This window comes from Bactrocera dorsalis, chromosome 5, assembly GCF_023373825.1.
Source record: "Bactrocera dorsalis isolate Fly_Bdor chromosome 5, ASM2337382v1, whole genome shotgun sequence".
Lineage (NCBI taxonomy): Eukaryota > Metazoa > Arthropoda > Insecta > Diptera > Tephritidae > Bactrocera > Bactrocera dorsalis.
In genome coordinates this window covers 1,364,405-1,495,168 of record NC_064307.1, presented here as the reverse complement: position 1 = coordinate 1,495,168, position 130,764 = coordinate 1,364,405, and the positions used below count along the sequence as shown (strand labels likewise).

The window sequence follows — 130,764 nt, the reverse complement described above, 5'->3', positions numbered from 1 at the left end:
GCCCTTGCTGCGGATCGATGGTTGTTCGATGGGCCCTAATTGATAAACTAATACACAAAGGCGTGAATTGAAAGATTAATTAGGCTCTGGGCTGTAAGAGCACATGGCGGCCCATAATAATGTACAAAAATTCCGTCTGCGTTCGGTGGCCAACGACTGCTGGTCGATGTCTGGCTCTTAAGTACTGAATCCCTCATCGGTACCTACACAAATGCATGCACACTCACACATAACTAGCAATTGCGATTTAATTAAATTCGCTTTTCATTTCTTTTGTTTTAAAACGGTAAATTGTCCATTTCCAATCCAGAGTTGTTGCTGCCACGGGGAGCAGAAAGCGTTGGGCGTGCGCAATGGATATTTAATTTTCTCGATTCATTTTATGCCTTCTCATTTAAACAAGGTCAATATCAATGCGTCGAACGTGCAAGAATTCGAGCTTGTTTTTGTTAAGCAACAACAAATACATGAAACATTTTTTTTTGGTTAAAATCTTTATTTGCATACACGTGCGTGAGAAAGAAAGTGTTTGGGGTTAGCAATTCACCACCTGTCGGTGCATTTACCAAATGGTGTCTTCTCTTTTGCCATCGCCAATCGCTTGAAGACTTGAAGGCTTTGGGCGTGTCGGACGTAAGCATGGGCGAAAATGTCACTTTTCTATTAGTGAGTGACACGTGTCGCCACGCCTCGCCACTCCGCGCCAAGCGTCCACATCCACAAATGCCATTGACCACCGCGTGTCAAACTTGTCACCGCCAAGTGCCATTGTTACACCATTGTAATGCCAGCGGATTGAAAGGAAAGTGATGTCTTCATTTCAAATACCCAACAGCTGTTCGTGCTTTGGCAGGCGCATATAAACGCTTAGCTTGGGTATCTAGGCAAACCATTTCCGATTCGGAAAAGTATTATATGCAACCGTATATATAACACCAGGCTCACCAGTGATATCTGAGTGATCTCCAAAAATGATAAAATTGGGAGCTGGAATCGTCAAGTTTGTTACCCTTCTAGAAGAAGGCGTGTTATATTATGAGTTTCTATAACGTATGATTTCATCAATTTGGAGCTGCCGAAAAGGGTCCGGCCTAATGATTCAAGACCAGTTAAAAAGTAATTGGTTACATCCGGCTGAAAGATTCGCCTCACCGGCCTTGTAGCTCAGCCCTTGCACCTTCTCACTAACATTTTTTCTGTTCGATGCCGAACGCTCTCACTGGAATACACATCAGAGCAGGGTATCAAAAAATTTATTAATTGATTTGTGTCCCCAAGCAAGCGCAATTCTCTCGGGATGGAATCCACAATTTTCCAGAAATATGAAAAAATTGTATACATTCAGATGGGAAACACCTAGAATAAGAAATAAATAAAAGTAATAGTTATAGACTGTTGCCTCTAAAATTGTATTGAAAATGAACTGAAAGTTGATGGTTTTGAAACCAATAAAAAATTTATAATACTTATAGAATAAACTTAACTGTAGAATCGGAAATCAGCAGATATGGCATTAGGAATTCAAGGCAAGGTACAAACAGATGACGACCACTTTTAATACGATATGTCCTTTGTATACCGAATATGCAAAGTTGAAGCATTTCTTCCTTGTACCCTCTGTAATCACTTATAGCGTCCCTGTCGCTTTTACAGTGTTCTGGTATTTGAGAGTTAGAATCAAACAGAGCAAAATTCATATCTTTAAATTCTTTATCTAAATTCTGATTCGCCAGTAAATATATTTAACATATCGAAGTACCACCAAGCATTGCAAGTGAACCTCATTATATTCCAGCTACCGGAAAACTTTACATATACATCTAGAGCTGGAGATAAGTGTAACCATTTTAAACATTTTCCGTAGGTCCTCAATAATTTTATCTAGAGTTTAAATTCTCTTAAAACTTCAAGTTGAATTTTCAATCTTAAATTCATTTACAAGGAGGATGGAGTCATGTGTAGAAATTCACGCAAGTGAGGAAAGTTCTCAGCCTGGAAATCGAACGCAAGATAACTCTTGCCAACAGGTACTACTTCGGACTGAGTAGGCGATTGAGAAGTAAAGTCCTCTCTCGACGAACAAAAACCAAACTCTATAAGTCACTCATAATTCCCGTCCTGCTATATGGTGCAGAGGCTTGGACGATGACAACAACTGAGTTGTGTTTGACCCTGTACCCGCCGGGGGAAGCAGAGGGAGAGGAAGACCTCCTCTGAATTGGGAGGACCACGTAGCGAAAAGAAGAAACGACTGGCGCGCTGTTGTTAACTCGGCTATGATCGCATAAGCGGTGTCTACGCCAATTAAGAAGAAGAAAATTCATTTACTAAACTTCCCTTACCAATTTGACGGGTTTTTCAGTTTCCACAAAGGTTATTTTACATTAAATAAAAATGCTTTTTAGAACAAGGTCTAATACCTTCAGAAATATATAGTTTAGTATCCAAAATATTATATAAATAACTCGTATCATAATGATCTTCTATTCCACTTTCTTTTTGCAGAACTTAGCAAGCAATCGGATCCGCAATAATTTTTGCGAAAAATTCGCAAAGTGTATGACTGCTAAATGCTCCACTTTGTTTGCCAAACAAGTACAAGCCTTGGGCGAACACAATGGAATAGCACTAATTTCTATTCTAGCCACTTTTGTATTTTCCACTTCTTTCTTGGTGTTGTTATCTCCAACCGCAGTCCGTCAACGGCTCAACGGATCGCCCATAGTGATCAGAGCAAGGTGTTAGATTAGAAAGTGGGTTAAATATATTTCAGGCACGTAATGCGTTCAATAGAAGGGTACTTCTTGGCCCAACCAATCGATTGGAGTTTCACGAATCTCGAAAATAATCGAAATTAATTAGCCAAAGCGAAAGGCTGGCGAAGTCGTTTATTAAATGCTCCAATACTGCACCAATCCACATATATGTGTGTGTATGTAATGAAGAAAAGTGAATGTCGAGTGTTCGTGTCGGACGGTGTTATTGTAGTGGTGAGCGCATTAGTGTATGCGTAGCGCGTGATTTTCCTGCTCGACATTTTTTGAGTGTCATTTTTTTGTAGAAAGTTTTTTGCAGCCGCTGCTTAGCGACGATTAATTGCATTTTAATTTAAATCCATTTGTATTGTAATAAAAGCAAGTTGTTGGTGGGTGTTAAATGCAAATAAAAGTAAGTTTTTTGACTATTTGGAGTTTCTCACGTGCAAATTAAACATAACTCTTTACGAAAAAATGTTGAAATGTTATTGTTTTTTATGTTGTTTATGAAAATTTCACAGACATGAAAACATTTAAACTGTAATAAATGCTGAAATGTCTAGTTTTGTATAGGGTGTCTAAATAAGGACGCATGTTAAGCAATCGAGCTGCGTGATCTAGCTTGAATCGGCATACAATGACAATATAAAATTACAACAGTTACTTGCGCAGCGTTGCGTCCTATTACGATCAATGAAAGTTTCCTTTAATAATCCACTTCATCACTGACTATCTGGAAGCCTTTTATGCGGTTGTTTATATTTTTCCATGGTGAACAAAGACAACTTCAGCGAACAGTAAAGATGTCAAGCAGCAGCGGCAGACTCCCATTTACGTGAACTGCGTAAGATTAGGCCATATTTCCTGTGCTTTGAGATAGGTAAGAGTGGCGTACATCCTGAAGGTCTCCTTATTTCTGGAGAGGCTAATGGACCTGTACGAGTACATCAGGGGCAGCATACAGACCGAAATACTACTATAAGCATGTCTTCCGCACAGGCAGGCTCTTTGCAAAAGGATTACGCGGTGCGAAAATTTCTCATTTCTTGATATTGAAAAAGCATTCAACAATAAGCTGACGATAGCGGTAATTACTACTCTGGATATATTTGAGGTTGAAATAAACCTCAAACTTCTCATATATTGCCCTTTCTTCGACAGAACAGACGTGACGGAGTGGGAACTACAAAAGGTCTTAGGGAGAATGACCTGCAGGGTATGTAAGGAAAGTTTAGCTAGGAACGTCCTCTACCGAATCCAGTCGGTGGACCCACGCTCCGAAGTAGATAACGTCACAAGTTCTGATTTCTCTTTACGATGTTGTAGTTAGACTACGGTGTATTTGTCTGGTAGAGGGTGCTCGAGAAACAGCAGAAATTTGTTCAACGATGCCACTTAATGCCATTCTACAGGTACACATAGCACCAGTCGATATAGATGGCAAATGCAGTGCTGCGCAGATTGCTATCAGACTCCGCAAAACCGGACACATTAAGCTACCCAGAGTGTAACACTTCGATGGAATCCCTGACAACTTGGACCACTGTGTTGCGAAACCTTCTTTTACCGGCTTCTTGACAGGGCTGATATCTTCGACATATATGTATATGGTTAAGGTAAAGTCGCAGGAGAAGATGCGCAGTGAGTTTTTTTCGGGTAGGCTGTAACTCAGGGGAAGGTTGGGGAGCCTCCTGATAGGACTTCTTAATCAACTCTTGTTTCAGACTGCCAGATTACTGTATTGTCTTTCAAGCAGAAGTGGAAACTATTAAGGTGCGGCTTTTTTAGAGAGGTATGCATTTTTTCTTATAGCAGACCTGCTGTACAGAGCTTGAATTCGTTGTCGAATCGGCTGAAGTACATAGATATGAACCAACTCAATAAATTTTTGTCTGACTCTAGACGCTTTGTAGACGGTCGTTATGATTCGTACTTAGGAATTCTGGGCAACACAACAGACAGCGTCTCTAGCAGTCTGAGTGGGATTATTCGTAGTTTCACGAATATTAGCCTAACCTAACATAACATAGAAATGAATGCAGTGATTTTGCCGCGCAGAGAAATTTATTGACCATTTATTGAATATAGGTCAATAACACATTCTGTCAGTATGTGCCTATAGAAGAACCCCAAACCCAAAGCCTCAACTCCTCCAGCTACTGTGCGTGAGTTGCAATTTCAAAAGTTGTTCATCCCAAACGCCAAACCCAGCTACAAAAATATTATTTTTTTCTTCTTCATTTAAAATACATATATTTACACAAAGATGAATATATTTGACAATTTTTGCGAGAAATTGCTAGCATATGAGAGTATTTGTGTATAATTATGTAGAAAACAGAGACGTCTCTTGTGGGGGTTGCTTGGTAATGCTTTTTATTTATGGTACACACCTTTTGGGTGCACTTTTAACTTCTCAAGTAAATTGGTGACGATGAAATAAGACATTTCTTTACACAGCTAAGAAATATGTATTATTTTTATGTTGATTCATTAAACGGTAATCACGAAAGACAATTTTCCAGCAAGCAGGAGGATTCCATTTATGTATTCGAATTTGACAATCCTCTCCGCCAAAGTCTGGACATACCAGTGATTAAAGCTTTTTACATAGTAGATATTTAGTCTCTTCAACACAGTTTATGAATTACAGCCACAGCAAAAAATACTCCCCAAATAAAACAAAAGAGAGTAGACACTCACAAAGTATATATATTTTCGCCCAACTCACTTACACCGCACTCACCGGCAATCAGTGTTATTTGCGCATTCAAATCAGGTGCCAAAGAGTCAGAGTCACACAACCAAACCAACAAACCAAGTGAACCTACAGGCCCATCGACACGTACCAACATAAATACATAATGAAACAGAAGAAATTCTTCAACTCGTTGACGTCGGGCCGCTTATCTATCTGCCGTCTGTTCTGCATGGCCATCTTCTGGCGGTCGAAGTGCATTGTGGCCTGTACAGCAGGTGGTGACTGTTGTCAAGCGGCGTGTAGATAAGGAATGCCAACCAGACTGTAAGGCAGTACGCACGCACACATACGCACACTCATGTTCATGCACGGTGCAAGCTGTTCAAGTTGTGAATGTGTATGTATGTCGCTTAAATGTATGAATTTTGCGAAAATGCGACAAAGCTTCACGCAAATTTTTAATATTTCTACACAATTTGCCTTTACTCGGTTTGTCTTTGACAAGTACGAATGAATGAAAGGTTCATTGAATACTTTTTAGTACCCACAACAATTTTCATATAATATATTTTAATTGAAGTAATTCCGGGAGCTTGTTAATGCTTATTCTGCTAACAGAAACAATTTACTGTTTACTGTTCAGTTATTTACATTGCCTACGCGGGGGACTTCCAGGAATATAGGTTTACTTATTTTTTCTAGTCATCACCAGTCCCATTGTTGCAGGAAATTTTGTTGTTATTTTTCTGAACGTGAAAGTAGTAAATTGAACATGGAGGACCTCTATCGTTGAAATATTTATATCGTCATGGAACTTATGGGCGTTCGAATTCCATAGATGATAATAATGAATGTTGATGACTTCAGAATAAAGCATGTTTTCAATCGTTTAGAAATGAAGGAGCAAAAGAAGCAACAGTTAGAAAATTTCAACAGAGAGAGAGAGTAGCACGATGCCACACAAACAAGCAAAAATCAACACGAAATATTAAAATTTGAAATCAGTTTACTTTATGAAACAGAAGATATGCTATAAAATTTGTATGATGCCTTTCAGAGGACTTTGTTTATATAAATTCACTGATATTCCAAAACAATTTAAATTCTTATTATGATGAAGATTAAGTTAAATATTTAATACAGACCCCTTAGTTTAACTGACTCTACAAAATTAAAATCAAACAGCTGATACATAGTAGGAATTTTGAAGAATTATTTTGCCGTCCCAAAACACACTTCAATATATAATCTATAAATAAACAACTAATAGTATTTACGTGTCACTTTAAACACATTCTTTGACAAATTGCTTTATTTTCTGCACTTATCGACTTTTCGCTGTCTCATTTTTCAGTAGCTTTCCCCAAAAAAGCCCTAGCGATTACTCAAGCAGCAAAAGTTAATGGCAAATTGTACTGGAGTAATGATTAAAAAGCAATGAAGTCAAATATTTGTGGGTACTGTTTACTACGAAATTGATTGCGAATACACGCGAACAACGTTCAGATTTCGAAACACCTTCCGAATATCAAAATCAACACCGATTCATGGAGCAAGCATGCACAGGCGCGGTGCTGGAGTTGGCGGAGAGGTGAGCGAGCGAGTTGTTGCTGCATGCAGGTGAATTTTGTGCGCACAAAGTGTATTCACCTCGCATATTTTGCACGCACACATACACACATCGCACATGCACATACATACGCAATAAATTGTTGCGTCGGTGTGAGCTTCCGCTTGCGATCGCGAATTAAAGAATTTGTCAATTTCTTTTTACGGTCAGAAGTGTGTTAGCTGGAGTGCTAACGGAACATCAGGAACCAATGCTGTGTGCCATACGGACATACATACATATTTACATACTTATTTGGTATTTTATGATTGTGCCATGCTTAAAATTGGGCCAATAGAATGTGGAATAGCAGAACAAAAATTAAACACATAAAACAAGGCAAAAAGGGAACAAAAAATAAAATTAGAAAAGTTCGCCAAGAATTTTATTATTTGCCTACAGACTTGAAAGGAATGTAAAATATGAAAAGAAATTTAATTGCTAAGCTGGCGCCTGCCATTCAGTTTTAGAGACGTTGCGAATAAAAAATGAAAAAGAATTCAAATTAAAATATGTAGCTATTTTTTTCGGGTCTCAGTATTCCACCAATAAATATTCAAGGATGAGGCTGTTTATTTTTATGAATAGTCAATCACTACATGTATATGCAATCCTTTTTAAAAAAATAAAAAAAAAAAAAATACTCGAAAAATGTGACTCAAATTAGTAATTTCATACGAATTTGTCAAACTTTTCTAAAACACGATTAGAATTTTTCTGTCAAATTATTATCCAATATGCTTTTCAGTGACATCTTCCCATCAGATAAACTTTTCATGTTTGCTTTTTCATAATGGTTTATAATAAGTATATTCTGAGTATGCATCAATTTGTGTTCATTTTAGCACCACCTAACGAATAAATTTTTCTGGAAGTATTTTTTTTTCCTTTTTAATACGGAATATGATTGAAAACGGTCAAAAATCCTTAATTCTCTCATTAATCTCGGGATCTCATTTTTCATGCCACATATCTCATCTTAGCATTATACTGTATTTCTTTTTTTTTTTGAAGATATAAGAATGAATCTGGAATCTGGAGTATTTAAAATTTTCTGCTAAGGGTTACCTATGCTGACAAAAATTGGGAGGTGAGAAAAGCGCCGCAATAGAATATATAAGCGCCGATTTAAGCCGAGGTGCCTCCGAAGCAAATAAAAAACCAAAATACTGTTTAAAATGAAATCCTTTATATACAAAGTTTAAAGCTTCGAAAAAGCTTTGAAATAAAACAGCTTTATTTGCCATATGGGCTATTTACTATATATGTACATTTTTCTATTTCTTTGTGGCCGCATGAAAATTTTGTTTTTTATTACGAAAAAAAAAAAAACAAATAAAAAAATAAAAAAATACTGAAATTTGAGTTTTTAATTTCTCACATTTTTCACAAATTTAAAAATACAAGTTTTATCAAAAACTTCTTGAACTATACAATCATGTCGTAAAGTGCTTTGTTGCAGCGATGTTTTGATGTGAACCGTATTCCAATAAAAACATTCTGCATCTACCGGAAAAAATGGCAAGATCTGAGCTATAAGGCGGGAGTGGCAAAATATTCCAGCCAGTGCTTTCCAATTAACGTTTAAAAAGCCTGTTCCTGGCCCTTTTCAGCAATCACCAGTTTCAATTTGATCAGTTCTTGTCAGTATCGCTTTTCGTTAACGGTTTAACCCGATTCTCGAAGCTCAAAGTACAACACACCCTTCTCATCCAACCAAATACAGTCCTTGGAGTCATAGATACTCGGCTTTCCGTTGAATCATGGAATAATCATGTTACGTAATTTCTTGGCAAACCGCAAGAATATAGTTTTAGACAGAATATATGTATATACTATATATACAGATGAAGAAAAACTATGTTGCGTTTCTAAAGATATTCTCTTGACTTCGACTAAACTCACCCTGATTACATGTAATAGTCTATGAATATGCAGGAGCATCATACTTACAACATCATAAATAGTGAAATATTCACATCTACTTTCATTAAATTGAGCAGTATATACTGGATGAGAACCGTTTTATTTTTATACAAACTTAAAATTGACAAATTTCATTGTACAAATAAATAAATACAAAAGCAATAAATAATTTTAACCTACGAACATCAAATATCTAAGACACGCTCCTGCGTACCTCTTATACAACCAAATACCGCATTAGAGCGCATGCGCATCTCAATAAATAATAAATAAAAATAATAATGTAGTTAAAACTAGTTGCAAGTTGCTGTAATCAAATATCAATTTGCATAGCCGTAAAGATACAGAAAATAATTAAATACAATTACTGTAATGACAATAATTTTGCGCTTCAAACAAGCCAAACTTAACAATTTCAACCAGATCTAATATTTATTTTCTAAATTTTATCTAAACTACTAATTTTAACGTAAATCTACGGTTTCTGGCAACATTCATGTAATTTCGTTTCGTTCTTTTTTCATTTTTCGTTTAAACATAACTGTGAACACAATATCCGGCGAAACAACTAGCACGCAGCCGCAGTGTTCCTTACGCGAAAGGTACAACAAAACATTACTCAACAATAAATTACATTAAACTAAATTATGCTAGTGCATATTTAAAAAGAAAAAATCGAATTTGCGTTTACAATCTCAACGATTTAAATCTTCTCGCAACTTCTCTTTGAGACCGCTCACTGCCAGTGCCCATGGTATGCCTTATAGTGCGGATCCTGATGTTGCCCCACCGGCTGATAGCTGTCGGTGGCTGCCTCCTCTAGTGTGGGGTCGGTTTGCAGAGAACGCTTCCAGTAGCTGCCGCCCGATTCGCCACCCCAGTCGTCGCCATGCTCCTCGTAGTGGTGCTGATGGTGTGCATGTTCAACATAGACAACCTGGTATTAGAGAGATTTTTTGTTTTTTGAAGTGAGAAACACCAAGGAAATACCAAAGATACCCAAAGGATTGTCGTGTATCTGTATGTGCGTGTATGTGTGTAGGTCTAGGTGTGTATGTGTGCGTAAAAGTGTCGGAGTTCTTTTTTGGAGCTTTTGCTTCCTTTTGTTTGCTTGAGTTTTGTAGTGTTGGTGTATGCAGAAGCTTCTTTTTGGATCAAGCATATTTTTAGGTATTTTTGTAATGATTTTCTTATGTTTTCATTTTGTTGGTCCTATTTGATAAGATTTCACCTAATTTAGCTAACTTCGAACCTTATCATATTAGTGTTTGTTGACTTATCATTTCAAAAACTATCAGTAATTAAATTTATTACTAGTAAAAAGACGTCGCTTTTAGTATTTCATCGATTTTTAAACAACTATCTTAAATATGTTGATATTATATTAAATGTGAGTCATCAAAAGAATAATTACTAACTATTTCTATGTTGAATGATTCTTTTAAATAATAAGCTATTAATGAATTTATAAATTGTTGATTAATGTATTTATTAAATATACCAAAATACTTGTATTGAATAATCTTGTTAATGTATATTTTTATATAACTATAAATTCACCATACGTTTTCACCACAAATTTATAAACTTAAATTATATTATTAATATTATATTGATCTTAATCAAAAATATAGTGAGATTTTAATTGTTAACTCTAACTTTCATGCTCTCTTTCTCAAATTTTCTGAACTTTTAATGTTGCATACTAATCACCAAAAAAATCTAGTATTTAGTTGAATTAAGTGTCTTACTCGATTTGTGAGAGTTCAACATGTTTGTATAAAAATGGTCCAATTTCCATTGTTTGAAATTTCAGTCATTAAACCGGACAATACTTTTGGACAAAATTTTAACTAAAGACCTTTCGGCGGAAGAATATTTTCTGAACTTTCAACAAACTTAGTAAATTTTAATAATAATATATTAATTAATATATGAACTATATAATTTTGAATGAAGCAACTTTTGTTATTGTGAAAAAGATGGATAAAAATTAATTTCGTGTGTTGGTAAAATATTGTTTTTTGAGGGGAAAGGATAGATCGAAGCAAAACCTTGGTTTGCTGACGAGTTTCCGGACACTCAAAAGAGGTTATTAAAAAATAGGAAAAAAAGTCCAAAAGTTAATTTTAGATGACTGTAAAGTGAAGTTATCGAAAGATATGAACTAAACGCGCGCGTCGTTTCATTCAGGAATATTTGGATTTGAGAAAACTCGGTGAAAAGTGGGGGCCGCGCGAGCTCACCTTTGACCAAAAACAACGACGAGTTGATAATTCGGAGCAGTATATTCTTTCATCGATTTCACTTCGAAGCTCAATTAGCCATTTATCCGAGTGGACTTCACAAGATTAGCGTGGAAAAATGCAACAATACGCTGGCAAGGCTATGAAGTCCGCTTTTCGGGATGCGCATGGACTGACTACCTTGAGAAAGGAAGGACCATCAACAGCGACTATTCCATAGCGTTATTAAAAAATGGCCGCAATTGAAGAAAAATAAAATACAGTTTCACCAAGATAATGAATTGTTTCACAAGTCAGTGAAAATGTTAACAAAAATGCATGAATTGCTTTCGCATAGTTTCTACATCTGGCCCCAGTGAATATTTGTGATCTCAAAAGAAAGTTAAAAAAGCTAAAGAAATGTATTTTACTATGCCAGGTTACTAGCAAAACTTATGCAGATTAAAATCGAACTTTTTATTTGACTTCGGAGAGCAAAAATTCATAGAATCCCCAATATGTGACGAATTTCTATCGAAAAAAGGGTAAAAAATTAATTCTTTATTCGAAGAATAAAGTGAAAAGAAAAGTACTTTATAAACTTCCTACATTAAAGATCAAGGCATTAACTAATTAGTATATATATTTTTAGTAATGAGAGTTCTTAAGTTCTTAGATGTACTCGCTCCTGTGGCTGGAAATTGAAAGGAAAAGAATGTAAAAAGCTTAAAAAGGTTAACATGCCTTATGTTATGTAGAAAACACTTAACGATGTCATGAAAAATATTTAACTGAAAATGTTAATACTTAATATAAAAAGTATATCTAACATCTATATACATAACTAAATTCAAAGTTCAAAGTATAGGCCGCCCTAAGGCTGAAATTGAAAATCATGCTTAGGCGTAATCTTATGGTAGGTTCATGCTCATGCACATGCATAATAATTAAATAATTAAGAGTTAAAAAAAAATATTTTAATATTACGCTAGTTAATAGGAATCGCAAATAAAAAAGAAATATTATAAACTATTTTAAAAATATGTGCTCATTAAATATAGCTCGAATAATTTTTCTCAGTGCATTTCAAAAACAAAGAAAATCAAACACAATCAAGACAAACATATAGAACAGCAAACAAAACCAAACACGCGCATTACACAAACAAAAGAGTACGTGTTGGGGATGCAATAAGACTCCCTCAGCCTTTTCCTTCTCTCAAGAAAGGACTAGAAATACCTACCTTTTGCGGCGTGCCACCACGTTTAACATCGATCCAGAATCGTGCGATATTTATCAGCAGACCAATCAGAGCGATGGCAAAGAATTTGATTTGCAAATGAGCTCCCAAAATCTTCAAAAGCAACTCAATCTTGGCCTTAAGGAAAGAGCCCAACAGCACCAGTTTGGCAATCGCCTTCTTCTTCTTCTTCTTCTTGCCACGCGTCACTATTTTATGAAAGAGTTGAAAAGAGAGAAGAAACATTACGGCATAATGCTATACATTAGTATGATTCAATCAAGCGGCACGAGCTGGGCCTAAAACTAGTTAATAATTACGAAGAATCAAAAAATCGGTTGGGAGGGTGGGTGTTTGTTAGTATGAAGTGCGTTCGTTGTGCGTTAAATAGTTGGAGAGAAGCATAAGCGTTCTATATAAAGGAAATATGGACATACAAAGTATACATTAAGTAAATAATAACCGATTTTATGCTAATGTGAGAATGCAAAGGAGGCGAGTTCGTTGCTTAAGTCTTAGGTTTTAAATGTAATTACTAGAAGTGATGTGTTTTAATGTTAAATATTGAGTTTGTAGTTTGTTGGCACTTGAGGTAAAATAAAGCTTGTATAAAAATCATAGTAATTATTAATTTTTTTTAATTATTTTCATAACTTATCGATTTTTTTCATATGAACTCCAAACTTAACTTTTCTCTCGTTTAAGAAATACTGGACATATTATTTCACATTGAAAAAAATGGGTGTATGCCATATTTTTCAGAAAAAAAAAAATATTTTACATTTATTAAACTATTCTTATAATCTTATACTTCATCATGTAAATATTGGTTATTAATGAACTCGCTTCTTTTGCAACTTCTATGCGACTTAATCTAAATCGTTTAATTTATATGAAAAATGGTCACAAATAAAAATGTATAAATATTTACAGACATATTTTATATTCATAATTCAATGCAAAATGCAAGCAAGCAATTTTTTGATACCTAAATGTAAATTTTTAGAAAACTAAGCTTTAATATTAATAAATAAATTTCAGAAATATTTAATATTTGTAAAATTAAAAATTTCTTGAATTGGAATATACCAACAAAAACTATTGCGTGCATTTTACACAATTTTTTTCTTACTAACTATTAATAATAATTAAATAATATATATAGAAATTAAAATAAATATCAATATACCATCTCTCACAACCGCAAGCACTGCGTTGCCGACAAGTTTGAACAACCAGAAAGTTCACATGAGGGTTTAGGTATGCACTTTCTGGTTTGTGTATTTGCTAATAACTCAGTTTCTGTATATAAGTGGCAACGCTCACTTCAAGTATTACAATTTAGTTATCTCAAAGTTGAAATACCCTACACCCAAATAATTTCTGAGCAAATATTTTATATAAGCAATTTTTGTCAAAATTAATAGTTTTTAAATTATTGTTATCTTTTCCTTTGTGTTTGTTATGTGTTAATATGATTTTATTAAAATTTAATATATTTTAGTTTGGGATTTGCAAGTTTTTGATTAAAAGGGACCGACTGTTTTCCAGTTTTGCATAAAATTTTTATTCATAGAAGTTAGATCACTATCCCTGGGTAGTACTTATGTCTCCAAAATATACTGGATTTCTTCTAAACTCTATTCTACATAAAGAGCTAATTTCAGAGAAAACAAGATTACTGAGTTAAAGGCTCAAGCTATGAGAAAGAAATCTTATTTGTATTGAGGGAAGTTAGCATGATTCCAAAATAAAATTTGCCTACTCGTAAAATTAAAACACATATAGAAAAAAAGGTTTCTAAATCATGGTATTCAGCTTTCCATACGAGTATTGTCCGATTAAAAAAAATTCGTTGGCTCAAGTTTAAAAACCAATGGATTTCAAAATCTTGTTTAGCATTATCTAAAGTTTTGACTAAGCATTATGTTCATTGAATAAGAAAGGGAAAATTCAAATCTTTAAGCAAAAAATCTTAAAAGTTCTTGTGAAGAGTTGGTGCATAGGTACTGTGGAAGTTTGAGAAATTTGTCTTAACAGAGACTTCAAAATTTATATATAGATATTGGAATGGCTTTTTAGATATTGAAATGACTAAGATGGAAATAAAAAAAAAACAAAACTGGCGAAAACGTATCCTCTAAAGCTTTTTCTGAAAGGAATATGTTAAAAGATTTCTTATAAATTAGACTATCTCCCTTAAAATAAAAGTTTACAGGCTAATTTCAGGAAAGGAATTGAAAATTAAGTCCGAAGAAGTACTAAGGGTTTATAAATTTAAAATTACGGGAGTTTACCGGGGAAGAGCGCAGGGGTTATGTTAAAATTATAAGGGCGATATGTCTCTTCTGCGGGAGTTTAGTGGGGAATTAGTACTGAGAACACTCTAAATAAATTTTATTTCAAACTTTTGGCATTATGAAGGTTATTTCTTTAGTCAAGCGATTGGATGTGGGGTATTTCGACAAACCAACACCACACAATAGTTAAAAGGAAAGGAAAATGAATAAAAGACATTTAGTAAACTAACAGAGTTAAACATACAACGCTCCCAAAACCAACACCAACTACATATTTACATAATAAAATAATATACAATTATAATAACTACTGGACCTTGACTAAATTTTAGGAAAAACAAAGGAGAGTAAAAATGTCGTGTACGAAAAGGGTGCGATCAAGTTAATAAATCACACGCAAACACACACCTCCAACGCTTCTACCATATTTTATCGGTTTCTTGTGTTTGCGCTTGTGTCCACCATCCGTAACGTCGACGGCATCCACCAACTCCTCCAGCAGACCCAAACCCAAATGATCCGAGGGCTCCTGCTCCACCACAACCGACACACTGTCATCGGCATATTGATGCTTCTTCTTCTTCTTTCGTTTTTGCTTCTTCGATGGTTTGCTATGACCTTGCGACACCGGCACCCATTCAACGGCATCATCATGATGACCGCCATGCCCATGCAAAGCCAATTCGGCTGGTTGTACGACTAAAAGTGTTTCCGGCTTCTTCTTTCTCTTATTTTTACGTTTATTTTTAACACCACCGCCGCCGCCCTTCAACTGGCCTGGTGGCACATCTTCGTTATCTTCGATTTCAATAAATTCAACGCCGTCTGAGGAATCATGATTAGCCACACCCGGCGCTGTGCCAGTTAGGGGCGCCATATCAATGTGATCCAGCTGGCTGTTCACGCCCACTGGCCGACCTTGTAAGAAGTTGACGTCATGCTGCTGGTTAGTTATGCCACCGCGATCTACATAATCCTCATCACCATTTTGCGATGGCTCTGTTTCGACATCATCATCCTCTTCTTCTTCTTCATCTTCATCGCCATTCTCACTGCCATCCTCTTCCTCGTCGTCTTCGGTTTCATTGTCGTTGTTGACGAAGTTCTGTTTAATGTTCGGCTGCACATAGTCGTACTCGCGGCCCAAAAAGCTAGGAGAGATGAGATCTTGGAATTGTTTATAAATTTTTAACAGTTATTTGCATGCACTTACCCATCCATAGTTTCGGCCAAATACTTCTTCATATAACCAGTGCCGATTTCGATCTTCTTTAATATCGTAGAGGGCTTCTCTTTGGTGGGGCTCTCGCTGGCGCTGTAGCCACGCTTCTCCAGTGTCGCATTCAATTGCCGATCGGCTTCCACTGTCAGACAAAAAGTAAAATTTCCGTTAATAAAGAGAAAATGTTAACTATTTTAAACGGCACCATATCAATTGAATAACCGAACTAAATGCACAAATAACTCATACTGGCGTTACCAGCACTTGCAGTGTAACTGCTTGTAGACCTAATTCCGCACACATTCGTCGAAAGCTGTACCACCATGTCGGGCCGATGTCTGTCTGATGGTTGTCGTAAAAGAAAAGCGTAAATAAAATAGTTCACACTTTTCACTCTTAAAAATTTACTGTCACGGTCGTAACGCACTGACTCGCATCCACTTAGTTATGTACATGCTCGTAGAGGTATATGTATGTGCCACCGGTCGAGTTAACTTGCTACAAGTACTCCGGTTTGTTTTGCCGACCAATTAAGCATACGAAAAAACTCACTCTTCGAGCGACTAGTTTAACCAATTAAAGATGGGTTAAAAAGTATGCGCACAACCTCTAACACATATTCATTCTGTTGCTAAACTATTTGCATAAGAAAGCAAAAGTTAAGTGCATGTGACTCAGGAATAGCAATTTTATTTTATTTCATTTTTCTATTTAAAAAATTCTTATTTATTGTTCTTCACTTTTTTAATTTAATTTAATTTATTTTATTTTATTTGTTTGTTTTGATTTCATTTTATTTTAAGTATTTGTTTGTATATTATTTTTGTTTAATTACTATCTGGTTATACTTGAATTTAAACCAAAGTCTACACGCTAAATCAAACATTGCAACCAATTAAATATTTTTTCTTTTTTAGTTTTATTAATTTTCCTGTGAATCGGTTATGATTCGTAGCCACAAAGGCATGAAAAATTCACCAACTAACCGAAACCGGCAAAAGGTGTGGAGCAGTCTGCTCTGTCTGCCTTACAACAAGTTATCGCTTTTTCTTCAATGTTGTGTTATGAATTATGTGTCTTGCTTTGTGTACAATTTTATGCACCTTTTAATCTATAATATTCAGACACGCAAACACACATATGAGCCTTTCGTTCTGTGCTGATTATGCAGCAAAAGTGCCGTTGAATTTCAATGAAATATATGCAGGTACCTCCACTTAATGTTTAAATACGATTAAAGTAGGACTTATGTAGAAAAAAGTTCAGTTTTATATAAAATAATTTTCATTAGCCTATTTTATTGACTTAGAAATCGTTATTCAGTATGGTTTTGTTGATTATTTTATTTTAATTCAGAAGCCAGTGGAAAATCAAACTCAAAATATGGGCTCTTGTTTTTTTTCTATTAGTACAGCACTCCTCAATGACAATTTTGCTTTTGTTTTCAGGGTCGCCATATATACGTACACGGAGCTGATCGACCGTCTACTTAATCGGTCTCCAGTTACAAGTACATCGACGTGTGTTCTTTCAAAATTTATTTGACATATGTCAGTGTGGACTGTTTATGAAATATTTCTAAGAAGATGTAATCTTATCTCGTATCATCACTTTTGTTTTCACTCAATCTAATTTTAAATTGAATTATTAGTATCACCTTAAAACAAGCATCCTCACACAATAACTTTTTTTTTTCTATATTCGCATGGAACTGCAGGAAAATAAGTCTGGATACTATATTAAAAGTTTGGTATTGGCATGATATATTTACAAGTACATAAATACAGCACATTTCATAGGTTTGCCTTTGTAAAGTAAACACTATGAATTTCGTGCACTGATTAGATAACCGGTTAATAACCAGTTAAAACGCTTAAATTAGGGAAAAACGAACATTGCTGAAATCTAAGGCTTCTGTAGATTTTTCCGGTCCGGTAAGAGACAACCAACATTTCTTTGCTGGCACATCAGTTTCCGAGAAGATGTGCGTTAATTTTTGCATTTATATCATCGTCATTAATGAATAATAGAGATAAAGCGAAATAAGTAACCATTCTACGACTTCACGAATATCCACATATGCCAAAGGTGTTCGTTATCTTAGACCAATGGCAACAAAATTTCATAAGATTTAAAATCCTTTTTTTTTCATTATTTCTCGTATAAAAAATAAAAATTGTGTATACGAGTATATATTTAGTAAGTTCTCACAATACCTTTCAATTTCTGCCACTGCATATGCAATTCACCATCCCACAAATCCAATATGCGTCCAGATTGTTGCCGCGCACAGCCCCATGGCTGTTCTCTCATTGGGCAGAGCACTAAATCTATATATGGCGAAACTTCTGCAAATAAAAAAGATGAAAAGAAAGACTGATTAATTCAATGCGAGATTGCATAACTTATTTTATAGTTGAGATGTTAAAGATTCTCAATCCTCAAATGCATTGCTACACTTGGCGCAATTACAATAACATGGACCGGGTGAAATTATTGTCTACAAATGTATGTATTACATATGTATCTCTGTGATTTAGCATATAAACAAGTGAATTTTGCTACAAGCAATGGGGCAATTGCAAAGCTTATTATGGCACTCGCCATATATCGTGTGAAATTGTGATACGTGTATGCCCAAAATGGAGGCTGGAAGCATATCTAACTATTACTGGTATGCTTACAAGTATGGATGCATACATATGTCTTCTATGAGATCGCTGAATATATTGCAATTAATATTTAAAATGACCCACCAGGAAGTGATGAGGTGATTTGCAGTACACTGAGCTCAAAAGCTATTGGCCAAATGTATAGAAAATGAGGAAGGAAGAAAATGAAATTTATCAAGATCTTAACTCCTGTTAATAAATACTTAAAGATTGAAGTTAAATTTGTACTGATAATGTTTTCTAGTTATGCCAGTAATGTAAACTGAGTAAAATTAGTGATGAATGAATGGGCCCACATATATTTAACGCTGTAAGCAATTTCTTACAAGGTGTGCTTCACCACTTATGTGCATAAGCGTGCAACAAACAAAAAGTTGTATTTGCAATTTATATAACATAATTTGTCTCGAAACAAATGGTCACCAAACCATTGACCATTAAAAGCTGAATGAAGAGTTGGAGAGTAAACCAGACATAAACAAACACAAACAAATACAAAGCAACAACTAATTTCACAAAATAATAGAAAACTTCACTGAATTCGCTGAAAAAAGCTGTTGTTGATATAAACAAATAATAGAAGTCGCAGAGAGTGAAAGCCGCTGGCAAATATTGTCTTTGATCAAGCAAACTCGAACACAACAATTTGTGTACTGTTTGTTGTTGCTATTGTATGTTTTGTTTGTTATATGTGCTTTTATTTGCGATTGAATACTTCAAGCAAAGCAGCTTACCTGTGCAAACAATTGTTACGAAGCCAAAGCATAAATCACTACATATTTACATATATATGTATCTACTATAAATATATATGTTTGTATGTGAGAAATAGTATATTTACTATTATTTGCTTTGTGTTTGGCAGATTTATTACTATAATATTTTCACAATAAATTGATTCGTCACATTCAGTGGCTGTCTCTGTGGGCATGTGCTAAAATAATGATTTAATGTTCCTACCAACAGCAAAGCAAATAAATGCTTTCCAAATTTAAGAGGTGAGAAGCGGTAATGATAAATATGTTTCCCTTATCTACACATCCATAGAAATCACAAGCGGTTATTAAGGCGTACCAGAATATCGTTCTCATGACAAAATGATCTGAGTTATCGGAATGATTATTTATTTTCCGCCGGCTCTTTACCTTCTGGAGACTTTGTTTTATTTACAGCAACAATTGCAAAATGAAACATCCTTCACCATTTAAAAATTACAAAGCAATAGATCATCCATGCGATTTCAAAATTCTAATGCTACTCAGTCAGTTAATTTAGAATGACCTAAGCTTACAATCTCGAGGACGGGAACAATTCTGCCTTGCTATTCTTTCATTGTACCTATATATATGTATCTCTATATATGACTTTTTATGTTCAACCACTTTTTGGATAATTTTGCATAAATAACTTAAATATTCAATAACTTAATTTCCTATAGCATACCGCCTGCACTGGTCAAAAATATAAAACTTATATAGTTCTTTATGGAATATTAGTGGGAAATCCCTGGGTGTAACTTAACTAAGTAATACTATAGAGCCCCTTAGATATGAACAATGAAAAAGTTAAATATTTTTTCGATTCATTGTAAGCTCTACAGACACGTATTCGGTATTGATTTGGGAACATCAACTTAACATAAAAATGGGTTTTTCTAATGTTTACTATCAATGGATGTTTTCGGTGAGCAGTGAGAATCTTTCAATAATAATGATAATAATAAAGGTTTCTCGTAAAATGTGCGAAGTGTTGATGGCTCATACACGTACAGATCTCCATTCAGAAGTTTAAGTATAGGCGAAGCTCGACAAAGCTTCAATCGTTGAAACAAAAATATGTATTGCGTCCTTACCTCTATCTTTACCTCTCACAAGGCATATTGTATATACTCGTATATATTTATAACTTCAACCCAAATATATGGGCAAAACCATTATTTTTAAGACCAATGATAGCTTGCCAAATTTGTCAAATGCAAAAAATATTGCCTGCTTCAATGTTAACAAATTTATTTAATGTGCCACATAAGTTATCGCCTAAACTGGCGTGGTGTGATATTTCAATATATCAACGTTTATATTCGAGTATGTGGTGTGCATTTGTGTATATACATAAATACATAAATACATATATAACTGCAAGCTTAAAGGTTTCAACTTTTCAAGGCATAAAATAGTAAGTGAAAATGTTGCAACCTCTCCAACCCCGGCTGAATTGAAAGTCGAGTCGTGAAACTGATGACCCCAAATTGGCGTTGCACCATTAGCAGACGAACAAAGGATGATCAGCAGTCTGCGCGTGGAGTTTTGGTGACACGTTCAACAGCTAAGCAACAATGTAGTAGCTAGAAATTTGGCGACATCAGTTACACCGTTTAAAGCTAATCTACAAAATAGATCTTTTGCTTGCAATTTTTACGTGGGAGCAACAACGTTTCACAAGCTTAACTCGCACAGCGCTTTGAAAGCGAAAAAGTGAATTCCTTGATGTTTATCTCAATATTTTGAAAATTTCTTTCTTCAAGAGCACATTTATAGATGTAATGGCTAATGATGAAAAGGCGGAGATAAATTTATCAAAATTGTCCATAAATTTTGCTATTGAAAACAAAAGTAAAATGAAATTATTCCAGCTGATTTACTATCTAAAATGAAATGACTTAAAAGGCTTTCACTTATAAAAGCTTTAAGATCTCAATACATTAGTTGACGTTAGACAGAGCTTAAAGAAAAAATAATTTATATGTTCATAATTGAAAATAACTGATCGAGCAAAAGCTTTGTTGGCATCTTATTAAATTATTAATAAGGCAAATGGTAATAGTTGACAAAACTTCCAAATAATAATTGCATTCTTCTCATTTTAAATAGCTCTTAATTTTTTTTTTTAATAATTCAGTTGTTTTAAAGTTGTAATACTATAACTCTTAAGTATATCAGAAACATATTTGAACAATGTGTTATAAAGTTTTCAAAATTTTTTTTTTGGAAATTAAGCCATTGGCATCTGGTTTTCGGAGGCACTGCCACGAAACGTCTCCTCGCTATGACAAAATATCAAACGAAGGCTTCAAAATCTATAATCAAAGGATTGTAAAAAAATTAAGTAGTGTCAAAGTTGTAAACAAAAAATATGGTTTTAGGTATAATTAAACATTTTACGCTTTTGTGATTCCAGGACTCGTGCTGAGAGTCCACTACACGATAAATTGGTGCCTATTCATCAAGCATGGACATTATTCTTCGCGAATTTTATGATGCCATTCATTCCAAAACCAATTATACATTTGCAGGCGAAATATATTTGGATTTGCAGCCTAATGAAGAGCGGTCGACTGGTATTGCGCGTAATCTCGTTCTCCGACTCAGCAGATTTTTGAAAAACTTTTTCACAAGCTATAACTTGGCGAAGGACCTGCCACTCAAAGAGTTGGAGCGCCCAATGAGAGGCAACAATCCGCAACTGCCAGAATTCTTTAAGTAATCTGAAGAAGACACAAAAAGAGAGTTTTGTTTTTCAAAACCAATGCAATAACTACGCTTTACAACACATTCGAAGAAGAACATGCAATTACTTCCTACTGCCGATGCCAGCGAAGAAGTGAAACCTGTAGCAAACAAACCACAAGTCATATATGGTTATAATGAGCATAAAGATGGTTTAGATATAAACCGCAGGCCCCCGGCATTATTTTACGATATGATGGATACTGACTTGCAGTGTTCAGGCTGTTTGAGCATAGTAACTCTATGTTTCACCCATTTGAGCAGTTTGAACTGTTTTAAAACATCTTTAAAACTTAAATCACAAATAATCATACAAAATACATTACTGGGCACAGAATTAATATAATTAATTCCACCTAGCAATTTTCAAAGCGAACTAAGACCGGAGTTTTTTCCAATAGTGATTAACAATGAGGCTCTATTAACAGCCTGTGTGTATAAAATACTTCAGCATAGATAAAAAAGGGACGGAAATATATGAGAATTTCAATAAAACAATGATCTAAAATCTTATTCAAAGACGGTTGGTCTACTAAATCAGCTCTCCAAACCTAGGGCTTTCTACCTCGATCGCCAAATAGAAAATCATTGAAAGTATTTTTTGCTTTTTGGAGCCTAGACAATGAATTAGAAGGAACACTGAAAGCTCAAAATATATACAATAATTTTAAATACATCTAGACTTAGCTTGAGACCAAGACAACTATTTAGGAGTTTATTCTGGATTACTAAAAATCATAAATTTCTTCAACAATTGCCTAATATATGCCTAATTTCTTTCTTTTCACTAATGAGACGATACAGGCACATACCTTAATATCTTCCGATTAAGTCCAACCAAGAAATATTATATTCACTTTCCCATGCAAATTTCATTTGTTTACTATTTTACTATGGAAAATTACACTGTTCTGTCAATGCATAAGCTGAATGTGTGTTACTGTTGTTGCTGTTGCCCTTTCATTTTTAATATTGCCTCAAATAATGACATAAAATGGTTTTACGTGTCATTTGATACCCTACTTGCGGACAGAGCGAAACCACCCACCAAAGAGCAAAACGTTTTGCATACTCAGCTACATACACATCCATACATACGAGAATACATAAACACATATAAACGCTGGACTACTGAACTTCACTTGCAGCCAAAATGCACCTGCGCCTTTGACTGGAAGTACTTTTACTCGGACTACCGTTAAGTCTAACAGTGAAAAAATAATGCAGCGTGCACCGGCAATCAAGTGAGGCGGGCAATAGTAGCGCAGAAAAGAGTCTTAATAATAATAGCAACAACAAATATTGACCGCTGCAGCATTGCTACTTGGCGAAGCATTATCTTGACAGCCATTATGGTCAATGCAATAAATAATCTGCAAAATTTAATGCCGCTCAATCAAAGTGCGGTGCGGTGCGCGTGTGGCATGCAAATGAAGTCAAGCGGCGAACGGCAGCAAAATGCCGATATGTTTGTGCGGTGAGCAAATAGTTGGAAAGTGTGCGCAATTGACGGAAATGGAGCGACAAGTGGGAGTTGTCGGTGAATAAGGGACAATGGGCGATAGGCCAGTGATAGTCGGCGGGCGAAGTGTGTGTTTGAATGTCTGTTTTGCATGCAACTTGCGCCTTCTGACTTTCGCTGTTGTTGCTGTGAAAGTTTAATTAAAAGCGTGCTGCATTATTGTAACTGAGGGCAAATTTTGACTTTCGTTGATTGAGTGCATGTCAATAAAAATTTGTAACAGTAATTATTGTGGACCCACCCACGCCGGCAGCTACTCAAAAACGACTTCAATAAATTTGGTGAAAAAATATATCACGCAGCAACATTGTAGTTATGACTTTTATTGCACTACAGCCTGTGGTACGATACAATGTTGCACGATTTGGAGGAAACTTTAGTGCTGGAAAAGATAGTGTCCTTCAGATATATTTTTTTAAGTCACTAATGACAAGTAACAAGGAAATGTTGTTTTCAGAAAATTTTTTTTCCAACTTTGCCAAAAAATTAGTTTCACAAACACCAGATCAATAATTTTCATGTTTTATGCATTTGGTCAAGGTGGTATACAGAACACCGACAAAAATGGTGGCTTTTGTAAAATAATATTTTTTTTAGGTAATTTTCTGAATTAAGGAACTTTAAGGATATCAAATTAGTTCATTTTACTTATTGGCATAAGATCGTTATAATCTGTAGGAGAAAAGTTTTCTGTTTTCCACAAAATTGTTCTTCAAAATTTCAATTCATACACTCATCTGAGGAGATCCATATATTAGCTACAGATATCATTAAAGGAAAATATCGTGAGTACATATGTTAACATACATATATATAATAACGAACACATGTAAGTACTTTATTTTCCCTTACGGTTTATTTATGCCACTTAAGGAATTGTAGATTAGCAAAAAGTATCGTCTTTAAAGCACTGAAGCCGCTGAATAACCATGAGAAAATGTCAAGCAGAAGAGACGCTACTTCACCTTAAGCGAAGTAGAAGCAAACCTAAAAAGTTTTGCCATTAGCTCGCAACTCTAACGGTAGCGCGTACACAAACAAGCACATTCAAAGTCAATCGAAGCGACGATACTTGAACAATCTGCTACCGCAGCGATTTAGATCGCATGACTTTTGATACGAATCGCAAACACGTACGATGAGCGCACACATTAACTTTCACTTGCGCGTCTCTTGGCCAATTGAATCAGCGGGTGCTTCGTGCGCATGCGCAGCAACACCACTGTTGTATGCAGTTTCGAAAAGAAATATAAATAATAAAAATTTATGGCGTAAAGCAAGTAACGATAGGAATATACACATAAAAAGAAAAGAAATCAAATGCGCCAAAGAGGGTGACCTCACATGGGAGAAAATCTATTAATTGGCGATTACTCAGGCGCGATTTTCCAAATCAATTAGTTGTAAAATAAGCATGTGACAAAGGCACGACAACTAGGCACTCAGTGTTAATGACAATGATGGGGAATCATAAGAGCTGTATTAGAATGCAGCAGGCAGGCTAAAATGTCAAAAGGCATGCCACGCTTCAGTAAGTTACGCATTTGGCAAAATAAAAAAATGTAAAGGGCAGAAAATCAAATGCTGCCGAACTCGATGGTCCACTGCAACGCTGACCGTTTGGTAATAATTTCAAACAAACACTTTTTGCTCGCTATCTCCGCTTTAATTGGTGAATTGTTGTTGGTTTCCATGCTAACTTGGCTGCATAACAACAGTTAAAAAAAGTGTGTAAACAAGTTTTTGGCGCTTCTTCACATAGCCATTTCTTTATATAGATATACATACATATATAGATATTTACCCATATATATACAGATAGTATATATCTATATACTCGTACACGTCTTGGCATAATAAAATGCATTTCTCTGCTGTTGGCCGTTTCATCGCATTTTTCGCTTTTAGCCGGTTTATTTCCGCCGAAAAATTTCACTACTTTATTATTGTTGTACATTTCTTAGTTTCTATCGACACATGCACAAATGTATGTATGTTTGCATGTGGACGTCTAAGATTTCGTCATAACAATTTTGTGTTGTTTAATTATGTGTCGTTGCTTGTTTGTCTGTGCGTCGAGACTTTTGTTTTTACCCGCTGAACTGAACGTTTTCAGTTTGTTTACCCACTTGTTTATTTAATTTTATTGCATGCTCCCACTGACTTACTCACTCACTTAGTACTTGCTCTAATGTAATTTGTTGTTTTTCATGTTATGTTGTTGTTGCATGTGTTATGGTTTTTGTTGTTTTTACGGTCAAATTAATAACCTAAATATGGCCAAGTTGAAGCAAGAAACTGGTTTCAATGACCGCCTTAAATATACTCACAGGAGAACATATGTGAGTAGCAACTTAACAGCCATGTGACATATGGAGGAAACGTGGAACGCGTCATCAAATTATTCCTTATAATAATAAATATTTATGTATTTATAATACTGCAACAAAAATGTTTAGAAAATGCTCTGTAGAAGTCACTTAGTTTCGCTCATTCATAAATTCCTTCATTAAGAAAAAATGTATTACTCTCGTGTTCCAATACCAGCTGTTTTGACAAAAGTTTTCTTTCGTAGAAATCTTCGTTCAAAATTCGGCAAAAATTTTAATTAGAGACCTTCAAAAGAAACTTCGTCCACAGCCTACATCCTACACGATTGAACTGGATTAAGCTGACAGGAGAATGTGTTTCGAAATTCAAAAGCGTGGCATCGCTGCTTTTATTTCGTCTGGGGAACAACTCTTAAACTTTTGGATAGTCGAAAAAGTCTTTTCGTATTTCGACATTATTGTGTAAATCGAAATCTCGAAATTTCCAGAACGGAAGCAAGCGAACCATTGTTGTGCTACACAAACTGGTACAGCTTCTTCTCCATAAACTTCACAAATTTCATTGGTGGCAATTTTTTCCTTTTTTATGCAAAAATTTCAAAATATTGCAAATTTCTTCATTATTTTCATTATTTATCTCACCTTTCCGACACTATATGGTACGACACATGTGACTGGGAGATATACGACTGCAACGACACCTATTGACAAAATACGAAAAGACTTTTTCGACTAACCAATATATACATATGTTATAAGCATATTATCATATTTATATAAACAAATACTTCAGCAGATCAAGCATTCAAGTAATTTAGAACATTTTTCTTCTCTCTGCAGACACAAGAAAATTTTCTTTTTTATATTGAAAAAAATCCCTGAAAATTTTAGCCCTTAAATTTGGAAAGAAGTATTTCTTTTCGATTTTTCACGATTTTCATAATTTAAAAAAAAGAAGTGAACAACTGGTTTATTCGAAAAATTGTAGAAAATTTAATTTCGGATAAAACAGTCTGAACGTTTCTTTCATAAAAGTTTTGTTTTAGAGATATAAGCAACTTGATAAAAAAAAGGAAGAGAAATATAGTTTTCTAACAATTTTTGTATTTAAAACTAACTATGTATTAAAAATTTTCAGCTGATAAAGATGATCACACAAAAATGCCACGTGACCACACCCAGGATTTAAAACCTCCTAACAATCTGAAAGCAAAAATAATTACAGTATACTCTCGAAAAGTAAATTCTCAGAAAGTAAATAATCGCGGAAAAGTAAATCACCTTTAAGATTACACATGCACCTCGAAAAAGTAAATTTTTAATTTAAATTAAAAGTAAATTAATTAAGTAAATTTTTAATTTACTTTTCAGAGAGTGTGATAAAAAATTCGAAACGATGCGAGCAGCGTTTTTTACGATGATGCAAAAACACTTACTCTCTTCTTTATCGCGTCTTTTTAGTAAACAAAGAAACTGCTGATGAAATAGAAATTTTGTCAGACACTTCAGATGGAGAAGGAGTCCGCCAGGAACCCAAAGTGACATATGCGGAAGCAATTCAAAGCGTATACAACTTGATCCACTGGTTTAAAAATGAAAACGATGCAAATCAGGTGTCAGACTTTTTGAATTGTCGTACAAAAATGGTCAGAAAATATATTGAAAAAAAAAAAACAAAAGAATATTCAAGATTTTTTCTCTTCATAGTAAATACATATGTATGTATGTAAATGTAAATATGTTTTTCATGTAAATCCATATGTTTTATTGAAGCAAATAAATGAATGAATTTTTTAAGTTTAAAAATGCATTTAATATTATAAAAACAGATAATTTATGTATATATTTGGAAAAGTAAATTATTCGAAAAAGTAAATTACCCAAAATACCAATCGATTTACTTTTCGAGAGTATACTGTATTAAACTAAAAAAAGTCTCACTACGGAAAAGTTGGATGTTTATCTTTGATCGAAAATCACAACTGCCTGAAAAAATCAAATTTTCTACCACTTTTTTGACTGTTTTCAATTTATTACAAAAATTTTCAATTTTGGTCTTTTGTGAAAAAGAATTTGGTTTAATCAGACATTTATCCATAAGTCGAAGATATTAATATTTAAATGTTGCTAGATTTTTTTTTCCCCAAAGCTCCAACTAAACATAAAATACAATATACTAAGTTCCAATTTTCGTTCTAATATTAAGACTTCTTTAATTTTTTTTAAAAAGGTGGACATTAAAATGTCGGTAGTCAAGCTTAATTCAAGTTTAACTGCATATTAACGTAAACACTAACCACTTCTTCATTTACTTTCATCCAACACGCGCACCACACTCTGGTCAGTGTCTACAGGCTGTATTATAAAAAATGAACGACTGTGCTGCACCTACTTAGCGACAGGTTTATTTCCATAAATTTGCCCCATTTATTCACAAACAAACATATGTTAACGCTATATACATATGTAAACAAACAAACATACATACGCTTAGACACTCATGTGGAGTTAGCATAAAATGTGCTTGTGCACTCATTATTCAAATGCTCCTCAGTGGCAGTGGCCGTCTAGTACTACGTTCTCACATACATTCATCCATACATTCATGCATACATATGTACATGAGTACATAAAAGTGTACTCATGAGTTAGCGAAATGTGACAGTGTTGACATTATTTGTTTTTACAACCAATCAAATGTAAAATAAAAACTTGACACCGTAGTGTAACCTGTAAATTACCGTTACCAACCGCAAAGCATTCAACAACGCACATTCACACCTGTGCCGCGACTCATGTGCATTTACACCTCAACAAAGTATGCGCATGCGCATGCGCATGCAATTTTCTTATTACCGTGAAATCCGCTCGTTTGTGCTTCGTCGATTTTAGTTTTGTGGCACATTAATCAGCTGCCGTGAAGCGCAATTGCTGTTGCAAACTAAATGGTTACTGCAGTGAAGCAATTGCACCTGCAACAACCTCTTGACAGTGAAAATTTTCATAGCCCACAAACTACACGCCGGCTTCAACGATTACACTTAGATTCTTTTGCATTTCGCTTGCATTTTACGCACGTGCAGCGAGTATAATCATATGCAACAGTTGAGTTCTGTTTGTGTGCGAAGCTCTTGAAATTAATTCGCTGCATTCTGGTAGGGCTTTGCTAAGTGCCTAGTAACCCCAATGGATGATTCAATTGCAAAGTGTTCATTTTGTGTAAGTCTTTTCTTTAAATCGATTTTGGCGTGACAAAGTTTTTCCTTCAATTCTGTTTTTATTCTCTTATACCAACACTTAAATTGACGAAGTTCCAGCAGCAGTAGTAGTAGTTCTTAAACAGTATCAATTGGTTCGTTTGTTTCGTTTCCTTACGAGGTCATTTAGAAATAATAGATTTATTCACTCATGTGATAAATCTTGGAAATAGTTCTCAACCTCGATATCAGTCAAAAAAATTTCAATATTTTGGCACTATCTACTAATTTTCAAAACAAAAGACTTTAGATAAATATATCAAATAGCCTTAAGTGAGAATTCTGTTCCGGGAGCTCTGAAGTTCGGGAACGCTCGGTTCTTACTGGAAAATCAATTGTTGTTTTTGTTATCCATTTTTTGTCACGATTTCTATCCTTGTACTTATATAAAAAAGTCCAAGCAACTTTTTTTACCTTTTGAAATTTTTTATATTCTAAATATTAAAAGTTATTCAGTGAAATAAAAAAAAAACCGTCCAAATATCATGTTTTGTGTGTTTTTTGCACTCCATCGTCAAAAATATAGCCCAAATTTGAGATCGAAATATATTTAAGCTCGATTTCACTGGACTAGAGAATAACTTTCGCCTTTTAGAGTATTTATCTAATTTAATTTACAGATTCAAAAGTTTAATGAGCGGCTTGCGTGAGAATTGGTGCAGAGGCTTTGAAGTATGAATATCTGCATCAGCATTTTTGAGTCCAGGATAAATATGGAGACAATGATATATTGTTTTATTTTAAAACGTACTGTCCAATCACGGTAATGTGTACTTCTCTGGAGTAGTGATTAGCGTTTTAACCTACCCTTGAATAGAAAGAGTACAAGATCTCAATATAAGCCGCACCGAATGTACGAATAATAATACGATGCTCTCACTTTGGAACTTCTATTAACATATACTATATATGTTTAATATTTGCCCTGATATTCCGCTTAGGCTCTGTTAACGAAGCACCCATTAAATGACAAATTCATAAAAACAAATATGGGATTGACAATACCAATTTTTAATTTTCTTAAGGTTCTAGAATATAAATGAGACATGATTATCTAAACTACTTATATACAACTCTAAATATAAGTTCCTAACCTTTCCTTGTAAGTAAATATTTTACTACAACCTTAAATCCCTCAAATCACAGGTCTCTATAAAATTCAATATTCAGCCCATAAAAAATTACCTCTAAATACCGTTATTTAGATTACTTGGACTAGGCAAACAAACTATGTGCACGCCATAATTTTCACTTTCCAATGGTTATCATTATTCTTCGCGCTTATTAATAGCTCCATTTGTAACTGTTTTACACTTACCATTTATGCTCCGTGCGCTGGCTGCGCCCACACCAGCACCAACGCCAACTGGCGTGTCGCTCGTTGCTGTAGTTGCACTCCAGCTGTGCGCGAACGGTAACGGTGTTAAAGTGTGTGTAAGTGCGAGCAACACTAACACATAACTCGGCCCTGACCAATCCATTGGGGACTTATGCTGCCAAGCTAATAATTTTCTGCGGTCTCAGACACAGCCTGACCGTTGTTGCTGTTGTAATGTCAATGCTTGTTGACAATTGACAGAACAATAAATTTATTGTGAAATTTAAGGTCTCCACCGGGACGCTTGATTACAGTACTTCAATGGGGCGCGCTTTGCTTTGGCCAACGTTTACAAATTATGCGCACTGATACCGTTATTTATTACGAGCATGGAAATAAAATTCTTTCTTCAATTTTTCTTTTTGTCTAGCAAGAGTTTTGTTTCTATTTATGGTAGTACACAAAACGTTGACGCCGATAAATGCGGCATACCTCTAGAGCTAGAATTCGTAGGCTTTTATGCAAATAGAAAAACACTTCTATTGATGTAAGTTTTAGGTCAATTTAGCGGTTCTACGCGGTTTGATGTCTTGACCGCCTTCTATGTGACACTCTTTTGATACTCGTCAGGCATTCTTAACGCGCAGGCGCGCATGAAACACACACACCCGTTTATATAAAACACTTCACAAGCGCTGTGCCTCCAAAGCGTTGACCAAAGCGCTTGCGCGCACACATGTCGACTGCTAAATTATTCACAAAACTGTAACGATCGAAGACAAAATGGAAAAACGGTAAAACCGATCAAACAACAATTTGAATTTCACCGGCACATACGACGACTATTACACGGTGACCAAACCGATTTTTTCGCTTTTTACTTTTCAACAATACATTTTTATTCCGAAACACAGCAGCTCATCTGCAATGCTGGTGTCTTCGCTTGTGAGCTGGTGGAAAGAAAGATTCGTTGCAAGCGCGTCCAAGTTCAAGGTAAGATTAAGCCATGACTGGCATACGTAAGAAGCTTTATACCAAAACCGCTGTCCGCAGTAAACAAAAATCCACCGTTGAAGCGCCAAAGAGAGTAGAGAGCGAGCGCTAAAACTTTATATTGGAGTACGAGAAATGCTCCAGGCAGCAGCGAAGCAACTGGTGAGGTATTAGTTGAGAGCCAGAAAGAGTACCGGCGCTTATTAAGTTGCTCCAAGCACCGATATTTGTGGGAGCATATTTCGAGTCTCGCGCTTTCTTGAGCCATAAATTGACTCCCTCTAATGATTACTGTGAATGCGGTAGTTGATGTCAGCGCCAATCGGTGATAATAAGTTGCTGCTACCGTAATATGTATAAGCAGCAGCAGTTGTTAGTGGTGAGAGGGAGGATTGGTAGTCCAGACAGGAAGATTACTTTTTGCACTTCTTTCACATAAAATAGCCATATATATTGACAGACAGTGCCTATTATAGCCCATTTCAAATGTAATTTATGCTTATTTTTCATGTCAACAAGAACTTTAGTAAAAGGTAGATTGTAAAAGGCCCTAAAATTACCACAAATCTTGAGTGCTTTACTTTCATCAGTTTTCCTTTCGAAAGGCAAAATAAAAAATTCGTTTAATAATAAAATTTAAGAAGCAATATTTAAAAATTTACTGTTGCCGTTTATGTTTCAAGTCATAAATCTTGCCAAGTTGGTGCGACATGAGTTTAGACTGTGAATATACATACATATATGTGTAGGTTTATGGTACAAATATGGAAGTACATAAAGCATTTAGAGTGAAACAGATGCATAGCATGGATCTAGAGGAATAGGCGTCAAACCTGCAGTCAAAGTTAAGATATAGCTTCCTTTCAGTTAAATGATATGTTACGTCGGCTTATCTTCCAAAAAAAAAGTTATTTTACGATTTTACTGATGGAAGCACACAAATAATCTCGAATAATTTATTCTTCTATAACCACAGCAGAGCTGTACACTTTTTTATATTGCCTAATGCCTCAGTAGACACTTTCTACTTAACTAATAACTTAACTAATTCTATACTAAACTAGCAGTTTATTTTTTTAAGAGAAAAATATTTTCAACTAACGGTTTTTGTAATTACTACATAGATTTATGTACATATATATACTATACATGAACAGGATGCCGAGACGTGCTGTAATCCGTGTAAGTGTCTGCTGTCTATGCGTCTACCAGCGATAACTGGAGTAAAACATTGATACACAATTATCGATCAATATTTTAGATATATTAATATAATCCAAAAAAGCTGGGTAAAACCAGGACAATAGTTCATCTAGCCTTCATATGCCGAACATAAACATTTACGAACTTGCATTTGACCTTATACTGATACACCGGTCAATGTGTAAGTTATTCTACTGAAATTCAGGGAACCTCTTTCTATGATGATTTGCTGTCTTTGTTTTGAAAACTAGGTCTAACTAGGTCAAAGCCTTCCCTTGCCCTATATACATAACTAATATAGATAATTCTGATCTTTCCGATTTTAAACAGTTGGTTTAAATAAACACAATTTATTTAAATGAAATTAAGGAGTTTCTTAAGCGGTATCTGAATATGAATGAAATCGTTCTAAGCCCCAATTTTTAAGATAACATTAATAATTATATTGGACCTATAAATAGTTAAAGTTTTAATAACAGCGACTTTTAAGATAATGATTCAGAATTTTCATATAAAAAATATTTATTGTATATTATACTTTTCGAAGCCTGCTACTAAAACAAATACTTTTGACTTTCGATTTTAAATTAACTTTAAGTAATTTTTCTTCAATAATAAACCAATTTTCATAATATCTCTGTTTTTTCTTACTACAACTGAATATTTGTTATATACAGATATATATACAAAGCAAAGTAAGATATATGGAATTTATGGCATTTGCTTGTAATTTATTTGATCTTCAACCTATTAGGGAAAATGCGAAATAATTGTGTAGAAAATTTTCATTCAACACCACAGCAAACACACTCAAGCGTACCTTGTTGTACACACACACACACAAATGGGGTTTCTGTGCCTCCCATCCGCTGAACTTGTGTGGAACCCACTGCGCAGAACCACACATTTGATTGACTAGCTGCGCATCTTCATTTAATTGGTGAACGCTACCGCACTGCAAATACAAAAATATTGCTGAAACAACATAAGGCAGCGCAAAAAAGGAAGGAAGTGAAACCAAATTGGGAAAATCGCGTAAAAACAATAATTTTCATGCATTTTCATTTCATTGCTGCTGCAGACACTCGCTTTCAGTAACAGCGCGCAGTTGTTGTGGTTATGGCTGCATCTGTCTCCATTACATGCACCGTTTTGTGGCAATAAAAATGACATGTTGCGATCTGGCTGTCGCGCTGCTGCCCCATTACAGCGCCTCCATGGACCACAATATGTGTTTTCGATGGCAAGTTGTCCCAACGCTTGACAAGCAGTTGCCATTGGCTGTCTGCCGGCGCAGAGGCACGACTGTCGAAAGGCCAGCCAGTTCTCAGCATTTGCCGGACGCGTATGTGTGTGTGCAAACGCTTCGGTGTCAGCGCCGGTAGCGAGGGAGAAACAAGCTGTGTCACCAGTCAGCAACCAGCGGCGGAGGTGGGCTAATGTGATTATGTGGTTGAACATAGTTATCTAAATTTGTATGAGGCGTCTTATTTGTTTCGACAGCCAAAGAAGAAGTGAAATTGTGTGCCCACTTCCAGCTCACACACACACATACATGTAATTGGTGCTGCTTTTATTATTGTTATTATTTGTTTACAATTTTTTCCAATCACTTAAGAGATCATTTGAAAACAAAGCTTATAAGCGAACTGTGCCACCGCTGTACTTTGTTGGTGGGCACTTGCGTTTTTAAAGTGAAATACGATTTGTGCGTTTCACTTGCCACATCCACCGAGCAAGACCAATAGCAGTACCTGGCGCAAAAGTACATTTATGAGCACTCGGTGGCATCACATCACACCAGTTGTCAAACACCTGTTATCGGCGCATTAATTGAGGGGCATATTTAGCGATGGCACCTGCCAAACAGCGCAAGTGCGCAATAACCAGTGCGCCGCGCAAAACCTTTTTCATCACACTCGCCATAATCGCAAAGTGCTTTTTGTTGTTTTTGTTATCGCAAATGCGACACTGCCACATACAAAGTAGCCTGGCATTTGCAATCATCTCCTCTTTGCCATTCATCTATGCATCAACTTTCCATCAAAAATCGCCAGACAACAACATGTTGTTGTTGTTGTAATAGAATTATGTGCAAATTACCCATTAAAGTAATTCGCCACGTTTAATTTGGTCATTTCTAAGCGTTATGTGCCCATCCATTAATTTTAATTGCACACTTCGTGTTTCTTCGCCGCTTTTACACGAAACGACTGATAAGCGCCGCACCTCATTAATAAACATATGTACATATAACTGATTTTATTGTAGGTACACACGCATCACTGTTTTGCTCGTTTATCGAGGGTGAAATTATTCCGTTTGATTATCTGTGGCATGTGCAAGTTGGCATAGGAAAGCTTTTGGGGCAAAGTGGCACTGCGTTTATTTGTATTTGCAGAGATCTTGTTTGTGGGAGGGAAACATCGAATGTCAAATATAGTTTACTTACACTTAACTGTACATGAAACGCTACTTGAAATACGAAAGTGAGTAACGTTTATTAATAATCTCCAAACACCGATTTTGTTTAATTTATTAGAAGACGATACTTAATTAAATATTATACAAATTGATCTACACTTTTTGTAAAAATGAAAATGAATATATACCATATACAGAAATGGTTCAACATTGGTCAGTAAGAAAATTTGAATTATGAGCTGAAATATTTAACCAAGAAAAGCGTGAGAGTTTATTTGCATTTGTAATTAGCGATTAAGTAAATGTTTAGCCAAAAATAATAAAATTAAATTTTTCGGGAGGGATTTTTTTTCAATTTTTGTCAAATTATAACAATTAGGAATAATCAACAATATTGACCACAAAATGCATTAAGATATTAATATCACAATCAAACATTTGATTTTATTGCATAAGTTTACTCTATCAATTGTAAAATATTTCAATGAAAACTTATTGCATCTCCTCTTACCTTAATCACTGTCTTAATCTTTGTTGGCATTAACGACCTAGCTTTTGTAGTAATCCGAACTCAATGTCTTTAGACCAAATCTTCAAAGGGATGGAATATGAGGTGTGTTCAAAAAGTATCGCAAGTATGCAGGGGCGTGGTGCGTTATGAGTTCTTGCCACAGGGAAGAACGGTCAATAAGGAATATTACCTGCAAGTTATGCGCAATTTGCGCAAAGCAATCCGCCAGAAACGCCCGGATTTGTGGAAGAACAAAAATTGACTTTTTGGCCAAAAACAACACACTAATGATGCCGCAGCCACCGTATTCCACAAATCTGGCCCCCTGTGACTGTTTCTTGTTCCCTAAACTGAAGAGCCCCATGAAAGGACGACGTTACACTTCTCTTGACGAGATAAAGACGGCATCGAAGGAGGAGCTGCAGAAGATAAAAAAAAATGATTTTTTGAAGTGCTTCGAAGATTGGAAAAACCGTTGGCACAAGTGTATAATATCTCATGGGGATTACTTTGAAGGGGACAAAATAGATATTCATGAATAAATAAATAATTTTTGAAAAAACACAAAATTCGCGATACTTTTTGAACACACCTCGTACAGTTCATTTTTTTCCTTCGACATTTGTGAAGCCAACTTCAGAATCGCCCACAGGGTTTCGATCGGATTTAAATCGGAACTAATCCTAGGTCAACTCCTTGATACCTCTTTCAGCCGAAAACTTGCGAACATGTAATAAAAGCCTATGGTGGGAGATCATAGAATGAGATTGATGGCACATAGTAGAATGAAAAAAAAACAATTTTCTTGGTCTTTGGTCCACATTTTCCGCATTCGTTGGCTCAAAAAATGTTATTTGGCTTCAACCCTACAACTTTGAGTCTCCGAGGAAGCCCTGATGCATCCATTATCACTCATATTGCATTACTAAGGTAATTTTTAATATCTGGCGAAGATTTAAAGCCATTTAGTATACAATCTTGTGCAATTGTCGTCTTTTGTAGCCTTCCCTACCCTTTTTTTCGACCAAAATAATCCATCTCCCAAAATATGTTTGTGAAATCTGCGACATCAGTCTGGCTGAATCCCACAATGATCGATATTTGTCTGGAGCTTTGATGTGGCTATTATATTCCCTTTAGTAATAACAATCATTTGGCATCGTTTTGGCATATCTTTTATTTATATGCACTTTCACAAACTTTTTATGAACCCGACTGATATTTTAGTGATGCAAATCCTAACACTCTCTATAAAACTTAATAGTACTAAACATATGTAGAAGATAGAAATTGCATGCGAATCCAATTAGGAATAGCGAACTTTCTCAAACTTAATGTGGTAACAAAAACCTGACCGGGTACTGGGTATAACGTTTCCTTTTGGGCGTTACTACTTACGTGGAAAATTTCATATACCCTGTTTTTCACATAAATATTGTATATGTATGTCCAACTTAATGTACACCGCTTTTTGACCCATTTGGATCATTCAGTTGCATTACAAAAAAGTTCAGTAGAATAAGTTATAAGGACCTGTTAAAATAATCAAAATAATGTCTTTGTATTATAAGAGAGGTTTTACTGTGTCCATTTTCTTATAAATTTAAAGAGATATTATTAAGATATATAACTCATTATCACACTCAACTCATTACTGGCTTATGCCGATTATATTTTACAAAGTTTCTGAAATTGAGCTCTCAGCGCTGAAATGGTGATGTTTTTGGAAATTTTCGGTCACTACATTATGTTATGATATGTTAAAAAACCTTGGCCGTCTTAGAGAAATTCTCAAAACCATAGGTGGTTTTAAACTACTTTCAAGTTAATCTAATGGATTTGATATGCACACATACATATGTCGTGAGTTGTTTGAGCTATTTAGTACAATTCTTTTAACTCAGCTGTTAGTATTACAATGTGAAATATATATATATATATGTGTACATGGCACTAAATGTTAAATATTTTAGATATATGTATATGACTAGACATCATCAAAACATTTAAGAGTTGATTTTGCGTTTAAGAAGATTTCAGTTGCTTATACAGAAACTATAATTTAAAAACGTTGTAATCTGAAACCTATCACGAGCATGCAAATTTATTTTGTCCGTGTATATATTAGTTACGATATCTGTCTGCGCACGTGCTGATTATTATTGCATAGGTGTCTTAAACGAGCTTTTCAATTTTTGAAGAAATTATTTTACTCACAATAACAATTGTAGGTAGCACCAACTTATAAGGAAAGCTTACGTACTCCTCCATTTATAGGGTGATTTTTTAAGAGCTTGATAACTTTTTTTTTAAAAGAAACGCATAAAATTTGCAAAATCTCATCAGTTCTTTATTTGAAACGTTAGATTGGTTCATGACATTTACTTTTTAAAGATAATTTCATTTAAATGTTGACCGCGGCTGCGTCTTAGGTGGTCCATTCGGAAAGTCCAATTTTGGGCAACTTTTTCGAGCATTTCGGCCGGAATAGCCCGAATTTCTTCGGAAATGTTGTCTTCCAAAGCTGGAATAGTTGCTGGCTTATTTCTGTAGACTTTAGACTTGACGTAGCCCCACAAAAAATAGTCTAAAGGCGTTAAATCGCATGATCTTGGTGGCCAACTTACGGGTCCATTTCTTGAGATGAATTGTTGTCTGAAGTTTTCCCTCAAAATGGCCATAGAATCGCGAGCTGTGTGGCATGTAGCGCCATCTTGTTGAAACCACATGTCAACCAAGTTCAGTTCTTCCATTTTTGGCAACAAAAAGTTTGTTAGCATCGAACGATAGCGATCGCCATTCACCGTAACGTTGCGTCCAACAGCATCTTTGAAAAAATACGGTCCAATGATTCCACCAGCGTACAAACCACACCAAACAGTGCATTTTTCGGGATGCATGGGCAGTTCTTGAACGGCTTCTGGTTGCTCTTCACCCCAAATGCGGCAATTTTGCTTATTTACGTAGCCATTCAACCAGAAATGAGCCTCATCGCTGAACAAAATTTGTCGATAAACACATTTCGAACCGAACACTGATTTTGGTAATAAAATTCAATGATTTGCAAGCGTTGCTCGTTAGTAAGTCTATTCATGATGAAATGTCAAAGCATACTGAGCATCTTTCCCTTTGACACCATGTCTGAAATCCCACGTGATCTGTCAAATACTAATGCATGAAAATCCTAACCTCAAAAAAATCACCCGTTATTACTATAGAAACTTTTTTAGTTTACTTTTGCAGCAAAACTTTTACTTCAATCGAAAGTGGATCGATTAGACATAGGCGCTGAATGTTTGCTGCCAGTTAGACTTCAATTATGGTGTAGAAATCAAAATAAAAAGAGAATATTATAGCAACCCTTTGAGCTTAAGCAAATTCACCATTCAGCTGAACTGTGAATTCCGCTGTTTTGAGTACCGTGAACACTTGTGGCACCACAGCGTGTTAGCGCTAATTAAAAGGAAAACGTGCGACAAAGCGACGATAGTAAGGCAGGAACGGTTGATATCAAAAATTTCACCTTCTCTATTGAATTGCGTGCAAGCGCACATATAAATTTGCGTTTAATTATTTATTTATGTTTAATAAAATAGTGTTTTTTTAATTGTGTTGATTATGAAGAAATTTCAAAAAATCGAATTTCGTTTGAACGAAGTTTACTCAAAATCATGAGATTGATACCCTTTGAAGTGCCTATCAATTAAAACTTGTGACATTATAGAAGACAAATCTGAATAATTATGCTTTACTCTTTCTTTTCGCTATTTTGTTACTTTACCTTTTTCTTCTTTCAACTGTTCGTCTCTTTTCGAAATTTGAAAACAGAAATTTGTCAGATGGGCAAAATGTGCGTTCTTCGGTGATTATTGCTTATTTAAATATATAAGTCTTTAAAGCAGCACCAAAATAACATACTTCTGCAGTTTACTTTAGGAATTAACGGTGATAGCAGGTCTTTGGTGAAAACTTGACACATTCACTTTCAATAACATTTCCACCTTCCACTTTTCTCATATTTTGGCTGTGTTGAGCAAACGATTGATTGCGCAATATAGTTAACAGGTATACCTACATTACGCGTTCAATATATTAGTTATTGACATTTCAGTCTTCATGCCAGAGACTTTAGGCATTAAATTAGTTTGTCACGCTCGCCGTTGGGCGTAACTTTCCTTTTCACTAGTTCCCAATTTCCATACAGATAATTGTGCTAATTGCCCGCAATTCAATAAGTATGCGCTAAAGCGTATGCGCGAAGTGTCAGCAATTCGGTGTAATGTGCTTATGCGCCTGCGTAGGCATTCGTGTCCCAATTATGCTATGCACTTATGCATTTTTATCACTTTTATGTAATAGCACTTTTTACTCGCACCCATATTCGGGTGGTAATTGCTGCGCAGCAATGCGACTGCAACGAAACACTTAAGCAACGGACTTTGACAATAAAACGGTTATTGAAAGCGAGTATTGCTCGGCGCTAAGAGCTTTTGCTGTGTTCAAAGCATAACCGAAACTTTTCACGCTGGTTATTCAATTTCGATTAAACCAATTGGCACTGGAAAAGTCTTTCAATGCTCATGATTTTGCTTTTTGTGTTCACTTGTGTTGGTATTTAGTAATTGATTATTATTTTTTTGATTTACTAATGCTTTCCACCAATTATATAACTACTCCCAAATTTTTATACTCTTTTATATATTTAAAATAAATTTTTAATGAAAGCCTTTCAATATTTAAATGTTTGTACATATCAGATTCCTAAGTGCCTTTGGTTGGACATTTTACCACAACAAATAAAGATAGTTGTAAGTTGCTAATCATTTACACATATTTTCTTAATTATTTTCTCTTTTAAAGCATTCTTTATTCAAAAATGCGAAAAAAAAGTTAGGGACTTTTATTGCTTTAGAGGGAAATGTGTATAAAAATTGAACCATTGGACATTCGTAGTTTGCTTACTCCACAAATGTGGCAATTATGAATGTATCTAACAAAGGTGCATCAAATTTCAAACGAAACTGCCGTATTATAGTATGACTGAAGTAGTTGTAACAGTTTTATGTTTAAAGGTTACATGTGAAACTACGGGTACATATTGTATATGTATATAAATATGTTACAGTTCATATTTATAATAAGCAAATATTAAAATGTAAAATTAGTGAGCTTTGTGCAAAACCATAATATTTCATGTTGGGTTTGTACCCTAAAACTTGTAAAATTTTAATTTTTCTTAAAGAAAATAAAAAATAATGCATTTCACTTTCTCATCAACGCCCAATAAGTAAGTCCGTTAAAAAAATTGACTACTTTTAGGCGAAGTACAAAGCGCGATTCAAGGTTTATTTAGGATCTTTTTGGTTGCCTCGTCATCTAATGAGACATGACAGTCATTTAGGCGCATCTAATACAACGGTTATGCTTTTGAAAATTTGAAGATCTTTATTATCATCAGCCACGTGGTATGTCGACTGTAAAAATAAAGATTTATATTATTTAAGCCTATGTATATAAACTTTTCTGTCTTATATATTAAATATATATTACAAATATCTTTAAAAGCCTTACTTACGCTATACCATCTGATCAAAATTTACTCGTATTGACAGAAATTATAATTCTTACAGTTTAATACAAATCTTGAAAGTAACCTTCTGTGCCAACGCAAACATGTCTTACTTGAATCAAATTTTCCTAGACTTATTAGAATCCTCGACTCGGATGTCCATAGGTATCTGTAGGGAATATTTAAGCCCCATTCGTTAGAATGTTGAATAGTTTCGATGTAATTTTGATAACCATGCGTCTTGTTACCAATAATAATGCGTGTCATGAATGAAGGTTCCTCAGCTAGATCCTCAGTCATCTCTTTTGTGACCTATGCTCAATTTCGTTTATGCAAAGGACGTCGCTGACTCCCCTCATACCCAAAACATTAACCAAAATGCGTTAAGTCGATTCATAAGAGAAGTTGAAATCCTCTGCTGGCATTCTGAAGTCAACATCACAATTTTTAAATACTGTTTCCTTATCTTTTCCGATGCTACCTTCATTAACAGCAGTGGACGGATGACTTTTAAGAGACTTAGTCTGTTTGCTTTGACTTGTCTATTAGAGGATAAAGTAGCCTTACTATTGTCTCAAAGTTTACCTTATTAGTAAGTAGAAGGTCAGATTTCACAGAGCCTATTAGCTAAGCGATTATAATTAATTTTATTGTCAAAACGTTGACAAAGCTTTGAATTGTTCAGCGATTATCTCTTGGCCTACAGTAGACAGACAACAGCTAGCACTCTACCATAATACAATTTACGGTAAAGGGACTCTCTGAGCGTTCCTTGACTCTGCTGGGATATACTCACACTCTCTCACAAAAATATTTAAAGGTGTAAACGAATTGAACAAAATAAATTGTCCCACTTACTGTCTAAAGAAATTATTCCAACCAGTCTGGAGAAAAAGACAACACACCGAATAGCTTCCATACTCAATTTGTACTTTATTTACGATTAGTTAATTACAATTACTTTAATTATTAAATATTTAAATAGGCTTAAAACTATTTACAACAGCAGAATTACAATAATGAAGACAGTAGAACAGAAAGTTAATAATAAATACTTATAAAGAAACCCTGACGTAGTGACTATTGTCTTAAGACCCACATTCCTTACTGATTACCATAAACGGGATTTGAGGGATATTTAGTTGGCAGCATGGCAATCGGGCCTTGATTATTGAGTTCGTTCTCCCCTTCGTTTTCCGGCGTTGGCGCATAGGCGCTGTAGGGATCACTGCGGCTCTCCCAACCGTTTGAACCACCATGTCCACCAGCGCCATAACCCTGAACTTGACCGTTGTGTATGTGCAGGTGAATTTCCTTCGAAGGGTGTTGCTCGCTGCCGTGTGAATACGACGCGGCTGGCGCTGATGCACCCCAACCGCCTGTTGCATGTGGCGTCCAAGTCTGATAATTCCATTGGGGTGCAGAGTGTTCGTAACCACCGAAGTTTGATTTCAGTGTAATGAACTTGGCAAGTATGGCGGCGGCGTTCATCAACACCAGTAATTTCACCAGGAATAGCGTTTTCATGCCGAGCATTATGAGGAAGGCCACCATGGCGGTGAGTATGCCAAATTTGAAGATGAGCGGAATCAGGGCCATTTGTAGACGACGAATTTTACCAAAAGTACGACTCTCTGAAAATGGAAAAGAACGATATTTAGTGCACAAATTAGAAAAGATTTTTGGAAATTATTCATTAATTTTTTCATAAGGAACAAAAATAAGATGTATTATTAAGTATTATTAATATGCTTTCTTTATTACTATAATATCGTATAATATATGATCATATCATTTATGATATTCATATGTGATTCCATTGAATTGCATGACATGACATTTCGTCACATGATGTTGCATCGCATGACTTTGCGTCACATGAACAAACATCATATGACGTGATTACATTTCATGTGACGCAAACTGAATAAGAAACTTTCCGATTTTTAAAGATTTAGTTTTTTATGAGTACGATTGTTAATACAACCTTAGGGCAGCAACTAGATCATTACTTATAATACCGAATTTTACAAAGAAGAAAACGGCGTGATGCATACAAAAATAAAGCTTCCTCAGTAATCAAGAGATCAGAGTTGTGTTCTTTATCTTCAGAAAATGTTAGTTTGAAGCTAAAGAATTAAAATGTATATCAAATGGTGTCACTGAAAGTATAAGTAAATAATTTTATATTTTATGGTTATATTTGTGGAAAATGGTTAAATCAGCCTAACTCGACTTAAACCAAAGTGAGTATTTCGAAATTTAACAAATTTATTTATGTTTTGACGAAATTTGCGACGTTCGACACTTAGTCACGTTCAGTGATGAAAAAGTCAAAATCGATCATATTAATCTGTTGAATTGTCTTTATTGACCTATTTCAAGTCAGCTTTTTAAGCAAATACCCAAAAATGTGAACAAAAAAAATGCACTAAATTTCGCAATAAATTATGTTTACTGCAATTTTGAATTTTGCCTTAAACATCTTCGCTTCGTAGTTATTGGAAGTAGCGTGCGATTGAAACAATATCAAATTTCTCATGCAATCGAAAGCCAATATTGCTGTAGAGAAACAAAACAAAATCATTTGAGATGAATCAGAGCTGAACATAATCAATGGAGACTTTCGCATAGAGACTCACGCCATTTCAATTTTATTTTGTTTACTTTTTCGTAATAAATATTTCTCATTGCAGTTGATGCATTGCGATCACTTGTGGTTAATACATTTGCTATATGACTAAGAGTGTTAAAAACTCAAGGCATATTGACCCAGAGTGCCAGAGAAAACGAAAGCGATAATTGCAGATGCAATGCACTTGTTTAAATGATCTTTCGTTACACTCTATGAACTGTGAATTTATGTAATTGTGTTTGAATAAGTAGTAGACACACACACTCATATCATTACACAAAAATATCACAATTAAATGTGTACTTCTTCAATATCAGCCTATATCTTTTTGGTACAAACAATGTGTTAAAAGCTTTTGTTCATTCACAGTGGTGCAAATAAGTAAAAAAGAAAGTAACAAATTGAAAAAAAGAAAAATTTTACTTCACTTGTAACATAAAAAAAAAAATTCATTTCACTTGCACTTCAAATTGACAGAAGCTGACATCCGAATGGGTAAGTAATTATTAGTGCGCACCTTTGCACAGTCGCACATAATTGAAATACTTTTGTACTTAAATACTTATGTAAACACTTATGGCTGCGCTTGTGCTCAGTTGAAGAAAGGTGTTGCTTTCATTTGACCAACTGCCCTTCGGTCATGAAATGACCAGTATTAATATGAACACAATTGAATTGTTATAACATGCATGATATATAATTCATTGAATATCAAAGTCAAAAGTTCAAGAGTAAAAGTAATTTAAGATTTTCTTTTTGGACCAACAATTTTTATTCAATTACGCTACTATATACATTTTAGTAAAGACAAGTTTATTATATTTATTTTTCTTTCCTTTGGCAATGCGTTGTTGATGCCAACATAATACTGAAATATTTTCAAATACCACAATATTAAATGCTTCATTAATGACTAGAAATCACAATAATTTAAAGCAAAAGTGAAAATAGAAATAAAGAGTGAAAATTTGATGTTTATTCTAACGGTCAATATTTTCTAAAATTTTCGTTTTCAATAATAATTATATATATATATATATATGATTAACGATACGTTGAATAGTTCAAAGGCTCCTTCAATGACTAATTAGCATTATTTGTATTTATGCAATTATCAATACAGTTTTGTACTAAAAGTAGTTTTGTATTTGAAGGAAAATTAAAAATCAAGTAAAAGTCAATGCAAATACTTTTCCAAAATGTAAAAAAAAGTTCCTAGGAAGAAAACGAATCAAAATGAACATTATATTTACTGCTTTCAAAAATAAATTAGATTACTAATATTAATTAAGAAACTATAATTTTATAAGTATGTTGGTTTAGGATAAAATATTACAAACGGTCGATTTTATTCCCACTGTGTATTAATGAAAATCGACGTAATCGTCAATAAATGAGCTCATAGTGCTCAGTTGGTTCGAAGTTCGAAGTTTTACCGCTTTAGGATTTGAAATAAATGTCTCCTGTTAACTTAATCTATGAAATCAATCAGAAATGTTAAAAAAAAACTCAGATGGTCCTTAATATATGTTATAGGTCGGATAATTTTCAACTAATTGGTTGTATTATGCGTAAAATTTTTTAGTTTCTTTAAAAGTCTTAATCTAAATCTCTAAATCTTTATTTTTCGTGACGGTACACTATACTAGGCGATGTGGTCCATAAACCTTACGTAATGATCGATCGGGTCAAACATTAATTCATAAAAATGTATGATCTCAAGTTTAGATCCTCCAACAGAAATTATTTTATGCTCAGACTCACACAGCTATCAATAAGCACAGACGAATTGTGCAACACCGTATTTCTTCCATCAAACCACAAGCACTTGTGTCAAGAGATGTGTTGAAAGATAAGTAAGCACAAACACACATTTGAACAAACAGATATTTAAGTGTTGCAACAAATGCAAGTGGAATGTGGTGAGAGGAGTTGCCATCAATTGTGGTTGCACTAACGGCCACCAAAGTTTATGTAATAATGAATGTCAAGCATTAACGCTTCTTTACACACTTCATTTGTTGCACTAAGCGGCCCAAAGTACTTTGTACCAGTATGTATGTGCAGTAAAATCATGGAAGCGCCTCATGGTGCTGAAAATGAAAAGCCGTAACCAAGACATTAGTGGTGCTTAGTGAAGCTATTAAAGGAAGTAAACACTTAAAAGACACGTCAAAAACTGGCACAAAAACCAACAAAATTGTCATATGTAAAACAACGGTGACATGTACATGTCAAAACGAAAATTAAAAACCCAAGCGCCAACACACGTCACGAGCACATCAAGAAGTAGGGCAAAGTAAATTTACTTGTCAACTGGAGAGTTTTTCCCTTAAACCTTTTCATCGTTTGTTTTTCGTTTAACGCACTTGATTGTTCAGTGATTTGTGCACTCACCTACAGCCGCCATCGCTGCATCGGAAACATCTCGCACTTCACGCACCAGCGCCTTTTGTGCACCGGCCGCTGCGTCGGCATCGTCATCGCCGAAAAGGCTTTCACTCAAATCGTCTCTTATCCAGTTCCAAACATTGCGCACCATACCCCAAACGCTGAACGATGCGGTGGCGTCTTCATTTTTCTCTGCCGCCGTCAACGCTGTTTCACTCTTCGCTGGTTTGTTAGCACCCGACGCCGGTTCTGCCTCACCATCTTCATCCTCATCCTCTTCATCATCTTCGTCGTCGTCATCAGCTTCAGCATCAGCCTCTGTGTCCACTGCAGCCGCGCTATCGGCCTCAATATCTGCTTCATCTTTCAATTCATCTTCATCATTTGCCTTCGACTCGACAATTGCAGCAACAGGTGCTACAACAACAGCTGGCAGCTCTGTTGCATGGCTTAGCTCCACTTTGCTGGAATTTGTATTGTTCGCACTGGCGTCAAGAGCTTTTGCTGTTATCTTTGCCGCGTCAACTTGCCAGCTAAGCACCGAAACTGTGGTCAACAGCAGCGCTAATGCGATGGTTCGCGCGAAATTTGTGCGTGACTGAAATTGAGGAAAAAATGCCATGCTTTAGAAATATTTTCTTTAAAAGTGAAAAGTAAAATTTAAAAATATATATATTAAATGTCCATGATATGACAAATTGAGCTAGGTCAGTTATTTGAAACATTTTCACCAACTGTTGTTCTCCTTGCTATTCAAAAGACTTAAGCAACGAACTTGCTTTGCTTCACTTAGGAAAACTGCTTTATCACGACACACAATTTGACATGGTCAGTATTTAATTCAAACTGCTATTTTTTAATTACATGCTGACAAACTCGACAGTCTAGTGAGGGAATAAATAATTTATTTCGTTTTATGCTTTTGAGTACGTGTACGGCTGTGTCATGTAATATTTATTTCTTGCGGACATGCCCAGCTATTAATTATGTCATCTGCAGTTAGTGTGATAATTTGTTGAGATAAATCGTTTTGCTTAAATTACACATTACATGTTCGAGTGCTCTTACATAATGGCATAGAAAGGAAAAGATGATATGGAAGGAGAAATTGGGTTACCGGCTTCATAAAACTCAAAGTAATTAGATGAGATAAAATGGTCATCACTGTTTAATGACTCATTTATAGGCACACCGTAACTTCAGTATTTTATTCGAATGTGGCATCTGCTTTCAGTTTACATCGGGATAGAAATTTGATGCAACAACCATTGTCGAGTTTTTGCGATATCTAAGCCAAAACAAAGTAAATAATAATAATAAGGCAATTAGTATAGAGAGATTGAGAACAACTAAAAGCAACTTTAACGAAAAAAAAAAATAAAAATTTCAACAAAATAAGCTAATTGTAGCAACACAATATTATTACATCGAAACAACGAAAATGAAATGCTCAAAGAAAGGAAGTATTTTTGCTTCACATAAAGCTAAGCAAGCAATTAAGTGCTGGGTTACAAGCAAATTAAATGTATATTGACTTTGTTCTTTACATTTCGGCAAGTGAAAGCTCAACAAAAATAAAAAGCGATAATTGCGCTAAAATGGAGCATATATTTATGAGTAGAAGAGTCAAAAATTTGCGAAAGTGCAACATTCAGTTCGCCAAAAGTGTTGGCAGGCTTTAGTAAACTCAATTAGGCGGGCGATTAGCACTGTTAACAAGCAGAAAATGCGTCAGCGCAAATTCACAAGTTGTAAGCACAACAACAAAGAAAGTTTATCTGAAGATCACATAGCACAAAACGTAAAAGTTTAACCTTTGTGAGTTTTGAGAAAAGGTGTAGTCACAAACATTATGAAATAAGCAAATATAAATAACAAATGTAGAAAAAAATATTAACAAATTTAAATAAAATGAACCATTTCTTTAGCCAGGTATGGACACGTAGTTCCGCAAAAATGCCAAATGAAATTGAAAGCAGGCGACTGAAACTGAAACTCAGATGATTTTGCTTCTGCGAAGAGAGTGCAAATATTTGGTTTTATAGTTATGGCTCTGTATTTACGAGATATCGTATGTGTGTGTATTTGTTTTGAAGAAAGTGAAACAGCGCGAAACAGCAACAAAGTAGCGAATGCTGCGCCGCGAAGGCAAGCCAAAGAGCGCGCAGATTTACGTAAGCATGCAAATTGGTTTGAAATTCGCACTAAATTTAGTCACTCTACAAAATAGTAGACAAAAAAATATATTTTTATATATACGAATACGCTCACATATTTCAGTGACGGTGGCGTTGCTTAGAATAAGTTTTGTAATTTTGATGTAGCTCAGAATTTTGTTCACCCATTTTTAATTTTTACTTCTTGAAGATACCTTTGTCTACTCTGTAATAATCTTTTAACAAAATAAGTGTGTCATTAGAATCAGCTCACTTCAGTCTAAGGAGAAAAGTATCTCAAACATTTAATTTGCATAATTGCCGACGTCTTGGCCGTATTTAGCCCCGGGCATGTCTCAATTACTCTTATTTTGCCAGCAGCCAGTAAATACATAAAATATTGAGTTTGTGTAGATACACATTTATTTTACCATTGCTAGTCACAAGCTTTACTTCCTCATATGTGTGCAATTCTAAAAAACGCAAAATTTGTGTCAACCGTTCTTCTGAATAAAGCCAAATATGGGTATTTGCATTTAAATGTTCATATTTATATATATACATATGTATATATGCTCCTAAGCATAACTATTTATGTAGAGAGTACCCAACGGTACATGCTTTTGCTGGAAATTGTCTCGATTCTTTGCATAAATTCGCACCGCTTTCTACTCGCTTTGTATTCGGCATGCGAATTTATGTCAGCGCCAATTAATTTTGACCACCTATAGGCACGTCTCATTTCACCTGTCTACTCTGCGATTGTGCTGGTTTTGGTTGCCAGCAATTAACAATTGACCAAGTTTTAATTTTCGGACAAATGTTTAAGTAAATTACAGAAAGTTGGAGCTCAACATAAATAGCAGGAGAATTACAATTATTGAAATGTTGTACAACAACATTAAACTAGATACATATAAAAAATTCAATGGTTCTCTGTTACTAGGTTTTGTTATATAGAAGCAAGTTCGTTTCGAAAGTCTGAAGTAATGAGCACACAGTATTAGTTCCTTAAGCGTTTACCTTTTAAGCGGCACAAGAACGCTCGCGTACTATGAGCAAAACATATCTGTGTTAAATGTCACATCAAAATAATCATTAATGTTTAGCATATTCTTGTCTTTCTGAAGTTCATAAAGTGCATTGATTCTTTGTGCGTGTTTCGTCAAATTTTCAGCCATTATCGTGCTGCAACTACTGTATTCTCCTGATTTAACTCTGCGTGATTTCTGTTTATTCAGTAAACTCCAACGACCGCTCCAGGCTAACCGTTTTGAGATAATTGAAGATATAACGTGAATAGCTAAGCGCTATGAAGGCCATTCCGGAAATTGATTTTAACAACTGTTAGGAAGATTGCAAAAATTGTTGGCACAAGTGTATTGGGGCCAAGAGGGATTACACTGGGGGCTACTACATAGATGTTGAGGAATAAATTAAGAATTTTTATGCTATGAACTAAGTCTAACTATTTTTTGCTCACAGCAGTATTAAAAATAACATATTAAAAATAAACAATTTTTCTCAAGATTCAACAAAAAGGTCCCAAAATGTCTTAAAATTTAACTATCTTTTTAAATTTTCATGTTTCACTGTTATAAACGACTTTTCTCTCTCCCCGTATCTTTTATTTATCTTCGAACATTATAATGGCACGTGCCATTCACACAACGGCGTCGTCTAATAATTTTTGCTTCTAAATCAAAAGTGAATGTAAATATAAGCAGCTATTGTTGTTATTTACCCAGTTACCCGATTCCATATTAGAATAGCATAATTATTTATTCTTGTCTGTAAAAATTCAAGTCTACTACTTTTTGTTTGAATGACATTTTCGCACATCATTAAAATATTGAAAGAATTTCACGCATTTTTAACTGTGTTTAGAAATTTTGGACGATTCAGACTAAGATTGATTTAAAAGAAATAAAAGCATTCTTTCTTTGTTTTGACGCCATAAATTGCGCTCAAAACAGCGCTGCTGTCTTCTTTCACATTCATTGCTAACAGCTAGATTAGCTTAAATGGTTCTGAAGAAGGTCGTTAGTGGTTTTGTAAATCGATTTAAACCTCGTTTTAAGCAAATAATTTGAAAATCGAATGGAATATTTACTTTCAAATTCTTTTTCATCACAATTTATTAAAAAGTAATAACAATAAATAAATATAAAATATTTACTAAAAGCTAAACACTTAAATAAATATAAAAATAAATCGTGTCACTAATATTATCCAGCGCAAAGCTGGTAATTAAGCTGTCAACAAATCTTTGCGTGTGAACGTCAATAAAACGATGGCAAACAAAAATCAGAAAAAGACTTTAAATTAATAATAAAATTGTAAAAGAGTTTAAACGAAACAAAAAGGTACAGACATGCAAAAGAAAGCGGCAGTTAACAGTAAATTGTGACGATGAGCATGGCAAAATGGCAAAAAATGCTTTTCATACACATGTGAGACGTCGACAAAAAGGTAACACGCCACAAGGTGGGTACAAACGCGGTAAAAAAGAGCAGGGAGAAAATGAGCGCGAAAATAATGAATATGCAAAATTTGAAAACATCAATATTGGGAGCTGTGAGATAAAAAGTGATTCAACGAAAATATAAATATTTTTTGGTTTAAAATGAAAGGAAATTTCTTACATTTTTTATATGAATACTGGACAGGCTCAGGAAAGAGCATATATTTTAAAGGTAAATATTAAATTTACTTAAGTTTTTGAAAACACAAATATCGATCTTACATATCTTAAACATTATTTTGAACATTGTTACATAGATAAAGTTGATCAATTATGTCAAAATTCACACTTTTTTCATAAACAAGAATTTTAAAAATTCCACATCAATCAAATCTGAATACCACAGAGGCATTCCTGATGGTACTTATGGCCGAAAATCAACTTCAGTTTTCAGGAGAAATATACGCAGCTCCTTACAATTAATGACAAAATCTACTTTTTGTAAATCAAGTTCAATCATTTCTGCAATGGACGGTCTGCGCTGTGTAAAGTTTCCATCTTGGAGCTCTCAAATGCAACTTTATCTAGAGTTGACACAACAATCGTGAGTGAAAGCCATTGGGAATCAGCAAGGTCTCGGAAAATTAGGTTAACATTAGTAAAAGTAGTTTAAAGAATAATCCTTTTGATTATAATGGTATCCCCAGGATTTGTACGAATGATCATTGTTTTATGAAAACAAGGACATGCTAGCTTTTACTGAAGCCCATTTTGAAACGAAAACCTTAACAGTTCTACAATAAATGGTAATGAAATCTGAATAAAGGATATATCTTCAAAAATATCTATATTTTTATTCGCTCACAAACAAATACAAAAAGTCCTTTCTATACTAAAAACAATTTTACGACTCACATTTCTACACTTTTGTACATAGAAATACGCATATGTCGGCGTACTTAAGTGCAGCGGCTACTGCTTTGTTTACTTTTACCACAGCAACAATGCTGCAAGTCCACAATAAACTTCAAACGAGGTTAATGTGCCACAAACGTGCATTTTGCATGCCAATCAAAAGAGAACGCCGCTTTATTTATGCTTTTTCAACTTTTTAAAAACATTTTTTGAAATGAAATATTCTGTAACTACTCACCATTTTCTAAAATCCTTGCAAAAAACGCACACTTAACCGTTTCTTTTGTATAAAGTTAGAATTTTTTTATACAAAAATTTCCAAATTTAATTTTTAGTTCTGCACACACTCAAAAATTATTTGATTATTTGTTCCAAATTAATTGTTTTTGTTTTGTTCCTCGTAAATTTCGTATTCACGCAACGTCTGTTCGACTTTCTCGCACGCTTCACAAGTTCACGTCAGCCAGACGGCAAGCACACGTTAATGTTCAACGCAAGTAAATTCTTCCTCGATCGAAATCACGGAAACTGAAATGTTGGCCGCTCGCCACCAACGCCACCAAACCTGCATATGACTACCACAAAGCAAAGCTGCACGTTCCGTTTCGGTCAAGCCGCACTCGAAGACTGGTTCGCTCATCTGCACCAAGTCACCAAGCCAAGTCGGCTGCCGCATCGACGCGCAGCAGCTAACTGTTGACGACGACACATACACACGTAGCGCCAACTCCATCTCTCCAAAAGTCATGCTAATATGGATTTGAACATTTCTTTACAAATTTCTTTTGCGCTTTTTCCAAACATTCACTCACTCACCTGCAAGCACGCACGCATATCGCACGCACACATTTACCCGTAGAAGCTTGCTCCTACAAAATTTGTTAAAATTATATTAAACGTTTTTCGAAGATCTCCGCTGCTTCATCTAGTATTCCTCGCCAACAGCGATCCCAATTGCAGCTGCTGCTGAGCTATGCTGAGTCGAGCTTTTACGCCACACTGCACTTAACTTAGTTTGCTTCACTTGCTGCTTTCGGCTTAGCATCTCGGTGACACAACGGCAACGGCATGTCTACCCGACCAACAACAACAACAAACATAAAGTCAACAGCGTATTTCACAATACTGGTAAACGCTTTTCGTCTGTCACTTTCTTCACGTATTTTGTGTATTTTGTTGTTGTTGCTGCTTGCTTAGTAAATTCGTTTACCACCAAGCACTTTTTACTCCACTTGGCACTCATATGTGGCTCTGCCAGTTTTTTCCGTGTGGCACGAGCTTTCCGCTTGACCGGCTGCAGCCTCAAGTTTGTTATGAATGAGCGTGTGAAGCAGAAATGTGTTCAACATGCTACGAGACACTTACGAGTATGTCAGCATGTATGTGTGTGTATTTAATTAATAATTTATAATTTGTGACGTCATTACAGTTGCGATGGCAAAGTGTTGTTTATCATGTAGAGGGGATGATCAAGTTGTTTGGTATGAAAGGCAGCTCTCATGTACCGTGTTTTTAGTGAACGTGACTCAACATAACAGAGGTTTGACAAAATTTGATAACATTAGTGACTCTAGTTTTGTATGATCCCATTTTACTTCATAATTAAGCCAATCGCAAGTGAGGCTGTGAGTGGTTTACAAGAGGCAAAATACTCTTTCTTTATGGTAAAATAAAACTCTGTAATATGTTAAAAGCCATCTCTGCGCCCTTGCACTTGTGATCTAGTTCCGTTGGTATCACAATGGGCCTCCTAAAGGCCTAGGTGCGTAGTCAGACAGCCACTCTGCCTATATACTTATTTATGATCTAACCTTTAGAAACTTAGTAAAGTGGATGGAGCCGTGTTGACATATGTACTCGTATGTATATGATTCCGAACCTAATAGACCAACTATATTATTAACTATATTATAATATTAATTCTCCCTGATTCATTTAAGTAGGCATTGCCAAGTCTTTCTTAGTAAAGTTATTTCAATTTTTTTCATTAAAAAGTAGCGAAATGTTATTCCCCAGATTACTGAAACAAATTCTGTCGTTAAATTCATAGGACTGTGTACGCAAAAATTCATTCTAAATAAATTGTTACTTTAACAAAAAACTTCTACACCAACTACTAACTAACTAAAAATATAAAGCGTTCTGAGTGCCACCGACTGCTGTTGGCATAGTCAACAGAAAATATTTCAAGTTAATTGTGTCTGACTATTTTCCATACGGTCTTCCGCGACTTAGCGGCTGTTAGAAGTATTAATTTATTGATTTATATTTGTATCGATATCAAATATGATCCAGTTGCGGCGTTCCGAGCGCTTCTATCGCATTCAGTACAAATACGTTTGAATATTGCAACACTCAACTCGACGGGAAAGATTTCAGCTCAGGTACATAAAACTGAGAAATTTACATGGAATAGATGAAAATATTTATGGAAAAAGGGAGATGCATATATATAAATTTTCTTCTCCTCACCATAACGGTTTCTTGGATATTCATCGTTATACTAATAACGGGCACATAACACATAAAACTTCTTCAGTCATTCATAAAAATTCTACCGGCTATTATCAATAGCAAACAGTTAGATACCATTTTCAAATTTGTATTCTAAAACGATTATAGAAATGTTAGAATTTATTTTGTGTATGTGTATGAAGTGCAACCGGTAATGTTAATGATAAAACCGTTATTGGGCTGCAACAAAACTTACCCACAAATATGAATTGGCTTCAACAATGAAGCCGCACAATATTTGGTGCTTTTTTGAATTACAACAATTTCAACAATAGTGTCATAATTTCACACTGACCGTGACACCGCTTGACCACTTGTTCGTAAGGTCAACATTAACGGCCATTCATAAAAACGCTACAGAACACCATGGTGCAATCAAGCGAATGACTGTTGGTGCATTTCCACCAGCGACCCACTAAGAAAATTGTAGCTGCGCAGAAAGAAATTATATTTTCAACTTTATTTAGGTCAAGTAGATTACCAGTTAATAACCGAAACATAACCATAAATATAACCTTAATAACACCTTTTTTTGCTTTTGTAACTTTTACTGCACTTACGACGAGTCTATATTTATTGATCTTTTGACACATTTATTGATTTTTCATTTTTGCGAAATGTTTCAATAACTTATATCATCTTCGACCACCTCTACACCAGAACGAAAACGTTGAAACCATCGTTGTGCGGTGGAAATGGAAACTGTATCGGGTCCATAAACTGCACAAATTTTATGGGCAGCTTGAGATGCATTTTAGCGCGTGAAATGAGCTTTCTAATAAGGTATAGCATGACCCGACGACGACGACGAATAAAACTAGAACTACGCGCTTTCAGCGCCAAATAGCGAAAATACCGCAAGACTTTTTTGACAACCCAATATATTATATATTTTCACTTCTGATTTTTTTATTTCATATTCTATTAAACTTAATTTATGATAAATATTGTTATATTATATTTTTTACCACAGGGTATTTCTAACAACAATTGATAAAGTGAGTAGATTTTGTTGTCACTAACTAAAGTTGTGTGCTTCCAAATCAGTAAGTCTTCAACGAAAACGCATTGTGAGTGCGGTTTAGTCAACCATTGCCTGTGTGTTCAAATGAGTTTGGTTGTTTGGCATTGTTATGTAAAATTATTTGCCGGCTAGACCTAATGCTGCTTTAAAGTTGATTACGTTTAGGTTTGTGGTTTGTTTTCTCACACCTGCTCTTTATTGTGGTTATATAATTTCTTATGCTTCAGTAATATCTAACAGTGCATTAGCGATCGTCTGGCCAATAACCCGAAATTCGGGAAAAGAAAACAATTATATAAGCGCAGTAAACCATAAAGTTCTGTTTTTGTTTTTCATTTAATTGAATTGTGAAACGAGACGGATACTTACTAGGAGTTTACTTTTATCCATTTTGTTAATATTAAAATTAGGTTAAGTGTGTATAGCAGAAATAGAAACAGTTTCAGGTGATCACGCATAGTTTCAAAAGAATATCTAAATTTTTAACTGATACCTATATACATAAAAGCTAATTATAATTTTTTAGCATTCCAGAAAATAATTATATTTTCAATAGGATTCCCATATAGAATTTATGAGAATATATCTCTTCCTTAGGGAGCTTTATTTCAATATGAAGCATTATTATTAGACACTGTGCTACATGTTGGGATAGTGTAAAAAGTCGGATCTTCGAAACAAAACTTTTGGAAATAAGTATTTGAAACTCTGTATATACAAATAAATTCCAAGTTCATTATCTAAAAACCTTTGAATTTGGGAAACTCCCTAATGATTGGGTTATAGAAGTGACGTTGTTGGTAAAAATGGATTCTGAAATACCCTAATAGACCACTTATTGGTAAAAAGCTGCTTGGCTATTTCCCAACCGGTTAAGATGGTTGGTTGGTTGTTTGAAAACGGAGGCGCAATATTATACCCATTGTGCTCTCGATTGATAACCAAATTAAGTCTTATCCAGCAACTCAGTGGATTTGATAAAAAACCCAATTTTTTCCATAGTATCTTAGGTTGGAGCATTGGTAGCCGTAGAAGATATCTCATCGCATTCGGCATTCGCCTTGATAATAGATAATAACCAGAAAAGATAATGCAAACTTTTCAAAAATTTTTTATATTAATTTTAACAAAAAGATAAAGCAATAAATTTTATTTACTAAAATATTAACAATTTCTTTGAAGAATAAATATTAATAGGTGGTATATGATGAACTTTCTTACACAAAATATGCCAAACATAAATAGTAAATAACTCCACATATCTAACGAGCTCGATCTTCACTTCTTGAGTTTACTCGCCGAGCGAAAACTATTGACCCAAGCGAAGCCGTTCCAATAAGTGTTCGTGCCCGTGTTTCTGTTGTAAGGATTATACGGGTTGTAGTTGTTGGTGTTGCTGTAGGGGATGTAGTTGCTGTAAGGGTTGTAGGTGTTAGTGGGGTTGTATGGATTATAACCATATGGAAAGCTGGAAGGATTCGTATTAGTATTCCAGGAGTTTGAGTAATACTGGTTACTTGGGTAGGTATATTGCCCAATAACCCATGGCCATATGCGAATATTTGTGCCATACCCTGTATATGGTGTGGTGCTCAGCTGTGCGAACTGTGGATTCGACGTCGCGTAAGGATCGACGTACTGCGGTGCTGCCAACTGCGTGTAAAATAGAATTTATTTAATGAAATTTGAATTCCGTTGTTTGTTTGTATTTACCGTGAGCGTAACGGCGCTTGCGCACAATAGATAGGATAATAAGCCACTCATATTGTTATGATTTCGATTTTTTTTGTTTAACGGTATTTTTCACAGTAAATATTTGTACACCCTCAAACTTTTGATCACTTGCTGTTGACACGTTATCTGTTAATGCAGAACTGTTTAAAAACTTATGACTTTCGTTGTTTAAATAGCGTGGGTGAGTTTGCGATTTTTCTTCCATAAAAAGTGTGTACAAATGCCGCTTTTTTCGAGCATAGCTTTGCACAGTAAGCAAATATGCCTATTTTCGTTACAAATTATTTTAATTTCCCGCTTTTGTCATTGAACTTGACTTTGCACCGAACAAGCAGCCCGCTCGAGTATCTGAGTATTTATCAGTAATTTGTTTAAACAGCAATACTGTATTTAAAATTTTATCAAATTATCGGAAAACTACTCATACGAGACGACAATTTGTGGGCATTTAAATTATGGATTTATATTGCGGCGCTTGACTTTATGTTTCATTTTGCGGTACACGGAAAAAAACGAAGACATTTTTTAGTTAACAAATGAAAAATATATGTATTTTTTTAATATTTGTGTATATATTTTCATGAAATTTAACTTCAATAAATTTCACTGCATAATTTTTATCTGTAATGCGAGAAGTTATGAGAAGGTTGTTGGTGATATATATTTTCAATATAAAATTTAAATGCCGGTGCTAACGGTGTTTTCCATTTGATCAAGATATTGGAGGTATCGAAAATATATTCATTATTATCAAACAGATGGCAACCATACTGACATCCATATCCTCATATAAACTTTTATTTATGGTGAATGAAATCACAAGCCGGCTTAACCACTAAAATGAAATTAACAAATGTGAAATTATGCAACAAAATAGTGGACACATCTGCTATAAAAATGTGTTATAGTAAAAGTCTCCCTACCCGACCATTATCACCATTTACTTTAACAAAATATCGCACAGTGTAGCTCCAATACAGGGAATCACCCATTCCATCCATCCGTTAGTCATGCCCGCTATTTCACGAAATTACAAAATCACATTTCTGCAATTTAACTATAATTTTTTTTTGAAATTTCATCCGTGGAATATTTGTTTAATAAATTTCGTTTAATAAACTCTAATCAACGCTCTCGACAAATATATTTTTGGATTTCATTTTGCACACTTCAATATTTTTGCATTTACTAATTGCTTCTATTAAACACCCAACAACAAGCCATTAGTCATCCGTCACGGATCGTTGATCTCTTACATTGTTGTCAACATGCTCGCTTCCGCATAATAGACTATAAATCAGCGGGAGCAACTCGCTTTTCACATCTACCTCTACTAAGTGCAGTTGCAAAAAGCAACATATGATCTCACAATTAATCTCGAATCATAGTTTTGAATCCGCTAATGCGATATTGCGGATAAAATATAATTGCTACAATAATTTGTTTATTTATCGATACAATTTAACCATTAATTTGCAACAATAGGACAGGATATTGGATATTATTTATTAACAAAAAAACACTGAAACGTAACGATTACTTTAACCAGTTGAGAAACGCCTTTATCGCCAGAGAAATAATAAACGCTGCAGTACATTCTAGCATGTGTAAAAACTCACAACAAATTTCAAACGAATCGCATTCGTAGTTTTGTTTAGACAGGGCGTGAAAGCTGGAGTTTTGAACTGGATGGATCATATCCTGCTCGTATAAGCATATGAGTACACATTACATGCAAATTGTAATAAAAATAACGACAATTTTTTTTGCAAATTCGCCCTCGTTGTAAGCATTGTAAACTTTGTAACTGAATTTATGGCAAGACAAGTAAGTATATTGATCTTAAGAAATGACGAAATTAAAAAGACTAAAAAGTGACGAAACCTGCTCTGAAGAAAGTGGAGGCGGTACTATCAGCCACAAAGAAGACGGGAGTATTATTTACCAGCTGAATAAGGGTAAGTTGATTGTATACAATAGTGTTGAATAATAAAATATATGTTTAAAATAATATTAGTTTTATTACATTACTTCCCATCACTTATTCTTTCATTTTTCAGGAAAATCAAACATCGATGTATTGTTATTAAGCAAAAAATGTGGAAATTGGACTATAACTATTCAAGGAGCCAACATAAAATATGTAAAGCCCAGTGCATATGACTGATTTATCACCGAATATCCTTGTAGAGGTCAGTCAGAGGGAATATTTTTGTGAAGACGCCCTTATGCCTAAAATACTTTAAATAGGGTCAATACATATCATTGCTCCAATATAGCCAATATAAATATTTTCGAAGTTTCTGTTGAACTAGCGCATTTATCGCAATATACAGAAAGAATATATTTCTAATAACAGTATAACTGTGTAAAAATGAATGAAATCAGGGCAATAATTCCCCATGTCCCTAAATATGTTATACCTAATATTCAGATTTTTAAACATCCGCGTGACTTTATACCTCAATCTGTGAATTTTTTAAGAAACTTAAAAAGACGTATTACAAAATTTGTATAAAAGTGGGTCACCACTTCTCCCTAGCCACTGGGACTTTATAAAAGGAAATGTACAATGATCAATATGTAAAATATCTTAATAAAATTAATATAATATCTACATAGACAGCCAAGCAGCAATTAAGACAGTAACCTCGTATCATATCGCAAGGCGGCAGAGGAAAGAGTGTCAGAAGACAAATTATCTTCTACTGGATTCCAAGTATTGGTAACACTACGCTGTAAGCATCTGAGGTCCTCAAAGTATGATACACTGAAGGAGGTATCGATAGTGAGTCCGCAGAGTCTGTTAAAATTCGCATCAAGCGCATCCTAAAAGATGATTACTCCTCTTTGACCTAGCAACTGAACTCCATCTGGTATCGGAAAGGACCAAAAATGGTATATGCGTGGCTTATCGACCTACCATATTACCATATTAAACTAACCTTAGTAGCCATAGTTTAGATCCGCGAATTTCACCATTTACCACATAGAACCATTAGTCCACAGTGTAATTCGAATTTTCCATCCTTTGGTTGATATTTTTCTCATAAATATACCTCTTATATTAAATTTGTTATCATTTTTTAATTTTTTACAATTTCCGGGTCTCAATTATGTCGTGTAATTACTCTAATAATTAGGGCACATATGACGTTTGTTGTTGTGGTGTTTACAAAATTTTATTATACATTCATATATCGATGCGGTTGTTTTAACAAGAATTTTTGCTATTATATATTTATCTTAGGTCGCATTGGCATTAGAAAAAAGCCAAAAACAAAATTCTTATTTTAATTACTAATTTGTTTTTAAAATTTCGAATAGAACAGCAGAATACTACATACAAACATTATGATAACAATATCGCTACGAAATCAAGAGTATAAATTAGATTTATTACTATGCTTCTAGGTACATACATATATACAATTACACATATAAATATATGTACACACATACATTTTGTTTAACATTTTACAATAACATATACATAACATTATAAATAAGGAAAATCACTAACGCTAATGATTAATTAAATTATCATAGTATGCGCGTAAATATACGGCACTCAAATTGGTTGTTCGTAAATCTCATTAACTTTTTATACACACACTATATATTAGGACAGTTTAGTCATAACAAATTACAAATAATTACAAATAGTATAAATACAATTACTTCACTTAGCTAATTACTTGTCAGTAAGGTCACACACGAAGTGGTGCCCGAAGCGGAGAAGATTGGGGTGTTTTTGGGAGTGTTGGGGTTGTTAGTGTTGTAGTTGGTTGTTGGGTGATGGGTAGCGGGTGGTGTTTCAATAGTCTTCATCCTCGTCAGGCGGCTCTGTGGCATACGTCAGTTCGTTCAAGTAAAACCATTTCTAGAAAAGAATAAAAAATGAATGTCTTTTTGGAATGTGGGTATTTTAGAAAACTGTTGAAAACTGCGTGGTTTATTATGATTTACCGGCGATTCAGTGCAGTTGAAGTTGTAGTCCCAATCACAGATGCGATACTCCTGATTGAAGGAAGTCTCGTTGGCGCACAAGTGCGGTATGCGATTGCCCTCCTCATCGCACATGTGGAAGATCTGCGGAAATTAAAATATAAAAAACAATGTTAACAAATAAAGCATACTTTCAGGCTCGTTGCGATCATGCAAAAGCTGTGCTTTATGTCTCAGCTTTAGTTAAAGAAGCTTGACAGTTAACGCTTTGTAACTAACTGTAAACTTTACTCAAAAAGCTCACTTCTACTTCTGCTTACTTCTATTTTTGTTGTTTTCTTTTTGGCTCACCTGACAATTGTACTCCATGTCGGCGTAGAAGCCAACCGGTCGATGCGTACAATCAAAAGAGAATGTGATATTATCTAAATTCGTCCACTCTTTCGTTTTGTGATTTTGAAATACTGGACTGGCGGCATCTTGTAACGTCAAGGCTGCAAGTAGAATTGGACCTGTGCACATGCAGCAATTGTGTTTTTGTTTTTGTGTCACAGATACGATACGAATAATTTGGTTAATAATCAGTCAACAATATTTACAAGTTTGTACAACATGCCTGTTTTTGGTTTTGTTGTTTACGCTACTTCACTAACAACTATTTGTGGTTGATTGGTATTTGGTTTGTAAAAAAAACGAAATGTCGGATATTACAAAATTCGGTTGATTTATGTTAGTGCAACTGGTTAGTATAATGTTAGTCTCAGGAACTGAACTATTATGATCAGAAAAGTGTGTCATTGATAAAGTAAATTTAGTCAAAGTAAATATTTTTTGGTGAAAAATTAAGTTTAAAGTGTCTTAAAATGTTCGAAATTTTAGACTTAAAAATAGTTATGTAAAATATTATTTACAATTATTTAAGAAAATTGCCATAATTGTGTAAATAGAAATGAAAATTAAAAAATATTAAACTGTTGAATTTTCATTTCGGAAAATAATTTGCATTTAACGACTTTTTAGTACAAAAAGCTTTTGAATAGGCTTAGATATTTGAAAAACTATGAGTTCTCAGTACTTGAACTAAACACAAATTGAAAGAGAGTTGCCATATTCAAAAAAATTTTAACAGATATTAAAAACATAAAATTTTTTTATCGAATAGAAAATAATTAAACTTTTTTTTTTAATTTTATATATAATGCTTATAAGCGAATTATTCATACTTCAAGACCTGGATTAATTAATAGAATGATATGAAAATGCTATTTATATTAATTCATTCAAAAATACAAAAAGTATATTTAATTTCAAGTAATATACAAATTAAATATTCAATATAAAATAATATAAAACAATTTATATAGAGAAATTCAGAATATAACTATCTCCCTCTAATCCAGAACAACTGTATGAATTATGAAAAGTGTTGCCACCACCTATATTTAGCATTTACTGTTCCACGCGTTTTTTTAGATGTGTGGTTTTCAAATGAGCTAATACTTTTTTCGCAGATGGTCTTTCTTACAGTTTTTACTTGATTTAAATATAGTTCAGTTTGCCAATTTGTTATGAACAGGTTCACACCGGCTCAAAACGAGATTGGCGCCGATGCTGATTTTCAGAAAAAATTTGTTTAGCGATGAAGCTCAATTTTGGTTTAATGGGTATGTTAATAAACCAAATTGTCGCATTTTGATTTATTGTAACCCACAAGCCATTGTCGAGACGTCGTTACGTCCCCATAATTAAGTTCTGAACATAACGTCATTCAAAGTGCCTCCACGACTTCTTTTGCATGAACGAATTCGATGACTTTTCAAGCAGTTTTTCCATTAAAACAAGTCGTATGTCATGAAAAACGCGTTCAATATTGTCTTCTAAAGCTTAAAGCTGGTTTATTTCTAAACTAACTACTTCAAATAACACCACAATAAGTAGTCTAATGGTGTTAAGTCACAACTTCCTGAAGACCATTCAATGTTGTAATTTCTTAAAATAATTAAATCTCCAAATTTTTCCCGGAATAATACAGTTGCTGCATGTGCTATTTGACACATAGCCCCGTTGAAACCAGATGTTGTCCAGACCAACTTCCTCCAATTGCGGCCATAAAATGTTGGTTATGAAAAACAATGTCGTTTCCGATATTTTGTTCAGAGTATCCAAGAACTCATTTCAGTAACACACAGTTGAAAGATTGGAAAGGTCTTGTGGAGAAGTATAATAACTTTAAATCCAGCTTTCAGAACCATTAGAATAAAATTCTTTTAACCTGACTGTGGGCCTTCAATAATGCTGGACATTGCTTGACGATCAATAATTTCGACTCGGGGATTTTCTTCAAATGTATCTTTTTGGAGATCTTTGTTGAACAAAGTGGCATCCACGTCAAATAAATTGTCTCTATTACTTATTTTGAAATCAAATATTATCGCTTTCGTAAAAATTTAGGTTAATTTGTCGATAGCAGCAACAGAGCAATTTCGATTTAATTTAATTTAATTTTTCATTAGTCAAAAAATAAGATTTCGACACTCACAGGTTCAGTGCAGAAATATAAAAAAAAATATTTTAAGTGTTAACACAATATAATTAAATCTAGTCTTTCCTATTTTCGAAAATATATTTATAATTATTACAAAAAACACAAATAAAGCATTAGGGAATCAATTTGGACTTGACCTACTTCAAAACCCAAACTCGCCTAAAACTTGGACGCACTTGTACGGATATGTACGTATGTACTTTCCACTTGCTTTCACATTGCCTTCAAACAAATATTCGAAATGACATTCGCCAATCAACAAATAAAACAAATTAAGCAAGTTCATGCAGAAAATATTAATTTTCAATAACAAGTTTTATATACAACCTAATTAATAAAATAAAGTTTTGTTGGTGTGTGTTTTTAATAAAAACAAAACGTCGAGGCCGAGAGTGTGAAGCAAAAGGTGGTCATTAGCCATTAGCCAGCAACAATTACCAATTACCCATCGACAATCAAAATGCCATGGAGTAATGAAAATATCAACAAATTAACCGTTACTCATCGCTGCATTAAAAATAGTTTTTAAACGCATTCAATGACATTTAAACATATACAAATATAGATACATACATACATAAATACACTTTGTTTGCTCACCTAATAAAATGCCGGAAAGCCATAGAAAACGTTTAGTGTAATCCATTTTCGTCCATAGAAATATTCCCCGAATGCGCGAAAATCTGTACTTGAGCTTTACCCATACGCTCCAAAAGCGGCGCTCACCACTCAATCCACTCCGTTGTTGGACAGCTCGAATGTTGTGCGTCAACTGCGGGGCAACGGAGGCCAAAAGAAAGCGACAGGCTGGGGTTTGATAGCAAGCTGGGTTTTATAGGCTTAAATATGTGTGTATGTGTTTTATGCGTTTATTTACGCCAAGCCCATAGTGATTAGCTTGCTTTAAGCAAAGCCTCCATAATTCGGAGAAGCAGAAAGTAATGCAAAAACAATTTGGTGCTGACAGGTGTCTTCACTTTGGCAAGCACGAGCCACTCTCACATGCGGTGCCGTTGTTCAGTTCTTTGGCCTAAATATTAACCGATGTCGTTGACATCGCTTTGGCTCGTGGCGGGGTCTTCGGTCAGTTGGTTAGTTGGTTTTTAAAAGGCGACAATTTAGTAATAAAGAACTTCACTGCAACAAAGAAAGTGAAAAAGTTATTAGTATGGCACACGTATTAGTAATAAAGGCTGGAAATTGTATTATGTTAATATTATAAATGTAATTATTACTATTTCTTGGTTTTACAGTTTTCTATTTGCTAAACTATACAACTTTTATAGAAGTTATGTGGCTTAAACGTCGATTTCAGTACTTGCTTTTGCAGCTTTCTCAAATATTTTTCGGTCATGTCTCAATGTTTTTATAAATTTTATAAATAAATAAGGAGTCAAAAAAAAAATCAAAGTAGTTTGATTAAAAAGTGTTGTGACTTGGTGTCTTCTATCATTATCTATCATTAACGACTGGGTGCTGTATAAAACAGGACTTGCAAAATACAAGCCCGAGTTAAGGAAAGCAAAGAGGAATTCATGGAAAACTTCTGGGAAAAAGTTGAAGGCTGACATGAGGCCTCTAGATTCCGGAGTATTTACACAAAGAACCTCGTATCTCCGGATTATCTTAAAGACGCAACACGTCCTTCCTTGATATTGAGGGAGCCTTCAACCGTCTTGGGGTTGAAACAAACCTTAATTTATTACAGTCTTCTGTGCAAAAAAGTGATTAAAACGGAATGTGATAACGAGCGTGTGCGACGAAACGTGACTAAGGGAACACCACAAGGTGGAGTTCTTTCTCCTCTTCTATGGAAAAATGGCTTAGAAAACTTGAAGATCGTGGCTGCAGGGTGACTGCCTATGCAGACGATGTAGCACTTATGGTCAAAGGAAAGTTCTTGAGTACTTTTTACGAATTGACGTAGGGGTACCTCGGCGTCGTAACCGATTGGGCAGTCGAAAACGATCTCGCCATCAACCCAAAGAAAACCGAGATGGTTTTATTCACCAGAAGATACAAGATCCCTACCGCACGGCTGCCATCCATCTGCAACCAGTATTTGTAAAGCATACTAAAGCTTCAGTGCACCCGAATTTAAGTTTTTCTAGTTTACTTTTACATAATTTTCATATCGATAACATTACCACGATAGCATTGCGGCAATCTGCCATGGTGACAATTTTATAAAAATCTCGAAAGAATATGATCTGTTTTTGAAATTTGCAACAAATTGCTCGAATAAATGCCTGTTAATTTTGTAATTATTTTCTGATTATTCTCAATCCCAACACAAAAATCTACATGACACATACCTTGCAACTAACACCTTTGCAGTCATACACACATACTTTATATAGTTTAATTTCCACATAAAATGTACAAATCTATTAGCTTGTGGGCGCTTAAGCCGTTGTACAAATTTCCGCACTAAACGCCGTAGGCACATAATTGCATGTCAGCTTCAGAAGTGCTAGTGGGTAGGGCTTAGGCTAAATATTATTGCTTATGTGACACTTCAGTGTTGGTTTTTTTAAATACATCAATTATGTAATTTGCATGGAAATTATAAAAATCGAATGAAAGGTTGTTTAGTCGCAAAGCGAGCAGGAAGGTGTCGCAATTTCATATTGTCGTTCCATAAACGAGGAGTCTTTTTGCGTATTTAAAAATAGTTTATATTTAATTAATCAGTTCAATAAGTTGAAAAAAATATAAGTAAAGAAAGGAGCTCACCACTTCTTAAAGAAAGCCATGAAGAAAATTTCTAAATATTTCCTGAGCTTAATTCATGATTCGATTGTTTAGAGAACCAAGAATAATAAAATGTGCTTTGTTGTAAAAATGCTTCATATTAAAACGCAGCGGCGGTACTTAGCCGAAATAACTTTAGTTTGATTGAGTACATATCTGCAGTGCGACTGAGCGGTGACTCAGCTCATAAACAAGTTAACAAGTGCAGGCCCGAAACAGCGTTAATCATTTAACTGTTTTTGCTTAAGTGCATGGTAGACAGTTTCAGCTTTATTAACTTTTAAGTGCAAAAGCATTTTCTTAGTTATCTTGCTGCAAAATCTTTTCGAAAAACAAATTAATTTTTGTAATTGAATTATGATGACACCAGATGAGATGACGTGTTTATACTGAATTATATGCGGAAGAAGGAATTTAAAGAGTTCATGAAACAATTTTGTTTCAGTTTTCTATATGCATCTGAATTTTAATACTCCTCTATTTTTGAGAAAATCGCATTTCCTGAGGCTAACTTAAACATCAGCGTCAGTGGTTTGTAGTATAGAACACAGGTCGTAACCCGACTATTCGATTTAAAAGCAGCCTAGAAGACTATCAGATATTACTTGCAAGTATGGAAAAATTAAGCTGAAATAAATCGGTTCCACAAACATTTCTATACTGAAAGGTGACAAGTTGATTAATTAGCACCTTCTTCAATTATCAAAGCCGCAAAAAAGTCCAAAAATGGCAAGCCAATATTTAGCAATGCAAAAAATTGCATAATAATTAAACAAACAAGCAAATGAACACCATTATGAACTGACTGGAGATTTCGCTAATTTTAAGCACATTATTTCCGCAACTAAAACCAACAAATCAAAATAACAAACATGTAAACCAACAAAAACAAGTGATTGTGTGGGAAGAGCGCTTGCTGAAAAATCGCCGATAATTAATCGAACAAAGCAAATTAAGATGTTTAGTTAACGATGTTAAATTTTCTGTTTTGTTTTCGCAAATTCTTAGCGATTTGTCACAGCTTTGAAAAATGTGCAGTGATTTGTTTCTGGCTGCCTCTTCTATGTGTCGGCCGGCAGCGATTTATGCTGTGTCAATTATGTCGGCGATGAGTCGCATTTATTCACCAATGACAACGAAAACAATTAAATACGTGCAAATATCTGTAAATGTGTGCGTGGAAGCAAAGGCACAAACATAGTTTTAATGGATTCCCACAAGCATCAGCGGTGACATCTGCAATTCGCCGACACCGGTTCGCAACCTGTTCGACGTGTTCGGAAATTATTTGTCTGCAATCGTCTGCGTCTGCGTCTGCATTGCTCCAAGTGATTGGTTTGCCATGGTAATCATTTATTTGTTGCTAGCGGTATTTGTGGGCTTAAGGTATTTAGCTAATATGTCAATATTGTTGACCTCTTGGCATTTCACGGAAAATTTATGACTTCTTATTTATTTAAAATTTCGCTTCTCATCACTTTAATTGGTGTGCATTCTTTGGTGGCCGCATAGTTGTGGATCTCTTATATACATTGTTTATGTTTAAATAAATGAGATGTCTGATTTGAAATGAAGTTGCCATTGAAAAGATCCATTTTTCCCTTTTGCTAAATTTTAATTTATTGTGTGACTTGAACATTGTATGGAAAAAATAATAATTCTAAAATATTTTGATAAATATAGTCTGAAATGAACAACCTGATCCGAAGAACCTTAAATTTTAATACGCTAAACATATTGCTTATGAGATATATATATTTAAATGATAAGTTTGAGATATAAAGCTTAGTGCATTATTAAAGATATAGAAATAAATGTTGTTCTCTTTTGGACTTCGAAAGAAGGCTTAGGCGTAGTAATATCTCTTTAAAAAGAAAAGCCCAGAATTATTGATCCCGTCAATGCTGACAATACGCCACTGTTCACTACAAACTTACAAAAATTAAAGATGAAAATTTTAAGTTTACCTTTAGACCGAAAATGTAATTATAAATTCGACCTTTATTTCCTAAATTATTTTTATAGGGTAGAATAGACCCTATAAACCTCTTGAACTTCATTTAACTCTCTTTGAAAAGCAAGAAAATCACAGCCTTTAATTTTGAGAATTATTTCCGAATTATTATAATTTCCCGAATTCAATAGCTTGCACCATAAATACTTTCTATTCTTTCTTTGAATCTTGTTCAATCTTCATGTATTCTACTACTGGACAGCTGGGCTGTGTGGAAGCTTGACCAGCATTGAGCTGGCGGATCATGCGCTGTCACAGCAAAAGAGCTCACTTCTCCCAGTAAGGCTAGCCTCTCCCAAGTTGCGGAGGTTTCAAAAGGTCATTACCCTATCGGCGCCCATATTATAAGGTTTAGTATTTAACCAGAGGCCAGCTGCATAAGCTGTGTGGAGAAGAACGAAAATAACACAATTTAACCCTTCCTTCTTTATTGCCCCGCGTTTGCAAGATCAAGAACTCACACTTTCTGGTTTCCACCGAGCGGATAGGAAAAGATATTAAACGACTGATCAAATTTGTATTGGCTACAAGGCAATTTACTACCATACAAAATCGGATACCGGAGTTCTGTTTTTAAAACTGCATAGAGTAGTTCAAGTGATCTCTGAATCATCCATCGAAGCTAATCTAACTTTATTCAATCCCATCGCTTTCGAAATATGAGAAGTTAATGGTAGAGAGAGAGAGTGAGAGAGAGAGTTTCATTTTTCTTGTTCATCTAAGGAACAAGCATTAAATTGTAATACCCAAATATATACAAAAAAGTTCCGATATCACGAGTAGTAACTATATCTTTCTGGTATATGCATGATGGCATATTTAAATAAATATAAACAGGGATAAATAAGTTCAATATCATACTTAATATCTTAGCATTTTATTGCGATAGTTTCAGTGCATAATATGGTTATGTTTGGAAATTAGTATCAACCATCTGATATTTAATACAAATGAGAAGTTATTTAAAACAAGCCTATACTTTTTAGAAATCTCACGACAACTGAGTCTTGCAAACCCTTTGTAGATTAACTTTTACTTGATCCTCTTCAAAAGTAATAAAAGGTTTATTGAATTCGCACAAAAGATAATAAAAGTCGGCTTGATTTTGACAGCTGTCAGATGCGTTGACAGTTTATGGCTTCACAGCTTAGTTAAGTCTGTTGAACACTCGATCAATATGCTAATATTTATGTTCTCCATACAAGATTATAAAAGTGCATTTACATAAATGCTAAAAGCAAGTCCAACTTAAGCGCTTAGCTCCGTGGTCACTCGTAAGTATGTGTATGCGTAACCAAACGGAAACTGTATTACCACTGGCCACACCGAAGGCGTTTCGATGCGTCAGAAATATAAGTAATTAAGATGCTAAAATGCGTTACAAGGTCATGCGAAAACCGGCAGACAATGGTACGCTTTGCGAGCGTTCAATTCATATGCAGACAAAAATCAAAGATATATTAACTTTATGCGTGCAGATATGTATTTATTATAAAACATATGTAAATGTGTGAATTTGAAAAGGCAACTTCGATTTGCTATTGATTGAAAGGCTTGTTGAATACATTTCGATTATTATAAATTTTTTTCTTGCGAATATCATGAACAGCGTCCATTAACTGACCAAGACAAGGTCGCTGACAGGTGATTCCACACCTCCAACCTATTTTCATTCCGCTTATTTTGCTCAAGTTGGACGGTTTTTGCGGTGCAATAGAAAATAATAAATATTTCAAACTAAAAATACAAATTATGTGCGAAGCTGAAAGGTATAATAGACACCTTCCGTTTCCCACATAATTTTTTTGCTCAAAATATTTCAATTTATCATTCAGTCTTATATTAGAAAATGTCTATAACAACGTCATTATATACATAACTGTATACGTATGTATGTATTACATTTCATAGATACAAGTACATACATAAATAAATAAAAGCATTATAAAGCATTTGGTTGGCTGAAGAACCAACTTCATTTTTTTATAAAAATTTTGCAAATTTCGTAAACTTGTTTACGCATATTTTAGCAATAATGTCAAAAACGTGCACCCATACCCAACGGAATAGGCATATTTATGAGGCTGGGTGTGACCTTTTGTGCTGCGCGCTTCCTTCGCAACACATTTTTCTAGCCATAAATAAGTGAACGTCACACAGTCAGCGGTTTTTATAGCGGTTTAACAAGTCATCTAATAAATTTCATTACCAAACTGAATAATACAAAGAAGTCAAAATATCAGCCGTTATAGAGTGTAGCTTAGGACGTTCGCACGGAGGTTTTAAAAATAACATTAAATTAAATTTCGCAAGCCAAAAAATACGTGATTATGTGTAGCTGAAATGTGAGGTCTTAAATTTGTATTATAGTATTTTGGGAACAGGTGTTGAAGCCCGTGAAACGTAAAAAATGTATATATGGGGTAGTAAAAAAGTCTCTTTCGAGGCATCAATCCTGGCTTTGCGACCACGCTTGGACCATGATCTTTTTCGCACATTATTGCCGTTTTTGATCCACGTTTCGTCTCTTGTTATCATTCGCTTCAGAAATGGTTCGATTTCATTTCGTTTCAGCAAAGAATAATTAATATTAAGTTCTTTTGCGCTGTCATGTCTGCTTATGTGACGGTCTTGGTCAATCTTTTCCATAATTTCATCGACTTTTTTAACGATAGTTCGACAAGGCCGAGCTGCATCTTTCACATCGAAATTTCCAGAACGGAAACGAGCGAACCATTGTTGTGCTACACGAACTGATACAACATCGTCTCCGTAAACTTCTCGAGTTTTATTGGTGGCTTGCGTGGCATTCTTTCCTATTTTATAGAAAAATTTCAAAATATGGCGAATTTCTTCATTAATCAAAGTTGCCTCCGATCGGTTAAAGGATTGTAAGAGAAGACTTTTCTTACCAAATGTACGTTCGGGTAACTACCACTACTAGGAAACAAATCTCCTTAGGATCGGAAAAGGCATCGATATGAACTTCGACACAGAGAATGTGTACATTTCTAATCACTTCTCCTCGTCAAAGTTTGGGTCCCCGAAAAGAGAAAGTTTAACTTCTCAAATATTCTTTAAAGTTGCGACAAATGTACACATTTCTTGATCTGGTTTGCAGCTAATCCTATAGTTGTTCGGTTCCATCAAATGAGTAGATTCGTGATGTTAAAATGATGTGTACAAAATTTCAGATGGTTATCTCAATAACTGGCCAAGTATGCATACCCATGGTTTGGCTTGAGAAATAATGCAAGTCTGAGATGAAAATTCGAAAACCCAATTGACAGTTAATCCCGATTTACTTTCTTCGTGGCCTCAACTTTTCTGATAGCGGATACCATTATCTTATACATATCTTTAAAAATAATCATTTTGGAATCGGTTAGGCTACAAAATTGAAGTCAAATGTCTGATTAATCTAGAGCTCCAAAGTGAGTTCAAGTTTAGCTTTCAAACTGGAAGGAATTTCCTGATTCTGGCATATTTCTCATATATCACTTGTTACTACCTAATCGAATATTCTATCATAAACCAAGAAGAATTCCAAAGAAGGACTTTCGGTAAAAGTTCTTTTAGTGAGCTATGGAGCAGTAAATCCTTACATCTCATCAAAAATCGATGTAAAGAATATACATATATAGATGCGGCAAGAACTCCAATATCACCATAACATATGCATATGATTACTTCAACAATCGTTTTGTGGTCAAGCCCTTGACTTAAACATTTAAAACTTGTCGCTTTTGAACGCATTTAATTCCGTTCAAGTTAAGGTCCACCAATTGCCCTTCTACTGCAATGCATACACACATCTACGAATTTCTGTTTCCTTAAATTACATTGAATTTCACGCATTACTTGTAAATACTCGTATTGAAGTGTCATCGAACAATGCGAGCGCTTGCGGCTGTGCAACAAGCCATTGTACCTCATTATACTCTTAAGCGAGCGCTCGTGATCTGTGTAGCTTGTTTGACCGCTTGTTGGCTACTTGTCGACTGGCCAACACCCCGAGATGGCAATCAACCGATGCCATCAGCAAGCGTTCGAAGTCAAATTCTCCGTAACTCGAAGCAACTTAACGCAACTTAGCGCGACTTCAATTGGATTTGCTTGAGTGCATTTGTACTTGCCGCCGCCGGGCATTTACGGTCCAGTCGAGCTCTACTTCGAAGCCGATGCTGATGCGCTTAAGTTATAATTTCTCACTTGATTATGTATTTTCTGCCCTTGTAACATATTTCATCATATATGTAAGTAGCTGAAAGCTGGTTTTGATATCACTACTCACTAATGATTGGTGTGTGAGGTTTGACTTAATTGTAATGCGGTCTCTAAAACAATTTATTTTCATTTGTTCCGTGGGTATTGTTTTAATTATTGTATTACTCTGAAAGGCAAAACAGATTTTTAATTAATTTCAATATCCTTCAATGTGTAATAACTTTTTATGCAATCAAACAAGTGTCAGGAGATTGGCGGCAACACAACTTCGATTACTTTGTTGTTCCATTTGTTATGGAAAAAGAGACCGTTTAATGAATACTACAGATATATAAAGGAGGAACATTTAATCTTCATGATAATTTCATACCGCCACCGCAACATATGCTTAACATCCGATCAAAAATTACCGGGATTGGTACAATTTTTATGCTCGTGTGAAGTTTGGTCTTCATATCTCAGGTATAGTCTGTTTGGCAGTTGTTTGTTTACGACAAGGCAAGTTTATCTGACGATTTGTTTATACTTCCTTTGGAATCACGACTACGGAATCATTGAAAGTGTTGAACAAGTGTCTTGGGGAGTTTTCTTTACCTCGAGCGCCTGTATTTGTGTAGCACACATTATTCAGTAAATATCGTGAAGTCATTGAAAACTACAAAAAGTCTACCCACTTCAGTTAAAGATTATAATATCTAAGGATTTTAAGAAACAACCCTCTAAAATCGTCTTGCTGTCATCACTGAATTAACAAGGGATTTCAGCAGCCTTTATAAATCGACTCAACACATTTTGTTTAATATTTTGAGTATAGAGTGTATCAATGCTAGGCTAAAAGATCGGAATATTTTGAAGAAATGACAGCGAGATGATTGACAAGTGGCTGAAAACCTCTCATTCATCAATCGCATCGTTACCGGTGACGAGACGTGTAAGAGACGGTTTCAAAAATATGACGCCGAAACACCGCAACATTCTGTCGAATGACGTTTGAATGGAACACAAAATATCCCCTACTTTATTGCTCTTTACTAAGTCAACAATGTTGATTAAATTTGAGAGCCAGAAATCAGACCTAACTTGACTTGATTGTTTATCTTCGTTTTTTTCGGTGATCTGAGCCTGACCTAACCTAAGTTTCCAGTTCAAAATTAAGTTACATCAACAAAAAATATTTATAAAGAGTACAATCAAATAATATTTATTAATTAGCGAAATAAATACCGTTACACCATTGAATCAAGCAGGAATTTATTATATTATTTGATAAGTAACGGAAAACATGTTTTGATGACGCAGAATAAACATAAAATATTATTATATTAAAAAAAACGTATTAATAGAGATGGTCAACATAGACTAAGAGTGTGCACAACCGGTTTGATACAGCGCATCGCAAACAACATTCAGTTTTTTTTTTTTGTTTTTGCTTTTCTTGCCGTTTGGTTTGGTTTTATATTGCTTTTACTGGATTTTCTTCGCTCTTTTTTTCGATGCATCGCATTTTATGCAATTGAATTTTTATTGTGTTCAGATGTGCGTGCGTGTTTGTGATGTTTGTTTGTTTTTTTTTTCACATTTTCTTTTTCCTTGTTTTCTTGTTGTTTCGAATGCGTCGGCTTTTTCAAGTTCACCACAAATGTTGCAAAATGACCACGAGCGCTTTAGAAAAACAAATCCGAAATAGCAGGCGATTTGTTGATTTGTTGTTGCCGCCTAGGCCGATTCATTGATGGCAACTGCTTGGTGGAGACGCTGGCTGCTGCTTAGCGCCCGCTCGCCCGTTGTCAACTGGTTCCAGTCGGTTGTCTTGCAATTTATTGCCACCAATGTCGCCTGCACACACGCACACATTGTGTCTGTGGATACTGGTGCGAAAGCATAAGTGGCAAAGAAAAACGTGCCAGTCCGGGTAATCAGTTGCGACGTAGAGGAAGTGATGGTTGCTTATTTTTTCCTTTTCAAGCTGCTTTTATAATTTCTAATGGCAACAAATGTGTGTGTGTGTTCATACAAATTAGTTGTGGTGGTTATGATTATTAGGGTACGTAAGCTTCGGTCGAGGGTTATAACCAGTGCTCGGAAAAGATGATTAAGCTTTGGCAGAAGCCTATTTTAAAAGCGATAAACACGCAACATTTTTTTGCACTCCGGGTCAAATTTGATCAGATAGTACGATCTTAAAAAACTGAGGTGCGACTACTTTTCTCACACAAATATTACAATTAATATGCTACAAATTAAATTAAATTTTTGCAGAAGATGCCAGATCCATTTTTCCATAAACACCATTTTTTTCTATGGATACTAAATCTTGTATATCGTATACCTTTGAACGATATTCTATTTTTTCTAACAATTTTTTTCGAAATATGTATTATTTTTATAGAAAGTTACGCCTCGATTTTTATATTATTGGTATTAGAGTTATAATATTCTACGCCTCTGAACATTCTTTGAAATAAATTTTACATTTCTTGTAATATCAAAAGCAATATTGTTATGGAACTATTTCCACGAATAAAATTTCGATAGCGTTAATTTATTTTTATGCCATATGTACATTGTACATTCACTCATATGTACATATATCTATGCAGTATTGATGTTTATTATTCATTACTACTTTGCCTCTTTTCCATACTTATTGACTTCTTCAATGGCCACCGAATGAATTGGCACGCCGAGCACAGCCACAGGCCAATCAACAGTTCCGCCAATTATCAGCGCCGGCAATGCGTCGCGTAATAGTAACTACAGCAACAATGTAAAACACCTTCCTGTCTATCATCCATTGTCCATATTTTGCATTTCTCAACAGCCACCGTTAGCTACGTATGTGTGTGCAAAGGTGCCTCATGCCGCCAGCTATTTGCCATCCAATTGCTTTGCATTAGGCTTTTGCGCCTCATAACCAAACATAAATACGTAAACATAGTATTATATATGTACATATATATATATATATATATATATTGCTAATATACTCTGTATACTTTTTCTTTATTTTCTTTTTATCGCTTCTTTTATTGTTTTCCATGCTGTCATTGCATTTTCCGTGCAAAATTGACTTGTCAAGCGACTAAAATATTGCTACGACAACAACAGATCATAAATATGTATTAGATATATCGGTGACAAGCAATTAATAGTTAACATTTCTTTGCCTTTCTGTGGCTTCTTTTGCGCTCTACTTGTTGTTGCCATGACAGGTGGAGCTCGCTCTCGTGTATATTTGGTGGGATGCTGCGCTTGCTCTCTATAATCGATTTGCTCTGCTTTTGCAATGTCGTAATTGCCTTAGAAGCATAAAAATCGCATAACTGCATAATATTACGTAAACATTTCAAACGATAAGCCAGACTTAAAAGTGATCCCGAAGCAGCAAAAACGCCAAAGAAATGCCTATAAAGTGGGTAAAGATTTAATGACTTACAAATCTTCCATACAACACAATAGAGATCTCGGTTGTCTAGACTTTGTTTTCCCAATTTTTTTAACAACTACTTCTCTTTGATCATAATTTGTGGCATTTCTATCTAAGCGCATTCCATCAGCTGTTTAACATAAGAATGGTCTAGTCATAAGTAGCCTCTTCGTTAGCAAACATATTCATAGATGGATCTTGACTGGAGTAAAAAAGAAGAGGGACTAATTAAGGAAACCAAACTCAATACTGAAATGAACTACAACCAAATGTAGAGTTCTTTTTTGTTCTTTTAGGAGCCTTCTCTATGGATGGTCAGCGTGTATTTTCAGCTTTGCATTCTCCAACAACAATTTTAATTCTAAGATTGGCAAGGAAAGCTTCGATGGCTGTAAAATTTTCCTCTTCTTTCTAAGAGCTCTACACTTCCTTCAGAATTTTGACTACCTGGTACTAGTCATCCATTCATCATCAAATGAACCAAAGTCCTCCTTCGCATGGAATTCCCAAAGAAATGAAGACTTCCATTTTCTCTACTATCTCCATATGCTACTACATGAACACTACATAACCCGGCCCAGGTGTGCTCAGGGTCGTCCCGCCGCTCTCTATGAATGTTTTTCAGATTTTTTCTCCAACAATTCTCTAAAATCATTCAAGGTACCAAGTTTATCTCCACGGCCCCACTCTCTTTTACAATTCTGTTCCTTTAACTATATTTTGAATATATTCTTTTGAAGAGGATTTCACGGGTACTCTCAACTATCTATGCAATTCTTTGAAGTAAAGAATTATTTCAACGGTTTACTTCGTAAACTTCTGGTGAATTCGGAATTGGCTTCCAACACATGTGTCTACTTTCCGCTCATATGTCTGTCTAATTTACATAATATATCAAAAAGCAGATAGCAAAGTCTTATTACCTATAATTTCGAATACCGTTAACAGCTTGCTACAGTTAATAAATAATCTTTTAGATCCAAGACGATCTAGAGAGAATGGTTTTAGAAGTCAGAGCTTCGCGCTATTTCCTTGGGCTCTTATTATTCACAATTATATTGGCGGTTACGAGTTAATTTTGGAGTAGTTCGAAAGAAGTTTCAAGAATCGAAACAGGTCTTTAATCGATCAATTTAAGTTTCTGGTATTACAAAGTACCGATTTACAATTACACAAGAAGATGTTCCATGCAAAGCCCATGGATAATAGTTGTTGTTGTCTATTTATCAACATTCCTCCATGGTTGCTGCATTCCTCTCACTAAAGTGACTAGCGGATTTGCATGAATGCACATGCATTCGTATATGTACATATGTATATACATATATATACAAATTATGTGCATACTTTTAACTGCAAATATGTCTGATATTGGAATATTTACGAGCTTAAACTCCAAGTATGCACTAAATAAAGTTTTGAGGAGCCAAACGAGTTTTTCAAGTCAATTTCCAAGTGAATCTATTGCGAGCGCTGGCGCATAATGTATGCAAGTGGAACGTGTTCTTTTTAGAAAAAAAGCGAATATCGTTCAATATTGCAGTTGGTTTGACGCACTTGTATGTAGTATGTATGTGAGTGTAGGGTGCCACAATATCAACCGCATATTTCAATGATTTGCTAATTTCTATTAGTTTTTGAAATAATTAAATCAGTCATAACAGCTTAGCGTTACATATGCGCGCTTTACACACACTGGCACATATGTGTGTGATTTAACAGTTACGATTGACTGTTAAATCACACACGCCGAGCAGCTTACGTAAGACATGCAAATATGTCACTCAAAAGCGGTGAAATTGTCGCAGAACTGGAATGAATTCAAAATTAATTTTATTTCTTTTCATTTTTTTATTTTTTTTTTTGTTTTGCCTCCTTTATTTTTGAGATTATTTACTTAGCGAATAGAACGTGTTGGAGCGCACTCATTCGCCGCAAAGCGAGCGTCAAGTGGCGTATCCGGGCGTGTCGCTCTAGCGTTTGATTTGGCCTGCTTTTCGCTAAATTTCGCCTATTTTGGTGTCATTTCGCACGAAAAACAGCACATATGAATATATATAGAAGTTTATGTGTGGACTAAATCAGGTGAGTTTGCCTTAATTTGATTATTTCGATGCGTGGCACATTCGCCTGAGGTGGCCTGAATTCTAATACTTAATTAAAATAGTTAAGTATTTGGAGCAAAGCCTTCTGGTTAAAGAAGAAGTGTTAAACTACACTTGTAGATACATACATACATATAATTTTAGTATTAGGAACAAGCTTTTATTACTAATTGAATAACAAATTCAAATCGTCATATTTGAAGAGAGGTAGAAATAGCTTTTGAGACGCATGAGACATATGAGTAAGACTGAGACGATATATTAACATACATATGTATATCGAGGAGATCTCGGAGAGGAATAACCATCAACCCCATTTTTTCTAGCTTTTAATGTAAAATATTTGAAAAATATGTTCCAATTTAAAAAATATATAAAAGTTCTAACGATGCAGCCGTTTCGAAGAAGTTTTTTTCACCGACTATGAAAGCATCGTTTCGAGAAAACTCTTTTAAATTTTTTGGAGTTAATTTCATTTCAAATCTCGAAAACTAATTAACGGGTCAACCTCAAATTAAGAAAACATTTTCAAATTTATACAGTTTTGATACATAATGAGGTTGGTTTTTATTTACTTAAATGTAACATTTTGACTCCTCTCGTAAAGTGTTCAACTTCGCAAACCTCTTTCACACACATTTTCTATATATATGTGCTCTTAGTGCCACTCAGCCTCTACTTCGAAGGGCATCAACCAATAGGGCCATAAATCATAATTCTGATGTTGATAAGTCCACTTAATGCGCTTGCTGTTTTTCATATTGTTCAAGGTACACAAAAGTGATCGCATAGAAAGAATTCGAGCATTTTCCTAAAACTTCAACTACATTACTAACTCCAAATAGGATCGAATACGAAAAAAGTAACTTATACGAATATGTAACGGTGGGACGAAAAACTTTCGGTGTTCTGACATGGGACCAAAATCCACTTTGCCAAAGTAATCGAATACTTAGTGTATAAGGCATTTTGGCAGAAGTTAATTGGGAAACGAGGTCAATAATATTACCAATAACTAAGTTTAAGTATTTTCATATGACGAATAAAACATAATCGAAGCTTGTTATCCGAGATTAAATGTTAAGTCACTATTCTGTTCGATCCTGCTCAATTTCGTCGCTCCTTTGACTTTACATGACACTTTACTAATGCCCCAACACTCTTTAGCCACCTTTGGATAAATTTTTGGTAATACTGCTTCAGTTGTTAGCTTCGCTTTAAGTTCCACGAAAATAGTACCAGGGTATAGTATACATTCATGTAGATATGTACATACAAATGTAAAGACTCGTGGTTATCGCCAAACGTGCCTTAACAAGAGTAGTCAATCTGGATTTGTATTTAGCGAAGCAAAAGCTGCCATTCATGCTCTCAGCCATGCAGGGCCCCGCGCTACTTTGTATTGGATGGCTGTTTGTTTACAAAAATCCGAATATTTCACGTTGCATTTAATTTTTTTATTATCTATAATAGTTATGTGTGTTTGTATGTTTCAATTACTCTTGCGTCATTTCACATATAGAATCTGTTAGATGTGCGCAATTATGCAGTAGTGGAGTGTGTCGGAGCAGTTGCATTTTTCGCATTCTTCTATTAAAATGTGGTTAGAGCGCATGCGCAGCTATGCGGCAACTGAATGACTAACAGTTATGCTCATGCAAGCATACTTAAATATATTTGCGAAGCTTGGTTGTTAAAGGTATTGTGGTATTGTGGCAATAAATCGTACAAATAAATTAACAATAAGTAGAATTATGAGTTTATTTCAGGACCCCAACATATGGCCGCAAGGCCATCGTTGAGTTTTTATGACTTTACAAAAGTTTTCCTCTGCAGAGAATGCTTTAGAATCTGTTAAGTAACAAGTTAATTATGGAAATATTCCTTCCTCAATTCGTAAAAGCTTTTATAATGGAATAGTGCTTCGATTAAAAAAATACAATTATTTGAATAATTGATTTTTTTACTGGAAGATTGATTTCCATGGTTCGAATATCAAATATTAAATCTGCCACGAAGACTTTAAGACCCAAAAGCAAACGTCGGAGACCATATAAAATATGTATAAACGATTAGCGTTGAAAACTGAGTCGATTCAGTTATACCGGTTCTTATATAGACTTTTTATCTGTGAAGGCTACTATAGATTCGGTTAACGTTACTTCTTATTTTTTATCACATATCATTATAAATAACTTGTAGACATCTTGAAATACTCTCGACTAAGTCCGTTGATGCAAGTGAGTTCTTTATATTGTTTTGCATTAATTTTGGTTCATGATACATACATGACATACTCCAGTTTTCATTATCAATTTTTAAACTCCTGGTTTTTTCGTTTTATATGAAAAAAATGTTGCCTTTCTAAATAGTAAGTTAACCTTAGATTAAGAAATAAATATCGGCATGCAGTAATCATAAACTTAAAAAATGCACTCTACTTCACATTACTGCCCTACCCTCAACCCATATACGCAGCAAACTAATCATTAACATTAAAAATGACGAAATGCGTCTGTGTTTCTCAAAAATCGCTTCGCAAGAAACTATTAGCCAGCGCCGGCGATTAACTTTCTGTTTCGTTTCCGTTAACGCACTTTGTGCATATTAAGGAAAAATCGATAACAACAAAGGCTTAACAATCGCTGCAAAATAAAGTAAAACGGCAGCAAATAATATTACAATAAACGCTGTAATTTGTGTGGCGGTAAAACCGCATTTAAGCGCCGATTTACAATATTACATAATTTTGTTTCTTTACCACTCATTTCAACTGTGTTCGCATGCCTGCGGGTGTGTGTGTACGCGCAGTGCGCACGTGTGTGTGTAGTAGATAACGTAAAACAAATCATACGCGACGCTCCAATTTCAAGCGAACCGCCAAACAAATCGGCCAGAGGCAGCTTTGAGGCAGTAAAATGGCAATAAAGATAGTAAAGGCTTAGCTGAGTGCCATAGTGCCCTCAATTGTGCAGACACAAAGGTACGCAGACATACATACACATATAGCATGTGCTGGTGTAGAGGTAGTCTCAGCTGATACGTATAAGTAGTAGGGGTTTTTAGATACAGTAAAACTCCGTTAATTTTAACAAGTGCTCTGAAAACTTCTGAATGAAGTGGTATCGTGCATAAGGCGGTACAAACCTAACTCTTCAAAGCAATTTAGCAATAACCTAGACATTCAATTCATTACTTGCAATAAATTTTTAATTAAACATTATGATTTCGTATATCTTCAGTATTCCACTGATCCTTTGGTAATTTTTCAACAAGTTTCTTAGTTTCTTTCCATTCATTATATTCGATTCTGTTTTTGCGATATCGATCTGAAATTCTGCATACGTTCTTTTTTCCCCAAGAAACTGCTGGCATACAAACTGGCCCTTTTATGCTATAAGAAATGCACTTATGAATGTTTACTTTTGTTTTTGACTGTATTACAGTTATTAATTTTCTTCTTTTGCTGTATTTTCATTTTAAAAGTAATTACCATGCAAAGTCTTTGAAGCGTGTCCTCACTGTATTTGGTTAATTTAGATTTTCGTCCGCAGTTGATTCACTGCGCATGCGCAACGTTGTGATTCTTTAATGAGGTGCTGGTATGCGACACATTGAGGCTCGATTGTGAAAACATTAAAGGCAGTAAAAAGCCCTTTATGTTGGAAAATACAAATTAAAGTGTTGAAACTACTACAGTTTATGTAGCATGTACAGTAGGCATATAACTTTTTACAATTTTTGCAAATACGAAAAACGGCATACCATAGTCGAATAGAGAATAAAAAAGTATGAACCCCATTATTTTTTTTTTTTGCGAAATTGCAAAAAAGTTTCCGCGCAAAACGAAATTACTTTTTTATCAGAACTGCTGAAAAAAACAAAAAAAGTTTTGTACACTGTACACGTTTTTCTTCATAATAATAGATATTTATTTAACTAATAATCTTCCTATTATTCCAAACGCCTTTTAGTGGACCTAAGGGAAGTGCACCACCCACCCCAAACTAATTTTTCTTCAGAAAATTCTGATTCAATGTAATAATAACACAAAAAAAAAAATGTTGACTTCTTTTTAGAAATCCATTTTTGCGCGGAACGTTTTTGAACCGAAATCACCTAAAAAAGTGATATTCATTACTTGTACAATATTTGCCACCACGTGGTGGTATGCCAAATTTTTCGTCAAAATTTGTTATATGCCTAATGTACAGTAATGGAATACACTTACTTATGTATATATAGCTATACATATATATCTATTTATATTTCTTAAAATAATTTACGGTCAATAAAAACTTGATTGCAACGAGGTTTGATAGCCCGTTCTTATACTGTTCCAAAATGGCTGAAATCCGATGATAACCACGTCTACATATCATTATAACGCAGTTTCAAATTCCATATGACTATTTTACAGTATGCAGATCAGGCACCAATAAACATAACTTTTTGCAAATAATCTCCTCATATTCTTCGAAATTGACCATAACTTTTCAAGCCCCCAGATAACAAATTTGTCTACCTAAGCTGGCATATCACTGATTTTCACGAAAATATTAATGAAGTTGAGCTTTTATCTTTTTTTCCTAAATATGCGGTCGTGTATCAAAAACTTATACAATCGAATCAATGCTCACCTATACCTAATACACTGATTTTCGAAATTTAGTTCAGTACCAAAGTATGTTATATTGTTTAGACCTTACCTAGTTAACTAAATCATAAAAAGTGATTATAGACTTTCCAGCTGGCTCTAAGCCATTTCTTCACTAATCTTTATTCTAAGCCCGCTTACTCATATAATAATTTATGCTTTTGATTCACTTTCATCTCTCCGGTTTAGTCTAGTTAAAACCAACGTATCACTTCCTTCTATGGTGTTACTAAAGTTAAACACTACTCGCAATCAAGGAGTTTACAAAAAAATATTACTGACTATGCGTGTATGTACCTCTACGGGAATATCCACTGAACTGTTGAGAAATTAATTTTCGGCCGAGGTAACCAATAAATCTGAGGTTCATTCTTTAGTCAAGGTTCTGAAAATTATATTTATTGAAAAAATCATTCTGTGCAAATTGTAAGTAAAACTGTTTAAACTGAAAAGATAATGAAACCGGCATATATCAAAAAAAGATCTAGTAAAAATAAAATTGGTAAGCAGTTTTATCAAAAGCGCACAAAAATTAGAACACCGAATTTACTTTAAGGTGTTTTTGAATTTTTTTATCTAACAGTTTTTTTATATATTATGTATATTTGTTCAACATTTTACCAAAAAATCTTAAATTATAATTTTATGAAGGAAAACGCACCTCTTTCAAGTAATTTAAGCCGGAAGCTGTTGGCGCAGTCGCGTCTTCTGCTGGTCTGCCTACAGCTTTTTTATTACACCAAATTTCCCAACACCAATAAAGATGTCATTTGCGTCTGGTATGTTGTTGCTGCAGTTTGCAGTGAAGGTTTCAACGATGCACACTTTAATTAAGCATGAGCATTAGCCAGTAGAAGAAATATATTATTTATTTATATTTTCATTTGTTATCTGGCAACTATAAAGTTGTTTTTGGGGTTTGCCTGGTGATTGTCGCTTTTAAAAAAACAACTTTTTTGAAAAAATCTAGTAATTTTATTTAATTTAAATCCTTCGTTTTATTTATGTATTTAAAATATATATTTTTTTAGATATTTTTGCAACACAATTTTAACACTTAAATATTTTTTTATAAATTTTTTTGCAAAAATCCACTTCCAATCAATTGAAATACCTTTTTGTAATCACACAGACACCCAAATTATTGGTATACCGTTAAACCGTTAAGAGTTAACAAAAGTCCACTAACGAAACGAGCAGGAAATATTGTTCGCCAAAAGTCGACACGAGCGCGCACACAACCGCTCCACGTTAAACACGTTCACTGAGTAACATCAACACCGCGCCAAAGGTGGCAAAATGTTGACAATGAGGCCAACAAACCAGCCATCGTCATACCAGTGCGCTTGCAGAGCGCCCAGCACACACAACAACACCAGGTGGCGCAGACGACAAGGCAACAGACACGAAGCAACAACAACTCAAGGCAATTGGCGGCAAAAGAGCGGCGCAACAACAACAGCACGGCTGGAATTTACTCTTCAATTGCATTGTTGTTGCTGTTGCAGCGAACGCGTTCGAACCGGGGCTCGAACTGAGTGGATTGGCGCTTGAGCGCACGCTCGAGCCGAAAACGAAAATTATGCATAACTTGACTTAAAAAATTTACAAGTTTCAAACGCGTTTGAATGCGCTCACTGTTTCGCATTGTCGATAATTAGCAATTCACTGAACTACATCCCGACATAACTAGATGTCGCACAACAAAAACAAACAAACAACAACAACAGTGGTTGTCGCTATAACTTGTATTCTAGCAATTAAGCTTAAAAATGACTGTTCGAAAGAAATGGGTATTCTTGAATATAAATTAAACTTGGTTACCAGGAGGCAGAGGCAAAATTCTTACCGGCAGAGACTACGTGGAGCCCTCTTTATGAAGCGGGGAGCTGATTTTATGAGACAACTTGCTGATGCTGAATAATGAAATGACTTTATTAAAGAATAAATATAAATTATGCATTTTTACCGTTATTGCTCAACTATATCTCATTATTAATAAGAGTAATTCATTAGTATTATATTATTTGATCTTACAAATCTTAAGAGGCATAGCTAGTATGAAAATTTAATGAAACCAAACCAAAATCTCTCTAGAAGATTTTTCCGTGCAAAATTCAAAACCTTACAAAATGTCGTCGCCTTTTTCTTTATTAACTGAATTTTATACGAATTTTTTATCGTTTTTGTCCTACCGAAATTCGAATTTTTATCAGATCACAACTAGTAGGTCACTGCATGGAGAGCAATAAACATATATACTATATAGTACATACAATGTCAAAAACTACATAGTGTCCAGTTCATTTGCCTCCGAGTAGTAACCCAAGCAAATTTAAGGAATGGAGTTTTGAAAAAAACAAAAATGATGGTTCTGATTGGACTGAGCGGCTAAACTTTAGCAATCTTATAACTCAAAAACTGTCTGAGATATCGATTTAAGATTACAATATGTTATTTTTAAATGAAATAAGAAAAGTATCGATATCGATTGCTTTTAATTTCATACTAGATATGCCCCTTAAGTTTAAATACTCCAGACTACGTATGTCTTAATAAGCTTCTCGAACCTTATAATCCTATCTTGTTAAAAAAATTTATAAGCGAAGTTTTGAGATTTATTAACTATTCTGGTCTGCCCTGGAAGCTGACAATTCGACTCCTTTGACAATCGGTTCTACGTTAATGGAATTAAACCGGACTTTATCCGGCCAAAGGCTATCCCTTCAGCATTTTAATCCTGTTTGGATCTGTTCGTAACAGAAAAATTATTTTACTAATACATATAATATATCCTCTAAGGCTTTACAATTTTTAGTTATGTATACTTACAATGTGGAACTAAATTTTACCCAAGGAAAATACTGGTGGCAACATATATAATAAATATTTTTCTAACAAAACTACGGAAGTAACAAGTTCGTTTTTAACTAAATTTTAAATTTTAAATGAAGCAAATAACATTATGCTAATCAAGACATACTACCCTAAAGAAGCATGAAACAGAACAGAAAAACGTAACTAAACGGAAATCAATTTATTCGGTAAGTAAGTGTTGAGCATCTACCGATTTGAAACATTTTTGCATTTTCTAATTAAGAAAAAATCTTTATCAGAAATTAAATCCATGAAACTGTAATGAATGGTGGACCAGAAACATGCTCTGAGACTGCTACAAAGGCAGAATCCGGACGTGCCAACTAGCGACTGGTGGGTGGTAAGCATGGCGAAATTCAACAAGTAAGATGGTGGCCGCAGCCCTGACCAGATCCTCCAGATCAATAAGGCGGCCGAAGTTCGGGAAGACTTCTTTGTTTTACAATAGATAGAGGTGGAGGAAAAACCCAGTCAACAGCCTGATAATCATAAACCAGGAGCTAAGGGTACTCCAAGTGAACCTTCACAAAAGTAAGATCGCCACGCATAAATTTCAATATACTCGTATCATATATTCAAAATATTTGTAATATTTTAAAAAGTAGTACAATATATATTTTTTCAAAGTTCTAAATTTATTAAATTTTCCTCTTGAAAACCCCACAGTACAGCCATGAGCATATGCACATCTCGTTTTCCCTCAGAGTGCCTTTTGAGCGCACGGCATAAGAGCAAACGCGCCACTACTCAGCTAGACGACAACAACAAGGCGTTTAAGTGCACATGCACTTAAGTTACTGCATTGTCAGTCTTCAGTTGTAAGCCGTGCAAAATCCAGCGATGGAGAGTTAATGTGTTTTTAATATTATTAACTACAGTTTTTCTTGCAACTCAGCAGCCCAACGCTGAGGAGCGCGCATTTCTTAAGCTTTATGTAAGTGGTAAGCGTGAAGAGAATGCAAATTCATGTGTATTGTCTTGGGCGTTTCGCATCGCATTTAATTTCTGCTATACATTTGCGCACTTGATGTTGTTGCTTTTGTATTTTATTTGCGCCAGCGCTGTGTTGAAAGGTTGTTAAAGCTTTCGTTTGCTGTTGTTTGTGTTTTGTCTGTTTGTTTGTTGCTTTGTGCACGCACAAAGTAGTTGGCAATAAAATAACGATTACAATTACAAAAACAAAAGCAATTGCGTATACGCCCGCGTGTCCGAATTTGTGCATTTATCAAATGCTCATCGTTCGCAATGGGCGCATCGAATTGTTTGCTGAAATACATTCGAACCTAAATTATATTCAACGCTGAGGCGCTGCGAGCGAGGAAATTAGTGGCGTGACTTATTTATTTGCCAGCTGTAAAGCTGGTGCGCGATTGATTCATGGTGTGCCAGGGCAGATGGTTGCTGCCATTGTCTTCTCTTTTAACCGTTTCTTCGTGTTGTCTGCTCTGTGGCTGCCGAAATGCTGCTGGTCACTTGCGGTAGGTTTTAATTTATTGCTGGACTCCTGCGGGTTTTGTTTGTGCAAGCACAGCGCACTGGAGCTTTAAACAATAGACGCTTACCGCTGCTAATTACTTAGGTTCAATCGCTGATAATTAAGTAATCTGCAGTTTTGGGGTATTGTTGCTGCAGCTCCACCCTTTCGTGAACTCAACTTTAGCAGGCCTCGCATTAAACTGCAATTTAGACTCAATAATCCACACACCTTCAAGTGAAAAGGCCAGTTTGCTTTCGGAGCAGATTTGCAGACGTCTATAATGACTAAATTTGCATGAGCCAAATTTTTAAAAAAGCCTTGTTGCTATGCATTTGCAGCCTGATTTGCGTCAATCTTCAATAAAACAAGTAAATGTTCGTATGTATAAATTTTTTAAATAAAATATGAGAACGAGTTTCAATTTCAATTTTTTCTGTTTTTTATTATTTTTTTATTTTTATATTTCTTTTTATATTTTTATTACCTTCTTTTTTGTTGCGAAGCCATTCTACATGGAGCTGTTAATGGGTGAATATTAAAAATTAAAACTTAATAAATTACGAAATTGCGGCTCGATTTGACTTCGTTCCGGTTATGTCTCTACGCTATAAAATGCATTAACCGTGTTTTTATTGTATAAAAAGTGTCTAAAGCTGATACATAAATGTACAGTTAAATTTATTCTTGCATTTTTTAAGTTAATTATCGAAACAAGCTTATGCATTAATTAAACACTTTCATATTCTTCTGAAATCTGTCATTCAGATTTTTTTTCAATTTTTATTTTTTTTTTAATATTTTTTTTTTGTTTTTTTGTTAATATGCACATACGCCAGCTTTGCGAAATTTGATGAACGGTTTTTAACATAACATTTTTAACATCTTCAATGCATATTAATTCTTTTATGCATCGTTTGAAACAAGTTTTCTCTCTAAACCACTTCATTCATCTTCCTTTTTAATGCAATTTTGCTGAAAATATTATTTTATCACTTTGCTAAGCAAACAAAGTCTTAATTAATTCAAAAAGTAGGTGAAGTGGTTTTATAGAACATTCAGACAGCACTAACTTAATTGTCATAATAAAAAGTACATTTACGAGGGGAGGTCAAAATGTTAGCTAGAATACCTGTATAAAGTAAATTGCTTAATAATGTTGATTGCACTGGACTTTTGTTGTATTTAATGAAATATTTAAGTGTAGAGACATGAATTTCAGTTTATTTTTGAAGTGTTCTAAAAAAATGCAATTCATAATTTACCTTTTATTCAGAAAAAGTACAAAAAAAATTTCAAAATTATTATCTTTTGTCAAAATATACTATATATTATTTCTGAAGATATAATGAATTATAGTACCTTAATCAATTTCAATGAGATCGAGAAGACCTCAAGAAGAGGAGAGCATCAGCGAAACAAAGCATCCCCTATGCACTTGTCCCGCATTGGCAAGACCACGCTGTAAGCATCTGGGGTCCCCACAGGATGATACACTAGAAGAGGTATCGAAAGTAACAAGTAAACTCCATCTGGAATCGCAAAAAACCACACTGGTCTATGCGTAGCTTATTGGCCTACCAGATTAACCTAACCTCACTAATTTCAATATATCGTACTAATTTTAAATTATTATTATTTTTTTACCTTCTTTTTCTTTTTCCAAATTTATTGATAAAAAATATGTATTTTATTAAAAAAAATCATTAGTATTTATAATAAAAATGTTATTCTTACTTTTTTGCTACAGCAGAAATGGAGCTATACAATACATTTGGATAGTTGCTTCGTGACATTTTTAGTATTTCCTGAATTCTTAGCAGTATGTGTAATAACAACAACCTTTTCCAATCTCTTCTTTATGAATTTGTCATGGATTTTTAGTCCACAACTTCCCTCATGCCTTCTCTCGTGCAATAATGAAAACCGCGAAGCACTCTTCCGATTGCTTCGGTGTGCGCCCGCTAATCTGACCAAACGCTGACTGACAGCGATAAAAATACTTGCAGACTTCCATACGACTAGTTGCATGTGTACACACATACATGAATATGTATGTAATTCGTAATCTTATAGGTAATTGACTCTCTGTTGGCTGGTCGATTAGCTGCCTGATAGATTGGCTTTCGGCTACTTTGGCTGAGCCAGCGTTACAAGCATTAGCCAACGTTGCTGCCTGTGTGGCTTTGGACAGTCTGAATGAAAAGGAAAGGAGTTAACCTTGTGCACGCTAGCCCCGTTACAATAACTATGGCATTACATTCATAAAAGCAGACAACATACGCTACACATACACGAATTTATATATACTTGTAGAATAAAAAATAAAATTGGTTCGGCGGCGAGCAAATGAGTTTTTCAATATTTTAGGTTTGAAATAATAAATAATACATATATTGTATTTTTATAATAAGATAAGCTCAACATTATCGTATTTAAAAAAATGGTTTCCCATAAGTCCCTAGGTAGGCACATGCTTATGTACTGTTGGTAATTCTGGCTTTGCGTGGCAAATATTCGTTAATTAAGACTTGTGTTAGCACACTGATTTAATCAAACTTCTGTGCATATTTATTATTTCGTAAATTCGGTTGCTGATTTGTGCCTATTAGCAACACGAAAAAGTATAATTTAACAATATTCAGCCAATATGAACGGCACTCCCATTGACCATTGCAGGGTGATGGTAGGAAATACACTTAGGAAAATCATTGGAAAGACTTTTAGGATAAATGATTATATACGTGAAACTTAGACTATCCTACCCGGACTGGTCCATTTCAACTGTGTAAGCAAACCAAATCGAATAAAACTTTTTCCCAGTTGGTAAGTTGGTACGGCCTTTTTAGGCAATTTTTACTTTGGGAAAAAAATCAAGAATGAGTTTGCTTGACATTTTGTGTTTCGAATGGAGAATCACAGCTACGGAACTGTTGAAAATGTATGCAAAAGGGTTTTGAGGGGCCAACTTTGTTACGAAAGCAAGTATTTAAGTGACACAAGGCAATCAGTGAAGGTCATGAAGTCATCGAAAACTTGCTTGGTGCGAGTTGTCCATCCAACTCAGTTATTTACGATAACATCGAATGAAATAGAGCTTAAAAAGAGTCGTGTTGTCATCAGTGAAATAGCAGAAATAGCCTTTATTCATCAAAGGTATCATGAGCGTGTTTAAATAAATATGAAGTCGAAACTGTGTAACTAACTATCGCATGCTGCTCCAAGCATGAGCCGAAACTAATAACCCTTCTCAGAAGGCTCTGAAGGCCAACTAAGCCGAGGCTTATAGCAAGTACATAGAAAATTGGATTTAACGTTGGAATACTCGTATTAGCTCAGAAGCTTATCTTCGAGGCGATAATAATAATTTCTATTAAAATACGAAAAAATTTAGTTTTTTTCAGTCCGACTCAGATGTGATCAGATAGTAATCACGGAAAAGAAGAACAAGTACAAAACACTTACTTTTCATTCTTTTGACACTGGTGAAAGAATTAACTGAAGAAATTGCTGGCTTTGTTCTTGCAAAGTAAGAAACCGTTGTCACTCAATTATGATCTCTGCCAAAATCGTTTAGATTATATAAAAAACAATTAAATCAACAAAGATTATACAAAATACCACTTTTCACCCCACCAACCCCACCTTTAGATATGATCAGCTGACTTTCGCTTCCAATCCCACACTTTCCATTCACACAAATTTCCCACAGTGTAAATTATAATTGAAATGTTAAATGACAAATATCAGAGTAATATCAACTAAGCTAATGAAGCAAAAAAATTAAACAAAATGTTTGAACAAATTCATTCATACTCACACACACACAAATCAGTTTGGCTGAGTATAAGTATCGGTGACAAATTTTTTTATAAAGTGATAAACGTTTTCATTAACCGTCTTGGGGTATTGCGTGTTGTCCACAAAGAACACGCACGGACCAAAGCAGCAACTTACTTAGTGAATGGCTTTAATGGCATTGCAGTTATAATATTTGTAGTAACAACAAAAAATATGATTTACACACATGCCGCGCGCACCATTTTCGTGGCAAATAAAGCATTTAAGGCCGCAAAGGCGCTACTTTTATGTCAGCTGTGAGGCTACTACGCGCCACCGTGCACATAAATGCGTGCTTGAATGGCTTCAAATTGAATTTGAAATTCGATTTCATTGAATTTTTTTCTAAATTTTTAGAATAAATATGAGTTGCTGTTTAAGTAAAAGTGAAAATTCTTGAGCATTGTATCGTGACCATAACTCAAATGCCAATAACAGAAGTAGCTGGACTCGAATGTACGACGGAGGTATTAATATTAATTGGTACCTATATATGTATGTATATATGTTTATACATTAGCTTCGATTTCCGAATATTTCAGCAGTTTGAATGTGCCCAATTCGGTTATATGAAATTATTATTTTTTTTTCATTTTTTATTTATATTTTTCGTTTGTTTGTGGCAGCGCTAACCAAGCAGCAGTATCATATTATCTTAATCACTGTAATTAAGATGAGATTTTTGGGCGCGTATCAACGTTGGCGACACTCCGCAGTGAACGTGCTCGTGTAATGAAACCAGAATGCGGTAAGAAGTTTATGAAACCCGCTAAACCAATTTAGTATGCAACGAAATATGCATGCACCTATGACTGGTTGTCGTTTGTTTGTGGTTTGTGAAGCTGCCAGCTCGCTGAGTTGTTTCCATGACAGCTATTGCACAATTTCCTAACCAAAATGTAACACTAGACTACTAAACTATAAAGGAGATAAAAGTCAAATTGTTTGGGTTTAAAATGTATACATGTATGTATGTATGTTTATAAAAGAGTCACAAGAACGTAGCAGAGTAGCACTGGCGGTACATTTACTATAACGGTTGCATTCCAGTGATTATATTGCTGGAAATATTATAAAAAACAAATCTGAAAAGATAAAAGATGCGAGAAAGCGGTCAATACGGGCGCCAAAGCACATTTCATGCCATGAATATTTGTAAGAAAAAAATTTTGATTTTAACAAAATTATTTTATACATCATATTGTGTAACAATTTAATCGGTTGAGTAATTCGGCCGGGATCATGTTCGCCAGTTTAAAAAAGTGTGTTTTGAGAAAAACGAGTTTAAAGTTTGAGATGTGCACTACGAGCGCTCCGAACGTCGAGCGGTATTATTTTCTTTGGGCCTTTTTCGAAACCTTCCAATGGTAAAGTGGGTTTCAATTTTAGTTCTAAGGGTATAAGGGAACAGAAAATGCAAAAAAAAAATTTAAAGATTACCCTACTGGCCCCTTAATGCAATTTTTCCCCACATGTTATATGCCATGGCTTAGGTGACCTAGTACACTCCTCAAAATACGTCTGCAATATTCTCTTTGATTCCATTGCCCTAGTCCCATTGGAGACAAATACGTCATACTTGTTGCTCGCCAGATGTACGGTTTTTTCGAGTCGTAAACAAACAGCTGCCAAACAGAATAATAATGTGGATATCACACTTCATACGATCATAAAAAAGGTTTTACCAGTCTAGTATCAATGTTATCTTAAGGATTGCCTTCTTCAAAGACTTCTTAATGATTGAGACATTTATAGCAAAGTTAAATAAAACAAATATATCCGTGTAGCGTGCTCCTAAAATAACAGTAAGACTTGAGGTTATTGACTGACTCTCCCCTTTAACGTTTTTTGGATGAAATTTTGAAGCGAAATATCAACTTAGTTTCCTTAACATAGCTCCAGTACTTTATCAGACATGGTCAGCAAAACTATTAAAGGATTCGACTTTGCTCACTTATCAAAATCTTTTAGTTCACTTTTCCAACTTAACATTTGGAATCCACTTTGCAAATACTGAAACTGAATAGATGACTGAATTATAGGACCAGAAGTTTGTTCAATTAAACTTATTTTATGGACTTGACAATGGTCAAATTTTTTCTGTTTAGAATGTCAGTCCCTCAGGATGGCACGGTTTCATCGACATACACCTATATTTACTCAAGTTACAATATGTACGGACAGACAGTTGTGTTGGTTTTATAATGGTATTTGATAAATAGCGAGAGCATCCAAAACATGGCCTTAATTAAGTACTCAAGGGTGTTGAACATCTTAAATAATACAGCCCACAAACATCTTAAACACCTCTTCCTCTTGCTGCACCCAAGCATCCAAGTTTTTACGTTCTCAAATGTTTTGCTTCTATTAAAAGGATTACATATTTAGTATGTGTAGGCACACACACAGCATATTGTCTTACGATTGCTGTAAAGTACACTTTGGTTTTGCTTTAAGAGCTGCCGCTGTTTTATTACTCTTACTTGCTACACGCTAACTGTGCTTTATGTTTGTTGCCGCCGCTGAGCTGCTTGCCGTTCATTGCCTGCTCGCTTGCTGCACACACACACATGCACATATGAGTGAGTGTGTGGTGTTTGATAGTTGGCTTGAATTGCAAATTCGAAAGTGGGTCAGTTTTTTACTTTCGGTTTTGTTGCACTCTGTTTCTGTTTTGTGTTATTTTTAGCTTCCCTCGAGAATTAATTGCATCTAAATTTACACCATTTGCATTAAGTGTTTCAGGGCATATTAAGTTTGAAACGGTGGTGATGCGTAAACCGTTTGATGTATCACATATCATCAACATAATCACCAGTTAATTTGGGTATGCTCCAAATCATTGTCATTAATATGTGAAATAGTCAAATGAACATTTGGATTTGTAAGTTCAACTTGTGGTAAAGTTTAGGGCAAGCATGATTATTTCGCAAATCTGTCCCTCAACTCAGAATTCGAAATGAGCGAAATTATCGTATTATGAGCACTTGAGGACAAAAGTTTTATTATTAAATATTTAATTCTTTAAAAAGTTGGAATTTCTACATCATTGGGTTAATGACGCAGAGTGACAGAAGGCACCGCTCAATTATTTGCAATGTGAATATCTTCATCACAAAATATATCTCTTATATTTTCCCACAATAAAACAATTGATGTTTAAATTTACTGTAATCACAAATTCCTATTTACTTGAATATCTAAAAGTAATATAGTTAAAATTGTAATCCAAACTCACTTTTGTAATAATAAAAATGTGAAACACTTACAACATGACATTAAAGAAATAGTAAACCCAGGCAAAGGCATATCAATCATTTACAACGAAATACAAGCATTAAAACATACTTTATTATGCACTAAAAGCAAACAACAACAAACATGGCAAATTTTTCGTTTTCTGAACGCTGCGAAGATCACAAAGCTGCCTGACCTTTTAGTCACAGAGCCAGTGAGATGTCGGTTAAATATTACATGGCGATCTGAGCATTGCTGCTGCGTATAATACATCTACATAACCACATATACATATATATATATCTACTGTATATACATTTATTTGCCATGAGTTGCCTACGACACACTGACACAGAGAGCAAAGTGCAACTCGGCGGCGACTGAGCCTCCTCCTGCAAACTGTCGAACACAGTCGGCCAGCAGGCTGACGCTGCCAAAAATTGCAACAACAACAATAAGCATAATGCTGCATTTCGTTTGAATGAGCATTGCATTCGCTGGAGCGGCGCATCTTTGTCGCGGCTGCAGTCAGCTGCTGCTCTTCTTGCCATTCCATGTGCTTTTATTCGTTTGTTTTTTTTTTTTGTGGGTTACATAAGCTAGTCAGCCAGTCAGCCAACCAGCCAGTGAGTTAGCAAGCCATTTATTGCTGCCAATCGATTTGATATCCGTTTCGGTGCAAACCAAAATTCACTACACAATTTCGCTTTGACAATTCGAATACAATGCACGCATCTTTTTTGTGATTGCTATTGTTTTTGCTTTCTATATTGCGCCTCACAACCACTTTCGCACACAAATCAGTCACCGGTGGCGTCTCTGTTCGCCAATTTGGCATTTTGATATGCGCGCATAAATTTCAGCGTGAGAAGCTGGCAATTACCTACTTTGTATCAAAACTGCATAGGAGCAACTGTAAGTGCTCTCACTTGTGCTTTATGTAGTCTGCTTGAAGTCTGCCAAGTGAAACAAAGCATCGCTAAATTAACTGCAAATAACTCGTGAATATCAATACAATCGACGCCTGCGCAGCAGATTTTGATACGATTCGCTTTCAGCTCGGTTTGTCACTCATGCGCTCGCCGCTGCAGCATTGAACAGTCCATTGAATTTAGTCAACAACTGCGCCGCAGTGGTGCTTCCTTATGGCGGATTTTTATAGTTGACACCTGACATAAATATCCGATGCACCGTGATGCGTTGCTTGGTGCGCTGGTGATCTTGTGGCAGCAAATGCACAAACGAGTTCGTCGCTTGAGTCTTTCGTTTGTGCCATAAGCAGAGTGTGGTTCGCTCTGCTTGATTGATTTGGCGTTTGTGAGAGTTTGAAATTTTCGCTAAATTATTTTGTGACAGAAGAGTTAAAGCAGTGAACTTAATTTGGATTTATGGCTAGTCTTTTTTATTTTTTTATTTTTTATTATATTTTTGTGGCGGCTTGTGGTGGGAATACTTAATGGCTAGTTTCTTCATAGCGCAAAATTTGTTTCCCTGTGACTTTCTAATGCAAATATTTTCCACAATGGACATATGTATATTGTAAGGTAGGAAGTAGTATATTTTCATTTAATTAAACCAATTTGTAGTAACTTTATTTGATGATCTTGGGATTTATTGAAGTTTAAACTAAAATTATTGAAATTAAAATAAATAAAGTAATGGAAATAATTTAACAAGGTTTGGGAAAATTGTCAACAAATAGATCAGTTTCATGGTTTTCATTAATAGCGAAATTAGTCTCGAGATTTGATATTTAAAATAAAATAATAAACTAATTTTTCATTTAGTTATGCGTCCTTGAAGTAGAAGGTACAAAAATAGACCATGTTGTCGTCGCTGCGATTTCTATCCTTGGGATCATCTGAAAAATAAAAGAAGGATGTATTCTCTATTCGCACTAATGTCGCTTTGCAAGAATCTGCAAAACTGTAAAAAGATATCAATCATAAAATGGGCGGCTACTCAAAAATAAAAGTCGATTTTTTACTTTTTTAACTTTATCTAATTTTTTAAAATATAAAAAATTGTAATTTTCCATTTCTTACTTCATATAATAGAGATTTATTTAAAGAATAATTTAAGTAAATCGGCTTATTAAAAGTTGAGATATCATGACGACTGCATTCAAAAAATATTTTCGAGAAAAAATTTAAAAGTGATCTAGTTGTCACAGCACTAAAACGGCTACAGTCATGAAAATATATTTGAATTTTCAAAATTTTTTTTAGAGAGATATTTTTGGTTGTCTTGGCTATTGAATAATGTCAAAAAGTTTTTTCAAATTTCTTTACAAGGATACTTAATTCACTTGTCTTGTGAACTGCGGAAATTTTTTTTTCGAATGACTTTACTATATATTGACGAGTATTCTTCGAAGTTCTTCCTACGTTTTGGAGGTATGAGCGCATTTTTATGAATCTTTTAACTTATTGTAATCAAATTACAAAACCTTAAACGCGTTTTTCTCGAAACAATATTTTCATAGTCGTAAAATAATATTTCCTGGAAACAGAAATTTTCGCTTGATCTTCTTAGCCCAAGTTCAAAGGCCACTCTAAATTGTAAATTGCAGCTTTTTCGCAAAACATTTTTGTTCACTTTCAATTTGGTATAACCTCACAAACCACTGATAATCCTTATAATTATTTTAACAATGGAACAAATTATGTAACACGCTGAAGTGAAGTATCGACCTATCACTCCAGATTAACACCGTTACTGAACTACCCCTGGCTAAAATAATATATAACAATACCCTTAATTCCTTATTTATATTTTCCAATATCCTCTTGGCATTACAATTTTTTCACCTAAGCTTATATAACATAAACTCAAACATTCATGCCTTCCTACATATTGCATAAAAGCTAAAAATCAAAAAGTAAATATCAAAAGGTATACTCAATCTTAATTCCTTGGAAATCCAATGTAATCAGCAACTGAAATGGAAAATTCGCAGTTATTTATAGAATATTGCAACATCTGTTCAACTTCCATTATTGAAGTGTCCGTTTACAACAATATCCATTTATCAAGTTTTACGAAATGTAAGTGTAATGCCATAACATTGTGGGCACTCGGTATCGAACTCGAAAATATTGTGTTACCCATGTGACCTTTAACCAGCAAGACGCAGCATCCGAACAGCAACAGCACAAAGGCGGCCGCAGTGGCAAGTTCGTTTATTTACTATATACATATATATCTACACTATACAGTTACAGTAAGTGCTGCAACTAAGTTGCGTGCAATGCTGGACCAAGCGATCAGCAGGAGATCTCCGTAGCCCATCTGCATATGCGCCAGCGCGAATGTTAACACCAGCCGAACAGACAGACATAACGATCCGCACGATAGCCACAACTCAGACGAGCATCATTACGGCCAGTATTGCGGCAAATGTTGCCGCTGACAATGATGCTCTATAAAAAACAAGCAGAAAAAACCACAACCAGCTACACTCACAGTAAAAAAAGTGAAAAAACGCAGAAAAAATGTTGTTATTTCAGAAATAAACTCAAATCACGCAAAATAAATACATTGACCATAAAATTAAGTAAAGCGTAAAAATTAAGCGTTGCGGGCAGCCACGGAAGGTGAGGCTGAAGATGCGCTGGACGCTGCCGCAGCACAGCGGGATACAATACACGAATGCACACACATACACACACAAATACATGGAGAGGGAGTCTTCATTCACTTGGCTTCATGGCTGTTGCTTTGGGTTGGTCCGTGCTCGTTTCAATGGCCAACTGATTGTGTCTTGTAAATTTCCAATAGGTAATTACCAACGCAGTGTTGGTGTTTTTGTAACTGCGGTTTTTTTACTTAAATTATTTCCCCCTACTTAATTGTAGCTGCTGCTGCTGCTAGCAGTTTCCATCACGCTCGCGCTGCTGCACCGCTAGGCGCTTCGAAATAGGTATTTGCAGTAATGGGAATTTTCTGATTACCTTCGGCCGCTGGCGAAAATTTTGCAACAGCGCCACACAATGTTAATTTATTAATGTTTCGGCGCGCTCGTCACATTGTCAGCATGCAGTCGCCCATCAATAGCTTCGGTGCTTAGCGGATAAGTAGGCAGTTATGGACAGGCTCAAATGTGAGTCAAATTTGCTGGCAATTATGCTGGCTACGTGGGGTGCGAACGTTCGTGTGGATATGCGTAATGCGATAATTTCATTTGCCTACGATAATTTCATTTCATTGCCATGTTGTAGTGGAGTGTAAATGCAACGACAAATATTGCCACTCAGCTTCAATCAATTCTTTAATGTAACTGACAGGCAAATAAATCGCATGCGAGATTTTTAGTAAAAAGCAAAATATGTTCGCCTTAAGGTATGCTATGAATGAACAAATTTTAAAGAGTTGTGCATATACCGCTTAATATTTATAATATGTAGCATACTTTTAGGCGGAAAAGAAACATTGAACTCTACTTGGCTGAATTTTTGAAAATAATATATGTATGGTTGAAGAAATGATGACTCATAAAACAATTTTAATGCAATTTCCTGTAATTTTTCATGATAACCGTTTAATGTAAGAAACTCTGCCCTCAATTTTCAAATATTGCACATACAGGAATTATTAAATACTTTTTTCTGCCATCAAAAAACATTTAATTTTGTCATAGTTAGACGGCACTTTTAGGAGATAAATTAACTCTGTAAAGATATTTAAATAATTTAAAAAACTATTTAACCCAGCATAAATATCTGACGGCAATGCGGAAGGTGATCAGTCGTTCCGACAAATCTTTTATCCCGAAAAGGCACATCTAAGAATCTAACGATTCTCTCTAGTAAATATAAATCGTATTAAAGGATTGTGTCCACATGTGATTTTCAAGAATTTTTATTTTTATTTTTTGGCTTTCAAAAAAAAAAACAAATATCGAATCTTTTTAAATACTTTCTGAATGACACATTTTTCAAAAGAATTTCCTTCTTCTGTGACATATTTATTTATGTTTAATATTTTTTCATATTTCATATTTGTACAAAATCCCCTGATTCATAAAAAACTTGAAATTGTTCCTCAAATTCATGGAAAATACTTATCTTTATTATGGGAAAAGCATGGAGGTCACAATTAAATGCCTTTTTGGAACAGAAAACCACACATTCACCTTTCAATTAATAAAGCGAGTGCAAGTTTGTATTGTTGTTAATACTGCATTTCAGTGTATTAAATATAATAATATAAAGTTTTTAATAAGGCTTTCTATATACTTACATATAAATATGCTGATTTCTAAACTTATTATCTTATTATTTTTTAAGCATTTTTCTTCTCATTAGTAATACAAGTTTTTTAAATAATTCATATTCACTGCTTAAAATAATTCCAAAAATTCTCTCTTGCATACATATATTTACAACAAATGGCAACTATAGCCACCATCACAATACGAATTAATTAGCAACTGTAACAGAGACCTCAAAAGTTTATGAATCATGACAGACCTCAAAGGTAATTCACAGATTGGAAATCCACTAAACTTATAAACCAATTTGCTCGAAATGCGTTGGAAGTAATAATTTGTCATAAACTATTTCACTTTTCTATTTCCGCTGATGACGACAAAATGGTTTACAAATAAACGACGTACAATCATCGTCGATAAATCGGAATCAAAAGATCAATATTATTTCCGAGAAATTTGACAGTGATTTTAATAAAGATGCTGCTTTAACTCAAACGTGATATGAATATTATAGTAATAATGTAGGTATGTACATATGTACATACTCCGTACCTAAATATAAAAACAAAACCAATTAAACGTCGAAGCTATTGCTATACCTTTGACAGGTATATATTTTATAGCATATAAGGGTATACCAGGATATTTATCTTCATGTTGATCGGTCAGTTTACTACGAGTATATATGTCAGCTACATGCCATCAAATACATACTTTTTCCATACAAGATCTTGAGTTGAATCGTTAAGTTTGTACGGTAACTACATATTATAGTTGTCTGATATCGGTGATTCCGACAAATGAGCAGCTTTTAGGGCAGCGAAGGATATATGCAAAATTTTAGATCCATATCTCTAAAACTGAGGCACCCTTTTCAGGTTATAAAAACTGGCATGTGTATCTTTATGCTTATAAGCGTATTTAGTTTATTTCTTATATCTATATTCACACTCAAAATTATGTTCACAAATTCCTCAAACTTGGCTCAGATGCATTTTTCTTTCCCACTCCATATGCAGATAAGTATTTACTAAGTATTATTACGTAAGTGCGTGCACTTCATTCTCCATTCCTTATTTCAATTCATTCTATATATGCATATGTTTGTATGCTTAACGAAAGCGAATACTGAAAACAGCAAAATGTTTGGAAATAAATTTAATTTTTTATTTTGTTGGCGTATAAAACGCGTTTTGCATTTCGAATTACATAACCAGAAACCTTCTACAGCAGCAATTCGCGAAAATCCGGCAGCGGACGCTGCTCGAATGAGCGAGGTAATAGCTTTCAATTCTATTTGAGTAATCGCGCGCATTTGTTTAGTAAAAATATGGCTTCAAAGGCGCCAAAGCATTGCATTAATTCTTAAATAAATTAATCATACACCAAATACAATAACTTTTTAAATGCATAGATAACTCAATCAAAATTGAAGCTACAACTGAAAATCATATATGCTTATATACTAACTCAGAAATCCGAGCTTAATTGCGTTTTTTTGTTTGCGTGCCTAATTTTGACGTTTTTGGATTTATGTCTGTGTGTACCTTTGTTGAGTTTTATTTGTGTGCACTTTTTCTTTCGGTTAGCAACAACTGACGAGAAATTGCTATTTTGACTGTTCGCTTGTCAATTTGTCAGCTGTTGCGGCGCAGCGTCGCTCATAGCAAATCGAGGTCAAACAAATACATGCTGTCAAACATGGCATATACACCTATTGACATTAAAATAGGTATGAGAGAACTTTTTATACCAATTTTTTTAGAATACCTTACTAAAAAAAATATTTCACTAAAATTAATTATAATTAAAGTTCGAATATTTAATATGCTCCATGAAAAATTCCGTTAACTGAAAATGTTTTGCTATTAAAGAATGCTAATAATGCTTCTGGGGTCTGTTTGAAGCTTTCTTAGTTTGCACAATACTCTCAAAATAACACAAAACTCTATCTACGTTTTCTGTTAAATTACCATAATTCAATTAAGGAAATAAATTTCCCGAACACAAACGAATGTTCAAAACCAAAAATTATTAACCTGAAATTGCAACCAAATAGCGATTTTCAAGTATTAAATTGAAAAGCTATTTTTTATAAAATTAATGCCCACCGAGCTTGATGAATTCATTTTATTGCTTGTACATTATTTCCGTGGTATCAATTGCGTATACAAAAGATTACCATTTTTTACTGTTCAGTACGAGTATGTTTTGCCTCTATTTTAGATTCTTCCCTTCATAATGGAACACTTTAATTGAAATCATTCACTCAAAAAGACTTTTGATTTTCTAAAAGTGTATTGGTTGTACCTATTTCAATGAGCACAGCTGTATTTTATTCACTTGTTGTATGTCGGTATGTATGGATGACATTACTTACGTGAGTCAGTATATTGGAAGTTATATGCATACTTACTTTTGATTCCGAGAAATTTAATTTACTTTCATCATTTTTTATAATTTTTGCTGAATAAAAAATCTGTCTGGACACACATTTGTTTTTCAGTCACTTGCTTTTAAATATTTGCTTATTTCAACTTATTCCTTAACGACTAGGGTGCTCAGAACTTGGCATTAAGCAACGTGAAATTAAATTTCCAATTATAAACTACTAATTCTTGACTTCACGACAACCTTTGTCACTCAATAAGTTAGTGGTTTGAGCATTAGTTAAGGATACCAGGTTTCCCAGAAACTTATCATAGAAGAGGAAAATTTCAAACAGAATTTATTGAGAACTGTGTTTTTTTAACAAATAATTCTGCTCTATTTATAGGTTCCGCGGCATATACGGACAAGCTTCTAATGACCATAAGCTTGCTTTTCTTAATAACATTTCAGAATATATGATGTGATACACGTTTCATTTTCACTTTATTTCAAAAAACTGCGTAATTTATAAGATCTCTAAATTTCCTGATAGGAGAGTTTTCATGTTAACGCTTTCCACACAGCCTTCTTTTCGAGATAAACTTACCCTCAAAGCTTAAAAACTCTTATCTCCAATGTTCGGATCTGTCCTGTATTATAAGACAAGCGATTTAAAGTGACAATCTACAAATTTATTTACTGTTTTTGGTAAAAAAGTAAAATTAAAGTGAAATAATTACATTATGTATGCCGTTATCGGATAGTGTTTCCGTAAATTTACTTTACCTGTTTACTCACGTAAATATTCGCACAGTACGGAAATCCAATACAAGTTGTTTGATAATTTTGTAGTTCGCATGATTCATTCAGGTAAAATATTAGGTATTAATTTCATTGTCAACGCGCAAATGACCGTTGGTTGGCTAGAAAAGCAGAAAAGTAGCACTTTTCAATCCACATGACTCATCCGACCAACGATGTTTGTTTACATATTAATAACAGTTTTTATAAATGAACGAATTCATTCCGCTTATTTGTTGTTGTTTATTTTTTTCAATACAAACACCGGCTTGACGTTTTGTACTCGAAGCAACTCTAATAAAAACACGTAGAATTCATCCAATGTTTCAAGCTTCGTCCATCCGTTTTGGGTTTTAGTTCACGAATAGATAATTTGGCTTCAATTTCATATCAAGAGTAAATCAATAAATCAGTCAATCATTACAAGAAGTATGCCATTCCATATACAAACACCCTTTGTCTGTCGATGTATTTTAACTTAAAAAAGCGAAACTAAGTCATGGACTAATGGAGATTTGAAGATCGAGCAAACTTATTCCTAAAAAAAGTAAAGGATGTTCGGAATTCGGAGTTGGTGATTCGACTATCCATGAATCGCTTTCGGACGTCTTTCCCTTTGTAAATAATGCGTATCCGCAGAGCTGCTTTGCAGTACGCAACGAAGATGCTGTTGCTATGAATGAATCCATCCACTACCGCGCTCAACAATTGGATCTGTACCCATCTACTTTATGGAAGATCATGGTTTGCGGGCTTAAAAAATTCCACTCTTGCAAGAATTGAAGCCCAAAAATAGTCAGCGCGCCGAACGTTCATTGAATGAGCCCAAGAGAAAAAAATTGTATAGCTTGATGGGTCACTTTTGGTTAATAACCAAGATTGTCATATTTGGAGGGATGATAATTCAAAAGCCGTGGTTCTGACACTGTTAGCTCAAAAAGTCACTGTTTTGTAATGCTTCTTAAAAATGAAGCCTCCCATAATGCTTCAGTCAATGAAAATTAATATAGGATCGTTACTAATGACTTTTAGGTGCCTAAATTGGAGAATGTTGATGTCGACAACCTTTCGTTGTCTTTTGTTGAGACTTTAAAAGTAATTCTTTCATTAGGAAGATAGATACTTCAATAAAATATAACAAAGGGTGCTGTGCTCTTAAATTTTTCATAAAATCATTAAATAACAAAAGTTTTTACAATAAAAAAAACACTCAGTCTGCACATTACACTTTCCACCGAGTTTCATCACTTCACTAACTTAATCTTTCCACAATTACTTTCGAAATTACTGTTAGATGAAGCACATTTCCAAAAAAACACATTTTACCAGTTTTAGAGCATATTTGCTGTCAAGCAAACTGAAGCCCTTACTTTCCGCTTTCATTTCAGTTATCTTTAGTTATGTATTAAGAGTATTACAAGCGTATTTTCTATGTATTTACATATTTATACATTACGATTGTTGTTGTTGTAAACTTAGTGAACGTACGAGAGTGTTGCAATTGTTCCTGTTTCACCTAACCTCTTTTAGGCTATGTCTGATATTCTTTGAGCTCGCACAGACAAAGCCTAGTAGAGGCTAGATTCAGTCCAAGAATTTCTTTTCTTCAAGTACATCGAACGGAAGTGTTAAAATAATAACTGAAACATTTCGTAAAAAATACATATATACAAGTATATGTACACAAGTACACAGGTACATACCTCTCCTCACATTTGCTTTTGCTCGCTGACTTATCAACTCAAGCGTTACGCGGTCACGCACTTTAAACGTTACAGCAACAAAAATTGGCACACACGCGCAAAAAGCAGTAGCGATCCACAGCCTAGAAATAAATGTAAGCAACAACAACAAAAACAACAATTGCGCAAATGAAGAAAGTAGAAAGTGTATGAGGTGTACTCGAAACCAAGAAAAAAGCAGAAAATAATTAAAAAAAAGTGAAACAGTGAACAAAAATCGGCAATAAGTTAATTGAGCAACGCTTGAGCGCACAAAACGAAATAAATCAACTTTTCATTGAAAGGTGTTTAAAGGAAAGAAACACTAAATCGGCGAAAAAAGCAAAAGTGAAGCGCCTCAGTAGGCTATCAGCTTTTAGCAGCAGTATGTATGTATGTATGTAACGGTAAGTTAATAAATTCATTGTTGCTTTTCATTTGTAATAGAAAGCAAAAATCAGGTCGAGCAACGCCCACTGCAAGTCGGTCAGCGCGGAAAAAACAGCAACAAAACACAAGCATATAGGTGTGTATGGTGCCTTGCGCTTATAGTGGTGTGCAAAATTCAACCGGCAGCTGTGCTGGCGTCGATATTGCGCCTCACTGATTGCCCCGCTGCGAAGCCCGCCCGCCCGCTTCAACGCTCTGTGCGCAATGTGCTTTTCGTGTAAGCGCAGCACTTTCACTTTCCAACAACAAGTAGCAGCGGTGCAATGCGAATGCACACGTACTACAAAGAGCATTTCGCGGCAATAACGAAATAAGAAAACAGCAACAACCACGACGTCAGAAAATGGCAACACTTCAATGTTGGCTCGTGCGCCAAGCGTCGGCACAGTGGCGCAATGATGTTAAAATTGTGCGCAAAAATTTTAAATATTAAAAAAAAAATTTTAATTTTGTTTTTTGCTCTGAACATGATCTGCGTGAAAATCCCTCAGTTTTTGAGATATCGATTTGGAATTCGTTTATACGTTCTTTTTTCTACAAGAAGTTTCTCAAATGTCATAACTGTTGATGTCGAACAACTATAGTGTATAGCTGTCATATAGACCGACTGGTCCAACAACAACAATACTACTATAGCGCTTAGTTGTCCGACAAACTCACCGATCAAAATGCAGTTCTTGTAGGTAAAACTTGTTTTGTGAAGCAACCCAACATTTTTGTTGTTTTTGTTTTTAAATTACTAAAAATGCCACCTCACATCACTGTGCGCGGCGAAATTGCTCCGTTCGTGGTATTGCATGCGCGGCGGTACACTTGCACCGACGGCCAAGTAGACCACACCAATTAACATCAACATCAATCGAAAAACAAAATACTATAAAATAGCAATAAAAACCAAAAAACTAATTAAACAATAACAACAACAAGCTATAGCAGCAAGTTAACAGCTGTCAAATGTGTTTTCATCTTTGCATGCCGAGAAGAAAGCCAAATTGTGACAGAAACCTCGTTGTTGTAGCAAATGTCGCGCTGACGCGTTCATGACGAATGGAAGGCTGGCTGGATGCCGTTGGAGGTACATGCATATTTATTATATGTATGCATATTATTAATGTACATATACTATATGTATAGTATATAAAACAGAAAATGCTGTTTGAGCATTTTTGCAATGGAAAAAGCATACAAGATTATGACTTTGTAAATTATATATGTATGTACATATTTATGTACCTACAGAAGTGTGCAGTATATAAATTGAAATCAAAATACACGTAGCAATAATAAACAGTTTGCACTAAACAAAATCTTTGCATTTACATATGGACATACATAGGTATAATATTATAAATTCTCCACTGAGAACATGTGTAGGTATGTATACCGGTGATTGTTATTGCGCAGCATTTAGCCGACGACAATTTAACAAAAACAAACAAGTAATCGAATATTTATAGAACAAATATCATAAGCAATGAAAAAATAAACATGCAATAAAAAATTTTTATAAATAATTTGTTAAGCAAACTGCACGGTACAAAATTGTGGGCAATAAAAATAGTTTATATGCAATTTTACAATTATATTTAATCATATTTGGTTTCAAAAATGTTCAGCTTCAAAAACAGCTCAGAAATACCAAGTTTGCAAGGTAGTCAAATTTGGTCACAATACTGAAAAAATCTGGTAACACTGTTGACTCTTTCCCCGTTAACCATACATATACACAAAAAATTTAATTAAATTTCGTGTTTCTTGATTAATGTACTTAATACAAACATACATACATATGTCTGAACGTAGCCTTTGACTCGAGTTAATGGTGAAACCTGAATTAACTATTGTTAGCCAATACCACATTAACTTTTACGACAAAAGTTTGCGAATATAAAAAATAAAAAGAATATAAGAATACATATATATAATTATATTATAAAATGTCAATGAAGAATCAATAAATTAAAAATTTTAATATGTAAATTTTATGATTACGATAAGTACATATTTGAAAAAAGGAATTTTGTGAAAAGTTATTTAAATAAAAATAAATTCTAAATTAGTTGAAGAATTATAATTTAACCAGAAAAGTTTTGAAAAAAATTAGTGAAAACTGAAAATAATGACCTTAAAAATATAAAATTAAATCTAATTTAACTTTATTATATCAAAAAAAAAAGCTTTGTGATAACTCAAAAGCTACTTTAAATTGGATTTAAGTGAAAAAATTCTTAAAAAAAAATTAATTTCAACTAAACTTAAAAACTTCTGACAAAATTAGTAAAAACAGACAGGAATGGCATTCGGAAACATTTACATAATTTAATTTAATTCCAGTTAAAAATTCGTGAGAACTGAAAATCAATTACTTCAAAAAATATTTATTATAATTTAATTTAAGAATTTCTGAAAAAACTTGATAATTTTGTTTTAAACTTGGTTAAAACACTTAAAAAAATTACTAAAAATTTTACTTACGAAATATCGTGCAAACTGTAAAACTTACTTTAAAAACATTAACAGTAATTTAATTAAAGAATTTCCGATGAAATTGCTTTAGATGTCAATATCTAATGTCAATGATTAACGCACAAGTTCATTTAGATCTTTAGATTTAAGTATTCTAAATCTTGCTCCTTAAATGACCTTGGTGCAATAAAAAAATTAATGTTCAAATAATTGCAAAATTAAATTGAAAGTAAATCGTAAGATAAAGTAGAATTCAAAATCGCAGCAAGACACATTAACAACCGTTGATTATCTGTTGGCATATTCGCGATATTTTTAATTTATATTTTTTTGAGTGGCCACAAAAAGTTCAAGTTCAAAGCTAAGCTAATTTGAGAACATTTAAAAATAAATTAAAAAGAATTAATAATACAATATGTACATACACATAAATAAACACACCAAAGCTCACATATAAAATGGGCAAACGGACGCAATCAGTAAACAGCAGCGCTAATTTCCATACCCAACGTGCTCACACACACACTCCCGCAAACACTAATCTAATGCGCGCACCGCTCACTCGCGTTCTCTCAGCAAATCAAACGCTACCGTCGTGCTGATAAGATTTTTCTATTATTTCTGCGCCACCCAATTCAGCGCACGAATTTATCACGAACCAGCTGTGCAGTCGTTGAGTAAAATATTTTGTTTTTATCGTTGGCCGTTACTTTTCTGTATTGCGCCTTTCTCCAAGGTGTCCGCTCAACGCCAAGTCACAAAATCAACTGCGCCAAGCGATCGCCGCTTAAATGGCGCTAAACGGCTTTTTTGGCCTACACGCTTACATACTACGAATACAAGCGAAAGAAAGTGGCCTAGCCGATCTAGTAGACGTTGACTTAACGCTCTGAAAACTTAAGAGTGCAGCCGAAAATGTGCACAGACGATCGTGTGTACCACTTGTACTTTTAGAGCAAAGTTAGCCAACTCAGGATTCCGCTAATCTAATAAATTAGTATATTGATGTTTTATTGTTGTTAATCGTCAACTATCGCTAACTGTTTATGTACATTTACGCGATCTTTAAACTCGCGCGTTCAGTCTTTTTACGACAATCTACAAGTATCGCTAGCAAACAATGACGTCCACACCCAATCCCAATCCTTCCTCAGCAATTATTTGTTTTATGTTTTTTTGAAAACTCACTCATAGACTCACTCAAAAGGTGCTCATTGCCGTAAAGCTCATTGAGTTGTTGCCTCTCTTGGTCTTGCGCTCTCTCAAACTCTTCTCTCTATTACCGCTAGTTTTTCCTAATAGATCAAGTAGTTTTCTCTACTTTTCAATTTCAAGGTTTTTAAGCGCTTTTCTGTTAACTGCGCGATCCAAAGCGTTGACGCTGAAGCCGTCGCTGGCGTCGACGCTTCTTGCCACCAGTGCTACTGTGTGTTAGACACTTCGTGGACCGGCTTGTCCTATTAAGTTGCTATTTTTCCCTGTCTGTTCTGTGGTTGTTGTGCCGCTGCTTGCGTAGTCGTCGTCGTCGGCATGCTGTGCTAGAGCACTCGTTTTGCTAGCGTTGGCAAAAACTAATCCGTGTCAGTAGAACACTCTCAGTTTTGTTTGAGCGACCTTCCCGTTTGCTGGACTGCGCCTCCTCTTCCCATATGTAGTACGAGTTTGTGTGTGTGTGTGTCATTCCTAAAGCTAATGTCAAATGTGTGTGTGTGGAATTAGAACTTTGTTTATTTTATTTATAAGCTTGTTTGTTGTTGTCGATTTGCTTTCGTTTTCGGCGTTGATAAGCGAGTATCTGCGTTTTGTGGACGTTGTTTGCCGGCGCCACCTTGCACATACATACATATACCATATTCTTTTATATGACAGTGTTTGTGCTTATGTATTCACTTATATATGTATGTTTGTAAATTATGTTTCCATGCATTTGTTATGCGATTGCGCTGACGTTGCTTTCTTGCCAGCTGGCCTGATATGAGAACTTCAGTATTCAGATATTCATTCACGGCATGAGTACATTCATATATATATTTGGTATATATGTACGTATGTACTTATGTGCATATATTCATTACGTTGACACGTATTGTGTTTCTTGCTATTCACCAATTTACATACATATCTACAAGAAAGTAATCTCAATTTGCATTATTCATTTTCGATCGTGATAATTGAATGAAGAATTCTTTTCGATGACTTGAGGGTCTATTTAAATAAATTATTTGAAAGTTTCGTATGCATATAATAAATTTGTATGGCAGCTATTCATTATTTTCACACCTCTTAAGGCGAAATTCCCGTTTCACGGTATTTTAATCAAAAGCCTTCAGTGGTGGAAATACGATTTGTGAGACATAAAAAATGTGATAAACATTTTACTTCAAATTTTTAAAAAATGTTTGTTGGCAAAGTGTGACAATAGGGCAACTTTCTGATTCGGGCGTGATCAAGTTAATATGCTGAGCGTTTCTTACCAATCGCAAATATTATAAATAAATTTGTCCTTTGACTTGAGTTGATAATATTGTTAATGATATTTTTACTTTCTCGTTGCAATATTTAAAGAAAGAAAAATAATCATCACATATATAAATTAAGTTATAAGTGCCTCTAAGTGAAATTTTATCCGTATGCGTAGTAAAAAAAAAAACAGTTGAAGCATGGAAACTGTCAAAAATTTTTTTATTGCTTTGAAAGTCTCGCGCATTTTTTGATATGAAATTTAAAAATCATGTTTTTTAATACGTGGATATTGAACAAGCTTGCATTTATTACCTTTTTAGTCAGTAATCCACAAATTCGTGAGGAAATGAATGAAAAGGACAGAAAAGCAACTGAGCCTCTCTTAAAACGACTTTAGTTTATCAATTGGAAACTCTAAATATATTTTTTATATATTTTAAATACGTGTATACGTGTGCTTATAACCACGCCCACTGTCTTAACAAATCGTTAAGTCTATTATTTGCTAATAATCGAGAAGGTAGAACGACAGTTCAAGAAACTGGTATCCAGACCTTTGAGGTTGAGTTAAAACCACGTAGAGTACACGGCACTTTGGAAGAGATGTCTAAATGACCGAAATTTGTCTTTAACATTCCAACCAAACGACGATTTTTTGGATTAAAGATTTAATTATAAAATTTTAAGAATAATATTTTAAAATTTTATTTGTATGTCGATAATTTTCTTTTTCAAAAATTTAGTCCTGTTGATTTTGCAGATTTTTTTTTTCATTTTTCGCGCACTCACTTTACAATATTTCAAAATTTTTTGCTCCAAAAATATTTTTAAACTGCAATTTCATTTTGTTCTTTTGCACTACCGATCTTGTTGACCATTTTCCATAAACAAGTACATTATTTTGGCAATTCAATGAACTCGCTACACACTGCTTTGTCCTCGTTAACGCACTTTTCTCATAAACAATCAGTTTATCCTCCAGTTATTGCATAAATATTTTCACTTTGAATTGCAGCTCCTTTAATTTGCAAATTATTGAAATGTCTTTATGAGTTCTCAGCTCCACAGCGGACAGCAGACGGCGGGCGAACAAACGATCTTAGCACGCGCACAGCGCTCGTTTTAATAAACTCGAGTTCGTATAGATCTTTAGCTTTTATAGGCTTGGAAAGTGAAATATTCTCGCAGCGAATGCACAGTTCTCGCATTGCGCGTCAATGTGAGTGTGCTTTTTGGTCGTTGTTGTTGTGGCCGCTACAACCACCATTGATACGGCAGTCGCTGCTGTTGGTAGCTGAACTTTTTTCGCCTTTTCTTTCTTCTTTGGGTCTTTAGTTCTCCGTTGCCGTCGTCACCAGCGCAGCCGTCGCTCGCGGTTAACGCCCGTGCTGCTGTCTCCGCTGCCATTGACGCAGTCGCGCTGTCCATCGCCGTTGCTACTGCTGTTGCATTACGATCGTGTCGATCTGCTCGCTGGCTTTCGTTCTTCCAGCAAAGCCTCTGTGCCGCGTAAGCGCTCGCGTCAGTTCTTTCTTCGCCTGTCATTTTCTTTACCTTTTGCACTTTTTAATTGACTGACTGACTGAGTGTTTTTGTTGTTGTTTTTGCTCTTACGATTCCTTTATGCTTTATGCCCATTATTGTGTTTGCCCTCGTCGCGGCAGCAGCGTCCTCCACACAGTTGAGTTCTCATTTATTTTATGGTGTTGTTGCTGCTTCAGTTATTGCCTTTCCTTAAGTGCGTTTTTGCTTACTTACGGACATACTCGTATGCAGACATACACACAAATGCATATACACATATTTATATGTATGTATGTGTGTATATGTGTGCGCTAAAGAACAACGCCACTGGTCGTGCGTTTGTGTGTGTGTGCTCATGCATTTCTTCTTTCACTTCTTTTTGCATGTGCATTTTTGTTGTTATTGTTGTTGTTCTTGCTCTTACAGCTGCAGCGCTTATCGTCGCTGTGAGTGCAATAAACGCACGCACACATACGCACTTTCACTCGGCCGATCGCTCAATCACTCTTTTGCCTACATACATATGTGCACTCATGTGTTGTTGTTGTTGTTTTATGTTGTTGCTCGTTTTTGTGTTGTTAACGGCTAGCTGCCAGCGCATGCATGCTGCTGCAACGCTAACACTTATCGCATATTTTGCTTACGCAGCTCGATGAGTCCATTGAGGCAGAGGTTACTCATACCACCGCGCGTCCCTCCCGATTGATCGCCGATTTTATTTTTGAGTGCGAAGTGGAAATATAGAATTTTTCAATCTCTCTTCATACGCATTTTTTTTACGCATATGTATATTTTTCTTACGAAATTTTATTGCACTTAACCCTACATACATACTTATGTACATACAAACACATACATATGTATATTATTTGCTAACCATATTTTTAAAGCATTTATTTATATATTTATAGTATTATATGGTTATGGTAGTTATATATATTTTTCTTAATTCGCAGCTGCCCAAGTTTTCCACAAACACTTTCTTCATACGAATTTGCTCCAGTTTCGCCAAAATTGTGGACTTAAACTACTCGGCGCCATACTTTTACTACTGCTTTTCGATTTTAATATTTTCGTACTTTTTCATTTTCATGTTTTTGTTTTCATTTTAATAATTTCTTTCTTGTTTTTCTTCTACTTTTTTCTTTTATTCGGTCTTCTCGTGCGATTTTCGTTGCAAACCGGCTTCGTGATTTCGTAGTGAAAGCCGTTATTTGCGCGTAAAGCAAAATTTCAAGTATTTAGGCAGTCCTCTTAAAAATTAATGCTCATATTTATGTACACACATGCCCGCGCATAAATATCGTTTACTACATTTTAATATAGCGGCGATGAGTTTGCAGTGAAATAGTATTACTATTATTCAAATGCGTTTTTCCCAGCTTCCAATGTAAAGTACTTCCTTTATTTTCTAACAATATTAACATTGGCATTACAGTTATCATATTTAATACCTGACACATTTAGAAACCACTAGGCTGCTTTTAATGAATTCACAGTAAGCAGTTAATATAACAGCAATTAAAGGCCAGCATGAGTCAAAGATTTTACTAGTTAAATAATCATATCCAGTAAACAGTCTTTGTGTGGTGTCATGTTTTTATTATTCATAAGCAGATCATTTAGTAGTTTTGTTTGAAAACTTTCTGGTATAGATAGTGCAAAGTTTTCGGCAGATTTTCATGTTATTTTTTAGGACTTAGTTAGTAGTTTTACATTATGTTTTTATAAACCTCATGTTCTGGGACTTATGTGTTTAACTACATTTGTAGAGTTTGCCAGGAGAAGGCGTAACTTGACCACCATTTAATCCAATACTACGAACATTCGTTGGAAAGCCTAAAAAAAGTTTTAATATGTGCAACGGGAAGTATTATGACAAAGACTCTCGCCATAGATGAGAAGAACTCGCAAAATCTTTGGGAGTCACTCAAGCACCCATTTCAAAACTTTGAAAAATAGCCAAATACATTCAGATGCAGGGAAATTGCTTGTTATAAGAATTGAAACCAAGAGACTTTGAAAGACGATTTTGTATATAAAGCTTCTTTAACACTACATCGTTTTTGCATCGAATTATGACTATTTAGGGCATACCTAAGGTCGCGGTGAACTCCTCGTTTATGAATCAAGAACTGTCGATGAAAAATGGTTAATACACGACAAAACTTATGTGTGAAACGTAGCTAAATCAGTGGTAAAGGCGAATAGCTATGACAGCAAAAACCTGTTAGGGTCTGAAGACTGTATTATTAGTCTCTAAAACCAGATGAAAACATTAATGGGTAACGCTACCGACAAGAACTCAACAAATTAAATAGTGCGTTTTCCGAAAAATGCCCAGAATCGACGACCAAACACGAGGCAATAATTTTCCATCTTGAAAACGCTCAGTCTCATGTTGCAAGGACGGTTAAGAACCTTTTGGAAATAAGGTTTGAAAGTTTTGCCTCACCTGCCTTCTTCTTTTTGTTCGGGCCGATTCCATCTGGGCATTCAATTGATTCTTAGCGATCGCTAATTCAAAGCAAATGTAACAATTTCTAAACTTTGTCACCGTTTTGCCGATAATGCAGCCAATCCGAATAAATCAATCTAGCTACTCTCTGACAAAAATCGAGGTATGCTAAAGAGAAATCCCACAGCATTTGATAAAAACCCACTATGATGCATAAACCAGACGATTGTTCGACGACAGAAAAAACACTTCTTCATAAATATTAAACTAATCAGGTATTGAATAACCTAACATACGTGACTAAATCTTTCGGCATCAAGTCATCTCAATTTGTACTCAAGTTACAGCTTATACGGACGGTAAGATCGACAGACAGTCAACCCGATTTCAACTGTTCTAGTCATCCTGATCATTTATATACACATAACCCTATATCAATCTCGATTAGTTTTATGTGATATTTAGAACCGTTAGATGAACAAAGCTATTATGCTCTGTAGCAACATGTTGCAAGAGTATAAAAACTGCAGTGAAAGGTTTTCATTTAACCCCGATCGATGGCGTAAAAACTTGGATGGCTAGTTGCTGTGAAATCTAGTTGCCCTTGATAATAGTAAATTTGTAGATATGGATTACTAGACCCTCAAAGAATTTTTTAAGTTTACCACACAAGCTTGAGAGTAAAGCACAAAAGTTATTCGAAAAACCCGCCCAAATGTATTAGGTTCGAATTGGACTTGTTTGAAGAGGTTCTTAACTGCTTTAAAAAATTATAATTCCAAAATATTTACAATTTGGATAACTTGTTCGATTTTGTTTGAGTAACTGAGTAGCTTTTTCATTGAATATCTCTAGTTTCCAGCTCAGGAAATGCGAAAGTGAGAGAAACAGTAGAATTTACAAAATTACTTTTGCACCCCTCTAAAGAGGAGGGTTGCATCATATTCATACAATTTATCGTTCAACACTGATACTGCGTATTAAACGCGAGATTGTGACCAAAAATACAAACGTAAAAGAAATAAACGATCTGATTAAAAATAAATTTAAAATGAAATCAAAATAAAAATAAAAATAAGAAAGTTGTTAAATAAAATTACTCAATGCAGTCAGCGTACTCGTACATAAACACCACTTGATAATTGGAAGCACAAGCAACGTATTTCGATATACATATGTATGTATGAATATGCGTGAGTGAGTGTGTATGTGTGAGGGTTTCAATTGATTACAGCGCGGGCAGGCCTGCAGTAAGAATTTACTGTGGCGCAACGCGAACTCGTTATTATTTCGAATACAATGAACTCGTTTTTTGCGACTTGCTTTGGATATTTCTAAAAATCCCGTTCACAAAAAGCCACTTTTTTACAACCGAGTATTTTCGGCAAGTGCCAGCACACATATACACACAAGTATGTACACCTAATTTCGTAAGATATTAGCAGGAGTAGCGAATTGATCATAATTCCGCATACACTTCGGTGATTTGTTGCGGCTGGCGCATCTCCGCTCCCTTCCACTTTGCACACAAAAATCTTTGCTCGGCCCGCACAGGCAACTGCATTATGGTGAGGGTGAGGGGGTTGCGTAAAGCTGCAGAAGGTCAACAACTTTTCAGGCGCGCACATGCACACACGTCAGGCGAACCGCCCGCAAAGCTTTCGCGCCGCGCGCTCTGCTTCTGAGGATACGCTGAGCGTAGGCCGCACGACATTCAACAGCACGCGTTCGTGTATTTTTACAATCTGATTATTTCAGTTTTTCTCTTTTTGAACTTTGTGTTTTTGTTTTACACTTTTTGTATTGTTGTTATTCTTTGCGGCTGTTGACTTTTTAGCAAAGTGCAGTCAATGACTTTTGGAAGACGTCACGTAACAATCAAGGCTATAATTTTGGTGTGTAGGACTTCCTCCACTGGTGTTACAGGGTTCAAGCACAAGTTGGGGGTCGTTATATTGCACAATTTTATCGAGTTCCGGGTTGTAATGATGTTTTAAACGCTTGAAGATAAAACTTGCAATTTTATTTAGTCCGCAAATGGATTTTGGAAATGCGCAGCGCCAGAGAAATTTTTATAAGCAGAGATTTGTGCGCTCTCGGTATTCAAACAACAGATTTCTTTTGCATTTCATGAATATAAGTAATTACTGGTTCCTAACTTACCTTAAAATACTTCATATCTATGAAGGAACCATCTTAACGATAATGTGACATCATAACACTTAACCAACCATATTCACCCAATAATGGTCCTTATGAGGTTATATCCACTCTCTCAAAAACACTATTTTTTGGTTTATATAAAGCACATATGTATATTTAAAAATTTCAGAAAATTTCTGCGACAATTTCTTGTTTCGTCTAATTTGATAATATTTGTTTTTGGATTTAAGTGAATTCACTGCCAGACATCTTTTTTCAGATGTACTTCTCGAGGTTGGCCCCTTACATCTTTACCAGATATATATTGAATAGGTCATAATCCTATTTAGGGTTGGTGAAATTAATTAAGGAACTTTATATCGGAAACTTTAGAAGTTGAGAGCGCTTTAAGCACAAGAGAGAAGTATTCCAACACAGCAGTTGGACTAAACACGAATATTTGTGTTCTGCTCGCACCAAATTTTTCATAAAATTATTTTAAATCCATTTGATCAAATTTGACCCGGACTGACAAAATAAAAACATTTTCATTTTAGATCAATATTTATTGACACTTCCATTAAAGACTGCTTTTAAGCCAATGCAATAATATCAATGATTAATCCTATTTTCCGAAAACTTGTTTTAAGCCTCGGCTGGCCCGATCTTCAATGCCTTCTAATGGACTCATGGTGCGTTCCCTGAAGCGCATTTTCTAGTTTCGAAAACAGAAAAAAGTCACAAATATCCACATCTGGAAAACAAGGCAACTAAGCGATGACTCTCTGATTCGTGTTTGGCCACAAATTCAGTTACAACCATATTAGAACGATGCGGTTTCGCAAGAAATATAAGAAAAAATGTTTATCGATTCGGCGCAGTTTATATGAACCGTCCAAGTCAAATTGGATCAGATGGTATTGCTTACAAAATATTTTGTGATTTAAAGATGAAAACGAACCGAGAATCTTAACCTTGTAGTACATATATACATAGATAGTGGCTGAGGATGATTCCAATGGGAAACCGGGTTCTGATTTATCGTTTTTCTTTTTAAATTGTTTCGTTTTTTGTTAAATAAATAGTATTGCATCACATAAGATTTAAGCATCTCTTACACAGGAACTTTTCAAAACCCATAGCTAACTAAAGAGACTAGAGTTCATGAAAGAGAGGTTACCTAATGTTTGTATTCTCAAAACTAGATTAACGAAATCCCTTAAAGGCATTAAATACCCCGAAAACTATGCAAAACCGATAACCAAACGGTAATCTTTCTTTAAACTAAACTTCAAACTCCTACACACACCCTGATGCACGCGCTTCCTTTTGTTTTTGAGGTTATCTTTAGAAATCGATTGATCGCTTACCGTGACAGCGACGAAAAAAGAGTAAAGAAGGTAGCTATCAGAACAACAACATAGAGTAAAAAAGGATGCCGAAAAACCAGTGAAAGCGAGAGAACAACGAAATCAGCAGCATTTAGCAACGCATCCGCGTTCGAGTTTTAGTTTGCTTGACTTCTCAAAAATTTCAATACAACTCCCGTTTTGTAGTTGTGTTTGTGCGCAGCAACAGCTGAAAAAACTTTGAACAGCCCACAAATACACACACACATATACACATACAAAGCTTCAAAGCATAACATTTAAAGCGTTTAAACGCAAACTCACCCGCAGAAATCAGCGCAGCACTTTTTAACCCGCACACATGCGCACACGCTCACTCACACCGGGCAGGAGCCAGTCATTCCAATGCATTTACGCACACACGCCCACCTCACCACTACCAGCACACATCCACACACACATTGTCAAAATTACTTGCTCCCGCTCTCGTTTCCGCACCTGGCACCGCAAGCACCCCCTCGCCCAACCGTTAAGCTCACACGTTCGCTCGCTGCTTCGACTCCGACTCCGGCTCCGAGCGTTCGCTGTGCTTTGTTTAATTATATAAGATAATTTTTTGAAGGACACACACAGTCTTGGCAAATGAGTAATGCAGCGAGGTTGTTGACTTCATTGTTATTGCGAACGCACACTCGTCCATTGTCTATACACACACACCCAAACGCTCACTCACACTTGCACAAATATATTGCTTAATATGAGAAAGTGTTGTTGTGTTATTGAACAGCAAGCGCGAAAGAACAAAAAATAAAGAATCTCAACGCATTTCGTTGTTGTTTTTGTTATTGTTTTTTTGTTTTTTTATATCTCTTATTGTTATTTTTGTCGTTTGCTGCTGTATCGTTCTGCATTTCGTGTTGTTTTGTTTTTGTTAATGCAAAGTCGATGTGATTAAACTTTATGCGCAATTTATTTTGCATTCAGCGCTCAAAGAAAGCAGGAAAATATGCATGTATAAATAAAGCTCGGCGAAAACAAAAACAAAAGCACGAGACCAACAACAAACGCTTGACAGAGATAGCAGAACATCTCCACATACAAACACACAACGAGATTATTCCAAAAGCAGCAGCAATGTCGACAACAACACACAAATAAGCATGCTTACAGCAATAAAAATATATATTTACACACACACTCACACATATGTACATAGACGGCAGCATTCCATATGAAATCACCAAGTTATGGCAACTCATATTCGCAGCACAAACACGGCCGAATTATACAATATTGCTGCGACCTGAGTTATGTACGTGAGTGTTATGCAAACACGGCAGGCCAAGTGTATTCTATTGGTGCACCCCAAGGCATTGCCGAGCTGTGAAAGCAGCTTCGCGACCGTGTTAAAAGCTGCACAGCTCGCATTTTAAACACAAATATTATCTACCGAAAATCGAGATAATTAATATTTTGAATTCAAGCACAATTACCATAAATCATACCAAACATATGAGTGCCACCTGACTTTCGTGGGTTCCCAGCTGAATCTGCGAATTGGGAATGAGTGCCGAATCTTGCAATATGCTTCAAGTAGAACCATGTATTCTTGTTGAGATGAACACTGTTGCTGATGTTAACTGTAAAATAATAATATTACTGTTATTTCTAAAGTTCTGCCAACTGACAGCTTCAGATGTTCAGATTGCGATCTTTCAAAGTTTCCATATAGTTGGTCTAATAAATATTTCCTGTACATGTGTAAAATTTTGGCAGAAATTCGTGAATGCAAAGAGCACTCCTTACAAAATATCAAATATTGTAGCTATATGGCGAGATTGACAGAATAGTTGAAATAATTAAGAGACAGCGGCTGCGCTGGCTAGGTCATGTTGTACAGATAGTAGAGAACACAACAGCTTTTTTCGATAGAGTACCAGCTGGTGGAAGCAGAGAAAGAGGAAGACCCACACTCCGTAGGAGAGTTCAGGTAGAAAAGGACCTGGCTGTACTTAATGGCTCGATTGGCGCCAAACAAATCGCCAATTTAAGTGCCGGACATTCCAGTTGTATGCCCTTAAATCATAGTCCTTCCTCATCAAAAGAGGAGTCTTTCATACGAGGCTTTGCTTCAGGAAAAGCCGCAGTGTTAATTTGGTCCAATAAATTTTTCACAGAAAATTTATGTGGCACCCAAACATCGCGCTTCTTTTTGCAGCCAGCCTTTTTTAAATGGTTCAAAACCGTTTGATGATGGATTTTAAGTTCCTTAGCGATGTTATGGCTGCTTATGTGACGGTCCTAGTCAATCTTTTCAAAATTTTATTCACTTTTTCAACGATAGGTTAACCAGAGCGAGCTGCATTTTTCAAATCCAGAATGGAAGTGAGCGAACCATTGTTGTGCTACACGAACTGATACAGCATCGTCTCCGTAAACTTCTCAAATTTCATTGGTGGCTTTCGTGGCATTCTACTTTTTTATACAAAAATTTCAAAATATAGCAAATTTCTTCATAATTTTCACTAATTTTGAACAGCTTTAATTTTTTTTCAACTTCCCCTAATTTAATTTTATTGTTTTGATTAAATTAAGCTTAAAATCTTGCCTTTTCAACACTAAAGGTATGATACAAAGTGATTGGTAGCACTGGAGATATACTTGTATGACTGCAACGACATCTATTATCAAAATACGAAAAGACTTTTTCGACTACCCAAAATATGTATAATGAGTTCGCTTTCGCATGACTGTTGTCGCGTACAGTCATTTCACGAAAATACTATTAACTCACACACACATGCAGACCACACTTTCTTTGGCAATTAATAATCATAAGTTTTCCAAATCTATCCCCACCTCCGTCAAGAAGTCATTAAACAGAATACAATGTAAATTTTCGAAATGGAAATGACCAGTGGAAAAGTCAACGGAAGATGTTAATTTCTCATGGTCATGACTAAAATGTAGACTTTACTTGTTCCATTGAAACCACGCATGATTCATAGGCGACTACGCGTATTTTGAATGACGCGTCGCGGCTGTTAACTTGGCGACTGTGTAGTTAGGAACTCAAAACACACAAAGCAACAATAAAAAATAAAAAGCAAAAAGCAAAAAACCAGCGACGACATTTTGCGTGCATTTAGTGCGTGAGTGGTCGGATAAGACTGCTGTGCTGATGGAGGCAACCGAAAAAACTGCAAAAACGATCTTAATATTCCAAAGGGCAGGCACCAGCCGAACCAACAGGCAAGGAGCGAAGCATTAAGCAGAAAGGCAGAAAATCAGCAAAGAGCCAAGCACAAAGCGGGTCGCTGAGGTGCTAAGCGATCTGCGAGATATGCGACGGCGGTTGTCAGTCCACAACGCGCTCTGCGGCGCGGGCGTCGTGACGAATGCAAGGCTTTTGCGACGATAGCGGTGAGGGTGATAGCGCACTGGCTGATCCTCATCCTGTGTGTATGCACGCTAAGTAAAATATTGCAGTGGCCTTGAAGTTGGCTGTCAAGACGATTAACAATGCGACTGCAACCATGAAAATGCATATTACAGCAAAACAAATATATTTTTAAATTCGAGTGAAACTGAAATTTTTATACCCCCGAACTGCATAATAATTTGGTAGAAATTTGAAATGCATTCCTTCCTTGGAGAAATAAATTGCACAAAAAAATATTAATTTTATTTTAAGAGCAGTCAAGATTTCGTAAAATTATAATTGATGGAAAACCTCCTAAATGTAGGCAACATATTTCGCAATCTTGTATAATCGTTCCCTCTAAATTATTCATATATTACTCAAATTGAACTACTTGGAAATGATTTAAGATTCGTCGCAGATTTGAGCCTAACGCAATTATCCGAAATAACCAGAAGAAACTTTGCCTTGGTCTTGAAGCCAAAGAGATATTATATCGCACAAACCTAGGAAAACCGAAAATCGATCATTCAAATGATAAGAAATTCAGAGCGTTTTGAGACTTCTGATATAAAACTTACTTTAACCTAGCAATAAAAATATATATGTATACTTCTTTCTGTCGTTTTATATTCCCTCATTATGAAATAAGTTATTAACTTTTAATGTATTTATAGTGTTGCCTACATTTAGGGTAACATTTAAAATACAACGATACAAAACGAAATAGTCTAAGAGAATTGATATACGGTGTATATAATATACATAACTTCGTCGAACTCTTATCAGGGATTCTCAATCTACTCCTTCGTTGCCAAACAATTTCCGACTATATTTTTGAACCAAAAAATCTCAACGAAGTATGCTCGTCCGTCCTTACTTCGTATGAGAGTAAAGGATGAAGATAAAGTCGAAACTCTCACCTCCAAATGAAGTACTGGGAATAAATAGATTACAGAATTGAACTGCTAAACTTATAGCAGACTGCACAAAAGCCTTTTCGAATGCACCATATTGCGCGCATCTGGAATTTTTTTGTGCAGTTGAATGTTGTGACTACTTCTTTCATCCTTTTGTTTTATTTAATTTCATTTATTTTATTTTATTTCACTTCTGTTGTAATGGCGTCTGTGTGGTGTCGACTGCGACGGCTCCGCACTCCGTTGCAAACGAACACCATTGATTTTATAGCTGTTGTTGCTGGTGTGGTATGTTAACGCGCCTATTTCTCGAGATGTGTGGGAAGCGTGAAGAGTTTGCAGAGCAACAACAATGGTGAGATGGGTGACTAGGCGACGAGCCGACAGCGCTTTGCAAAACTCCCAGAACGATTAAAACTGAATAACCGAAGGAAACAGTGACAAATGGTTACGTGAAAAAATAAATACATCTAGTAAGTGGTAAGAATAGCCGCTTCGTTGCCACAATATCTTCAGCGAAAGATAAATTATATGTAAATGAATATTCGAACTTATTTACAAGTATGTTGCTTTTAGAGAGCTCTTTCATTTTTAATTCCACGGTAACTTGCTGAAATGTGGAAGTAGTTCCGTGTTCGAGGGCTATAAGATGGATTTTCTGATTGATTTACTTGATCGTCCTCATCGAACACAGTTGCTCTCTTATTGACCAAAGTTGGTCGCTACTAAGCAATTGGTACAATTTTTGACAGTATTCATCATGATAGATGACTGCCTGCCAATCGCACCAAACGCATACCGTTTGTGCCGTTTCAACACGACTCCTCCATTCAGATCACGTTGTCGTAAATCACCCACTTTTCACCACCAGTATCCAACCGCTGCAGTAATGGATCGGTTTTCTTGCAATTCAACAGCGCTTCGCAGATGAAAATTCTATTCCTGAGCTTAAACTTATGTTACATGCATACATCGGGCATTTCTTGGAATCCATATCCGACACATGCTATAGGTAGGTAGGTATGAAGAGTGTATGTTTGATGACATACTTTAGGAACTAGGGCTATGATCCCCTCAATCTATTATCGTCTCTCTGAACCACCTAGTGCTTCTGATGTACTTTTAAGTACAAAAAGTTTTGTCTATAAAACCTCCGCAATATCGCCAAGAAACCCTCGACCGATGGTTGCGATCCTTTTTACATTCGATAATTTTTACAAAGTCCCTCGAGACTTCAATAATTTTAAAGTCGGTTAGCTATCTATATATGTTGTGTATTGCTTTCTTGTGTGCACACTCCTTGTCAAAAAAGAAGGTTTTCTTTAAATGCTGTGATCTCGGTTTGAAAGACACTGCAGTGGTCTTTAAAGACGGGAGGCGGCTTTCGTGTCTAATTTTGCTGACAAGACTCCACCTCTCACTTGGTTATCTAGTTTGGACTCATCCGTATAGCTCTTCGTCCCTGTCAACATCGCCGTTTTCTCACCCCTCTCTGGAAGGGAAGGCAAATAAATGTAGACAACGTAATATAACACAATGCACAGTATTACAATTTGTAGCCAACATTTGATATATGATTATTATAATATTATTTAAAAAAAAGTTAATTATCCATATCTAATTAAATTGTTATTTATTTCAAGCCACCAACCCTTTCTACAAACAACAAATCGCTCAACTGAAGATGGATCGCTGAAGGAGTTTGGTTGCGGATCTTTATAGCCCCATTGGTGGCTGCTGATCGCCGACAGGAAGTCATCCGAATTCCACATTTATGTGTCACGAATGCATTTTTGCCACCGACACATCAGGGCAACACTTGCATTTTAGCGAACAAAATGGCAAAAATAAATGGAAACATATGTTGCGTTTCCATCGCACTGCCAATGCCGGTGCCGATGCTGTTGCAGTTGCAGTTGCAGTGAGACCCTAAAGCTATTGCTACAGTTATTGTCGTTGTTGTTGTGGCTGCTCTTGCTGCTATTTGGCTGACATCAATGTTGCTTGTTTGCTGTGAGTTCATCATTTTTGTTGTTCTTGTACTAAACTACAGCTCGTTGCGGTTTGTGGTTTGGGCTCTCCAGTGTGGTGTCTTCAAAATATACACTTGTATGTATGTGTGTGTCTTTGTAGCCATCAATTACACATATGCTTCGAAAACGGTTCACTTTAGTTTTTGCTAGACTTACATCCATTTGCTCGCATTTTCTTTTCTCGCTTTTGGGCTAGAGGCAGCGGCAGAGACGATACTCATTCATGCATTCGATCGTTCGACAATCGCTCACTCACTTGTGTGGATGATTATTATCCTTGGAACGAATTTTTATTGTAGGAACGTGACAAAGGCCAAATTGCTGTGATGCATTGCATGCCACGGCGCAAGTCGAAGGAGTTGGTGATGATGAGCAATGGCTTGGTTTCACAGCGAATAGTGCGTCCAGAGATCGTTGAATACCAGAATTTTTATTTTAACTCGAAAGCCAATCAATTAAAATCGATTGTTGGCTACTTAAGCACATGTATTGTGTTTAAGATTAGTTGGTTGATAATTTAATTCAATTGAGGCAAATTTATTGTGATCATATTATTCAAATTCTTAACATCGTTATAGTTTTTTGTTTGATTTGTGAAAAAAAATTGTTTAGGGTTAATGATTGTCAAATTTCAATCGCTAAATGAACTTCCTTATCAATTTCTTTATGAGATAAGCCACCGTTTTAAATAAAAATATTTTATGTACTAAAACTTAGATAAGCTTTAACGCGAATTCATTAAATTTTTCCGTGCCCCCAGCCGTGTTCGTTACCTATAAAAGGACCATTCGGAGGCGCTTGGGCTCAAGTGCCGCAGGAAAAGAAATATAAAGTTTTCGAGATGGATTTTTTCTGAACAGTGATCTTCCTTTGTAGATGATACTAAACTTGTTTTCACCTTATATTCAAATATTTCATCTATGTGGATTTTCGAATATCTACCTGAAGTAAATGTAGAATATAAATCGCTGAAACTTGGGTTAGAAAGGCTTGCAATGATAGAAAAGAGAATTAATTTAATTAAAAAATTTTTAGAAAATATTTCCTTGATGAAGTAACAACAAAAATTTGGAAATTTAAAACATTGCTCCCAAGGCAGCTTCCATGTTTTTTCTTGAGCGATGTTAAGTCTGAATCCGAATGGAAAGCGACTCTTGATAGCTTCAGTAAAAATTGAGGTTTCGTCAGATTCGAAGTTCGCGGGATCTCTATTTATCGAACCGCTGGCAAAGAGACCTTGCATTTTCAGAAATACTACGTGAGAACTTGTTCCAGACTGGTTCATTGAAGCTGTGCAAGCACACCGAATTGATAAAACCTTTTTTTCTAAATTTTTTTTTTCTAAGTTTTTTTTTCTAAGTTCGTTTGAACTTCGATCTCCATATGTCAATGAGTGTGCAAGAAGCGAAAACTGTTTGTCTAACTATTGTTAATGTTTAGGGTATGAAGCGTGAGAATACTGCACTTGCACCAAAAGATCTGTATCTTTTGCAAAAACGCCGTCGAGAAAAGATACTTGAAACATAGTTGCCATATCAGGCGAGGCTTCTAAAAAGTTTATGGAAAATTGGATTAAGCGTTGGCATGCTGGTATTAGCTCAGCAGACAATTTGAAGTGTACATTAAAGACTTTCAGTAAAATACTTGAAAATTCAATTTGTTTTTTCCAGTCCGATTCCTCTTTGATCAGATATTCATGTTAACCAGACTTGTCCTGAGCCAAAAAGGCGATAAAAGTCCAGTAAAATATATTTTGTCAAACCGTGAACTGTGTCTCATTTTCATCTATCCTGATAACATATCAGATATTTGAAGCCAGACATTTAATAAATATCATGAGCCGCAGATCTTAACAAAAATAAATAGTAGATTGTGTGAAAACAATAAAATATGAAGTAATTTTATGTGTCAAACGATGCAAAACTGTAAAATATTGCAGCTGCCGATTGTGCAACATCTTGCAATGGTTAAAAAGCGCGCGCCGGTTAAGAAACTGCGAACTCTGTTGTCACAATCAACCAGCGCATATCAGCACACATACCAATGCACTCACGATTCAATATATGGTTGAGGGGTATGTGATATGTGCTCAGTTGCACGCACGCGCATTGACCTCGAACCTTTTTTGAAATGTGATTGAACTGTCCTGCCGTCGACGAAACCGATTACGCTTCCAACTGCCAATTCCGACGACGACTCAGAAACTACCGATGACGGCGATGCAGAAGACGACATTGGAATCAACGAACCAATGACCCTGTATGCCGCGCCGTCGCACTATTTGCATTCAACGCGTCGTCGCACGATGACGGTGCGTCACCATGAAATGTGGCGGCACAGCGGAAGCATCTACAGCCGCTGCTGGCATTTCATTCTCGTCGAGCGCCCGAGTGTACGGTTGTTGGGTTGTTGTGCAAGGCAGGCTGGAAGAAATAAAAATCCGAAATGAAATAAAAATAAAAAAAAAATGAAGTGTGTACACACACACTCATGCCTGCTTCATATTGAATGGCCACTCAAGACGTATAATATTCGCGTGTGCGCTCATGGAAATCGGTGTTAACCGCGCAGATAAACAGAGAAGAAATGCGCATTTTGCCGCCAGCAACAGCGCAACAGCGCACAAAGTGCTAAACTGAATGCCAACGCGAATTAAAGTCCCATGTCCGAATGGCTCTAAATAACCCCCGGCAAGGGTTATCGCTCCTGTGGCGACACTGTCAGTTCCGAATGCGCTCGCACAAAAGTCCTCATTTCATTATAATTCAAAGCGCATAACTGCTTCTGCTGCTGTTGCATGTTGGCACCACTGTTGCTATTGTTGTGATTGCTAGGCGTAAGCGCTCACTCAACTAGACAGAGAAAATTATTGCCTGTAGCTATGGATTTTAAACAGATATGGAAGTTAGACGGCAGTTTAAGTCTAATATGCAAAATATTCCAACGGTTGTGGTCGTCAACTCCACAATGAGGGTGCCAAGTGGTTTTGTAGTCCCTTTCGCAAATGTGGGCATGTGCTGCAGGTGATGAATTTACACCACTCTGTTTGAGAAATAGGAATACTTGCTGACGTCATAGTTCAAGTAAGGGACGCTGGCCGTTCTCCCAGCCATATCGAAAGATTTAAAAAGGGACCAGAAGTCCTAAACTTTACTAAAAATATACTAACCGTAATAATGTAAACCCCCCTTGGCCCCAATACACATGCATCAACGTTTTTTCCAGTCCTCGAAACAGTTGTTAAAGTCAATTTCTGTTCTTAATGTTCCCATTTTACACAAAACGGTTTCCCCGGTGCGGTCGTTTGAGCAGTATGTGACGGTGCTTCATCGTGGTGCAAAAACCAGAGTTGTCTGCCCATAACTCCGACCTCTCTTTACGAATAGCTTCGCGCAATCAACGCAAAACACTCAAATAGTTGACAGTTTGGCTAGTCGGAGGGAATTCGGACCACACCACACCTCGATATTCGAAGAAAAATCTCAACATAACTTTGATTTTTGACCTGCTTTGACGTGTTTTTTTTCGGTTTCGTCTCATCTTTGCCACGATATCCGTTATTCTTCTGAAATCTCATTTTTCGAACATACTGTGGAATGCTCAGAATATGTACATATGCATACATATATAGAAATTTCAATATTTGGATACCGAATATGTCAATTATAAATATGTAGTGTGACAGAAAATTATTAAGAAAGGATCAAACGCTGAAGAAACCAAAGTAAAACAATCTGTAATGAAATTCAGAGTTGGAAGCTGCGAGACATTATTTTGCTGTTAACTGTGTATTTAGACCTTTACTGAGTGTTGAATAATGAATAGAAGAAATGTGAGGTAATTCGAATCAATTTTCGAACTCAATTGAAATCGAACAATTGAGTTCGAAAACTCGAAAACCGAGTGTTTTAGAGAAAAAGCAAAGCCTGAACCTCCCTACTCAACTACTAATGGCTTATAAACTGGAATGCTAAAGCTTTCCTTTTTCGGAGCGACTGCACATTCATGGAGTTGATGGCGAACGTTCTAAATAACGTAAAATATAAATTTAGATGCCATCTCAAGCGTGATTTTTAAAGGCCAGTTGCATCACTGCATTTCGAAATGTGCTGTAGATCACCACACAAGCGCGTTACACCCCCATAGAAAATTCAGAGACACCACCTTGATGTTTCCACTTTGAGCGAATTTTCATTGTCGGCGGCATAAGCGGTCATCGGCGGCGAAGAGAGGCGATCAGGGGCAATCAGAGTCGTTGAAATGTACGTTGACATTTCACAATTTTTATTTAATTTCTTTATATTTGTTTAATAAATTATCAGCAACGCCAAACATAACAACAATAAATTACGCATAAATACACGTACACACACACACACACATGCACACCAACAAACAAGCTACGTGTCTCGCATTCATTGCAGGCACTTAAACATAAGAAAATGTCATTTCGCTTTTATCAATAATTCTATTTCTGAAAACAGCCAACAGCAGCGAAAAAAAGGCATTAACAAAAAGAGAAAAAAAAACAAAAGCAAAAAATGGCAAAATAACAACAACAATGGCAATCGCATTGCGAAAACATACCAGCTTTTGGAAATAGAAACGCGAAAAGAGAAGAAAGCAATGCGAATATGACATTAGACGAGCAGCGGCGAATAGAATTAATAAGAAAACGTTTGAGCGTTCGCAAATTCGATGCAAAAACAACGGCGAACAACATACGGTCATTCGTAGATATGTTCAAAAGGTGGGTAAGCACATGCGCACACACACATGCATGCACATACATATATGCGATACGATGTTTGGCACTGACGTCATTTGTCCTTGATGCTACGCAAAGCACAAAAAATGCTCACAAATTTCAATGCACTCGCAGCTAAATAATAATCGCCACATTATTGTTGTTGCCATACAATAACACAAATATCAAAATACGTGGATAACTATGGACGCTTCTACATAGCACTTACATACGTACATATGTATACATACATTTACCTCAATAGCAAAAGCGATAGCAACAGCAACGTCAGTAGCTTCGAAAATTTCATATTTCTAAGGCGGTAAGGGCAATTGCTAGCGCTAAGCGGCTAGTGCTGCTAGCTCAAGTGCTTTTATTTGGCACTGCAAGTCCGATGAATACGCTTTGCTTAATTTTGAGAATTTTTGTATTTTCTTCATCTCTAGGAAGATGTCCGAGCAAAAAACATCTCAAATCCATAACAATTATTTCAATGGATGAACACAGGTTATGATCAAAGGACTAGTCAACATTTTTATTTTTGACAAAACGAAGACTTCCTAATGAAAACTTCGATTTAAGTAAAAAAAAAATTGACACTTCATCGCAATATGGCATATGCCAACGAGTTCCTCAGGTTTTGAGATATCGATTTAAAATTTTGTACACGCCGTTTTCTTATCAAAAAGCTACTCATTTGGCGAAACTACCGATATCGGACCAGATATCTGACCACTATGGCATATAGCAGCCATACAAACTGACCGATATAAACAATTCCAGATTCCAAAAACAATTCAAAAAACGTCTGTCTTTAACAGTCGAAATGTATTTCCTGTTGAAATGTAAAATAAATAGCAAAGAAATATTCTCAACTTGCTTTTCGGATTAAATTTTGTGTTTTTGTTAATTTTTCAGCTGGCACCAGTTTCTAGAATGACCGCCGCTCTTCGAGATCTCTCCTTGATAAAGGGGGTTCCTAATATTGGCTCAGTAGGCACCATTTTGTATCAAAACATCAGTAAATATATACTATGATGGAGCCTGAAAACAAATATATATACACGTTCCTTCACTCCGAGCATAAATTGTCAATATTAGCCCTCTTTTCCGGGCTAGACTGACCTAACCTATTCAAACAACATTTTCGACCATTGACAGAGACTATCTAAGTAATTATCATGTTCCGAGGAAGAAATAGCAGTCAAACGAAAGATTGCAATTTTTGATCTAAAGGTGTGACTTGCACAAATTGAGGATAACTATTTTAGTATACAAAATGCCTCGAATGTATGTGCTTTTTACGACCGAAAATACCGCTTAAGCAGACATTTAAATGACCGAACAATGCAGGAAATTTTCCCAAAATTACGCAAAAATCATGAATCTATTTATAAGCAAACGAATAATAAATTCCAAGCAAGTTTCCAAAATGTGCTTGCATGCAAATGCTCACAAATGATTTCATATACGAGTATTATACAATATAATTATGTACGTATGTATATATTCTCGGTATATGCCACTTATCACTATATTTTCGTGTTTTTTTGTTTTTTTTGATAACCAATTAACTTACCTGCTAACTTCTAGCGCACAACAAAGCGAATTTCTTTCCATGGTCAAGGTCGACTGCCGTCGCTTCAAATGCTCACAGTTATGTGCATGTAGGCAAGCATGTCTGCATGTGTTTGTGTAAGTGTGTGCAAGTACATCGTGAGTACGTAAAAATAGTAAACAATTAGAAACTTTTATTCAGCGCAAGAAATCATAGAGAGAACTGCTAAAAATGCTCAACAAGCACTTTACGTGCATATTTATGTATTTGTGTGTGTATGTGTATGCTCGTAGCTTAATGGCACACTATTCGAAATATTCTGCTACTCTTAGCAGAAATGCTGTTCTAGCGAAACAGCATGAAATCAAGTGCAAGCAAAGCTCACTCGCATCTGAAGACACTAACATGTTCGCAGATTATCTTTGCGCAAGTGTGTGTGTGTGTGTTGATTTCTATCCAGCGTGTGTTAAATAGAGTAAAGAGAAGTCACATTAGGGATGTTCTGTTTCATATAGATTGCAATTTTAGTGTCATATGGCACTTTTGTATTTTTTTTTGTCAGAAGATGTTCTCTCTTTGAGTAAGATCATTCATTATTTTACAGTAATTAGTTCACAATCCAACTACAGAGTATCTCTCATTTATCTTAGAACAGAAATAGAACATCGATAATGTACAGTTTTAAAGTTATTCCTGAATTCCAAATCCACAAAAAAATATTCTTGTTTTTATTAAAAAAAAAGTGCTATTAATAAACGTCAAAAGTTTTGAGAGCATATTTAAGTTTACTTAGATTGTAAATTATTGGCTTAGAAGATATTAATCATACCGATTCAGTTTTGCGAATATTGAGTATAAAAAAATCAGAACACCACTTAGGGTTCATTAGTAAATTAACCGCAAAACC

The 130,764-nt window shown here is 35.2% G+C and overlaps 4 protein-coding genes across 10 annotated transcripts; all 4 read right to left on the bottom strand.

Moving 5' to 3' along the window:
• Nucleotides 1-9,070: 9,070 nt before the first annotated feature.
• On the bottom strand, nt 9,071-31,595 carry LOC105232715 (uncharacterized). 2 transcript variants are annotated; one of them, XM_011214503.4, is made up of 6 exons: nt 30,585-31,595; nt 18,196-18,327; nt 15,971-16,121; nt 15,166-15,908; nt 12,461-12,666; nt 9,071-9,929 (listed from the first exon to the last, which is right to left on the bottom strand). In XM_011214503.4, exons 1-6 carry the CDS (start codon nt 30,745-30,747, stop codon nt 9,729-9,731), a joined length of 1,596 nt encoding a protein of 531 aa, XP_011212805.2. In that variant the 5' UTR covers nt 30,748-31,595; the 3' UTR covers nt 9,071-9,728. The 2 variants fall into 2 exon arrangements, with proteins under 2 accessions (XP_011212805.2, XP_011212806.2); XM_011214504.4 differs by having other exon boundaries at nt 9,071-9,899.
• Nucleotides 31,596-42,202: 10,607 nt separating this feature from the next.
• On the bottom strand, nt 42,203-52,580 carry LOC105232716 (uncharacterized). Its single transcript, XM_011214505.4, has 3 exons — nt 52,084-52,580; nt 46,317-46,908; nt 42,203-42,918 (listed from the first exon to the last, which is right to left on the bottom strand). Exons 1-3 carry the CDS (start codon nt 52,084-52,086, stop codon nt 42,389-42,391), a joined length of 1,125 nt encoding a protein of 374 aa, XP_011212807.2. The 5' UTR covers nt 52,087-52,580; the 3' UTR covers nt 42,203-42,388.
• A 3,898-nt stretch (nt 52,581-56,478) lies between these two features.
• On the bottom strand, nt 56,479-57,289 carry LOC105232717 (uncharacterized). Of its 2 annotated transcripts, XM_029552989.2 has the most exons (3): nt 57,097-57,289; nt 56,957-57,036; nt 56,479-56,851 (listed from the first exon to the last, which is right to left on the bottom strand). In XM_029552989.2, exons 1-3 carry the CDS (start codon nt 57,145-57,147, stop codon nt 56,662-56,664), a joined length of 321 nt encoding a protein of 106 aa, XP_029408849.2. In that variant the 5' UTR covers nt 57,148-57,289; the 3' UTR covers nt 56,479-56,661. The 2 variants fall into 2 exon arrangements, with proteins under 2 accessions (XP_029408849.2, XP_011212809.2); XM_011214507.4 differs by having other exon boundaries at nt 56,479-57,036.
• A 2,984-nt stretch (nt 57,290-60,273) lies between these two features.
• On the bottom strand, nt 60,274-84,077 carry LOC105232718 (uncharacterized). Of its 5 annotated transcripts, none has more exons than XM_011214511.4 (6): nt 83,948-84,077; nt 83,456-83,618; nt 64,211-64,747; nt 61,417-61,577; nt 61,087-61,209; nt 60,274-61,000 (listed from the first exon to the last, which is right to left on the bottom strand). In XM_011214511.4, the coding sequence occupies exons 3-6, from the start codon at nt 64,254-64,256 to the stop codon at nt 60,935-60,937; spliced, it is 396 nt and encodes a 131-aa protein (XP_011212813.1). In that variant the 5' UTR covers nt 64,257-64,747; nt 83,456-83,618; nt 83,948-84,077; the 3' UTR covers nt 60,274-60,934. The 5 variants fall into 5 exon arrangements, with proteins under 5 accessions (XP_011212813.1, XP_049313453.1, XP_011212812.1 ...); XM_049457496.1 differs by having other exon boundaries at nt 83,456-83,745; nt 83,909-84,070; XM_011214510.4 differs by having other exon boundaries at nt 83,909-84,070.
• Between the last annotated feature and the right edge of the window lie 46,687 nt (nt 84,078-130,764).

Bases quoted from the DNA above. Each gene is read 5' to 3' on its own strand.
- LOC105232715 (XM_011214503.4), bottom strand. From the start codon at position 30,747: ATGGATTGGTCAGGGCCGAGTTATGTGTTAGTGTTGCTCGCACTTACA. The intron at 12,667-15,165 runs GTGTGTGTTTGC...TTCATAAAATAG, and splicing joins ATATGGTAGAAGCGTTGGAG to TGACGCGTGGCAAGAAGAAG. The intron at 9,930-12,460 runs GTAGGTATTTCT...CTCTAATACCAG, and splicing joins GTGGTGGCACGCCGCAAAAG to GTTGTCTATGTTGAACATGC.
- LOC105232716 (XM_011214505.4), bottom strand. The intron at 42,919-46,316 runs GTGAGTGCACAA...TTCCATTTTCAG, and splicing joins TGCAGCGATGGCGGCTGTAG to AGAGTCGTACTTTTGGTAAA.
- LOC105232717 (XM_011214507.4), bottom strand. From the start codon at position 57,147: ATGAGTGGCTTATTATCCTATCTATTGTGCGCAAGCGCCGTTACGCTC. The intron at 57,037-57,096 runs GTAAATACAAAC...TTTTACACGCAG, and splicing joins CAAGCGCCGTTACGCTCACG to TTGGCAGCACCGCAGTACGT.
- LOC105232718 (XM_011214511.4), bottom strand. From the start codon at position 64,256: ATGGATTACACTAAACGTTTTCTATGGCTTTCCGGCATTTTATTAG. The intron at 61,578-64,210 runs GTGAGCAAACAA...GCATGTGCACAG, and splicing joins GCTTTCCGGCATTTTATTAG to GTCCAATTCTACTTGCAGCC. The intron at 61,210-61,416 runs GTGAGCCAAAAA...TAATTTCCGCAG, and splicing joins ACATGGAGTACAATTGTCAG to ATCTTCCACATGTGCGATGA.